The sequence below is a fragment of the Anser anser genome (genome assembly GCF_964211835.1).
Source record: "Anser anser genome assembly, chromosome: 1".
Taxonomy (NCBI): domain Eukaryota; kingdom Metazoa; phylum Chordata; class Aves; order Anseriformes; family Anatidae; genus Anser; species Anser anser.
The window spans coordinates 131512878-131636855 of NC_139720.1; the positions used below are offsets into that span (position 1 = coordinate 131512878).

At 43.1% G+C, this 123978-nt stretch overlaps 1 protein-coding gene and 2 long non-coding RNA genes across 5 annotated transcripts; 2 read left to right on the plus strand and 1 right to left on the minus strand.

The window, feature by feature from the left end:
* The first annotated feature begins 323 nt into the window (after positions 1–323).
* LOC310888245 lies at positions 324–41285 on the plus strand. 3 transcript variants are annotated; one of them, XR_014575863.1, is made up of 3 exons: positions 324–18559; positions 36697–37797; positions 38497–41285. It is a non-coding gene; the product is annotated as an uncharacterized lncRNA (long non-coding RNA). The 3 variants fall into 3 exon arrangements; XR_014575864.1 differs by having other exon boundaries at positions 325–18559; positions 36697–36881; XR_014575865.1 differs by having other exon boundaries at positions 325–18559; positions 36697–36751.
* A 16829-nt stretch (positions 41286–58114) lies between these two features.
* On the plus strand, positions 58115–112510 carry LOC310888253. The gene is made up of 2 exons (XR_014575867.1): positions 58115–58215; positions 109822–112510. It is a non-coding gene; the product is annotated as an uncharacterized lncRNA (long non-coding RNA).
* Positions 112052–113678, minus strand: TMSB4X (thymosin beta 4 X-linked). Its single transcript, XM_083814811.1, has 3 exons — positions 113521–113678; positions 112797–112910; positions 112052–112510 (listed from the first exon to the last, which is right to left on the minus strand). The coding sequence occupies exons 2-3, from the start codon at positions 112894–112896 to the stop codon at positions 112476–112478; spliced, it is 135 nt and encodes a 44-aa protein (XP_083670937.1). The 5' UTR covers positions 112897–112910; positions 113521–113678; the 3' UTR covers positions 112052–112475.
* Between the last annotated feature and the right edge of the window lie 10300 nt (positions 113679–123978).

Sequence of the window (123978 nt, forward strand, 5' to 3'; positions counted from 1 at the left end):
GTGATGGACCCTCCAGAGAGGATACACAGGGGTGTAGCATCTGCTTCGATTCATCTTCAAACCTAATCAGTGAACGAGGCATGGAAGGGATTAACCCAGCTGCCCTGCCTGGCAGGGAGCGCTTCTTCCAGGGTGGCAGGCGGCTGCTGCCTTCTGTTTCACGGACTGGCCTAGGGTTAAGCCCAGGCTTCCCAGGAACGTGCCTTGGCATTTGATTTCAGCACAAATTATTCCCTGAATTTGACCCAAATGCAAGAACAACTTTGAGAAAGACAAAATAGCTTTTCTCACAAAGTGTCCATCAGTTCCATAATGAGCCATTTCCGAGCTGTTTCTCAAGTGTATTTGACAGCCCTTTGCTATCACAGGTACCTTTCCATGGATATTCTAGATATTCCTGTGAATGACCATGTATACATTTCTATAGATAAATAAATGAGAAGGGACAGAGATAGCATCAGATCAGTGTTTGTAAATGATTTCTCACAGGTTCTGAGAGTTTTTTGTTTTGTTTTAATTTGTTTTGGTTTTAGGATCTGATTGTAGGGGTTGTCATCTTTTCTGCTGGGATGATTTTGAGCTGGGTTAAACAGTGAAATGGTCCCTGAAGTGGATCAAGCAAGCACCTCTTTCTGTTCTTGGTTGGCAGGAAACGGGCTGGAGCTGCTCTTTGTTGGTGTGGCTGTGGCAGGACTCCGGTTTGCTTGCCAGACTTGGTCATTAGTTGCATTTTGTTATGTTGCATTAGTGCTTATCTTGTTGGTAGCAGAGTCCAGCTCTTAAACAATTGCTAAAGTTGCTGAGGTTCTTTCCAGACACTTCTGTGAAGCTAGATAAGCCTCCACAAGGGCAGTTTTCCATATTGCTCTGCCTGTGAATCATGCTGAGCTTAATGCGCAGTCATGCTCGTTTTGACAAAGCAGGAGATAATTCACTGCTAGATAGGTCTTCAAAATGAATGTGAGTAGTCTTGTGATACTCTATATTATATATGATTATAGGCATGGCTGTACTTGTTCAGGAAAGGAATTTGTCCTGAAAGAGACAGATGCATAGGAAAATCTCTTTCTATTTTCCTGCCCTACATTTTGTTTAATAATAAGGGATGAATAGAGTTTAATAGATTCAATGGAAGCAGCTGTGTTGCAATTAGAAGGCTTAATTAGTATTTGCCCAGAAGTTTGAACATACGACTGTATGGGGTGTGGGGATGGCTCGAATGATCAAAAATGACTGGTTGTGTGGTTGATGCTTCAGAAATCTGTTTCCTCCTGTGCAGCTAATGTTCAGCTAGTACAGTACAGTGAAAATGTAATCCTTTGCAAATCACTTTCTGGATCTGAAAGTAATCAATTATCTGTGACTGATTACTGTCTTAGGGCCAGAAAAGTACCAGACACCTGCTATTTCCATTCAAGCCACTGAGAATCGTTGGTGCCCTTCTTACTGTCAGATCATTCATGCTCTCAGCATATTCAAATTTGGTATTGTAATGTATTCTTAGTTAAAAAGAGGACAAGCACTGACTTCCCAGAAACAACTGTCCCTAACGATGTCCTTGTTTTAGGTCTGAGATAAGAGCAATTCAACTACTCTCCTGTTTGACTGCCACTTCTACACAGTTTCCTAATTTAGCTTGAGACCACAGGCTGTATAGCTTTATTTAGAATTGTGCTTTAAAATTATATCTCCAAAAGCTTTCCTGATTTAATTACTATTTTTGAGATAATGAATGTATGCCAAGAAAGGACAAAAAGATTAAAATGGCTAGCTGTGGAGCAAAGAGGTTTTCAGTTCAGATCTGAAAAGAGATGGAGAAATTTGAGATGGCTGTTGTTGCAAAAAACATCAGAGGGGAGCAGTCAATAGGGACACGGCTCTGTTACTGGGCTGCTAACAATGCCACGTTCTCGCTCTCCATAGCAATGTGTTTGCTTCCTGCTTCAGATAATCTCATGTGACTTTTGTTACTAAGCAAGGAGAATGTCAACATGCTAACTGTCAGCTGGAAAAATTAAGTAACCATCTTTGTAATCTGGTTAGTAAGGAAATTCTTAAAGAGTAGGCTAATTGGACAATAAAGTGTAAGTATTAAATAAAAGCATCACTATTGATTTCTGGATAATATTAAATAATTGTCATAGCTATTAACAGTGCAATAACTGGAGAATTTCAAAATGGGGAAAATCTGGCCCACAGATGGATTTTCTTCTCTGTTCTGCCAAGCCTGGAAAAGCTGGCAGGATGGGCTGTGGACACAGACATAGAGTATTCCATTTAAGGCTATAAGAACACAGCATGTTTGAGCAGGAGTCAAACATGGGAAGGGAAGGCAGGTGAGCGTACAGATGTGGAAATGATTAGAGAGCCCCGATGTCCAAAGTGGAATGGGCCCTCTTTGCTGCAAAACTCACTGTATTCATCTTATGATAACAACAGAGTTTCATTGCCTAAATTTCATTTGAAACTAAAATGCTTGAGCTTTCTTTCTGTAGCTCTGACACTGGTATACAGGTCGGTGAACAACTGCAGAAAGTCTTTGTGGAAAGATTAAGTGTGAGAGAAACCTGCAGCGAAGGTAAGGTCCCTGCTCTAAATCCAGGCAATGCTAGTATAGCATCCCTTGCTTGCCCAGAACATCTCCTGAAGCTCCAACAGCTTCCCAAAGCCACAAGAATACAGCTTCACATAAGCTATTTGCTACACATACACACAAAGCTATGAAAAATATATATCTTTTTTTTCTATACCATAATCATTTTATAGGGTAGCAGTAAACACATTCACATGCATGGCCTTTCCTTTTGGATGCTTCTTTCATTTGTACTTTATTTTGAGCTGGTTCTTTCCTTTCTAGGAAAAGTGAGTGAAATATCTTTTTTTTGCCAAAACTTTAGTACGACTAAGGAAAGCCATTTCCATCTCTTGAACTATTCACCAAACTGCTCAGATGACATGCTCCTCAGAAAAGTTCAACTGGAAAATCTTAGCTGTGTGGATCTGCTTCTGTTTCTTGTGTCTTCCTGTCCTTATCAAGTTTTCCCATTGCCTTCAATGTCAGAGGGATGCGAACAGTTATTTCCTTCTTCCCTTTCACCAAATACTCTTGGTGCAGGATAATAATGACAAAAAGGCTCCACAGACACAATGCAGGTAGCTTAATTTCCTTGGAGATCTGCTCTGATATTCATCCCCAAGTGGTCAAGCAACAGCTTTGAACCCTCTCCATCTCTACAGCTGTCAAGTGCAGAATACATTTTGTTCCCTATTATCGTATGAAGGGTAGGTATGAGTATATGTCTGCCTTACCTCTGATATAAACTACTGTAACCGAAGTTTCCAACAAATTGTACCTAAGGTGATAATTAGAAGGGTAGGAAATATTCTGTAGTACTGCCATCATGAAGAGACTGCTCTGCATGTAAGTAACAAATTTAAAAACCTAGTCTCTTATAAGGTCAATGTATGATCCCTGGAATACGTGGTCTTTATGCAGACTAGCACAACCCAAGCAAACCTCCACAGGCTGTCCAGAAAGTGCAGATGGGAGGTGGTACCTGCTAGGCTTTCAGCTCAGTGACCCCTGCACCTCCAGCACTCTCTCAGTGGGGTATGTAAAAAGCTACAGCATCCAGCTAAGCTGAAAAGGGAACACTGAAAGATCCACATCTGAAGATACAGTCATTTACAAAACCCTCTTTTACTTAATCAGGCTAGTCACTGAAGAGCCTCAATGTGCTTGTTTGTAACATGAGTTAGATGGTGGATATCCATCCAGAAGGTCCCCTCCAGCAACAGTAGATACTTGCAGTAGAGCAACTGAAATTTATGTGCTGCTGTGACAGTGGTGGAAGATGTAGGAGCATGCCATACCTCTTCAAAAAGAGATGTAAATTGGGTGCTGCTGTTTGAACTGGGAAGCAGTTACCAGAAAGTTAGCATGGAGTGAGGATGAATGCTCCCAGTTTCATCACTGACATACTTGGCAACCTCACTTCTCTGCACACTAAAATGAATATAACATATGTCCTCAGTGGTATATTAGGTACTTCATTCTTTTAGTTCATGGTAGAAAATAACTGCATCTCTCCAGCACAGAACAGTGCTGTGCATGAGTTACCCAGGTTACTAAAGCTGTATAGGGTGAGAACAAATGTACACCTGCAGGAATATTGACTGGTTTTTTGAAAAGGGGTAGTGATCTCTCAGTTCTTCAGTTTTACTCTATTTAATCTAGAGTCTTCCAAGGTACATAAAATGTGGACTTTGGGGACTTCCGTATTCTTAAAATCATGACTTTTTAAAATTGAAGCACCAGAAATCACTAGACACTTGAAAGACTTCCACAGTCTCTTTACCACCAGTTTTCTGCTGCTTTATTATTTATCCCACACCGATGGTCAGTTCAGGAATTTCTGATGATAGCGGCATTTCAAACCTGGCATTTAACAATTTTTCCTGCAACAATTCATTTACTAATAAAAAGATATACCATGACTCTGCCATTAAAGCAATAGTATCAGATGGCCTAAAGGCTTAGTGGCAAGTCCCGCGAGGAAAGTTTAATGCTTTATTTTAGGCAAGCTCAAGCAGGGAGACCATGAAAGATTTGTGCACTCAGGTCAGGAGTAGATGTAGCTATTTAGTCTGACTTCTTTTCCCTTCAAGTTGCACTGTGTTCCTTCCAAGTTCTGAGAGCTTCCACATTGCAGTAGTGCTTTGGTGTGTCTGGGTGGGCTGAGGAGCCCACCCGAGCACTGTGGGGTGGCCGCACTGTCTACACCTTCTCCATTCCCCCGCGCAGAGGCAGTGGGGTGTGCATCCCCTCACATGGGGGTAGACAGCCTTACAAGATCCATGTCATGCTGTATAACCTTAAATTTTCTGGAGGCCACATTTCTTACAAACTGATTGGCAAGATTTTTATTCAACATGTTTTTTATTATTTCAGTGCTAGCATCTGTTTTTAACTGCACATCTAGTGTCTGTATCTAACTCGGCTAGAGACCGTACTGTGTATAATTTCAACATGGGCCAAGTACATACATATACTGCACAGATTAGGGATTTACTTATTGTCTTCCCATGTCTGAGTTCCTTGATAACAATTTTTTCATATTGCAAAGACAATGATGACATTGGAATACTCTCCCAACCATCTCTGGTGAATCAGCAAGTAGGAGGCAGGAAAATATAATAAAATAAATTTTGAATGATATTTCCTTTTCTTATCTTCTCCACCTAAATATGACTTGCTTGACAGATACCAAGTCCACTCTACCTAGTCTCCTTACTTGTTGATTAACAAAACAGTGGGTATGTAGGGTAAAACTGAGAGTATGACCTTGACTTCCACTGTGTCTGTTGCTCTGTAACACTTTCCATGACAGCATTTCTGAGTGCAAATGAGTTTATCAAGACACAGAATTTTTCTCTCTCCTTTCCCAGTGATCATGCAAATATATTCTGAAACTAGCTAACTAACTAAATAAATAAAAATTGAGTGATGAAAAGCTGAGCCATATCATAGAAAGCATTTTCCTCCATCAGGAAACATGTGGCAAGCTCTGCTAACAGCTGCTTTGTTGTAATCTTCATAGAGGTGAAGAAATATGGATGCTGAAACTTACACAAGGAATTTTAAATAAGCTGAAACAAAGCAGTATTTATGGAGATGGTACTTCATCTTGCTTTCTCTTTAATTCTTGAGAGAAGAAAACTGCCTAGGATGACGTTATTTACAAGCAACGTTTATTCTCAATGGCCAGTGATTACATCTTCTATTCCTGAAGAGCTCCTCAAAACATTCAAATTTCCATTAAAACACAAAATAAAATTTAGTTGTATTGAATTGGCATATTTCAGGATAAAAAACAGCCCAACACGTTGACTCCTTTGACTCTTAAAAACACCAGCAGATACAAATATCTTGCACTGAACTCAGTTAGAGATTAAATGAATGGAAATGAATGGAAAGATTTGTAGCAAAATCAAGGGAGAAGTTTTGTCAGAGAGAAATACTTCAAAACCAGAACAGTTAGAATAAAATTGCTGGTAGAATGGAAACAAGTAATCAAGCAAGATCAAAAGTGTCAAAACCTAACAAGCTGCATGCTGTGAAAAAGCTGTTAGGAAATATCTGATAATTTCCAATTCAGCTTATTGCAAGATGGCGTAAACGTCTTGCTTGATGAAGAGAAATCCTTGCAGGGGTGCCTGAAGTGTGTGTTCTTGTTATATGCTGTGGCCACTCCTTCATAACAGGCTGCATGGCTCTTGCAGCACTCCTGTCCCTTGAGACCTGGGGAGGATCTCTTGTAAAGGACCAGCTTGCAGAGGGGACAGGAGAGGGGCTGAATGGGCTGAAGCTGGGGCACAGCATGGTAAAAGAGCTGATGAGAGTGGATGAATCAGTGTCTTCTGCTCTCTACACTACCTTCCCTTGTGGTATTGGTGCAAATCTTTTGGGAGAGGAGTTGACATATTCCCATGTGAAGTGCACATGGTGGTGCATTACTGGTTTAACCTGCAGGGTCTCTTGATGTTTCAGTGAAAAAGAAAAGCTCCCTGAAAGAAGGAGTGCTGGATATGGGTCATACTGGGTTTGGCAATGCCTTACACAGTGTAGTAATCCTATCAGATGATGCCCAGAGTGGAAGTTTTCCAGCTTCATGATCTGGAGTTTATAGGAATGTGTGTTTCTCTCAATGGTCAAAGCTTTTCCACTTTCACATCATCCATCCTAGCCTTTGCTATCACTTTCTTCTTCCTGAGTGTTTCTTCATTTTGATTCCTCTGAGTGCATTAACTGGCAAAGAGAGGCCTCCTCCTGCAGCCACTGTTGCTCCTGAGTCCTTGCTTTTCCCTCTGGTATCACCTCCACACACTCCTTGCCTTGCAAGGGCTGTGTATGAAGTGCCATTTGTCTTCATTTTCTCCACTCTTGAGACAAGGATCCTGCTCTGTGGTTGGGGTATCATCAAAAAGACTGTGTAGGAGTAGGGTGTCATTACACCTGCAGTGGCCTAGGGATACTCACAGCATGTAAGGCATGTAAGGAATGGCAATATATCTCCCTGAGCCAGCCAATGTAAATGGCAGAAATGGAGAAGTCCTTAGGTGCACAGGGCCTTCCCCCAAGGGATTATTTACAGTGACAGTAATTAGTTATTTGCACAGAGGACATCTCTCCCTTGCTACCTGATGTGCTGTGTTACAGGACCCATTAGTCAGCCTTGCTGACTTTGCACTTTCACATCACCTTTTGTTCATGGCTCCCAGGAATATTCATGTGCTCTCTGGACATCAAAACAAAGCTGTCTGGGCAGGTAAGGATTGGACATTTCACCCAATTAATAAACGCAGCCTTCTGTGCAGGGGAACACAAAATAGTACTATGGAAGCACCAGAGACTTAGCACTATTTAGATCAAGCTGAATAGACACAGCAAATTTTGGGAGCATAAACAAAATGCAAGAAGCATCATTAGAGTAGGTCAGAGATATCTGAGGTCTGCTGTCTCTGAGGCCTGGTTCTTTGGCAGAGGTACATTTCATACGACCTTAGGTAACCAGGGAGAGAAGTGCATCTCAAGGGTGTGATTAATCTCACCTATAGTCAGTATAAGAGTAGGTCAGACGAATCCTTTCCTAGAAGCATGTGTTCCTCTCCATTTTCTGTAAAGAGGAGTTGAAGCTGTGATCTCAAGTTGCACCAGGGGAGGTTTAGATTGGACATAATAATTTCTTCATTGAGAGGGTGGTCAAACATTGGAAGGAGCTGCCCAGGGCAGCCATAGAGTCCTCATCCCTGGAGGTATTTAAGAGGTGTGTGGACATGGCACTAAGGGAGATCGTTTACTGATGGGACTCAGCAGGTCAGGTTGTTGGCTGGATTTTATGATCTTGGAGGTCTTTTCCAACCTAAATGATTCTATGAATCTGTGATTCTATACTGAGGCAGATACCAGTGCCTGCTCTGTAAACCTCTGCAGTTAGACAGAGCAATCCTGCCCTCTTTGCCCAGCTTGGTCCCTAGCCAAAGCACAGCTAAAATGCTGCCTGCACTTCAGAGTACTTTTGATGTTACTCTTGAATGTGTATCGTGGGTAAAGTGGTGTCACTGACTCTGGCAGGCAGAAAGGTGGGAAGAAGTGAGGATTTGTTTTATCCCTGTCCACAGGCAGAGTAAACATTTGAGAAGAAAAAAAAAAAAAATCAGCACTGGACCAGTAATGATTGTATAAGTTTGGGAAGGTAAAACTGAAAGCACTTGTTTGGCTGGGGGCAGACTGAAAGAATTTTGGAAGCATCTTCTTTGTAAATAGATGCAGTTGCATTGAAGGATGTCTGACTTGCCCATCAAGTCTCCTTCCTCACAGAGGCAACCTTGGGGGGACCACCCAGATCACTCAACATGAGCAGCTGGCACACGTCTGCCTGCAGAGTGCACAATTTAAGCCCACAGAACTTCCTAGAGTCCCTATCATCAATCCCTGATTCGGCAGTCACATTGGCAATTTTTGTGTCAGCATCCCTCCAGATTAAAAATCTATCCCACTTACATTGTGTTTTCTCCTCCTTTCCAAAATAATAATTATTAAAAAAAAAAAAAGCCTGGTTTTTCCATGCAGTGGTTGTCCCTGGCTACCCCGCTGTCAAAACCCAGCAGTGCCAGGGTGCTGTAATATAACTGCAAGGTAAGACAGACAAAAGGAACCAAAGGCAGAGCTTATGATAATGATTAACATGATGAACCTGGTGTGAGGGGGCCAGTGGTGCCCTCTTAGGAGCTCTGAACAAAAGAACTAATTTGTGTTTGGTTTCATTACATGACAGAAAACACTTCAGCTACTGAGAAGATCAAACCTTGGTGTAATTGAAGGCTGGGCTGCAGATGGATGACCTTGTCCTCATTTGGGGGCAAGCTATTTCCCTGGATGCTCATCCCTATTTACTGATACTCATCAACTATGCAGAGCAGGTAGATCTGGTGGCAGTGGGGCCTGTCCCCTGGCATAGGGGTCTTTGTGTTTGAGGCCCCCAGGACGGGACGTTGGTGGTGAGAAGCAGGGCTTGGCAAGCTCTACAGGGAGGATGGTGGCTCTGCCACGCTGGTGCCATGTAGGTGGCAGCAGCAACAGCGGGAGATCTTTCAGTGGTGGTTGAACACTTGGTTTTCCTGTATGCTGAACACTATAACTCTCCTTTCAGATGTGACTTTTGAAGAGAATGCCTCTTTCATTCTGTTTCTACAAATCTACTTCCAACTGTGAGGTAACACCACCCTCCCCTAGAGGATTAAAGAAGAAAACAGTATGCACCCTTGAAAGACAAAGTACACTAGTAAAAGCCACCTGTCCCTGCTGAACATGCTTGTTTTTCATCAAAAAACATGGGTAATTTTATAAGAAAAAAAAAAGTGAATGAACTGATGAAGCTGTGGCAATTCTGCAGCCAACATGCTTTTCAAGTCAACAACAGATAAAGCACTGTCTTTTCCACCACAATGTCACTTTGCTAGAAATTAAGAGAACTGTACTTCAGTTTGCCTTGTTTTGAGCAAATCTCCAGATTGGGTTTCAGCCTTATCTGTTGGTAAGTGCAGCTTCATTCATGGGCCAGTCCCATCCACCCCAGAGGTGCAGATGTGTTTTGCCACCTGGGAGCAATTGCTCTTCTTCAGTTTCAGTTTTTCACATGAGTGATTGTGTCTTTCAAAAAGCATTTCTCTAGGGGAAAAAAAAAAAAAAAAACAGAAAAAAAAAAGAAATAAAAAAAAGGAAAACAAATAAAGAAAAAACAAACAAACAAAAAAGCCCAAGGAAACACTTAGATCAACTGAGCACTGTGAGCTGTTTTTACCTGGCTTGTCATATAAATCCATTACTAATTTTCTGTAATTTCCCCACTTGGTTAAAAGAGTGCTATCCAAAAGCATACGTGTAAGGACAGATGCTGGAATAAGAGACACAATGTGTATTAACTCCATATACATCTCTATGCTGTTTGAGTCCATTCAAGTCAAGGTGTCAAAAAAAAACAAAATGTAGCTTCATAAAATGAATGCAAAGATATTTTACTCTGCTCTACACGTGAGGAAAGTAGGAAAAGGCACCCTCCCATTTATTTGAGGTGTTAGGAATGATTTGCTCAATGAAAAGACACATCCATTTTGTTTATATTTGGGGTAAATGGAAAATGAGAGAGCGAGCATTCAGTCAGAAACCAGAACAGGAAGAAAGGTAGGAAAGAAAAGAGCAGACACAGAGGATGAACAGACTGATAGTCTGCTGTCTCCAATGCTCACATTTTTAGAATGAGTATTTGCAAATAGTTTTAGGAAAAGGAGAAGACATTGTCCAGTTTTCCTCCAGTATTGTCCTCCATCATTAGGAGAGAAAAAGAAAGGTACAGCATAATCTGTTAGAAAATATAAAGTAGGAAGTTATTTTCACAAAAGAGAAATGGAATTAGACTAGACTGCATGATATTTGCCTGGAAATATTTTTATGCATTGAATCAAATAATGGTGGGCCAGTGTTCTTCCTTTCAGCAGGAGAGATGCATCTTTCTTCTGGGATCTGTGCCTATTACATGCTACAAGCAGTACTCCAGCAGCTTTATTGATGTAATACATGAGGCACAGGAAAGATTAAGGGCTTTGAGCAAAAGTACCAGCCTGGGGACAACTGGCATTATTGCTAATTGTACTTTACTAATTCTGCCTACTCAAAAGGAAAGGAGGTAATCTGGAACAAAGTATGTGGTTACTGCAGGATGAAGAAATTCTGCTTGGAACTGTAGCTTGCAGTGAGTGACTCATATTGTACAAACAGCTGAGGTGTGGGTAGCGCTAGCAGACAATTGTCTGTAATGACTACCGCATGCAACATAATGAATGAAGCACTGAATAAAGAGCTTGCTGCAAAATGCTACCATGTGAATAGCAAGTCTCTGATTTTAAGTTAGAGTCCTGTATTACAAATATTAGGTTCAATATATTCATTTTAAAGATGTTTAAGAATATCTATGAATAACGTAGAGAACTGAGACAACAGATATCGCATGTGATTTCTGGAATTTCAGTCTGCCTGTAGCATTTTGAGAGGCTCAAGACACTTATATAGGAACACTATATAATATGTATAGTATAATATAACATATAATATATGTCCTACTATAGGACACTATAAAGGAAAACAATCATTTCTGAAAGGGCTGTTCCGTTTCGGGTTAGATGCCATGCATAGAAAGGATGTGGCTATTATATTTTTTCTAGTTCAAGCTAGTATTTTCTAACACTCCACATATATCCTGTTGTTTGTAAATGTTCTTCCAAATGCAGTAGCACTGAACAGGTTGTGAATGAAAGTGTTATGTTCCCCTGGCACAAGTCAAAAATGCTATGATGGAGGACCAAGGGCCCCAGTTCCCAAAGTGTATCTGGCCTGTCCGCTCTCTGGGGTTGCCTGGCTTGTGCTGCAGTCAGTGAAAAGAAATGAATGGATACTTTATTCTGATCTCTATATAACCCTTAGCAATTCTGATTATATTTGACAGCTGAGCTGAACATCTACTAGATGTTATTTCGGATCCAAGAGCCAGGCTTTGCAAGACTGAATTTTCAAATAGTCCAAGCAATACTGATTTGTGAATTATTCCTAGTCTCCTGCTTAAAGAGGTATTTTAAATAGGGTAACAATTGTGTCTTGATAATCAAGTATATTTGTAAAGGCTCATGATGAGAACCTGTACTTACAAGGATGATAACAGATATAATGAATGTAGCACTGAAAAAGTGAAGACATCTCTGCAAGACATCTTTTATGTGAATGGGAATCTAGAGATTTGAAGTTAAGGCTTTACCTTTCATCTTGATCCTAAAGTGTCCTGAGTGCTGTACTGCAAGATACTTTTCACAGTGGGACCCTCCCTTTGTGCTGCCACCTTTGCTTAGTACCTAAAACAGGTCAGAAGCTGAAACTGCATTTACTGACTCCACAGTATGACCTATGGTCAAAACAGCAACCTGTGGATCCAAACAACAACAAAACCAGAATTATTAGCTTCCAGGAAAAGCATACTATGCAGCAACAGTTTTATTTAACTGATTTCACTCTATTTTCCAGGTTCTGAGTATTTTGTTTCCAAACCAATTCTGGTCATGCTGAGTTTTAGCCCAATCTCAGTTGTTACTCTTCTGCTATGCCCTGAACTCATTGTCAGTTCTCTGTGCCTGTGACAGGACCAAGCATCCTGTCCAAATAATGAATGTAGTTGATTGCCTTCCTCCCTCTTACTTAGCTGAGGCATAAAACTCTCAATCCTATGGAAACAAGCTAAGTCATAGATACAGTCACTTTTGCTATATACTCAAAGCAAAATCAGTTTAGGCTCCCTGATTTGTGTTTTTTTGTTCTGCAAGACTTGATAAAAAGATGCTGTAGTTTGGGTGAAGGTTTCACCAAGTCAGGTGGCCCTCCCAGGTATAGAAGAATATCTGTTATAGATAGATGCTTTTGTTGTTCCTGTGCCATTGCTGTTGATTTCTAACAGTCTTGTTTAAAGAAGCCCTTTCTTTTAGAGGGAAAGCTTATGCTTTCTCTGGCTTACTTGAGAGATTTTCTTCTCTTAAGAGGCCTTCTGTTAGGATCCAAGATAATTCACTGACCTCTTCATTTGTTTTTACCATATGCCCAACCTTGCTGGTTTAACAATGTCTTCATTATATAATGAAGTTTGCACTACACCCAAGGAGAAAAATCCATTTCTGATATAATTCTTACTAGGGAATCAAAAAATGGAAGATCTTAAAGGAATCTAGGACACGTTCTCAGTGCAGGGTTAACTTAAGATCAATAGCGACAAACATATAGTCTTTAGACCTTGGGAAGCAATATTCAAAGCAGAAGTTTATACCATTTATAGCAAGGAAGATGTTATCATGTGGTTGAGAATCAGGGAAATGAGAAATTAAAAAAAACAACTACTTGCTCATCTTGTCTTTGGTCTAGGCAACACATTTTCTGGTGCCTTCTCCAAATTTCTTTTAAAGGTGACTAGAGATTTGTTGTTTGTTGCAGTCTTTGTCCATTCCTAGAGAATGGTTTTCACTCATAACTGAGAGGAGATCCTGAGCTCCCTTTGTCTTTTTAAGGTCATTTCTCCCATTTCCCTAGACAAAGACTGCTTGGCTCCTGGCATTAGTTGTACTGAAGGGATGGACAGCTTATCCCTCAGCAATGATGGTGCTACTTGATATAGTCAACATCACTATCAAGAAATATAAATGCCAAGGAATACTTGAATTAAAAATGCAAGAGTAAAATACTGATGGCTGGAGCCTGGTCATTGATGGGAAAGCTCAGAAAGAATAAGGAGTGGGCTGTCTGCTGTGCTGTTGCTTTGCCATGACTGTTTTCAGAGCTTGATTAAAAGGGGACAGAATAGAGAGGAAAAACAAGCCTATAAAAGCATCACCTTTTGAAAATCTCTCAATAAAAATGGTTAAGAGTCTAAAGGTAAGAAAATGAGTGGCTAAAAGAACAAAAGGTTTCAATGATGGTGTGTCCTATTTAAAACATTTCAGGGAACTTCACAGAGGTTTACTTATGTAGCTATTAGACTTCCTCCAGAACACATTTCCTCTATGTATCTGAAGTCCGGTTTCTCCATCCCAGACCATCTGCCTCCCATGAGACTGAAAGCACTCAAACTTCACTAGGGTATACAACTAGATCTCCCTCGTGTTTCAGGTCAAACTGTTTGTCTGTTTTCCTTAATCTAGAAGACAGTTTGCTTGACACAGAATCTCATTTGACCAGTTATAGTACCGATAACATAAGAATAAAATGAAAGAGGTAGAAATCATTTCTGTGAGAAGCTCGTCCAATATTTCATTTAAAAATGCTGTGAGTTGGAGAATGTCAAATGGATTTAGCTCTCTGTGGCTCCTCAGTGACCCCCACAGATGCTTCCTGCCTTGATTTGAGAGTGTTTGTAGTCTTTTGTAGGTTACTTGCATCCCACACAGACATCCCATTACCAACATCCTGTGAGCCTCTCGCTGTGTTTCCTTGCGAACACTCAGCTTCCTACAGCGACTGCTCTGTGTCGGGCTGCTATGCTGTAACCAAGCACATGGGGAGCCTGGCTTGCTTGTACAGTGATGCAAACTGCTAAATGAATGCTCTCTATTTGACCGAGGCAATTATATCTCCTGTAAATACAGTAACTTTTCTGTTTGATTTCTAATGTTGACTTTGCATTTCAAGGCAGTGAAGGCAAGTGGCTCAGGAGTGTAAAACCACAGCTAGGCTTGCTGTCCGCTGGAACCAGTCCACAAATAGTTTATGCAGACTTATTCCAGCCTTTATTCTGCTGGTGCATGACTTATCTCTGACAACACTGCTAACAGTGATTCACCGCTCAGGTGTGTGATTGGCCACCAGGCACCACCTGTTTTAGGATCAGTTCACTCCCAAGCCAAATACAAGCTTTCTGACTGGCAATGACACATTAACACACCTGGCACACTTCTCGCTAATAACTCCCCTGTAATTGTACAATATGAATCTTAGCATAAACTTTATAGGAAGTTTTCAGCCAAATGTATTTGCAAGCCTGAATTCTCCTCTCTTCTCTCCTCCTGAAATGTTCTTTAACTCCTCTGCTGGGAACAATGTTTGGCCATTACACCTCCAGGTTCAGCCATTGAGGTGGAAATAGGCTTGGCACAAAGGGTTACCCAAAGCTTACACAAACCAGTTTTTCCAGGTTGGCGTGTGAGGATTGTGGCTTAAAAGAGTGGAAAGTTACTAGAAGCAGCACAAAGCCAGGCGTTAGTGGATAATCAAAAGGAAGGATCGCAGAAACAACTGGGAAGCTTTGGCCAGGAGGACGGGAGAGACAAGCTTGCCTTTAGAGGAAGTTGCAGCAGGGTTCCTGAATTCAGATAATTATTTAAAAATAAATAAATAAATAAAATTGTAAAGGTAAATCTGAGCCCGTTGTAAGTCACTTTGCCCTGAATAAGTGATGTCTGAATATAGGGAAGAAACTGAGGCAGAGAAACATATGCAGCATATATTATCTGTCATGAGCTATTTATTTTTCATGCCACTACATAAGCGTGGGTTTGGGCTTTCTATGTACAGCACACGTATGCAATGCTATATGTACAGTTTGTGTATGTGCATGCACTGTGTGCTTGCACACGTTGTATCTCGTGCATGTGGTCTGCCACTGAAGGGTTAAGCATGAAAAGGAAAACTTTGCTTTCTGTGGTAACTTCTGCAAAGGGGGTTACTCAAAGCCTGAGGGAGAGGAGGCCAGCACTCCTGTGGGCTGGGAGGCAGACCACCAGACAGCCTGCTAGATAAGGAATTTGCACCACAACAGTACAGATGAAAATTCATTAAGAGGTTACCCACTCTAATCTGGGAAACATACACTCTCTGTGACTTCTTACTTATACCAAATAGGCTTGTTTAGCTCCTTTTTTTTTTTCTTTACCTTTGTACCATTAGTGCACCCCAGGAGCAGAGGCAGAGGCAGGGAAGCAAAGCAGTGCCTGCTGGCTTCCAAAATTTAGAGGATGCAAGGAGGGGAGTGAACGTGCAACACAGTGGTACCCTGAGTGGCCAGAGAGGGAGTCTGACCAAATCTGTCATTCTTAAGTCAGCCTCTCCCCTACTTTCTGCTCCAGGGCAGTCCCAGTGCTGCCATTTAGCCCTGAAGTGGAGCTTTTACCTGGGAGGCACCTTATCTTGCATCCTTCCCAGCCCAGGAGGACTGCAGCACTGCCACTGTGCGCAGGGCTGCCGGTGGCTGCAGGGGACATTTGGCAGAGGTGATACCACCAGGCTGTCCTTCCCATGCCTCAGAAGCCATTTAGAGTAACTCACTCAAGGGCGGTGGGGGATGAGGTGTGTCCTGTTGTATAGCTGGTAGCCGGTGCCCCACCGATGGCATTTACTGGTTTCCTGCTGGCTGTGAATCATGCCCAGCTCAGGCTTAGATGTCTGCATTGCAGACAGCCATGTTCAGTGAGGTGAATCCCTTCCTTTGAGAGCTGTCTTGTGATCTTTGCATAAAGGAGGCTAGAGCAGTGCAAGGTGTTACTAGTTGTGGTGACATATTTCTAGAGAAAAAAAAAATCTGATAAGGAAGTTGTTGCAGGACTCGGTCACAAGACTGAGGAGATCTTGACTGTTTTGCAGATTCCTCCTACAGAGGACAGCCTTACCTCCCGCCTTCTTACCTGACTTCTCTTATCAGTTTGGATCACAAGTGCTCTGAGGCAAGGTTACTGAGTGCCTGTGCAGCAGCAAAGGCAGCAGAATTTCTAGTTGTGGTCTTGCCATTAGGGCTAATGTAATGTGAATTGCATAAGGCAGAAGTCCGGTATAGATACCTCTGCCAGCCTTCCTCATTTGGAGCAGCCTCTTGCTCTCAGCAAGGCCCTTCTGTCATTATGCGACCTTTGCTTTTATATTGCAGATCATGGATCAGATTCTGACATGGCTAACCTGGTGTCTAATTCATGGAGTGAGCCATTACTTGATGTGAGGAAAGGATTACAATCTAGTTCATCAATGAATCGGCATTGTTAACCTTAATACTTGAGAGATTTTTTTGCATTCCCACCTTCCTGGTTCCTTCCTATCATGTGCTTTAACCACAACATTTAGTTGAGGACACTGAAACAAATACATGATTGTTTTGAATCACCTTCTACTGAGGCTTTGCAAGCAAAGGGAGATGGGAGGTCCATATAAATTTGGGACTTTATTTCCTGCCAAATCCCATGTGTTTTGTAAAATCACACACCAGTGAGAAGACACGAGGCAGCAGCTGCCTGGAGGTGCTGGCATTTTCCGTGCTGCCCCTCTGCAGTTACATGCCTCGTGTCTGAGCAAGTGATGCCCCCTGGGAGGGGTGCCCTGAGCCCGAAATGGCCACTGCTAAGGGGAACCAAACCCACAGGCGATGCCTGTGGCAGGGCCACCATCCGTGCCACCAGCAGTGCACCGCAGTCCCCACCCTGGGGTGGCAGTGGCAGCAGCTTGGTGGGAGCGCAGCCACCCTTGGCCATCAAAACAGCATGACCCTGTCCCTGGGCACCAGGATGTGGAGCAATGGGGTCTGGAACTGGGGTGGTTGGCGGTGGGGGAAGGGGAACAAAAGGAAATTCATTGATGGCGAGCAGAGGAGGTTACGGTCTTGTTTATGTTTTTAACAACGGGCAGCTGTGAATTTTTATGCAGAGCTATTTTAGGTCTCGGGCCAGGCTGTTTCATGCTTCGCCAGTGTCTGAGTTTCCCTTCCAGCTATCTGAATCCAAGTGATATTATTTGCAATTACTTCGAGAAAGCAGAAGCTTAGCGGGAGTGTCCTCGGTGAATGGCTATAATTTCTGTGCCGTGGCTGCCCAAAAGCTATTACGGCTCTGCTATCTCTGGCTGCCTGCCAGCAGGAAGGATTCCTTCCAGAATTAATTGCATCTCCCGCCTTCCCCCTTACAGGCACATCAGGGAGCAGGCTCGCAACAGGCACATCGCCTTGCAAGTCAATAGCAATGCTTTCTCATGCATGTTGCAGCAGAGCGGGGTGAACAAGAAGGCAGACATGTCTCTGATTTTCCTGTCTTTTCCAGTAACTGAAAATTAGCAGGGAGAGGTGGGGAATAGAAAATAATTGCAATGTTAGGCTCGTTCTTTTTTCCAGTATCAGGGAAGTGAGGGCTGCTTTCACAGAGCATTATTCACAGTGATGTGCAGAAGCTGTTCCCTCTTTGCTTTGCTGCATGAAGGGAAGATATGCAAGAAAAGTGCAAGCTCAGGATCTTTTGCTTCATTTTATTTAAATGCTATTTACACAGAGATACCCTGACTGCATCTGCATTGTACGGTGTGCGTGCACAGGTTTGAGCTTGCCCCTGGACAGCATTATATGGCCATGTTTGGATGCAGCTTTCCAGCAAGGCTTGAGGCGTGCTGCCTGAGCTCAGCCTGTCTTAGCACAGCCTGTAGCATGGGGCAGGACCACGGTGCTGCTCCCTACCTGGTCCAGCCCCATCTACCAGTCACGTGTGCTTCTGTGACACCAGCAGTAACTGGTAGGAGGGACAGCCTAGGCAGGGTGCCAGCACACACGTCACAAGAGCAGATGGGGATTTTTAAGCATTTGTAGCCCATCCTGCCCATGCAGCTCCACGGATGCACGATGCAGAGCTTGTGGCTCCTCTGGCGATCAGCATGGCCCAGGGTCAAGGAGAACAACAAGCCTCAGTACCTGGCCCACTACCAAAGATCTGGCAGAGCGTGGGTTTGGCAGAGCTGTAAGGCCTGTTTATGACCAACAGCCTGTAAAGCCCAGCAGTGTCTCGGCTGCCCTGTCCCTTATCACGCTGGCGAGGCTGGGAGCTGTGCTGGGAGCTGCGCGAGCAGCCGCTCCTTTCCCCTTCCCCCTCCACAGGAAGAGAAGGAGGCACCCGCCTGAGAAAGCTCCCTCCCTCCCTGCCTTCATCCCTGCCTCGCTTGTAATGAGCTTACAGGGTGAGCTGCAATCTGGCCCTATATGTTTTGATTTGGTAACTTCGGTATTTTTAAGAGAGGCATGTTGAGACATTAGGTATCAGTAACATTTGCATTAGATGCATTCAGAAGACCTGAAGTGGTGGTTAGATAGCAAGAACCAGGAGAGGGGAAGACAATTAAACAAGGAAGCAAAGGAGAAAAAAAAAATGACAAAATCCCTTTTCTTTTTCTCTCTCTTTTAGCACGAGGATGCCACAGAGCCCAGAGCTGAGACCTTTTGTAAACTGCCACAAGAATGGTCATGTTAAAAAAACACTGATTTGTTAAAGTACTGGGGTCACTTTATGTGCCTTTTTTATCTGTCTTTTGATCCCTTCCTCTACAAGGAACAAAGAAAATTAGAAAATAATCTAGATGTTCATGTAACCTAAATGGAAAAAGCTTATACTGCATGGCTGTAGATAGCCAGCTGCTATTATTCTTTTGTTCATCTTTATTCTGGTTCTGCTGTGCCTTAATGATGAAGCATAATATTATTGATAATATTTGTATATGACAGCCTAGATGAATTAGTTTAGTGTTGTTTGAGAAAAGGCCACATTTTTCTTTCTTCACCTGTCAAGCAAAGCCTAATTCATTCAACACCCCTAATGAGTTTGGGTAGCTACTCATGGTACAGGGCCCATGCTGAAATCATACTCTGGAATCAGCATCTGAGCAGTGCCATGAATCATGGGCCAGATTCCCAGGGGGATTCAGAGGTTTTACATCCCCACATTGCTACTCTGCCGCACAAAACCACAGAGACAAGTCCTTCCTCTCAAGGTCCGTGTGTCTGTCCATGGAGTAATGAGCAACCACATTGTGACCACTGTACTTGAGTGCAAGAGGTGAAGACCTTGGCTGCTTCACCTCTGGGACACAATCCAATGGGCAGTACAGAAACCTGACACCTTAGATCCAGCAGCAGTGGGGATGCACACACATGCAATGTGACCACTCTTTCCTTACAGAAGCAGAGACAGGACTGTTTAGACTTCCCACTCCCAAGGGGTGCTTTGGGAACTCATGGTGGGCACGCTATTGCAATCTCTCCTAGGTTTGGCATAAATAATTAAGTGCTGCTGGGTCACGCAAGGAGAAAGTGAAGTTAGTTTGGGAAAGCATTTTCTTGGGAGGCAGAACAGCCAGTCTCAAATCCATGTTTGGATATTTAATTATTTATGCCAAGCTGAACATATTTGCCAGAAGAGATTAAGAGCAACCTGCCCAATTTAGCAGTCTACTTATCATTAAGTTTAGCAATAGTCAGAACATCAGGATGACTACTAGTACATATATTTCTTTAACCAGAATCTGGTCTTTTGTTTGCTATTCTTAAGTTGATAAAAATGCACAATGCTTGCTTTGTGCACAGCCTCAACATCAGTAACGCAATCAGTATTGTTTTAATATGACATTAGTATTTTCCTAGTAAGAAATCATCTGACTTTCCAGTCATAGGCACTGAATTAGTAAAAAGTATGCAGATACCAAGGAATGATTGAGTGCTGCTGCAGAGAAGTGAAATTTTTAATCAATGTTGTTACATGTGAGATGCAGTGAAAGAGGCAGCTTAGAATTGAGATAGGTCGGTCATCCACAGAAAAAGAAAATCACAAATTTGATGATTTTGTTAGAGATGCTTTAAATATGAACTGCATAAACAATGAATGTTTATTTAGAATTTGGAATTTGCTTCCTTTAGCTTCTGTCAATGAAATGACCTTGGTGTTAAAATATTAGTGGAAAATTTGACTTAGCTGGTGAGTACTGCAAGTGGAAATAACTGTTGTTGGCTGTTTGTATGAAAATGGAGAGCTGATGTGACAGCTGATTTGGTTGAACATGTATCGCTGTATTAACCCACAGCAGCCAAGTGTGATGAAGTCTGGTCACTGAAAAAGCATTGAGAACATGCAGGGCCTGGGGTCCTGTACATGCTTGGACAGCGTGAGCAGCATTTTTTGAGGATATTTCTGGAGCAGTACAGCTCACTCAAACCAATGATCTGCAATAGGCTTATATAAGATTCCCCGATATTTATCGATCTGCAGACTCCCACTGAGGTTAGTGGGCAGCCAAGAGGCATGGCTGGCCAGGGAACATCCTGAGGCAGAAGTGTACAGCTGTGTCCTTCACATCTGCCCTGCACCTCTTACCTAAGGTTGCGTAGCCCCATGGTGCCCCACCGCTGATCTCACAGCCCAGCTGTCTGAAACCAGCACATTGGCATCACCATCACAGCCATACAGACTGCAGGCTCTCAGGCCTTTTTTTGCCTCCAGGGCCAAAAGGACTGCTCGCATTTCTCAGGTGTGACTAGAGCTTCATAGGGACTGTAATGAATAATTGCAGAGTGACTGCTCTTTTATGTCATGAACTGCACTGAAATGTTGCTAAAATACAAAGGAGTAGCATTGGTGTTGTTAAGCAGAAGTTAGGCTGCCAAAGCCATGAAAGCCATTTATGTCAAGGTTTTCAAACTCCCAGATAATCTGGAAACTGCTTAAAGCAGACACTCACTCTGCTCATATAATTTATTTTGCCTATGAGGGGCTCTCTGATTTCACTCCTGTGCTATTAGCACTTCTCATCAACTATTTCCTTGTTAGAGCATCAGTTGGAGAGTTTTTATGTGGCTGTTATTGCTAAGAAAACTTTTTTGCCTATCTACCACATTTGATATCCCTTATCTCTGTTCTTCAGACAACATCTTGGCCGGAATATACCACAGGGCAGTATTATTGTTCCCAATTTCTGATTAAGTCACTAGTCACATCGGTGTGCAAAACTACAACAGCAGGGTGCTGTATTTTATGCTTGTATTAGACAAACAAGCTGTTCAGGGTTTTCTTTTTCTCAGAGGACAAAAAGGCAAAGCTGAGGACAAGGGTCACTGTCCCAGTTTGGACTGCATTCACAGCATAAAGGGCCAGAAATTTGTAAAGGGATCCTAGCACTCCCTGATTTTAACAGCAGAAAGAATAAACATGAAAACCTTCTGAGAACTCTTCTTGTAAACAGGGATCCAGGTGAGTAAAATTGGCCCTAGGTTACAAAAACCTTAAGGACTCCCTTCAGATTCTGGTCTGCATCTCCTAAAGATGGGGTGCAGGATCACATGCATAGTATTTAGGTCTCCTTACATCTATCATTACTCTTTAAAGCTACTCACACCTTCTTACATCTACTAACTGGGTCTGATGAAAGGTGGGCATAGAGGAGAAAGCAGAAGGAAGTCTTCCTTCTAGGAGCTTCTGAGCTTTGCTGCAATTTTCTCTCCTGCTCCAATTGTCTCTCCTGCTCCCTCCTCAACATACAGGTTATATAAAGTTCTCTCAGTTTCATGGCAGTCTGAAAAAAAGGATTTAGCTTTCTCAGAGTGAAAATGGGGCTGATGTGATGCTCACAAATGAGGGGACAATTGCAGTGTAAAATTGGCTTGCATGTGCGCAACAGACTGGATGGTGATGTGAAAGGAAGATTGTAAGGGCTGATTGTATTAAATGGCTGTGAAAGCTGTGTCTGAATGGGCATGTCTAGAATGAAAGGACATCTGGGAGGACCACTTTCCAGCAGGGTGGGGCTCTTGGTGCTTGGCTCTGCAGATGCTGTCTACAGAAATGCTAGGATTTAAGAGTACACACTTGGCCTAAAGTCTGAGAGAGGCCATATTTTCAAGTATATGCATGGATACATCAACGATTTCAAATATTTTTATCTTATTTTCTGAACAGAGGGGAAAATCTGTTTTTCTTTTCAGATGTAGAATGGTATTCTAGGAATTCTGTACAAGAGCTTTTCAGTATCATGTAGAATTTGCCTGCAACAGGGCCTCTTTTCTCTATCATACTATTATTTAATAAAATATTATCTGTATAATGAAGACAGTCCAGAATGGGAGAAATCCACGAAGTTTACAGGATCGTGTCAATGTGTTTCACATTTAGACATCATGGTGGGTTCCAACCCAAAGTGAGACTCTCAGGTGTGGTCAAACCAGCTATTATGTTTATCGTTGATTGCAAAAGGAGTTTTGGGTTGACATCTAGACAATAAAGAAGAAAATTTTGCTCTTCTGTAATAGCTACGTAGTGAAACTCTATCTGCCAGTCACACATAGCAAGCTGTACATTTATACAAGATGTGCTCCAAAACCCTGCAGAAACAATCTGCTGACAGCAGCACTGTGCATTGGCAACTTGCCACCGGCAGGTGCCTATGGTTAAGATTTGACCCAAATTTTACATGTTGCTATAGATATTTAAAAAAGGGAAACTGAAGTGCACGCTTGCATGCTGATTCATAAAATGTTCTGGTCTTTCCTTTTTTTTTTTTTTCCTTAATAATCTCTAATCAAGTTGAAATTGTTTTTCTAATGAGTTATTTGCTCCCCCAAACCCCAGTGCTTTATTCATGAACGCTGTTGAGGTGCCTAGGCAAAACAGTCATAAATCATTACTCACATAGCTGAAATTTTTGTCAACATCTTTCATTTCCAATTTGTATCAGGACAGGGCTTGCACTCACTTCAGCACACAGAGTGACAGGTTGAAACTCGAGCTGGGCTTAAAGTGATTTCCATGCACACTAGAGCTCCCCTCCTTTGGTGGGAAATACATGGAGAGATTCTTTCTGCATGTGACACTTTGCAAGTGTTCATAATATTTATTAAGAATAAAGTTGCCTTCATTAGATGAATTTGTATCAGAGGAGTTATTATTCATACTTGAGAGACATAAATAACAGAGTTGGAAGATCCCAGACTACTGCAGTCTCAAAGTCCCACGATACATAGGGATTTGAGTGGTGAGCATTAATATTATGCAAGTGATTTGTTAAAGAAAACTTGTAATTTAAGGAACACTTATTTCTAAGGATGGAGAAAAGGGTCTTTAAGTAGGGATCTTCTATCAAGTGCAAGTGGTGCAGACTGACTTTAAGGGTCTCTGATTTATACTTAATAAGAAAGCAGGAAGGCAAATGGAAGCCTTTCAAAAGCTAGAAAGGCAACTCTGTCTCTCACCCAAGCCTCAGGAAAAAGGGTCAGGCTCCAGGGGAAAGAAAAGGAATTTATGTAAATATACAGACTCCAGCCGGAGGCTTAGCTGAAATATTTGGTCCTTTAAAATCTGAAACAAAAACCTTCTGCAGCGCTGGCTGTCAAGGTTCTGGATTTTGGTAGAGTAATATTTTCCCTTTTATTTTTATTCATGTCAACATAATGGAAGCTGACTTGCTTTTTGAATAATATATACTTTATCTACATGGTGAGCGGAACTGAGATGAACATCATTTACTGCAGGTTTATTTAAAGGGTACTTCACACTAAACAGAGTGCCCTTTATAGCTGTAAGGGTGTTTCAACACAAGGAATGGAAAAACTAACGTAAAGTAAAATTTCACTGTAAGCAAAACACCTTTGAAAAACTCATGTCTCCTGTCTTGTAAACAGATAAAGGAGCCATCACACTGGCAAAGTATGTGTTAGCTTTGGGACATCACAAGGCCAAAGACCAGGGCCCAGGAATCTTGAGCCTTTTTATGACAAAATTTCTCTGTGTATACAGAGCACAACAGACTTTACTTTGGCATTTCCCTCAGCAAAGTCTTGATGCAAAAGGAACAAGATGTGGGGTATGCCTTGTCACACCACCCCTGCCACATAGATGCTGGAGGAGCTTCTAGCCCATTGGACACCTCTTTCAGCAAGGTGTGCAAGGGAGAGCCATCACCTGCCACTGGCAAACAATTTATCCCCATAACAAAAGACTATAAACTGTAGCTCATCTGGAGGACAACTGGGGAGAAACACTGGAGTGAATGGAATGAAACTGTAGAAATGTCCCTGGTAAACTCTTACTTGTCACATAAACTTTATTTTTCCTCTGTCACCTTGTTCTAAGATGGATTCAAATGATCTCAGCAACCACTGCTGCTACAAGTTTTAAATCTTGTACAGCGAAGCACCCAGCCCTCAGCTGGTCAGGGTAGTCAATACCTCCCTGGTTATACAAGTAGGTCCTGGCCTTGCAGTTTTGCTAAAATATCAGGAAGCCACAAAGCATTTAGAGGCACAGTTTGCTCTCTTCCTGTGTGTCCCAGTTAATGTAGCCCCTTCACAGTGTTCACAGTATTTTAGGATGAAGATGTAATTGCAATAGAAAGCCAGTGATCTAGCATTTACTTGCCTTTCCACACATGCCCTCAGCTTAGCAAAGCTCAGAAGCAAGGGACACCACAAGAAGTAGCAGTGTATTTTTCATGCCTCAACTATTGTAACTCCCTCTGCTACAGGCTGCTCATGTCCCAGCTCTCCAGACGAGTGCAGGTGCAGATTTCAGCTGTCCAATTTACTTTACCAGTGCAAGGAAGAATTAACCACATCTATACCACTACCAAGTGGTCACATCACCTTAACTTTCCTATTTAGGTCCAGTGCAAGAACAGTCTTTCAGTGATTTTTTGTTTACTGTTATTAAAGTTGTTTCATTGAATAAGAAAAAAAAAAAAAAGTAAAATGACTATATATATATATATTACTATAATAGTAAAACTTTCCAACAGCTTTTGCATTAGAAATAAGTCCTGGGTATGAGGAGGAATACTATGAAGTTTGGAGGTCTGAAGGGTGATATCCGTACACACTCTTCCCATTGTAATGGAAGAGCAGATTAAAACTCTTCTCTAGGCACTTGCATTTCTCCTGACTGATGGGAAACGCAACCTTCAAATGTGAACAGTTCTATGAAATGAATAAGAAAAGGTGGGCCCACTTTGATGTATTATCATTATACTAGAACAAAACCCATTCCAGAAAAAAAATGAATGCCAGCAGCCTTATGAGCGTGTAACTGGACCAAACATCTGTGTCTCAGGAATGCAGTGGGAAGTGGCCATATGTGCAAGGAATTCCAATTCCTTTGTTCAAAGCTGAAAACGAAACTATCACAGGAAGCCTTCCTGGTGATTGAAACCAGAGCCTCACCACAATATGTAAAAACCAAACAGGTATGAGGTATTAGATGTGGCTAGACACTGAATTAATGGAAGATCACTACATCTGAATTGGTTTTCTTGGAATTTCGAGGAGTTCTCTTTTTGAGAGTGTCTGTGCACAAGCTGGTGTGAAGCAATGGAGTTGAGAAACAAACTGAGGACAGAGTGGTTCAGTGCACCATAGGTAGGTGTAAGAGTGGAGACAGCACACGCCCTCATGGTTTCACAGGAGTCTGTGGGTATCAGGAATCCCTGTCACCTGCTGAGCTGTGATTTCAGTTGCAGGTATTTGTAGCCCAGAGCAATAATATAGTTTTTGTTATTGTTGTTGTTTGTTTGTTTGTTTGTTTACTGAGGAATGTGAGCCAGGAGCCCATTAATAATTAGCTGGAGCTCTAAAAGCACAAATGCACAGCAATGATCAAATATGGACTTGCTTTTGCTAGCAAAAAAAACCTTCTTGCCAATACTTGCAAATAAAGCAGAGCAGGAAGTATTTTCTCGTATCTGTGGAGTTCTCTGCCAAGAAGGATCTGACTCTCTCAAGAACTGTAAATAGTCCCAATACCTAACTTAACTAATTGTGCAATAGGCCAGGTGTTACTCCATGATTAGTTTGTGCACAGGATTTTTAACCAGCACAGTAAAAAGAAACAGAGCCCCAGCAAGATGCAGAGTTCCCTTCATTCCCACTTTTGTGCCTGTAAGGAATCTGGGCAGGATCCAGTCCTCAGCGCTAACCACAAAAACACATGTATCTTTAAGGGAAAGGATTTATTTTATCTAATTCAAGTTGTTTGATATGTAGGTGTCCAGCCCAAGATAGCTGCACAGGTATTTTTCTTGTAGTTAGTGGAGAGATACAGGCATTTCCATGAGCATTTTGTCTCACTCATCTCAATAACAACCAATCTGATGTGAAATTTCTGCAGCTCTCTTCCTATACTTGGTTGCACATCCAGACATTTCCCCTTGCACTCTCTCCTTGATGCTTGACAAAGTGCATGCTCAAGGATGCTGTTTCACCAAAAATGTTTTCTTCCTTCCTTCCTCCTTCCCTCCCTCCCTTCTTTCCTTCCTTCCTTTTTTTTTTTTTTTTTTTCCCCAGGTTAGCTTTTGGCTGCATAAATTCTTTTGGCTGCATAAATTCTCAGACAGGGTTCACAGTGTAGTTTTAGGATGGGAATCTAAACAACATAGCCTACATAGACTAAATGCAAAATTTTGAGAAGATGAGAGCTGTGGTTAACACCAAGTTCTCTGTCAAGGCTATGGCTGGGGTTCTGGGAAAAGAATAGGAAAGAGGAAGGGGAAACCATTTAAATTCACACAGTTGTTGCAGGAAGCTTCAGTCCTGAGAAGCAAGTGCATTTTGAGGTAGTCTATCCACCCCTTCTGCCTGGTGACCTCCGTCTCCCCTCTTAGACTCAGGGTTGTTTTCTGGAGCAATGTGACCCTGATAGCAGTGGAGGGAGTCAAGCACAATCTCTCTGACCCTGAATAGACTAGGAGGAGACAGGGAGTGGGGAAGGGCTGAAAGGCAGGCAATGTGAGAAGGGACAGTTGCAAAACTGTACAGGCAGGTCACACACATTGTGCTTGAAGTACTGAATGCACCTTTTGTCTGACTGGTGCCCCAGTGTCTCAACAATAACTCAAGAAAAGCAATGTTCTTGCTACAAAAAGCAAATAATTGCTATGAAGGAATTTCCTTAATATTGGAACTATTTGTTAGTTTTTATCTTTGTGTCTTAAATCTATTTATGTTTCACTCTGATTAGTGGGTTGCAGTCCTTAATTCAGGCACTTAACTGTTTAATCTATACCTAAAACCAGATGGATTTTAGAGATAATTTAATTTTGACCCTGTTACTAAAAACAAAAAACAAACAAACAAACAAACAAAAATGAACACAGAAAGAAAACCCTAATGTTCCACCCATTCCCTCAGCAAAAGCAGCATTCACTGAGACAATTCTTCCTCTTAAATTCCTGCCACCAGACTTTGACTACCATCAATCATTATTTAACATCTCCCTCCATTTCAGTGGGACCAAGCATGGGTAAAGGTGTGCCTCAGTGAGAATAAGTGATGGGGGGGAAGGGGTGTTGAAAGAAATTACTCTTTTGGTAACTCAGCTCAGACTCTTCTCTCATTAGTTTTATTACCACTTGAGCCCCTCAAAGGTGTTACTGTGCCCAATAAGCTTATTAAACAGGATGCTACTCTCACGCACATTGGTGGGATTCTAGTTCTGCTGAAGCTTCTGTCACTGCTTTATTCACTCGAATAGGTGATTTTTATTCACATGAACACATCTAGAACACATTACTCACATGAATAGCTCCAGTTTTTTCTTCTAGGCTGGCGCATCAGCACCAGATTCAGAGACCTGCATTTAGGGGATTACAGCACAGGTGCTGTGCGCCTACTCTTCAAGCTCCTGCCGTAGGCAATAGAGAGCTAGGGATTAATTACTTGTCTCTGCATCAATATCTAGCAGGGCCAAAGGCATCTCCATCTGATTACCCTTGACTGCCTAATGGCACTGAATGGTTAAATTTAGGCAACAGATGCAAGCCAGTAGAGCCTAGAGAGGGATAGAACTGGCTGATGACTGCCTGAAAATGCTAAGTATGCTTTTTCTAGGAATAAGGTACCTTTTGCCTCTTTCCCTTTCAGAAACTCTACTTGACTATTGTTATTTAAATAAGTTGTGTTTTCCATGTAACCCAATGTAAGTATGAACCATTTATTTTCCTTAGCATTCAGTCATTTGGATGGGCTCAGTCCGTTCAACAGCAGTTTGTGGAATGGTGTTCATTACCGTTGCTTGTTTTTCCTAGCGTGCTCTTTTCATCTGTGAGGTTTGATACTTTGGAGCCTTATTTGATCTGCAATGAATCCTTGAAGAACTCAAACCAACCTCTAAAAAAAAAAACATCTACCACCTAATGTTCCAATGAACACCTAAGTTTCTTGAAAGTAATGGGACTTTCAGTTCTAAATTCTTTCTTCAGAGAATACAAGTGCTGAATTTCCTATTTTGTCTCAAAAAAGAACAAAGAAATCCACAAAAAGAAATACTCTGAAACATTTTGATTCCAAAATATCCACATATGTCATTCTGGTCTGTTTAATTGACTTGAGCTCCATTCTAGGTCACCTCAGGGTTTCTCTGTTGGGATCCGCTGCCCTGTGATGTTGTGGTTTTGGAGTCTGATGTGCTTATTTTTTCCCTGGAAAACAGTTTGACCAGACTGCACTTTGCTGAATAATAAGACCTTCTAATTGATGTTGTTTGGAAAGTGTTGGCCTTCAGGAAGTCCAGCCCAAACCAAAATATAAATGCTTGTTCCCATGAATCCAAGTAACACAGTAAGAAACTTTAAAATTAGTCAGATTTGAAATTAAATCTATTAAGCACAGTCTTCTGAATTAAGCTGATTTTTTTTTTCCTAAAAAACACAATTGAAAAATAAATAAAATCTTCTCCTGACCATCTCTCACTAAAATTTACTGCTGTAAGTAACTGTTGTAAGTTGTAGCACAACAGGTGACTAGATCTAAGTCATACACAAAGCATGGAGCCACATTTATCATTGAGGATATAAAGGTTCATTTCCAACCCCTTATAAATGTCACTAAACCATTTATATGTTCTAACAAGCAATGTCAAGCTACATTTTAATCAAAGCATAAATATCCTTGATGGCACTACAGTAAGTAGCTCATATGATGTTTTTGAAACCCAAGGTACTTGTAGACTTGAGGTCTTCAAATCAGTTTGATAAACTTTAACATATTTTATGCTGTTTTTCCTTATTAAAAAAAAAAAACTTAAAGCTACACTTTCATTGAGTGATTAGATGAATCAGTTCAGAAGTGTGCAGTTTTTGAAGTATCGAGAATATTACATTAATACGACAGTATAAGGAAATATTGCTGCTTGCCCAGACAGAGTGGTACCTCTTATTTGTCACGCACAGTTTTTTATCCTGATCAACAAGCATCCAATTTAGCTCTCCCCGTGCACTGAGAAGACATATTCATGGTAAATATCACTTTGGAAATTGTCACTCATAGCTGTCTTTTTAAAAGATAGTATAATTACAGAATCATATTACAGATAATGTTGCTTATTGGATACTCTTTCCGTGACATTTGTCTGTGAATAGCTCTTCTTTAGGCTTTTTCTCTGTGGATACATCTCATAAATATCTCTTCATAAAATACTGTACATCAGATCTGATTTTCTACCTCCAGATTTTAGTGGTCTTCTGACTCTAACCACTTCATTATTCCATTCTGTTGGGAGGATGGTTAGAAATAAAGGTGGGTTTCAGGAAACCTTTGAAAATCTCATTGTCATAAAAAGAAACTTAAGCAAAAAAAAAAAAAAAAAAGTTACCATATTTCTTAAAATCTGATACTTCATTCTAGACTCTGAAATAATATTCTAGATTTTCTCTTGATCTAAGGAAGCTGCTCAGTTGAAAAAGTGTCACAAAAGTGCGTATGTTAGCCTACAATTTTCCCATATGAGAAAGGAATAAGCTTCTGTTCTGTAGATCATGCTTTGTGTTTCCGAATTCTCATTTGCACTGGATTATATTAAATCTGTAAAAAATAATCCTCCTAACCAGCATAGTGATTTGGGCATTCAAGCTGTATAGACGCAGCTATATATATATTAATTTGTTAGAGAGCAGAGAAAATAGATGATACTGCTCATACTGCATCAGTTTCTTTTCTCAGGTGCCAAGTGATAGGATGCAAGGCAATGGACTCATGTTGCACCAGGGGAAGTTTAGGTTGGATATCAAAAGAATTTCTTTGCTAAAAGGGTGGTTAAGCATTGGAACAGGCTGCCCAGGGAAGTGGTTAAGTTGCCATCCCTGGAGGTTTTTAAGAGAGCTGTGGATGTAGTGTTTAGGGACATGGTTTAGCAGTGGGAATCTTATAGACCACTGTCTAGGGCAGACTGGCTCCACAAAGGACAAATATCCTCAGGAAAAATGTTTTTAACTCTAGTAGAAAGACAACCTGCTCCTTTCCTCCCCTGCTCTCCCATCCTGATCCAGAGGGTATTTTGTCTGTTGAAATCAGGGCATTAACCTGACAAACTACTTTGCACACAAAGGAATGTAGTCTGGGGTCTGGAAGATGTCTTGTACCTGAGGAGCATGAAGACTGGAACGAGTGCAGTCGTGTCTGCCACTGCTTGCATAGGCAGAAGCATCTGTTCTTTGCTTCATATCTCTCCCACAGAAGTTTTCTGCTCCCAAAACATCCAAAGAAAAGCTGTTATTGCATGTTATGAGGACCTTAGATACCAAAACTCTGTCTGTGAGGCACTGGAACAGGCTGCCCAGGGAAGTAGAGTCACTGTCCCTGGAGGTCTGCAAAAAACATGTAGAGGTAGAGCTGAGGGATGTGGTTTAGTGGTAGACTTGGCAGTGTTTGTTAATGGTTGGACTTGATGATCTTAGAGGTCTTTTCCAACCTAAATGATTCTACGTACTGGGGAGCTACAAGGATGCTGGAGCACCTTCCCTTTAGCCTCAGGCACTGTGACTATTCCTGGTTGCTTGATGTGGCTACATATCTTCCCCGCTTGGCTTCTGCCAGCCTGCCCCTGTGAGATGGGTATCTACACCAAGATAAAGAGTATTATATTGGATATGAAGCAGGTATGGAGGAGCTACAAAGAAGAAGGTCACAGATATTGAGTCCTCTCTGGCTTCACTGTACTGCAGAGTTACTAGTTACCAGTGCTTTGAGCCTCAAAGCACTTCTGGCCAGAGTGTATCTTTTTGCTTAATTTGAAGGCCAAAGTGAGAATCCACCTTTCTCCTTTTACATTTGTTCCAGTGGCTAATCTCCTTCTCTGTAAAAGCTGTTTTTCCTACATCAGAATAACCCCTGCCTTGGGAAAAGAAAAAAAAATAAAATAAGAAAGTATTAGTTGGAAACAGTTAAATATGATCTAAGTAAAATTCAAAAGTGAATGAACTGTCCCTGCTCCAAGACCATGTTGTTGCCCAGAACTTATCAAGTATTACTGCTTCTGGCGTTGTCTGTCCCTGAAATAAAAGGACCTCAATTTAAAGAACCACTTAGTTTCTCATATAAACAATAATGAGATATTAAAACATATATGAGAACTGAAGGCTCCATCTGTCTCGTAAAAATAAGTCCCACACAGCCACATGTTACTGCAAAGACTTCCTGGTGGGAAAGCCCATGTTCAGCTGGGCAGGATCACTTGTCATTGCTAGAGAGGGGAAAGAGACAGTCTGTCCTGCTGCCTTTCCGAATCTGCCTGCATTGCTGAACAGAACAGCTTTATGGTGATAGGGGTCACAGCTATCAAAATTTGCAGAGGAATTGAGATTACATCATTGAACTGCTGGCCTTGGGGCAGAGAACAACAACATGCACAAGGCTACAATTACTTTGAGTCTTTGAAGCACAGGTAATGTCATTAAGAAGAATGGGTGCTGAGTGAGGAGCATGCGATCTCTCAGTAACTTGTCCTTCTGTGTGTTCTCTGTCCTTCCCCCCCCTCTTGGGAGCTATTCCCCACTGTATTTGTTCAGCACATAGTGGAACAAGGCTTGCCTGTGCTATACAAATAATTGCACATTGTAAAATATAGTCTTTATCTTCTGTTACACCATTGCCCACTGGAAAGAGCACGTCACTGTCTTGAAACTGTGATACGGCATTGGAGGGACTAAATAGTTAAATTCTCATGGAAGTTGGACATTTTGCTCAAACACTTCTCTTTTCCTTTGTTTATAACCTTGCCTTCCTGTTGTATGTTATCCTGTCCCCTCCATCCCCGACTGCTGGCTGCCAAGATGATGCTAGCATATGTGTGGAAGTGCAGCTGCTTGCCTACAGGAACAACCCTGCTCTCCGTAGCAAGGTTTGAGGATGCTGAGGTTCATGTGCTCCTCCTAGGAAGGAGGACAGTGTGTAGGTTCAACATCCTTGGCCTGTAATCCGAAAATCTGTACCTGTACCTCCTGCTGCTGGGTTCTTCCACAGTCACAGTGAGGAGCCAGCTACAACCCTCTGCTCATGCAGCAGGCGCGGTAGTGGGTGCATGCTTCCAGCCCAAGTGCCTGCATGCAACATGTTAGACCAGATACATCAGGACAGCGTTTATTGAACTTGGCCAGCTGCAAACAGTAGAGAGAGCAAATTGCTGTTAGCAGGCAGTCTTTCCATCCAGGCAGTTATAACGCCAAAATAAAAAGGGGGATGCAGAGACATGCCAGAAATGTGGGAATCATCCAAAATGTTGGTGGAGGCAGCAGTGAGAGCGGAGCCCAAGCTGGAAGCATATTTCAGAATGGCTTGGCAGGAGAGGATGGCAGGTGGTGCCGGACCTGCTGCCACCCAGGGCACGGAGGGAGAGCAGGGACCCTTTCCAGGGAGGAGGAGCTCGCGGAACTGTTCCAAAAATGAAATGAGAACTGAAAAAGAGCAGGCTCCCTGATTGGGAAGCCAAGTAATAAAGCACAGGGGTAGCTTAAGCAATAAATGGCTATTGCTCATTAGTTTCCTGTTCATTATTTGTTGGCTAAAAACAAATGGAGGTTATGGGAAGAAAAGTGGATTTTCTTGAAAGCTCTATGAAATAGGTGGATGCAGAAAGGGGGACGGAGTACAGGGGAAGGTTCAGATGCAGAGCAGCTGCTTTCCCGAAGAAGTCAGCTGCAGGCATGTATGCTGGGCTGTGGCAGTCTCCTAGCAGGCTGGCTCCATTGCCTAAGGGCAAATGACTTGTATGACACCAAAGAGGTGGAGTGAAGGATTGGACTCCTCAACTTGGGTGCAGAAAACTTTAGTGGCATGTTTCTTAGCTCAACATCAGGAAACTGGCTGAGGAAAAAAGCTGCCTAAGTCCTATGGCTTCTTGACCTGTTTCATCAACTCCCCTTGGAATACAATGAGTGTCACCTTTCATAGCAGATCTGTTTAAAAAGTTGCCTGGGGGAGCTCAGTGTCACAACAAAACCTCAAGCTCAGTAACCGGCACCAACATACTGTGCAATAGGTCTTTTTTTCTTTACTCCTGTGACTATATTCGGGGCACATTGTAAATTTCAAGATTGCCTTGAAATAGCAAGGCAATACAGCATTTCCAGCCAGATAAATCTGACTGGGGAAAAAAATCTGCCCATATTTGGCAGCAGAGTTAATTCATTCCCCAAACTTAGTATCAACCTGACTAATCAACTTGCACATTCTTGACTACAGGCTCTCACTTGCTTTTAAGGACAGCCTTATCTCTGCAAATTGGGAGATTCTTTGAGGTTCTGTATCTAAAAAGAAGAAAATGAACAAGAAAAGATTTACTCCCCTCTTTATTTACTTGCTAGATATGAGAAACAAATAATCATTTCTCTTTCTTTCTGGCAGCTTCTTCCTTTCTTCCAAATAATTGACATTATTACACAGACATATCTGTCTATGTAAATATAGACAGAGAGCTTGCAGGACAATGGCTCAACAATGCTGATAAAGAGAAACAGTGACAACAGAGCCAAGGCCTTGGTTTTATGGCTTTCCTGTCAATTCTCTTTAGCAATGTATATGCAGGTAGTTACTTGTCAGTTACATTGCCTGTTTTCATAGCTGAGACTTATTTTAATGTAATATAATTTCTGCAAAGTAAAAATGAAAGCATTTCTTTTCACATCTAGGATGAAGAATGTTTATTTAGGAAGATGAGGAATTAGGCAAAGGAATGAATCAGACAAAAAGTTGAAATTCCCAGCTGGGTCCCCCTGTCTCTTCTCAAATATGGGAATCAGCAGAGATGATGATATTTCCTTTAATGAAAGAAAAAGAGTTAATGTTCAGATCAAAAGTATGCCTGTGGTTAGTCAGCGTGATTTAAGGTTTCTGGAATGAGGCAAGTTTGTTGCCAAATATGGGGAATTTCTTCCTAAATTGCATCACAGTTTCTCAGAGAGGTTATTTTCAGTTAGAATGAAAAGGTTAGGTGTTGACTCCAGTTTCTTAAACTGTGAAGGCTGAGCTGTGTCAGCGTTAGCCAGTGAGATTTGATGTTTTGCTGTCTTTTAGGCGAAGCCTGGTAGTCCAGGCAGGAAGATGTGTATGTGCCAACTGGTGCGCAGCTCCACGTGCTGACGGAGGTGCAGAGCAGTGTGGGTGATACATGGGACACGTTCCCTCACCCTGCACAGTTACCCAGGTTAGACTTTTCCCTCTTTCTCTTGGGACCCAGCTTCTCAGTAATTATCCAGAGGAAGAAGTGCCATCTGTGGGAAGTAACAGACGCGTTCAGTGGTACTGATAGAGAAGCATCGCTTGAAAAGAGAACTCGGGGAACAAGAGCAAGGCTTGAGTGTGCCAGTGCAATGTGAAAGCATGCATCAAAGACGTGCCATCGTGTTCTTGCATGTATTTAAAAGTTGGATTGAGCAATATTGTCTCACTTAAGAGTTTGCTCCTCTACTTTCCTGTTGCTGGAGGTGGACTCATACACCGGGAATTGTTTCTTGCAGAAGCAGGAAGGCAATTGCAGGGGGGCAAGGGAGGAGGCACCTCCTGGGGGAGCTCTGCCAGGTGGAGAACTTGCTGCTGTTAAGGTGTGGAGAAAAAGAGGGTCTTTCCACCTAACAGAAAAAGCCATTTTAAACCAAACTCTGTTTTTGTAATGAAGATGATCAGAGCACTGTGGACAGGTGGAAGCCATGCCAAACAAATGGTAGGTCGCCATCCTTGGGAGTAGACATGAATGACATACAAACCTGGAGAGCCCAACAGGATTTTGATTGGAAAGCAAAAGCAGTAGTCATCTGGCAACCTTTTATGGGAGTGGTTTGACAACCTTCTGCACCCTGTTCTGTCATCCCTGTGCTTAGGTATCTTGTACAGACATGAATGGGAATTTTATGAACGTGGTTGACAGAAAATGAAGTCAGAGGAAATTCTTTCCATCGACTTTATTGGGCTTTAAATCAGGCACCATTACAGCCAGGATTTGCCAAAGTGATTAGTGACTTTGGATTGCCCTTAGCATTTGGGAAATCTCTTTGTGTCAGGGCTCATGTCAAGCACAGTTAAGTTTGAACTACAAGTAAACAAAACACAAATGCACAAAGTGTTTCTTGCAGAGTTAAAAAGCCCATTTACATGCACCAGAGATGAATCCACTCTTAGCAGAGGAAATTCTGCTGCAGTACAAACTATATCCTAATCATTAAAATGGCATTTGGAAAAACAAAACAAAACCAAAACAAAAACACTACACTTGACTACAGGGAGTAGAACAGTGCAGCCAAGAAATGAGGTACGTGGACCGAGTACGTTTGCTTTCCTCTGTATCTCTGCATTCCACTGGGTTTAACAGAGACATGTCAGAGTGCAGGCCACCCCAGAACAGGATCTATTTTTTGCCCCAGATTTTCTTATGGGTGCAGTATTTTTCTGCTTTCTCCACTTTGGCTGCATAGGCCTATGTCTCCAGATTTCTTGAGCCAGATTATGCAGCCTGGTGGAAGGGTTTGGTCCCTGCTCTGTAAGAGGACAAACACCTCTGTGTCAAGAGAAACCCAAGCTGACCACTCTCCTCTGCAGAGCACAGTGTAGAAATCAGGCCATGGAAGGGTACATCGATCTCTCTGCAGATCCCACCCTCTACCTACAGAGAAATGTCTGCTGCTGTAGTGATTTGAGTGCCCGTGAGACATTAGCTCCATCAAGACCTCTTGAAAGGAGCTCACATGGGAGCCTTGGAGCCTGAAGGGTTATGGTAGGAGATCACTGAGTAAATATCCCTGGCTGTTTAAAATGTGCCTGCCTTACTGGCGAAGAATACTTTCCCATAACAGTCTTGGCAGAAGGAAAGGTGTACCTGAGGCTCAGCTGCTGCCTTTCCTTACCTGGGCCCCTGAGGCTGTGGGTTTGCATTACACATCAGCTCATAGGAGGCCCTTCCAAATGATTTTCTTTCCAAAGACTTCTTGGCTTTTCTCTCTGCCTTGAATTGGTAATTGTCTGGCTAGAGGATGAGAGGATGCAGTGGCTGATCTAATGATATTTTTTCTTTTTTTCCTATGTTTTGCAGGGTTGTTTTTTGCCAGCTCCTCCAGCTGAACTGACTCACCCTATGGCAGTTGCAGGTGGGACAAGGGAGGAGTGGGATAGCTGCTTTCCACGGTACTGCTCTCTCTTATCAGGCTAGGTGCAACCTGAAACCAAAAACTTACTTCAAAGAGACTTTTATCAACCATCTAAACTACTACATCCTGGGTGAGATGCTTCATTTTACAAAAGTTTAACGCCCAGCGCACCTTGGGTCAGGCTTAATTTGCTGAGATCCCCTGAGGCCTGTCCAGCTGACAGCTGCACGCTTTGCCAGAGGGTTCTCAAAGTGATCACAGAGCAGGACATCGGTCAGGTGAAGTGCTCTCAGTCCTGCTGCCTGCTCCCTGTGCTTGCTGCCAGGCTGCAGCCTCAGCCCAGGAGCAGGATGTGATATGGGCCCATGCCATGTCCCATAAACAAGTATCCTGCATCTGACTCGATAGCAGCAGTACCTGCAAATTGGAGTGTGGTGCTGCCCCATCCCCCATGTATTTTAAATAATTGGTGGTTTGGCTACTTGTGTGTTGTATAAGGCAGACAGACTCGGTTCTGTTCCTTTGCTTTCCCTCTGTGGCCACGTGTCTTCTGCATTTCAGTCACTGCAGGGATCTTGCTTCATCAGTAGGAGCTAGGACTAGTCCCATCCTGACTAACCTGTGGTCTGGAAAATGTGGGTGGGTATCCCTTCAGGCTACGGAGCAACCTGGAAATGAGGAAAGGCTGCCATGAATGTCTCAGTGTGCTCACAAGGTGCAGAGCAGGGTGAGCTGCCAATGTGTGTCAGATGGCAGATATCCCTTACAGTCCTCTGCATGTCTTTAATGGAAGGACTTACCGTGTGTGCACAGACACTTGAGGCAGACATGGCCAAATTGTCATCAAGAGTAAAGAAATCTAAGATAAAAACAGAACCGTCTCAAAATACATCAGGATGAGCTGAAAGGGAAATGTTTTGGACAAGTAAGCAGAAATTAGCCCAGAGTGTGGGGAAAGCACATAAGGTTATTACAAAAGGAAGCTGTAGCTGCTGTGTAAGTGCTTTAAATGAATGAAGCAACTGAACTCTGTGAAGATCCTGCTGGTGAGTATTAAGCATATTCAAGGTAAATCTACCCAGCCTGGCTTTCTCAGGGGAGGAAATAGGAGGAACACATTGGCTTTAACTATAAAATGGGCTTAAAGATGAGGGAGTATCCTGTTGCCTGGTCTGATCAGGACTAGAATACTTCTGGACAGAAAGGGAACTGTGAGAATTTCATAAAGCAAAGTGTCTATGAAATTTAACAGCCACTAAGCTAGGGGGCAGCTGAGCAAGAGTTTCTGCACTTTGTTTTAAGATTTAAAAGAAAGAGCTGGTGAAGTGTATATACACTTTCAGGTGAAATTCAGTGGTGAAAGTCCAATTCAAACACTAGGTCTTACTTGAGGATTTCATGCCACGGAGGTTAAAGTAACCAACAGACCCGCTGCTTAACGCTTCTGCATAGTGGTGTCTTAGTGAATGTGTTTGCCCTCCACCCAAGCAGGGATGAGCATTTCCTAGTTCCATGAGCAATGCTGTCTTGAGCTGATAATGGGTCCAAATGAAGCTTACTCTCAGCTTCAGTTCAAGGGCTTCAGTATCAGGGCTAGAAAAACTAGATGTAAGTGTGGTTCCCCTGTGAGATGAGCTAAATAATGCTTCACACAGCAGCTCATGCTAACTTCCTTTTCACCAGCAGTCTGGGGGTTGTTCAAGCATCAGCCTTTGGAAACTGACTTTTTTTTTTTTTTTTGTCAGGTGCGGTACTGCCGTTCTGTCACATGGTGGAAAAAAGCAGAGAAGCTTGTGGTGAGACAAGTTTGAGTGATCCAGTCCCAGACTTGTTTGTTGCTTTCTGCCTGGGAGAGGTGCTGGGGGTGTTGCAGCCTTACCGAGGGACAGCAGCCGTCTCCTTCAGCGCCTCTGCACACAGCTTCTTAGAAGCAGCACCAGCTCCTGCCTTCCTTTTAAGAAGGATGCCTGGTCTGTCAGCTGAAGGGAGATGCTGAAACTGTGTACACCAGCACAAGTCCCTCGCATTTCTCTGTGCCCTACCTGAAGCTCTGCCAAGCACAAACCTCAAAGCCATGTCAGCAGCATCCCCAGTGGGACCTGGTACGAGAGGAGATGAGGTGATTTTTATCTCCAAGTCGGTTCGCATCACTGCAACACCCTTGTCTTCAGCTCAGGCTATGAGCTTACGTAGCTGCATCACTAGAGCAAGCTGAGGTTCAGCTCTCGGCACATGCTGTGCTTGTGCAGGGTCCGCAGAGCGTGCACACTGCTCCTCTGCTCTCCCCAGCCCACGCTGTCTCTGCGTTGCCAAAGCTGCTCCTCCTCGCCGGCACTGGGAGCGTGCTCCAGGGCTGCTCAGATACATCTACGCACACGGCAGCAGGGCGACCGCTGCAGTACCGTGCACACTGACTCACTGCTTCTCTCGCATTGCTCAAGCCCCTCTTGTTTCCAGGGGGAACGAGCTGGAAAGAAGCCACCAGAAGAGGATAGTGCAGGAGATGCAATCCGCCGTGGTGGATAGATTACTGTGCTGAAAGGTCATTCTCTTTTTTTCCCCAGATCTTTTTTTTTTTTTTTTTTCCTTAAAACAGATTGAGTTTACAAGCGTGAGCAATATTTTCCCCCTGGTTCTTGACACAGCCTCAGAAATCTCCACTGCTGCTGCAGCAGCGGCTAGCAGCCAGCCTTTGCTCTGAGCTGAAGTACAGCCATGTTCATTGTTTCACTGAGGTTACAAACCAGCCTGTGGTTCTCCCCACTAAGAGAAACTCATGTCTTGTGCTTTTTCTCTTCTAGGAGGTGGGACCATGCTTTGAACCAAACCCGCCCACAGTTTTGCGCTTTTCAGCTTCTGGTGGCACAGCCATTTGTGCCAAATGACTTTAATTACTTTGAAAACTTATAAGCTGCTTGAAATTGAGTTAATTGTAGATCTTTCACTCTAGCCCATTAGAAAACAACTGCTCTAAAGAACAGAGCCCATGCTGTGTGCAACCTTTATCTTGAACCATAAGAAACAGGAAACCTTTGTGGGTTTTCTTGCAACAACCTGATATTTATAGTTGCCTTCGGAGCAACAGCTAGTGAGATTATGCAGCTATGAACCCCATGCACTACGGCTCTCAAAGGGGGGAATTTTTTCAGAAGTGCTCCTGTCTGCTTCTGTATGCATTTGAAAGAGAGCCAACTCAATTTGCAAATGGCCTTTTGTTTACCTGCTTTTCTTCCCAGTGGTTTGTCTGTTTTCATCTCCACCAGGGTGCAAGGCAAACCGGGATCAACCCTGCAGTCTTGAAATTCAGATTCAGCTCCAGGGAGCAGCAGGAAACTTCTCAAGGTGTGCCAGGGACATGCTCTTCCCAGTCCGCACATTCATGACTTGCCAGTTCTCCCCTCACTGTTATCCAGTAGGATTCCAAAGAAACAAAATCCACCTTTCCTCCTACTCAATGCAGGCCAAAGAAAGGACTGAGAATTACGAATCCTGCCTCTTGCCTCTCCTTCTCCACTGCCAGCCAACATCCGTACCATAATTCCCGTAAACCTTCTAAAATCGGGAAGCTCTGGCTGGGACAGGTGGTTTCAGAGGAGGCTTTCTTAACATATTACATTCTGATTGTCTTGCTTGGCAGCTTGCTGAGGGCTAAAAATGACTCGATAGCTGGGAGGACAGTGGCCATGAGGTGATGGTTTGGGGTGTCTAAAATTTTTCTATCTTTGTGATTTCTATTTAAGAGGTGAGAACTGCAATTATTAGGGGAAGAAGAGCAACAAAATAGATCTGAACAGCATATAACATTTTCAAAGTGTTGTTGTATATGCTTTTAGCAAAGGCATATATTTATTGTTACCAAACTTTTACTTAAAAAGCAATAAAGGTTTTTGATGAAGAATGATTTGGACTTTGGGGATTTCTGACATATATAAGAAAATTATGAAAAGCTGCAGTTCCTCCTGGAAAACACCATTTTGGTGAAAAAAAAGAAACAACATATTTTGTTGAAAAGGGACTTTCAAATGTTTTCCACATTAGTATTTGAAACTCTTTCTCTGTTAAAGTTTTGTTTTGTTTTGTTTTCTGTATTGTGGCCAGCCCCATCACTGTGGACAGACTCACAAATAGGCTCACCTTCATTACTACACCAGAAGCAATTGTCCATGAATGCAATGTTGCTCAAGGCACTGGGGATTTGGTACTTTTTGACAGCTGGCTACAGCCACTCCACTTGAAAATGCAGACAGAACACTTGAAAATCTAGCCACTTATGTCAATGGCTTGTGGCTTTTCAAAAGTAGTTTTACATCTAAACTTCAGGTCCTTCCATTTCTAAACAGTGAACCTGTGAGCTAAACAGCCATTAAACTGAGCATGGACTCATTCATCTGCCACTTGGTTGTATTTACTGTGGACCACATCGTGTCCCTCTCACCCAAAGTTAGTGATTCATGAACCTTTACATGTTGCAAAGATATCTTTGCTTCCACCATGACAGACAGTGAAGCTGAAAAATGATGAACCCAAAATGGGAAAAATAAATAAATAAATAGGTCTCAATTGTTCATCTTTTTCCTTTGTCTTAGAAATCTTAGAAGTACCGAGGGACAGAAGGCCTCATACAGGGAGACCTCCAAGTCTGAAACCAAGACAGAACATACCAGGCCCAGCTTTCCAGGAGCAGCCGTCAGACTGTCTAAATGTTTAATTGTTGGAACAATGCAGAACCCTGTGCAGGCAGAAGGTCTAGCAGGTGCCCCAGATGTGGCTGGCAGGAGCTGAGGGTCACTAAGGGCCTCGCCAGTTCCAGATCTGCACAGGAAGTACACAACGCTCTTCTAATTTCTAAATGACTTGTGCAACCTCTATGCGTAACAGCCTGTGGCATGACCACGGAGAGAGACTTCCTGCTTGGTTGCAAGGATGATTTGGACACTGAAGCTCCTTCTGTAGTCTCCGCTTTTTTTCTTTTTTCTTGTTTTTTTTAACTTTCTTTAATTTTGACCACAGTAAAGTCAAGCCACAAAGCCCATACAGTAGAGGCAGACAAGCAGCTTTGTCAAACGTAATACAATTCTAAATGCTTTCAGAAAAGATAAACTGTAGTTCTAAAAGCATAATGAATAGCAAATGGAGGTGTAAAATGGACAGATAAAAGAAGGAAAAAAGTATGAAAAAGCTAAAAAGCCAATTAATTGTTGTCAGCATACACAAAGAGAAAGTAACCATTGGAACAGAAAGCTGTATGTTGTTCTTCAAAGCCAGGGTGAGGTGGAGATACCAGAGCACTGGCTGGTGTGCACAACGGCTGATATCTCCCCTGTGGAGCTACATGGAAACTTCAGCGCCTGGCTGTACTTGCCAGTAATAGTATTGCCTCCCAACTGCCTTCTGGGATGCACAGCCTTCCCTCCTTATCTGCCAGTGCCCAGGAGAAACCCAGGTGACAGGGAACACCAGCGTTTTTCAGCAAGACCCCCCTCCGGCTGCTCGGGGAGCCAGGACTAAGAGGCTCAGTGCTGAGCACAGGTGTGGATACAGGCCTGGGAGAGCACCCACCTACCACATCAGGGCATCACTGCCCCTTTCCCAGCCAGATTTGGTCTGGATCAGGTCAACCCAAGCTGCCCCTCTTTTTTAACGCTGTAGATGCTCTCAATACACTTGCCAGCTCTTGCTAGTAGACAACTGCCACCAGACTTTGAGCAGAGTACAATGAATAACCATCAGAGCAGCTGAGCTTTGTATGCATTGTTGCATACACAGAATAAATTAGTTCCTAATTCAGCTAAGCAGGATCTTAAAACTTTGAGCATGCTTAATGTCACTGGATGTGTCAGGCTCTTCCTCAGGCTGCAAGACCCTGCCACCATGCTACCAGGCTGTGGTTGGAGGGCAGAAAGCAAAATGGCTTTTCAGTCAGCAGTGTCTTGACGAGGAGGAGGCCACAGGACCCACAAATGCCGATGGTAATATTTTCCCATGCCTCCTCAGTCTTGTCTTCAGTGTTCTCTAAGATATGTTGAGACTGTTGAATTTTAGATGTAGATGTTTTGACTGTCAAGTCAGTTTACATTATGAATAATAACTCATTGACATTTCACCAGAAAAAAAAAAAAGATTTTAATTAAAATAGATTCCAAAAAAATGATTTACATATTTTGCAATACCACAAGAATGTGGTGGTTTATTATGTCAGGTTTGTCAGGATAGGATTATTCCTGTACATGTCAGATCCCAGGTTCCTGCACTCTGCTCATGGCAAACTTACTACAAGAAGAAATTTGTCCACTGTTTAAAACTGAGCTAATTATGTGGAAAAGTTCATTTTACAGTTCTTGAGTACGTACTTTTGTTTTAGCCCTAGCTAGTACTTCTTCCCCTTCAGGAACGATTTCAAAAGTAGTAAAAGCTTTAGCAGCCCTGAAAACAGAAATGAAAAATCATGTGGTGGCCAGTCTCAGTTCCCTGTGTGTTCTGAGGACTTGATTGAAAACCTACCCAAGCAAGGCATCAGCCCTGTGCAGGGGGAAGGTGCGGCTGGTCGAGGTGGAGCCAGGGCACCAAATCTTTGCTCCCAGCACTTCAGGTAATTAGTGCAGTATTGGGACTCTTTGGAAAACTGTGGCCTGTGAGATTAGTGGCTTATCCTGAGGCTATCTGTGAGACAGTTTTTTTTTTTTGGTGGTTTTGTTTTTGTCTTTTCCTTTTTAATGCTTTTAAAAGAGGGAAAGCCTCAGAGCCTAAATTTCTAATTCACAGGGGTGCTTTTGAAACGATCACTTTGCCTTGGTCACCCCAAAAGAAACAAAGAGCAGGAGCTGCCAAGCGGACAGAATTGTAACAGGTGTTTGACTTGTTCATAAAGTTGCAGTTATTTCAATTCTTAATACAAACATGGTTTAAATGAAGCCCTCCGCTCCTTTCTTTCTACAGTGGGAATAAGTAGTTCTGATTATAAGAAATAAGCAATGTATAAGTAGCAGTATAATTAACAGCAGAATAATTAAAACAGGGACTGGTGGTTCTATGTTGCCTTCTATTAAATTAATGAGGAAAATTCAGGTGAATTCACTGGAAATTAAGTCTTTATGAGATATACGATGCATGTTTTATCTGTTTTTGTTGTTGTTTTGTTTGCTCATTTTTTAAATAAAAACAACCACACATAATTCTCATATAGTCAAATACACACATATAACAAACATGGAACTTATCAGGTTTTTTTTGTTTTTGTTTTGTTTTGTTTCCTCCCAATTGCAAATGCTTTCATCAGAAAAAAACATTGTGTTAGCACAGAAACTGACATTCACTCTGACAATAATTTGAGCAATTTGTCAAGCCCAGAGGTTCCTTGTCCAATGAGAGGGATTGGGAAGTATCCACCTGAGACAGTCAGCAGCACACAGTCAAAATGCTGGAGACACAGCATGCCTCCAGAGCTTGCTCTCTCTGGCTGAAACCCAAGTGAGAGCCGTATACATAACCACACCCCGACTGAGGTAAGATTTCAAATCCTAAGACTGGAGAATCATTTCTTCTTTCTTGATATGCAAATTTTTACTCACAAGAGAACATCTCCAGAAGGAGAAATTGAGAAAGCTGCATGCATTAGTTTCAGACAGAGCACTTTGGGATGTGGCAGATTTCGGTTCAACCCCCCCTGTGTGAACCAAAGAGGGCACAGGGATTTGAACCTTGGTTTATCTGTACCCTACAGCAGTGTCTTGTTTACTCCAGTATGCAACATACTCCCCAAATCAGCTCACATTCAGCTTCAGGAATTCGTCTCCCTGTGGATCCTCTATGGATTGGTTTCCATGAGGTTCATTTCTCCAGCTGGATCCCAGGCTTCTGGTGGCTCTCAGGCTGTCGGTCTGTAAGTCTTCTTCCAGAACCAGTACCAGCGTCTTTCCTATTTTTACAGCCTGCCTAAAGCAGGGAGAAAAATAGACAATTTGTGGAATTCAGATCACACCAGGCTTTGACTTGTCCTTTTCTGACTGGGGAGTCATACCCAACTGCAAAACTACGTTTCTCTGAGACTTGGGTTGGAATAAGTGGCAGCTTCCTACTGTTTTGCCAACCACCTGAAGGATGGTTGAAGGAAGGATTTCTGCACCGCCATGTAGAGTAGTCTGTACTGAAATATTTCTGATACTGCATTGCCAATAGCACTTGTACAATGTCAGGACTTAGAAGCCAAGATTTCCAGAGATGTTTCTTAAAGCTCGATCAGTTATTGACACACAAAGTAAGGCCAGAACAGTGAGTTCTTCAATCTTCTGGGTGAATCAGATTATACTTAAAAGACATTTTTCAAGTTGCATGACTTTTTTTCTTTTTCTTTTTCTTTTTTTTTTTTTTTTTTTTTTTTGAGAGAGAGAATATCATTAAAGTTTTGCTTGGTACAAATAAAATATTTGAGTTGACCTAAAAAGAAATGCTAAATTTTATTTTCAGGACTTAAGCCCTTTTATTGTTAACTCTTGTTCCAAATGTTGTTTTGAGAAGCAACAAAAATGATAACATACTTTTTCTTAATATCTATCTTCTAGCTGAAGAAATCACATGTTCTGTTAAATTCTAGGAATAATTTCTGCCTTGCCATAAACCATAATTTTGATGAACAATACATCTTTCACCAAAATACCTGAATGGTACCTGGTTTACAGAAAAAAGACGAGTGCTTTTTGTCTGCAAAGCTGCTACTTCTTGATTTAATCAAAAAGGCCACCTGAAAAGTGAGAAGTCTGGACACTATTCAAGACAAAAGCCTTGCGAGCTGGCTATGGTGTTATGATAGGTACACAGTTCTCTTGTTACTAAATGCAGAATAATGGAGCATCAGATAAAAATGTTCCATGGGGGACAAAGAGAGATTGTTGAATAACAGATTTATGATTCAGAAAACATTCCATGGTATCAACCAAAAACATCAACAAAAAGAAAGGAAAATATAAAGATAAGGAACATCAACCAAATATAGCACTGAGAGCACACAGTTGAGTGCTGACTGGAAAAAACACACCAGTAGGATCACTTGGAAAGTTGACATGAGTTTGGCTTTGTGGTGCTGGGGTGCACAGGTGATTAGTGCCCAGTAGGAGCTTTGGTGGCATTCACACATGGCTGGTGACAGATGTTGGCACATGAGTGGCTCTGGGAGACAACAGATGGCCCCGGTGGTGTGGAATGTGGAGCCCCCAGCCAGGATGCTCAGAGCAGCAACCTCCATGCCAGGCAGAAGGGTCAATGCCATTCTGGGGTGCAGGACCTTAGAGAAAGGGGCAAAGCCTAGGTTTGCCAGGTGCACAGCTGGAGCTCCCTCTCATCCAGAAATTACAGGGACAGTAGAAAGGGCACAGCACAGTGTGGCAGCCAGGCATGGGCTTGCTCATCCTTAGTGGCCAACATGCTGTTGTGCTCAGTCTGCGGGCCAGGCTCGGAGCGTGGGATTCCCCTTGGTGCTAACCTGAGCTCCAAGCCTCCCTCTGCAAAGACCATCCTCCTTCATCAGATCCACAGGGGGCCTCAGGTGATCATGCTCCTAATTGTAGCACTTCAGTTAAAGTTTGATTGGGACGGCTCTGGAAAAAAACATTAAATTAATAAGGTCTATTGGTCTGATAACTCCCCACCTCTAGTAGGTCTCCTGTTTCTGTGCATAGACCATTTCACCTACAAGCTTCTTATAGTAGCATCCGTCTTTCATTACATGATTGTATGGTATCTGGGACTGCAGAGCAGTTAGGCAAAAAAATGAGAATGAGAAATGTAGTTAATTTATTTAACTTAAATATAACTTCATCGTGCTGAATGATACCAGGGAGGTATGACCTCAAAATAAATAGCCTACTATTCAATTTTTATTCATGCCCGGTGTACTGTGGTAGTTCCCCTTTGAAGCAAAAGCATATAATTGCCATATGAAAATCCCAATGACCTGAAAAGAGGAATATGCCTATTGCTGTGTTCCTGTGTTATACAGTCTCCCCCAAAGTCTTGCAGGAACCTTTCTTTTCAGCTGGGACAACATTTCACATTTTTCTGCGTGAATTGTTAAAAAAAGAAAGGTGTATTCTCACTCTCAGGCTGTGAAGCTGGCATACATTTTCTCTGAAAAAAACATCAGGTCTATCTGAATACAAGCTACTTTAAAATCGCCTTGCTAGTTTGTTAAGCTCCATAGGAAAATGAACAATGGATTTGTTACTAAAAGTGCTGTAAATTATATTTTATTTTGCTTAGCACCTAGAGAGCAATTAAAAAGATATTTAAATGGGAAATAAATTATGTGGAAAACAAATTAAATTTTCATGCAACAAGAAGGTTCAATAATATAATCGTACTTAAAGTTCATGGTAGAGAGCTTTGCTTTGTTTCTTTACGGGACTTCTGAGGTAAATTTTCCCCAAAGCTCTAATGAAGTGTATATGAATATATACACTTTTCCATTAAAAAAAACTATTTAATGTTCTGTCAGATATGGCTACACTTGTGCCTGTATGCTCTGCTTATATAAATGTCTTTCTGGTGCTGTTGCTAAAAAAACTGAACACAGCTGCAGTCAAGATCAACACTGAAGGTAGCTATGTAAATTAAGCCAGAGACTGTGCCTTCTCTTTTTGGTAGGAGTTATATTTCTCATTATCCTTGGTTTTTCAGTCCTCTGATCAGCTACAGAAAAACAGTGGTGGTTATTCACAGCAGGACCAGCAGGTCCCTCCCACACACAACAGGCTGAGGCAGGTAATACCACATTCTGCACAAAATGTAGATAGTATTATCACTAATAAGCAAGTTTGTCTCACTTAGCTGTTTAACTAACAGAAGAAAAGTATGGCTTGAAAAAAAAAATACACAGAGACTGAGATTACAATCTCTTTCACCTGGAGGTTAGCTTGGAACTGGGCTCTAAGCAAATCCTTCCACACCAGAAAATTAGGAGGTTTTGCAGTGAATCAGAAACTTGTGGTCCATCTACCCAAGACATGCCTTCAGGGGAGGTGGAGTGGATGGAGGATTTCCACTTGGGCCAGTCAAGTCCCCTCCTTTTCCTCATCTGTTGATCTGTTGCAGTGGCTCTGACACCCATGAAGAGCTGTGGCTGAAAGGCTCTCATCAGGAGAGTGTGAAGCTGTGCCACAGACAGTAGCTCTCACGTGAAATGTGTCTGAAGACAGAGAGCTGGGGAAAAATGTTGGTGAGTGGATGAAAGCAGGAGAGTTGAGATGGTGAACTGGAGGGGCTTAGATGGCCCCTAGTAGGAGACCAGATGGACTCCATGGGCTGCACCACAACATGGAGCCTCCTGGAAGAACTCTGGTTTGCTCCCGAGCAGACAGCAAGAGCAAAGGATGCTACTAGCTCCCCTGGTAACCCTGCAGAGGATGGAGAGGGTGCTCACCCTGCACACTGGACAGAGAGAGCAAAACACCACAAGCAAAGGGACATAAATCAGGAAAGGCTGAGGATCCCAAACTTGTAGTCCTCCCAGAAAAGTTGAATATGCTGTGGGAGACATTGGCCAAGTCCAGCACTTGGGAAAAGCTGCAGAAAGTGAATTTTCTGATAAAGGTTTGCGAGCACTTAATGGCACCCACAGAACATGTATATTGTGGGGGAAAGGACAGCGATGCCACCACTGCTCAGACCAATGGATTACATTGCAGCAGCAGATGCCTGGGTTATCAGTGCAAAAACAATTGAAATATTTCCTCCTTTTAAACTGAATGTTGGTCCATGATAATGTCACCCCTGTGACAGTGACACTGAAGGAAAAGCCACAGTCAGTAGGGTGTAAACAAGTGAAACTCAGGACACACAGTGTTGCTCTTTATCCTCACTGGGGCATTGTGTGAACTCAGCATTACTGAAGCAGCAACAGTAAGTAGGGGAGAAGGAAGCAGCAGCTGTTGTACTTGGAATACATCCGTCTCCTGATCTTTTTAGGAGTTTGCATTCATCTGGTAGATCTAGGGCCAAAAGAGAAGAGGAAGCATTTGAAGTGCCTGAGTGCAAGGGCTGTGGTAAAACAAGATGTACCCCTCACACAGGGGCTAAGAGAGGAGCTGGGCATCTCACTGCCTCCATGTCTGTGGCAGAAGAGCCAGGACTGGCCACTCGAGGAAGAAAAAACAGGTCCTCTCACTGCATAGACCCTGCAGGATAACGAAAGTTAAAAAGCAAATGTTTTGCACCAATGAAAATAGGAGCCTTTTCTGCAGAGATGGCTGGTGCTAAATATATCCTAGTGCTCGATGCATCAGCAGGGCTCTGGCAGGGGCCCTTAGATAAACATTGCAGATCGTTGTGGCCATTCAGCCCTTCTCTGGGAACCCTTTTGGGTTCTTTCATAAACAAAAGTTTTTCAAAGGAAAATATGAGTTTGGAGGGAGTTATGCTCTATAGTGGAGCATGGCCCCAGGTCCCCAGCATCTTTAGAATCAGCAGTGGCAGCTTGTGCACCACTGCTCTAGCAAAGCCTAGGCATTGATCAACAATGCCAGAGAGGGCAGCTTTGGCCTTGGTCCCTCACATATAAAATGTTTTATCTTTCCTTATGAACAGCCACTGTTAAATGAACCTGCCCATAAATCATTTCTTGCCTCCGGTGAATACAGGGGTGATTTTCAGTTTGAGAGTATGAATTTCTAATCAAAAAGAAGGCTAGTGGGGAAATGCTGTGCTTCCAGGACATTCTCTGCAGGTTTTGATGAAAACACTAGGGAGTAAAATGCAGTGTTGGACATGTGATTTAAAACAAAGAAACAAAAAAACTACCAAAGTCACAGAAAACCAGAGCAAAAAGAGATCCTGCAAAAAATAATTTAGATGGCTAGCACAAGGTGCCTGACACAGCGTGTTCCCAAGCTTTTTCCTATACTGGAGGGAATGCTTTTGGTAGTCTGCTAACAAATACCTAATTGGCTAATTCTCAGATATTACCGAATATATACAATTAAAGTATGTAGGGCTTAGGGATGGAAATATTTAAGAGGACTAGGGGTGTTTTTATTAGCTTCATATGAATGCTCATGTCAAAGTAGTTCATCTGGCAAAAATGTAACACAATCAAGTAAAAGAACTGTTGCTTATAGAACTGGAAAAATGCTTTTTATTTTATTTATTTATTCATTTATTTTTAGGAAATGGTATACATAAGTAGATTAAACTCATTTGGGATAAAGGGAAGTAATCCCCAATATAGAATTATTGACTCTTACTAGTCAGAATAAATGTGAAATAGTAATGCTTGACTTCACAGTTTGGTTGGCAGGGATTTAGCAAGTGACATACTACTACTGTGGATATATCAACACTCATCCTATCTTTCCTCTGTGACTGTGAAGTGAAGAAGATATCAAAATAATAATATGTCTCATAAAAATAGCATGGAGTCTGTCTCTGATCTACATTTATCACTGTTACTGAACAAAGCTTTGCTAGTAAAGCATGGATTATCACCTACTGATATTTGGTCCCTACATACACTCATGGCTCTTTTTCTAAATGACAGTTTTGTACAATGTCTCTGCTAGCAAAAATGGGGCAGTATTAGCTGTACAGCTAATACAGCACATATGCCATTATAAGTGGTGTCCTCACATGATGAGTTTTGAAGATACAGGGTGCCAAGGTATCTGCAGCTGCAGAGGTGAATTGGATTTGGTCTAAATGCTCTAAAAAGCCTGGATAAGCTCTGGGAGTCTGAAACAGGGGAATGTGGTTGACAGCTGGAAGTAAAGCCAAAGAGATGCAGTGATGCCCCTCCTCCAGGTAGGTGAGGACAAGAGTGGCTCTGGTGGGCTCCAAAGCAGAGTGCCTTCATTGTGTGGCTTTGCCAAGTGTTGGGTGGGGTCATATGCCAACATCTTATGGTTGGAGGGGAGACTTGCCCTGCACAGAGGTCCCTGGAAGCGCAAGGGAAGTGAAAGAAGAGATACTGTATGTGAGTAGAGGAGAGAAGGAGAGAGCTCAGAACATTGGAAGGCCCCCAAAATAGAGCTGAATTATTAATCTCATCTCTGTATCTACTCTTATTTTGTTTGTAGGCCTCTGGCGAGTTGAACATATGAAACAATATTTGTTTCCTTCATAGCCATTGGGCTTGAGTTGTTTGATTTTCCATTACACCAACATCATGCTGAATGCATTTTATTCAGATTGGACACAGAGGATTCAAATATCCAAGGAGTAATAATAGGCAGGCTTGTAAAATGCACTTTGAGACAATTTCTTCTTTTGTCTGCTTTCCAAAGGAAATAAGACTTGTGCAACCACATTGTCTGCATGTATCTCTCTGTCTGCCTGTCTCTCCTTCCGTTTAAGTAAGATCTGAACTCAGGCTACAACAAAGTTTGAGAGGGACAAACACAAAAACGAAGTACGTTTCATGTAAATCTGTGTCTAGGAGGAGAAGACTACATCAGTGGAGAAAGGCTTTAATCACAGTGTAACAGAGGGAAGGGCTTCAGTCTGAGCTTGCGGAGTCAGAAGTTACCACACCAGAGTGAATTTAGAGGAGAGGAAGCTGTGAAAACCCCAGTCAAAGCCAATGGTTTAATCAGATCTTGAACCTCACTAGACACAAATCAGCTAGAGGACAAAAGTCTGTAGGAAAGAAAATTTTCTTAGTTCCAATATTCATGAAATTACCTGAATAACACAAGGCTAGTATATATTGGGTCACCCAGGCATTGGCTCTGGCTTGTGTTATATTCAGTTCAAGATTTTATCCAAGCTGTGAGGTAGCAAAGAGTTTAGGCATTAGCCTAACCCATGACAAGTTGTGTTAGTTTAGGTTATGTAAGAATAAGAGTGAGATCTTGATTACAGTAGCTGTTAGTGCCTTTTTTTCTACTGTGTTTATAGCAAGAGGAACCAAGTCCCATGGACCTAGTCTGACCTCACAAAACTGAAAGTGAATTTGAACCAAAGTTCTAGTTTCCAGCACTGGAGGAACTCAGCAAGATTCTCTGCTGGATTTTATAGCGAAGAGACTAAAAATGATGTTTTCATACTGTTAAAATGAGAGACAAAAGAGATAAAAATTATGTTTCCACCTGAGGAGCTAGGGGAAAACTGAAGACTCAGTCCACCACTCTCATGCCTCCTTTAAGCAACAGTCAGTTTTATGTACATACGGCATGCAGGACGGAGAAGGACATGGGACAGGGCTGAAGATTAGCACATGCATGGTTGAAAAGAAAGAAGCTGTGAATGAAATGCAGTACTCTGAGTCATTCAGACCATTGGTGTCAAGGGATATCAGCAGGTATGTTTGCCCTGGATTCCTCTACACTTTAATCCAGTCAAAAGTTTGAATTCATTGCTAGAGAGGAAGCTAGACATTGCTACACTCAGCTCCCAGTTCTGCTTTTATCCCTGCCATCAAGCCAGGAGAGAACACTGTGGATAACCTCAGTGTAGTTCCACAGTTGAAATTGTACATGATGCTTTTCTTTAAGTAAGGCTTGCCCATCAGATGTTTAAAGGTATTTGTGCCTGGTCATGACTTAATGAGCTGGTAGTAAGTCAGATAACCATGTCGTAGTTTGCATCTCTTTTTCTAAGGCTTATTTTCACTTTTTTTAGGAGTTTTCATATGTTGTATTTTGTCCATTCGTTATACCATGCTTCAAATCACACACTGCTGTGCAGTCCTGGGCTGTAAGTTAAGCATTTCCTTCTTCTTTGTCCCACTCCCAAATATTTTGTTAGCAGTCACTACAAAGTTAAGCTTTTTGACAATACCCAGTCACACTATGTTAATGAGAAAAATTTAGTTTGGGCTTGAAAGTTATACCACCCACAGACATGATACCACCCACAGGCGTGTTGCTATAACCTTGTCTTCTTCCCTTTATTTTATCCTCCCTCTTTCTCTCAGTACGTATCAAGACTGCAAGCCCACTGTGAGAGGGGCTTCCTGGTAGTTTTTGTTCCCTGCAGTCCTACTCTTTTGCTTGTCCCCACTGGGAGAGCTACAGGAAAGCAATTTGCTCCTGCACATCTGACACACCTGGAAAGCAAGGTACACGGGGCATAAATGGGACCAAAATCATGGTTATCTGGGTCCCAGCCTAAAATTCGTCAGAACCTGCCAGATGTGTTCATCTCTACCTTCCAACTGGGAAGCACACCTGGGGTTTACTGTTTCAACATAGCCAAAAAGCTGTCAAAAACATATTTTAAGACACTGTGCAATGAATTTAATGTTGAATTGAAACACTTAACTGTTGCCCTGTTCTCACAATTCAAATAGCAAATGATATGAGAGGTAACGTGTCCTTGCTCACAGCTTTAAATTCTTCTCTGTGGAAAATATTCAGACAAAGCAGTGGAAATTCTGAAAAAAAGAAAATCCAAGAAGCATAGTGAAAGGCACGTGTAGAAAGCTTTACAGCACAAAATATGTGCAGCTGGTTAAATATTGACCAAGGAGAACTCTGGTAATTGTGACTACTTGAGAGTGTAAACAGGCAAGGCAAAGAGAGAACTTATTTAGCCTGGCAGTCAACAGTGATTTGGGATTGCAGTTCCACGAAAAAAAAAAAAGGGGGCTGCCAGAGCCCCAGCAGCATCTACACGCTCAGTCACGCAGAAATCACCTCTCTGGGTCAACTGCTCAGAGGGAAGATCTCCTGTGGTGCAGCTACAGCTGCTGTGCCAGCATCAGGGAGATGCAGGACCATGGCTATGAAGCCTCTGGATCATGTTTTTGCCTGTTGCCAATCATGTGAGATGGGGAAAGGGCAGGCCATTGTTCCCTTGTCTTTAGACGTTGCTTTACTTGCTCGCCTCGTTTCCATAATGCTCCCTGGCCTCCCAATAGCCCAAATTAGTTTGATGAATACAATTTTGTGTGGTTTAGTATTCATTATTCCCCACATCCCACCCCCTCAGTTTTGCACGAGGTAATCTTGGTCTCTGTGCAGAAAGGTCCTGCTGGAGCCTTAATTAAAAACAATGGGTGTGAAATAAAAAGAGTTTTCTTTGCACCTCTGTGTGCCAGCCACAGATTGCTGTCTGCTTTTCTGTTTCATCTGGAAATAAGCAAGAGGAAAGAAGATATCACCACCTGCAGATCTGAAGCAACAGTATGACTTGCTGTGTAAGGGAGAATAGGGGAGGAGGCTCCTTCACATCTAGAAAACCTGGACCTACGAAAAATAAGAATTCAGAGTAGAGAGACTGAGAGTGAATGGATTCTTCCTTCTCCACTCTCCTTATCATCAGGCATGTCTATATTTATCCGCTTTCTCATTGCAGCCGAAACAGTTGACACAAAAGTATAATCATACTTCTCTTTGGCAGATCCTTGATGTTTGTGCTGGGTGGCGACCTAAGTGTTTTTCAAAGGTTTCACTTTGTTTCTTGGTATTCCAAGGAAGAGTCAGGAGCCTCATAGACAAGCCACAAAATAATTTATAACTTCTTCTGGGAATTTTTTCTTCATGTTGTACTTGAGGTGTTGCATATCCATATGAGGTAACCTTGATCTTTGGATGTCACATCAAAGCTTTAGAATCATAAAAAATGTTACAGTTAGAGAATATCACCAAATATTTGGTGGCATTCACCATTTTATTGCCACTACAGGCCAATTCTTGCCAACAGACCTAGTGGTTTTGTGTAATGTAAGCACGCTAAAGATGGGAATTCCTCTTCACTTGGATCCTCTTCATAGTTTGTGCCTTTAGGAAATATTTTCCTGTCATTAAACTTCTGGATGTTTTTCTCTTTCCTACCATCTTATCCCCAAACTGCTATCAGGCTAATCATTCCTTTATCTCTTTTCAAACCTGACACCACTAACGTCATTCACCCTTACTGGTGTGGTGATCCAGAAGATACCTTGTCCACCTCAGTGATGCCTTGTGGTGGGTAAAACCTTTGTTTGGTTGTATATCAGACTTAAGACCTCACAGTCTCCCATACAAATATCTTCAGGTACTCCTTTCATAGTCAGCAAGAATGATATATTTAGTTCCTTCTAATAAGTCACTTGCTATAGCTCATTAATCACTGTTATTACCCTCTCAATGAGCTTGGTGAATGTAGCAATATGGTATTTGAGTACTTCTGGAAATAAGACACCTCATTAAATGAAGCGGTCTAAAACCATTTTTATTTTGCTATTCATTAATGACTCCACAAGCAGGTTTTACTTCAAAATAGTCTGCAGAATTCATCAGCACTGTGAATATTTGCATAAATAAATGTTTATATTCAGAATAACATTCTGAATAGGAGGTTGTATTTGCTCAACAGATTTGTTTGACCATTATGCACTTTTGTGGCTATTCTATCTATTCGAGGAATACATTAAAGATTCTCTAAGGTTATTTATTAGTCTTGCTGCTTAAACACAAGCTCTATGTAAGGACTAGTTTTCTAAGCAAGTAAGGTAAAATTTTTATATCCAAATAATTATTGCAATAATTCAAAGTGATGTATAAAACACTTGAAAATCATAATTCAAAAATGGAAAGAAGGTCACAAGATCTTTATATATAAATGTCATATTTCAAATTGCATTAATTTCCTTTTCACTTTTTCCATGTAAAACTGAGTTTAGTCCCAGTCACTTTTCATCTGGACAGACACAGATGAAATTCTGTCCCTTCCCTACTCCATCATGTTTTGTTTCAGTAGGTGACAGCAAATACGCAGTGTCAATTTTGTACTGCAGCTCCATGTTGAAATTTGTCCCCGCTGTTACTGTAAGTATTTTGACACTTCTGCCTCCACATACCCTTCTTTACATGTACAGCATGACCTTGACACTGTTTGTGTAAACCATCCTTGCGCAGACCATGGATATCACCCACAGTTTCACTTTTCCTTGTCTCCCATGTGTTACTTTCAATCCTGATGGATCAGAGGTGGGTTTATGAGGCAGTGTGAGTGGATGCTTGTAGGCCCTGTCCTTTTTGCCATGTTGAAATGTTAGCATGTTGCGTTTTAGTGCAGTGTCAAAATACTGGAGACAGGGAATAAGAGAGAACAAAGTAGGGGTAAAGAGGGCCTCCTCTAATGCACGGTTGTGGTGATCCACAACAGCCCCACGGCTTTTAGGCTTTCAACACTAAACCTCACACCACACTCAATGTGAGACCCCAGTGGTGCCCCGCTTGGCCTTTTGGGGAACATTTCAATGACCCGTGTCCAAACAGCTCTACACTGCTCCTGGCTGTATCAGAGAGCTTAGATGCTCAGCACAGTCTCATATTTGTAAACCTGACCTGTCATGTTGAATCTCTTCCCCTCACTCTGATTGTGTCTGCAACTGCTTTTGATGCATTGTATGATAACAGTGACTGGTTGATTGAAGCAGGATAACTTCAGTGAAGAAGGTATTCATTTGACCTCAGGATGGTAGTACATCTTTGTACTCTTTGTACTTTTGTCTTTCATTCACAAGTGTTCCTCTAGTCACCCTGCCATTGCTATCTAGGAAATGGTCTGTGGCATAAACCTCTGCTCCTCTGTGCACATTGATATTGGTACATCACCACTGCTACTCAGATAAAATGAGTGCAGAAAGAAACAGAAGAGAAATGAGATTATGGTTAGTGAAGCTCAGCAAATGACACAAAAGCTGCATGCTTACCTTAGGCTCGAAGATCTGAAATGACTGTTTCAGCAGTGGCAGCATCTTCTTTTGGAAGTTTGGTGCACAGTGTTCAAAGCTCTGCTGTCCTGCACATCTATAATAAATAGATGTACCTCTGTATCAAAGATTACATGGTACTTAAAGTGACTATTGATAGAAAATAAACACTGGTCTACAACTAAGAGATGCTTTCTGTTCAGTCCATGGTAGTGTGGGTGCAGCTAAAGTAAATGCAGTACCTTGACTTCAGCAGGAAGAGTTTCTTTGTAAAGACAAAATGTTACGAAAGCCAAACACATTTTGGGGAAAAAATCAATACATGCCATTTCCTCCTCCTGTATCACTGGAACCAGGCTTCTGCAATGGTAAAAGGGGAAAAATTGCAAGTGAGCACTTCTGTGTAGGAAAGTGCACGTGTAGGTAAAATGGATGTGTGGATGGTAGCTCCCCTGTGTACCCACTAAGCCTCCTCCCTGTCTACATGCTCACGCAGACAAGAGATGACACTGCTACACATCTTGCAGAAGCAGCCTGCACAGCCCCGGTAATATTGACTAATCCCAGTTTATGATGCACAGGAAGGAGAGCGGCCATATAGATATTCCCTGGCCAGACTGAGCAGGATGTGCCAACGGCAGATAGCAAAGCAAAGTTAAAATACCTTTAGCAGTAGACTCTACAGTGGAAACAATGTCCTTCCCTTTTCAAAGAGAGGTAACATTTTTGAAATTAGGGATGGAAGACTTACTTTACTTGTCCTAAATATTTTTATGATAGCAAGTATGCTGAGTGACCTCTTAAAAAGTCTTGTGCAGACCATTTAAATTCACTCTTAACTTGCACTCACATTTCATTAAGGAAGTTTCTATTTACCAGATGTTATTCCACAGTTACCATAGATATCTTACATGCTCCTTACAGGGAGGAAGTTTTCTCTTAGATACGACGGCGTAATTATTAGCAAATGTTCACTGGCAAAAGGTAATTAGCAGGTAATTATTAGGAAATAGAAGCAATCAGGCCCTGCAAAAATTCCTCCACTGGGATCACAGACTGGAGAGAAGAGACACAGAAAAATACCTCATCAGAAGCTTAAAAATTAAGAGTTAATTAATGTAGAAAAATGGTTCAGCACAGCAAACTGAGGCTGCGGACATTTTTGAGGAATGCTGCAGTCCCTGCTCCAACTTCCATCCCTTGTAAGGCTGGCTGCATTCAGGAAAAGCTATGAGCAGCAGGTTTGCACTGTGTGCCTGAAGAACAGCAGTCATCTGACAGCAAAGAAAGCCAGCAGAAGCACACATGAGTAATTGTGGCTGTTTCCATACAATTGTAACTGTAATGCAGTGAGGGTCACCAGAGCTGGCATGTACTACTCACTGACACTGGAGGGAGGGGGCAAGAATGCAATCACAAAATTGATGGTGCTTTTTAAAAGGCCATGGCAACATTAACTCTTCAAGTCCAGAAGGCTGGACATTTAATGTGAAGGTATTTTGCTGAGTATATATTCATTCATCCTCGGGGCAGCACAAACAAGGAACTCCTGTTTCCGAAACAGCCCCCTGTCACATGCAGAGCAGCTGATCGAATAAAGAGCCACATTTGTACATGCTCAGTGACACCAATGAATACACATTACTGATGGAGACTGGTGCTGCCGAAGAGGTATTGCTCCCAGACCACAGAAATAATCCTCGCACCGTGCTCTGTGGTGCATCCAGCCTCAAGGTTAATATTTTTGGTTCAGAAGAGTATGCTACGCAAGGATGTGAATTGAAAGGAAATATATTGCATGTGAAGTTGACTGACTGCTTCATGCTTTACTCGACATTAAAAGGTTGGTTGCTTTTTTCAGCTATGAAAGTGCAAGATCTCTTACTTTCCCACTATTCTACTTTCACCTGCATCAGACATCATTTCTGATGCCCAATTACGCCATCCCCCCTTGGGATACCAGCAAGTCTCAGGGCTGGTTTTCTCTTTATGAACCAAGGAAGGTAACTCTGCATTGGGACAGCTGGGACATAGCTGTCAGTTCCTTTTCATTATCAGCAGCACCCAGCTGGATGTCTGGAATTCACAGACACTGGGGGAGAATCATGTTTGCTTGAATTTTAAAAACAGGTTGCTTGCTGGGAATGAATACCCTGCAACAGTTGCTCAACTTTGCCGCTCTGAAAGCAAAACTAATCCCATAGGCTGCTAAAAGCAAAAGAGAAATCAATCTGCGCCTTGCTCATCAGTTCAGAATCTGATTAGTTCTGGAGAGTTTTGCTTTTGCTGCAAAATAATCTGCACATGAGATATTTTAAAAAGACAAATATCCATAACAAAATCAAAGCTAAGGAGAAAACACAAATTGTCATTGCTTGAAGACCAGTGCCCATTGCCGCTAATTCCTTGTGAAGTAAATAATTGTGCAGCATTAGCAGCTTTGGGATTTGCATGAACTTTGAATGAGAATCTATTGCTGGGCACAGTAAAAGATGTTCTGTTTGCCATATGTCAAACAAGCAACCTTCGCTTAATCCAGAACAGAAAATCTGTTAATTCACAGTCCAAAGACTAGGATTTGTACACTGGCAATGCTGCTTGGAACAAGACAATTTGCTGAATTTCTCCTTTGGGGGGGTGAGGGTGGGGAAAATGGGCTTGCAGCTGGTGTCTATGACAAGTATTTCCCTCCTTAATCCACATTAGCAAATGACTTGGAGGAGTCTTTTACTTACTGGCCTCTCAAGTATACTTCCCATTGCTAAACTAAGCTTGTCATCTGTGACAGATGAAGGCAGATCCCTTTTGGGACTTTAGACTCTTCTCAGCCCTGGGCTTCAGTTGCCTTCATTTTGACTTCAATTTTAAATAAGCCTGGTTTCCATATTGCCCACAAAGAAATTGTTTGTCAGGAGTCCTGATGGAGACCTCCTCAAACATCTTTCCTCCCTCTTTACTTTGCCTTGAGGCTTGCTATTAAAAAATCCCAGTCATTTTATTTTGCTTAGACCACCAGAAATAGCTGGGTGAGCTAGGTGGTCATTTGACACCCATTTAGAAGTCTGAGTTATTTTCCACCTAGCTAAATTTTGACCATCCCCTGCTTGATAAATCTAGGCTACACTTTATAGATAACACACTCTTCATAACGTCTGAGAAACCTCTCTGCCTGTTCTCTACTGAATCTGTAATGAGTTTTAATAATTTGCTGAACTAGCCATCAATCAAAAGTACAACCAAACCACGAGCTTAAATAGCTAGCTCTAAATTCTTGAAAAACAAACCAGCATCTTTTGTGAAAGGTCCCTTACATGTAAGCCAAACTAACCAAAAAAGCCACAAAACTACTTTTATGTGTAAAAGTAAATAAAGGTCTCATGATAAAATACCCAAAGAACATGAAAAGGGGGACAGAGTGAATGGTAATGGGCTGCTGTTCTTCTCACATCTCAGAGCTTGCATGCAACCTGTAGGCTCCTTCAGGCTAACGTGTTAAATATGATTTATACCAAAGATGTGCAACTGCCTTCAGTATAACTGTTTTAAATCACAGCAGAAAATTTCTCCTGCTGCTCTTATGTTCTTCACACTTGCCCTAGGTCTGCTGGGATAGAGCTATGACTGGTCCCCTTGATTCTGCCCAATACTAGTGAACCAGCATTCAGGTCACAAATAGGCAGCAATTACAGATTTTGCTGGTGGTTTCAAAGCACTAACCAGTGGAAACATGGTCTTAGTGAGCTTAGACACATGATCAGAAGTACACTGGCATTGCTACTGATCAGGATCTTTTGGGTAGGAGAGAAGAAAATCCCACAGTTTAAAGAGTGTTAGCCCCAAGCTGCAGTGCACACTCTACCACTATGATATTGTGTTTTTTTTGTTTGTTTGTTTTTCATTTTTTCTGAAGAGTTTTTATTACACAGTCAAAATATTTCCCTTCAGCTGCAATAAATAAGACTATTAAGAAATCTCACTCCACCTTCCCCCCTAAGGCCTTCCAGGATTTGTGAAGCAAAATAGTTCTGTTCCCACCCCAAACTGTCTAAATTCCAGGTATGTATTTAGAGGTGTGCCTGGCCTGCAGAAAAAGTTTTTTTTTCTATTTTTTTCTTTTTTTTTTCTTTTTTTTCCCTTTTTTTTCCTTTTTTTTTTCTTTCTTTTTTTTTTTCTAAACCAGGATCTTGGTTTATTAAAAACTTAGCCAGACTGATTGCTATGTGAGTGTCTTTTGGTTTTGTTCTCTTTCCAGTGAGGTTTGGCCTCATGGTATGTACACATGCATCTGTTCATGGCTACAATTTCAGAGCAGATTATTTTAGAATAATCTTGTGGTTTGAAAGTCCCAGCCATCAGCCCATCTCCACAGAACATGGCTATAGTGTATGGAAGTCCAGTGGCTAGAAAGTCAAGTGGCAACAATAGCAGGACTGTAAGCTTTCACCAAATTTATCAATAAGCACTGCAGAAAACCCATTTTACTGGCTCATACCTGAAAAACAAAGGTATTTTTTAAGAATAGAAAGGTTAGCTACTTTGTTTTAGGAGCTTGGCTAGCCTAGTAGGAAAAAAAAATACAGCTCTCATTTGACTCTTGAATGTGATTTTGTGATGACTGATATCAGAATTACACACTGGTGATCAAGTGTGATTTGGATAAAGACTGAGCATAAAATGACATTTCTGTTGATAAGGCAGAGTTCCCAGCAAGACATTTATCTCATTCCTTCATTTTTATGTTCATGCCATGCCAATCATCAGAACAGAAATTCTCTGCACAGTATTGGAGTAGCATAGACTTGCATACACCAGACGAGGCGTAAAGTTTTCTGGGACAAAGTTAATCCTTCAGAAAATTTCACAAACCTTTGAATTATAACATGGTTGAGGTTGAAAGGAGCATCTTGAGGTCCTCCAGCCCTCCTGCAGTTCTTCTGGTCCAAATCAACTGAATGTATTTCTATCACGTCAGTTCTTTGCATTGTGGACCAGCTGGATTTTTTATATGGTACTCAACAACACAGAAGAGCTCCCTGTATGACTGAACTACAGTCTTACTGTTCATTTTAGGTGTTCTGAATACAACTGTTCTTTTCTTTTTGTTTTAAATATGCATAGGTTACAAGGGAGGGGGAGAATCTGGCAAGACGGTCAAGATAGGTGTCTATTATTGCATAAAAGATGGCCAGAAACTCATCTCCCACCACCACGCCAAGTATCATGGTCCCCTTCAGAGCAGATTTCTCTTGTTCAGGTGGCCAAAACCAGGGTTAGGCAGTGAGCTAGCAATGGGGTGGAGAAGGTGATCAGAGTCTAGTCTTGTGTGGCCTCCCTCTCATCTCTTACCTGTCAAGGCACATTCATAAAAGTTGCTGAATTCCTTCATTCTTGTGGACTACATGTGGGATATCAACAGACAAAGGTTGCTTTGAACTGCTTTGATAGTTCCTACAGTCCTTAGGATGTTTGGCCACAGGTCCAAACCCCAGCATAAAACACAGTATTTTGAGATGATCCAATTCATAATCCCTGAATTGTTCCAATAGCTGCAGATGCTCTGACCATGCTCTTTCCGCCTCACTTGTCCTCGATCTTGGCTGCAGATGAGAGGACAGCAACTCCAAAATGCTCCCAGTGTGAAAACGAACATTTCTTGACAATATCAGGCATTTTAAAAATGGTACCAGTGGGGCAAGAACTTCAAGAATAACCCTTATTCTGTTCTCAAAATATGAATCAGTGGTAACTCCACAGTTCGGAGATAAACTGCAGTGATACAAAACCAGAAAGAAGTTCAGGCATACCACAGTGGGTTTGCAAAGTTTTAGCATGAAAATATGCAAGCCTATGTTTGGAATAGGTTCTAAATGAATAAAAAATCATCAGAAGTTGATCTGAGTTCTATCAGTTTAAAGGTATTTTTCAAAACCAAATATGAAAATGGCCTCTTGGGATTTGTTTGTATTTTTTTTCTTGAATTTCCTTAAATCCATTCCCATACTTCTCCTAGCAAGTGGTCTGAAAAGTGTACCTAGCTCCAAGTCTGAACTTCTAAACTGACTTTTCAGAAGACAAGCCAGGACCCAAATTCACGCACCACCAAACCTAGGGGAGATCTTGAAAGAAAATGAATCTGAGTTTTACTGCTAAAATTTATCACCTCATAAATTTCATTTCATAAGTAATCCCTTTTCTGAAACATAAAATCTGTGCAATTTACCTTCTTTTTACCTCCTCTGTATGAAATTACCTGCTTGTACAACAAATACCCTGAAAAAAATGAGATTCAAGGTGACTCTGAATTTAACTTAAGCCTCTAAGAATAGAGGTCTAGGAGGAACCTAAAAAAGAACTGTACATACCTCCTTCTATAGCACTGTTAAAACCAAGAGGAAGGATCACTAAATCCTCTATAGTACCTGGCATATAAAATCCTACCTCCCTCGAGATCCACAGAGATTTTCATGAAGTTTGCCCGTAGAGCTTGAGAAATGATTAAACCAAGCAGGCTGACTCAGTGTTCTCTAGTTACCTGAATGCTACTTCATTACTCTCCTCGGCAGTGGCTCAACAGAGAAGCAAAGCTTTGTTCATCGAGTAGCTCACACACACAGGCAGGATCCTTTTTGCATCCCAGCATTTTAATGCCCATTTCAAGACATTGCATTGAAATTCTGCATGTTTCTGCTATGATTTGTTTGTCCCAGTAAAGGCCTTGCCATTCAGCAGCAACACATCAGCTTGTGTTATGGATCTGTTTCTGCAGAGTTATGGCCCTGCAAGGGTGTGTGATCTCCTTAATGGTGCTGATGGTACTTCAGGTGTTCAACTCAACTGGAGTCCGAAGGATACAAATAGGAGATGCTCTCCATATGGGGAAATATTAACTGGAGAAACACTTCTATGTGGCTGCTGAGGAACATGTCCCATGGTGGATACCTCCTTTTGAAACAAGGTGATTTTACCACTATAGTTATTCTCATTAATATGAGCAGTTATTCTGCTTTGGTCAGAACCAGGGCAGAGTGGATTAAAAACAGTGGTATTACAAAAACGTGTGTCTACTTACTTTTATGGCTATCCTTCAAATTTAAACATGCAGTGCTGATGCAGTGAGGACAAGCCTGGGGTTTGCAGGACAGCCAGATGTGGGAAGGGCCACATTTCTGGTGCTCCTCAGTGTGCTGAAGCAAACCAGATGTTTGCCATGGGGATGGTTCATGGTGAGGCAGAAAGGCAGCCCCCTATGTGATGGCTCACACTCCCTTCTGATCTGGAGTAAAGTGCAATTGTTTTTGGGCTGGATAAACAGGAAATCACACAGGGCTTCATATCCTCCTGCCTTGCTCCTCAGCATGGCAAAGGTGAGCCCTGGTGGCAAGGAGGCGATTCAGACCTCAGTGGTCCACCAGCTCAAAATGACTTGCAGCCAACTAGGAATGAGCATGAAATCTGTCATCTGTATCACAAAAGCACATGATATTGGTGAAAAATGAATGGTGAATATTTATGTCAGGGCACAGAAAACGTCGTGCCTTCAGTTGGTTGCCATTTAAGAAGAAAAAATAAGTGAGATTTCACTTTATGTCCCTAACATAAGCATACAGCCTGCTCTCCTATATATCTTCCTATAGTAAGTAGTACCAAAGACAGACAACTCCTATGCTAAACTGTCTGCCTGAGTCTGCGGGTTATTTTGGTGCAACACAAAAGATATATTGGATGTGTTGCTGTTTTTTGTTTTGTTTTGTTTTGTTTTGTTTTGTTTTGTTGTTTTGTTTTTGTTTTTCCCCTGAAATTAACAGCTGTCTTTTGTTTTAATCATTGTGTATATCAAGAAAATAAAGTCATAAGACATCAAGCACGTCTAGCTCTTAAGGGCACTCGGCGTTGCCAAGGAGAAAGCCTAAAGTTTGCATAACAGCAAAAACTAGAGCAGCCCTAATTTTGCAAGCACGTAGTAATTTCAGTGTAGCTGAAAACTCCAGAAGGAAGACTCTTTTCATTTCCAGCACAAATCACTTGTTTGTGTGACTTTTTGGCACACAAGCGCAGGGTGAAATAGTAAGGTACTTTTCAGCTAGCAGGCATCCTTTTCCTTCTCTGAGGCAGCAATAATCATTGTTGAAATACATCGTTAAAAACAGGAAGCTTTATCATTATGATTTTCTAGCAACCTCGCCCTTTCTTGTGAACCCAGCCCTGGCTACGAATCATCTGCTTTGATTCAAATACAACTATTATAGGACTGAAGTGCAGGTATTTCCTATTTTGCTTTAAAGCGCATTCGGTGTGCGCTTAGAAACAGCCCCTCTCTGGGTGATTCACGCAGCCCTGAGCAGGAGCACTGCTTGTTAGGGCTTTACACAGGAGACCTGTGTGTTTAGATCATGCTTTTGTTTATGTTTTAGTTCTGCAGAACAGAGGGAACTGGGAGAGAGCTCTTGCACTGAGAAAATATTTTCTGAGAGGAAAGCAGCAGGAAAATGCTGAGGATGAATTTGCAGGAACCGTAGCACAGGAACGGTGATGTTTTTCAATGCATAAGCAACAAGTAAGCATTTCTCCTGGTGGCACTTGGCAAAAGGACCTCCACGTAGGACCATAGCAGGCTCACTACTGCAGCAATAATTTCAGATGCATTCAAATGGCTCCTTTTCAAATGGCTCCTTGACAACACATGCAGGGTTGGGCATGTATGCACTCAGTGGTACCAGCTGCTCACTCCCCAGGAGCTGCGATGCCAGCCAAGACCACTGCCCACCCAGCACTGCAGCCTGTGCTCGCTGGGGACAGCCACCGACCCCTGGCCAGACCCACTCCATGTTTCTTCAGCAGGAACATCCTCTGAGATGCCCCAGGCATGGGACCACCCTCTGGGAGAAAACCCCACCACTCCCCTCTCCACGGAAGAGACGGTGCCCAGCTGCCAAGCCCCTGGGCAAGGGGGCTGTCATCGCTTTTGTCTCAGGCTTTTGGTTTTTGCTGGCTGTGAAGTAGTGTCGGGGTGATGATGGTAGAGGAAGGGACACTGGCTCAGATGCAAAGCACTGCTAAGGCTGCTTTATCCCCAGGAAGGCTGCTGAACCCAGGGAATGGGCATTTAAATGGCTAACAAGAAAAGCCAGCAAGAAATACTTCAGAAGGGATGGTAAACCACGTCATTGCAGGCTTACAGTAATTTCCAGTTACAAACCCAGCCTTGAGAACAGCCTATCTGAGGCTACGTTGTGTAGAGTTTTTGATGCTTTCCTCAAGCAGATTGGAGACATGTAAATGGAAACTGATCCGGTACAGTTTCCTTGAAACCTTTGGATAACTTTGAAGTTCTTATCCTGGATCTTTCCTCTCCATGTATCTCACCCTCAATGCAGAGGCAGCCCAGAGGAGCATCATGCAGGGGTGCAAGGGTCCAACTGCATCAACTCCATGCAGTCTGCATGCATCATTTGAGCTACACTGATGCTAATGCACCTAAAGAGAAAGAACTTTGATTTCCCATCCCAGCACTGGTGGCATCCTCTTTATGGCACATTGTGTCTTTATGCCATGTCTACTTACACAGCACAAAAATTTTATCTTGATTACTTAATAATTGGTCTTTAACTTGGTTAAAAGCTGCTGTTAAAATCACAGCCCACTCTTGACACAGCTGATGGGACCTGGGCTGGGCAGGCACTCTCAGCCACTGCCTGTGGCTACCAGGCCCCTGCCCTTTGCTAACAACCCAGGGAGGTGCCCCCAGCATCTCCAGCAAAGATGCTGGGTGCCAACCAGCCTGGTGCCTTTCTGACCACCTCCACCAAGCCCTGTACCATTTGGGCTCACTCAGGTCCCCTGCATGCCTAGGGGGGGCATGCCCAGAAATGCCTGGGGAGCTGCTGAGGAAGTGACAAACCCTGGCTACAAATATAGGTTGTGTCCTGGCTGTGAACTTGGCAGTCTGCAACTGCAAAAGGCTTCTGTGGTCTAAAGCAGAGTTCTCAGGGCTTTTTATTCTCTGGGGTTTGTTTTTGTTTGGACACGCTGGAGATCACTGGTAACGGAAGAGGAAAGTGGAGAGGAGGATTTCTTGTTTGCAAACACAACACTCTGCATCCTGCAGTGGAGTGTTCTGCAAATTCCCTGCAAGCAGGGGCGCAGCAGCTCACCACAGAAAATGCATTGGGCCTTACACCCACCAAATCTGCATGAGGGTGCCCAGCTGGCTGACAGGAACATGTTCTTTCAAGCTTTGTCTCTGCTTGCTATCAAGTTTTGTTTCTTGCTTGCTTCCCAGGGGAAGAAGGGAGTAACCACACAGCACAGAGAAGAAAGCTTTGCAGAGGGGAGAGGAAGAAAAGGACTCTACAAGCTGGGAACAAGAATGCTGGGCTGGCAGTTTGAAATAGTTCCCTTGAGTTCCTTCCCAATCTCTTACCTCTCTCTATCCTCATTATTTGATTATCACAAGAGAAACCTAAAGAGTGCATTCACAGATTCCTGAATAAATGCTGACACATGGTATGGCCATACTTGGATAATGCCCTTACACTTGTACTAGTGCATCTGGGGCACTCTGCTACTGTAGGCTGAGACAACTGTGAAGAATTAGAAGAGCTGAGACAATATTTATTGCAACCCATTGATCAAGACAGACCAAGTCAAATGTTGCTTGATGCTGGTTTTTATATCTCTGCTTATTATATTTTTAATGGATGTAGTGCCCAGCAACCTCATCTGTGGTTTCTGTTATGCATGACTCCAACCAGTGAGCTTACTGAAGGCTTTTTCCAGTCCCATTAAGGAGAAACTGTGCAGAAGATGGATGTGGATGATCAGATAAGAAAGCAAATGAGGCAACATTGATCACTACAGCAAGCCAAAGGTATCACTTCCCTGTTGTGTTTAGTTTTTTTTGTAGGCAAAACAGCAAAGGAAATTTTTAAGGGGGCATTCAAAGAGCTGTAGAGTTATTACTGTTATTAGAGAGCAGTGAGAGCAGTGGGCTATGTAGTGACTGCACCCGGCTCTGAGAGGAGCTGTGGGGGATCGATGGGCCCAGGATAGACCAGAGAGCAGCAGAGATGTGCAGCACTTTCTTATACAGTTCCACCAAGATGCAAATGGTGGGACATAGCCAAAATGTAGTGCCAGGAAAAAGGCAGCCCATGGTAAAGCTGGATGAGTGAGAAGGAAGAAGGGGCTGCAGGGTCTGTTCCCCTAAAGCAGAAGAGCGGGCAGCTGGTGACAGCTTGGGAGGGAGAAGCAACAAGGGACAGCTTCTTTTCTTCCCAGCATGCAGTATTCAGTGATGATTGAGCGCTGAGCTGATTTATACTGACTGCAGCTACTGCTGTCTCACTTATCCTGGTTCTTCACTGTGCAAACCCCTTTGCACATCCTAGCCATCACCCTGCTCTTATTGATCATAATTTTGCATCAGGAACAGGGTGACTTTCCTTCCCACCCACCCACACTTGTCAGGCTTCTTGTGTACAATAGTGATTCTTAAATCCCTGGGCACTGAATTTCTTTCTCTGAAATCTTCCAAACCATGCCAGACAATATTATTCAATCTTTCTAGCCCACAAAGCTCTCTGGAAAGTCATATGTAAAGCTAGCTTTATTGTAGCTCGTGCAAAAATTCAAGCTTTGCATGTGGTATACGTCTTATGTCTCAGCAAAGTTTTCCATTTCCTCATGCCACAGGGATTTAGTGTGCAAATCCTGGTTTTGCACATCAGATGTTGTACATGTGTCAGTCAGAGACATGCAGAACTGCAGTTATGTCTGAGAAACAGTATCCAAGCAAACAGTGTTGGTGGCAAACCCCTGCATTGCTGTTCTCCCACATATATCCTTGGCTGTTTGAGTCACTGGGAATTGTGCTGCTCCTAATACCACATGTACCTTTGAGGCTGAGACTTGGGCTACACAATGCAGGAAACCCAAGAAGGGTGTGATTTTTTTATTTTTTTTAAATCAGTGGAAGAGGTATTTTATATGTAATTAAATCCTTATCACAGTTTTTGAGCCAGGTTAGGGAGTTGCATAAAAGGGAATAGGCATGAAAGAGGTAGAAAAGGTACTGTTCTCTTAGTTATATCAGCAGTTTTCTGAACAAGCCTAGAACTCTGTTCCAAGCTTCTTAACCAAACTGAGCAGTTACTGACTTTATGAGGATACCTGAAACTGAGTAATGCTTACAAAATCCACCTGTAACACAGTCCCTATGGACCCAAGAAGAGAGGCTACTTGTGATGAGATGGCCTTTTCTGAGATGGGTAGCGTTTAGCATCCTGACTGACCTGCTCCACAAGTGCCACTGCTGAAAGGAGTGCTATCCACACCTCCTCCCCCATGGCCAGCTCTGTGTGCCTTGTTTCCTCAAGGAGCAAAGAAGGTAGAAAATTCACCCTGCCAAAGGAAGGGTTGAGCTCAGCACCCTGCAGTAAAAGTGCCACCACTGGCACAAGGGAGGGGAGAAAAGCGGGAAGAGTGAATCCACCTTTCAGCACCAACTAGCTGTAACATGGATTTGCACCCTGCCGTCTTGCCCACGCCTGTCTCTTTGTTTGCTTCAGACTGTACAATCCATTTAAACCGATTAACTAATGGGATATAAATTCACAATGTGCCCATGCAACAATCAAGCCAATGTCAAAGAAAAGCATTTTAAACCCCTTCTGTCAACAGCTTTGGCAAAGTGAGCCTGAGTCCAGCCCAGCCTGGTGCCCTGGCCCCTTGTGCCATGCATCCCCACTGCTGTGGCAGCTTTATGCACTCCCACCCTACCTCGCCAGCTCTCCCCTTCCCTAGGCATAGTCCTCATGGGTTGCCGTTGCAGATCCCATGACCCCAACCTCAGCTTGACAAGTTCTCCTTGTTCTCTCTTCATCTTGTGGCCACCAAAATGAAAGAGGTCCCAAAGTGAACGGGAGAAAAAATGGAAACAAAGCCAAAATAGATTTTCCCTGGTCCGTCTCTGTCACCATCCTCAAATATATTCTATATCTCACATCCCCTCAGCACTTTGGCTAGGCTTTTGGGCTTGATTAAAAATAACTATGACATAGAAGAAATTATGATAGCTACTAGACTTTTTTTTTCTTGTAAGAAATCAAAATAGATGAAAGGAAGAGTTAATGTCAGGAATTTTCTCAGATGATTTTTCTTTTGATGTCCTGGTGCAGTCTGTGTTTATTAATGATGTTTAATGCATGCTCTCAGTTTAGTGATTTCTTTTAATTTGTACAAGCATGAGGAGGGGATATTAGTATTAGAATTGCATTTCACTTGTCTGAAATGTTACCCTAAAATGTTTCCAGAAGGCTGGATAGAAAGGAAAAAGAAGGTTTAGAGACGTCAGGGCATGGGTTGCTTATACCAACACTTAACCTATCAGCTTGCTATAGGCAAAGATGCACTTCTGAGTTCCTCAACTTTAGAAGGAAAAACATTTGTTGTTTTGAATGGTAAGTGAATACACAAGTGCACCTTCTTTCTTTCAGAAAAGCTTTTACTCTATCAACAGGAGAGATGGAACCTAAGCAGACTCATGTTTATGTACTGAGGAAATGGTCAAGTTTCAAAGTACTGGCACCTTATTAAAAACAAAACAAAACAAAACAACCAAAATTTGTTTGATATTGTTTGCCCTCCAAACACTTTTTAGCATTCAGATTTGCTTTAGGTGTTTTCCCCCATCAATTATGTAAAGAAAGCAGCCCAGTACTATTCATTTGTCTTTATCTTGCTTCATGCTATGCCTGGTGGCAGAGTGTTGTTCTTCAGTTTCCTATACTTTTTCATGAAAAAAGACAGCACTGAATTCTTTGCTGGACAATGCAGCTCTACATTTGTGTTTGTTTTTGCAGATTAAAATCCTGGCTTAGCACAGTGTTAGCTTTGGACCTAGCAGCTAATATTAGCATGGTGTAGGTTGGGCATTTCTTCAGGTAAAGCACAGCTGGCAAGCCTTAGGCCTTCATGCCCCAAATGACCTTTTCTGTAGCACAAAAACCAGAAAAAAAGCTCAGGGATTAAATTTGTCCACCAGGTTTGTTGTAGTGGTTGAACCCATAGTCCTGCTCAATGTTCAAGAAGGGTGAAGTTCCATGAGTGCTGGTGGTGGAGAGCAACAGCAGCACTTTCTGAAGCATACAGAAGGGAGACACACACTGAGTGAGAAGAAAACAGTTGGATGCAAGATATGAGGGAGAGCAAAGAAAAGGAGAAGCAGACAGAGCAAGACAGAGAAACAAGTAAGATGCACAGCATGCTGGAGCTGTGAAAGCAGAAATGGAAGTGAAAGAGGGTTTGGAAGGATACCTAACACCAGCCCAGCCGCAGCAGGTCAGCGCTGCTTCGCTGTGCTGCACTCAGGCCATGGTGTGATTCCCCAGCACAAGCCCAGCTGCTGCTTAGAGACACCACTGCACGAACCAGCCACCAAAGCTGCCCCAGCCTGCTCTCCTGGGTCAGGCAGAGCAGTAGTGAATGGGGCCCTCTGGAAAGGGAGATTACTGGAAAATAAGGTGGCAAATCCGTCCTGGTTAAAGGGGAATAGCCAGGAGTTAAAGCATGCAAAATCTCAAAGCTTCCCCATCACAACTGGTATTCATATCACATTTTACCCATTTTTATTTTGAAGTAGCTTCATGTATAGGTGCCCCATTTAGCTGAAGTTAAGAAGAGAAACAAGAGAAAAAAAAAGAAAAGCAAAAACAAAGGCTAGCACTTCCCCACTGTCACAAGCCTCACAGTAAGAAACAGCTTACTGAGAAATCCTCATGAAGTCATGATAATTCATCATTTTGATTCTGCCGCTTCAGCATTTCCAATGGCTGTCAGTTGCCGGAAACTAGCTCCTGAAACAAGACCTGAAGCCTGAGCTCACCTTACCAAAACCCTAAAGACTCATTCCCATATCTTCCCTATTCATTCACTAGACAAGAAAAGTTCTCCTTGGTTTGCCAAAGTCACAGAAATTTTCAGTCCTTGGGCTGTAATTTTGGGGGGATTTTTTTATTTTTTAGTTCATTTTCAGTGAATGGTTTGACTTGTTCTCTTTATTTTGTTCGCCTTTCTCTCTGTGTGGTTATGAAGTGTGGCAGAGCAGAGTGGACAAGAATGCCCTCCCCTGTCTCATGCACATTTTCACATTAGGCGGAGGTGACTTTGAACGGTGACCTCTCTTCTGGAGCCCAGGCCACATGCTCTAATGCTCAGTCACTCTCACAGCTGTGGGAGCTGTTAGTGAAATCAGTGCCGCATTTCTGAAGTGTGTGTCAAGTTGTGCTGTGTGAATCCAAGGGAACAGCTAGTCTTGGTTTCTCAAGAAATGGTTATCTCTGAGCAGATTTGGCTCATTTCTTTAATTCCTGCTTTGGCTTTGAGACGCCCAATCTCCATGCCACCAGACCACTGGGACAGCCACACTTAGAGCAGAGCTTCCCTCTGAAAAATGTTGATGATTCACACACTTCAACCATGACTCTCTGCAGCCCTCCGAGCAACCGCTTCATTTGCAGAACAAAATTCAAACCAGAAATAGGAAGTTCATAGCCAGGTTGCTGGTGTTGTAGAACTAAAGTTCTTAATTAATAAATTAAAGTTCTTCATTAATAAATTTATCATGCAGTCACCTTGCATGCTCTCATTTTGTCATCATCAGAGGTTTGTAATCGTGCTTATGTTTGGCTATTCAATATTCTTTCACTGCTGTGCAGGTCGGATAGCTTAATCTGTAAGTGAATGCACAGAGCAGAATGAAGCATCAAAGACAAACAGTAAACTTCTAATTCAATAGTTCATTTAATGCAAATAGTTTCCCAAAGCTTGAAAGAACCATGTTGTGGCTGAATCACAGCGTTGACTCTTACAGTCACAGACTTTAACTAGCCTGCTAGTTTCTTCACCGCCTATTCATTTGTGTTCATTGTAGGCTATATTTTTATAACTTATGTCAGACGAGCGTGTAAGCCTCCCACAAACATTCACTCCAGCCCCTCCTTTTGCGGTGACCTTCCCATGCGAATGCTCCGCGGCGAAGCTGGTCAGGGACGAGCCAGGAAATGAAACTCTGCGAATCTCAAGCCTGTCTTGGAAGGCAGCCAGGCCGGGCTCCTGCATGCGCTCAGAGCGCCGGCAGCGGGGCTGCTGCCTCGAATGTAGGTCACGGCTGGCTCGTGGAAATTCACTACTGACAGCACCGTGTGAGGAGCGCCACAGTGCAGCGCTTCAGGGAGTGGAGGTGAACGAGCAGTGCTTTCTGCACGGTAATTACAGCGGTGCCAGGGGGAAAGGCTCTCAATTCCTTTGGCTCGCTCGCCTCCATTTTCGAAACCTCTGTGTGAGTGAGGCGTGCGAACGTCTGAGATCACTAGGGAGATTCCTTGAGGGCACGTTTCACTTGGAAATGTAGTTTAAATACAAAATTTCTTGACATAAATGAGACATCTGTCTTTTGTCTTTTTAAATAACTTATTCTCAAGAAGTTGTTGCAGGCTGAGTGCTATTGTCAGAGTGAGGAGCTGCCCCCGAGGTGATCTCCCCATTGCCTGCAGATCCCTGCCCACAAGCCTGCCCACAGCAGTTAATGGGGATTTTTCCTTGCTAGTGGAATACAGATGCACAGAAACACATGCACACACACAGACACATGTTGTGGAGATCGGATTTCTGATGGCTTCTGAACTCGACTGAAACCAAAGGCAGAGCATGCTTACTGTTCACATGTAACCACACATTTGAATATGCTGGGTATTGTGCTCTGAAAGCAAGGAAGAGAAAACTAGTTTGGTTAAAATAAGAGCTGACAAACCTTTCTTTGGTTTTTATTTCACTGAGTCGTCATACTCATCAGAAGAACATCCTTTCTTGCGTCTCATTTAACCCCAGAACAATAATGCCCAGTTTTCTGCCACTTCTCCATCCCTTGGTTTTGAGCTCCATCACCTGCCATTAACACCCTGCTCTAATTGCCACTGTCATCGCACTGTGCTGTCATCCTGCACCTTCAACGTATCTTAACACATCTGAGATATGATGATGCAACAAGAATGTAGCTATTCAAAACGAGGCCACAAGAAAGCTCACGCTGAAAGTCTTGTGTTGGTCCTTCAGTCTCACGTATGAAGCAACCAAGATCTTTCACACTGGTGGTCTATTCTGAAAAAAACAGGACCTCTTCTGGTTAATAATCCTGTTCCCATCTTCCCATCCTCCACACCGTATATACTGTCCCTCTGCATTTATATTGTGTGGTTTTCTTAGGCTCTGCATGCATTTCCCTCTATTACACTACTGCTGATGGTAAAAATCATAGAGTGGTTTGGGCTGGAAGGGACCCTTAGAGATCGTCCAGTCCATTGTACCACTAAGCACTGCAGTTTTAAGGAACCTGCTCCTGACAGGTAATGTAGTTTGGATGTATTACACATGCTGGCACTAAGATTAGCTCTTCGCTGTGCTTTGGACTTGAATCATAAGTTGACCCATGTCTGCAACAGTTACTGGGAAAAGAGAGCCTCCATGCACCAACAGACAAGGGGCTGTAAAAGAAAAGGATGCTGCTCAGAGGACAAAAGTAGGGCATCAGGCCCCAGCCTCCTGTTGTTTCAGTCCTGGCTTGATGTCATGATTATTTCATCTTGCTGGGAAATACTGTGGTTAGGGAGATGATGCATCTCAGTTCAGTCACTCTGAGCTGAGAGGAGAAACGCATCCAAGTGAGTTTAGTATCCCAAATCCGATACATATTTCATACAACTTTTACACAGCTGTCAGGACAAAATGCATTATCAGCCAGTGACCAGTTCTGAAGAAGTAGCTCTAGGATTTAGGGACTTTAGCTCTAGGATTTAGGGACAACACCACTAGAACAAGCAAACAAACAAGCCACCGGCCCTTACTTTTAGAGAATTATTTCCTTAAAAACCTCTGTTTTAAATTCCTCCACCCCTAGAGATGTATCTCTGAGCATGCCTAGAATTGCCTTGCTCCTACCATGGCTGAACGTTTGCTATCTGAGCTTGATCAGGATTCAGGAACTGGAATAAAAATTCGCCATTCTCTGTGTTCACAGCCAGACAAATTTCCCAATTCCTCCTTGGTTTCATACAGCTAGTCACAGTGTTTCTGGAAATGGCCAAATTTTCATTGCAGGAACAAGACTCAGCCACAGCTCTTTCTGGAAGCTAATAAATACCGAATCACAGCTCTGCTTCTGGATGGCAGTGTCACCTGTGCTCCAAAAAACCACCTCGCTCTAGCCAGGCTCTGGGCTGCAGTGCTTGGCTCTGCAGTGACATGGCAAATACCTTAACCTCCCCGCTCCCTGGGTAGCTGAGCTGTGGGACAGGTATGCTACATACTCATGGGATGCTGAGCAACTTTGTTGAGGGTTTGTGTAATGACACATGCAATGAATTGTCAGTGGGATATGTGTAGAAAACCTCCAGCTCCCAGGTACAAGCCTCCACATATTTAGTACAGAAGTAACTCCATTAGCTGATAATATCAGGAAGTGATTATGCTTTATTCAGGCACCTGTAGGAGAAGGGCATGATAATATGTGGTTATTGTGCTAAATTAATTAAATGCCCTAAGACCCTTAGTGGAAAGATTTGGTAGAACTTGAGTTCTGATAGGGTAAATCATTTATGAGCTATCCATCTGAATTATTTACCCTCCTTTAATTTCTATGCCCTAGAGGCAGATTTCTATAATGTAGCCCTAGTCATCCAAAATTTGGTTATCTAGTCAAAGCTGGATGTCTAAGGTCACTCGATAATGGGAATACGAGCAACGCCAGTGGAAGACTCACCCCTCCTACCTTAGGCACCTCCCTCAGAGGGACTGGAGAAGAAGCTGAGATGTTTAGCTCAGACTAGACAGCTACCTTCAAATGCTAAATATGCCCCCTCAGGGTACGTGGCTAGCTCCTGGTGTGGGTGCACTGGTGAACTTGTTGCTGTCCTGTGCTCCCCACCAGTGCTGGGCCAGGGCTTGTCACAGGCAGGACTCCTGCCTGCTGCTGCTCCCGCTGCCAGGCTTGCTCCAGAGCCACTGGCACCTGGCCGAGGCAGCACATAGTGGCAAGAGACCTGGGAAAGAGGACAAAGTTGAGGTGAAGGAAAAAAATGAGTTGGAGAATGAAGAAAAAAAATTCAAGATGGAACTCATCTTGAGATCCAAGAAAGGAAAGGTTGTCTGAGGGTAGCAAAAAACCCTTGTACATCATGTACAGGGCATCATGTAATGTTGGAAGGTTGGTGGCTGGCACTCCAAGCAGAAGGATGGATGGGTGCACGACCAGAGCCATACCCAGAGCGGGGCAGGCACTCACCTCTCCTCTGCCCAGTGCTGCCTGGTTTTCCTGCTCCAAGATGCCCTTTTAATGAATCCCATTGACAGCCAGGGCTGTAGATCATGTCCCACCACACAGCTCTCACACGGCCGTCTCTGTACACACTTATTCATTACCGTGGCTAAGCATGCCAAAAACACTGCTGTCAGAGGGGAGCTGCTGGAGGAAGGAGGCATCGCTGCTGCCCCATCCGCAGCCCTGCACATACCTCTCACCAGCCCTGCGAGAACAGCTTCGGCAAGGCACTTACGGGAAGGGCAGGGAGAGAACCGGCACCCAGATGGCCTGAACATGCAGATTTATATTTGGAGGCTGTTACAAATAAAAATTATTTTAAGGCAATCACATTAATCAGGGTCTTTTTATGCATTTGCTGCAATGAGACACAAATGAAGAGTCACGAGTGCATGCTGAATGTAAAGGTTAATCAAAGGCAGCTTCCTTTGGCAGCTACATCCTTCTGCTGGTCTTTGCCAAGAAATATTCACTTTACTCTTGTGCTGTCTTTTTTTTCCTTTTTTTCCATTTTTTTCTTTTTTTTTCCTTTTTTTTTTTTTTTTTTTTAAATCAGAATTATATCACGCCCATTTAAAAATACCTGGAGAAGAAAATGGTGAACCTGTAACACTTCAAAGCTACTTTGAAAAATGGCTTTTCAGCTCCAGTAATTTTGTCTGAGACTTTTCTATACCTATTGTAAAAGGTGCTGACTGATTCTTTGTTGCAGGCATTGAATGTAATCCCTTTAAGAAAACCACCTGAGCTAGCAGAAAACCGCAGAGCAGTCCCAGCACATCCAGAAGCTGTACAGGCCTGTTCATATGTCTGTTCTGGGGACGTTATCTCATACACACTGCCCAGATGGGAAGCATTTGGAAAAAATTTATGGACCAAGTCAGCATTAAATGGTGGGTTGAATGCAGACTGCAGTGCAGGATTGTAGCACCTAAACCAGCTTTAGACAACTCCATGCCAACTTAAGAGGCCATTTACCTGGCAACACTCGTTTTGGGGAAAAAAAAAAAAAAAAGATATTGTCTACACTCTAGTTCACTCAAGCAGATCACCTCACACCCAAGGTTTTGCAAAAGAACTGTAAAATTGTTGCACTACTGTTCAGCTGGGCTACATCCCTCTGTCTACTCCCACTGGAGGTGGAGTGGATTTGTCTGTGGGGGGCAAGGTTTGCAGGGCTTCCCAGACACTTCTGCTGCTGCCAGCCAGTCCTGGGACTCATCCAGGTGGTGATGCTTGATCCTTTGGTACAGAAGCAGTTCTGACCTTGGCTTTACTCTCTGCCATAAGCAGCACACTTCCCGTAAGTCATTAATTTGTAACTTTCTTCAGGCTGTGCCAGGAGCTGAATTGCTGTAAAGTAACTTGTACTGAATTTCAAAAAGAGGCTGAGATATACCAGGAAACCACCTTTCTGCATTGACAGGATTTTACTCTCCAAGACCAAGTAGGTACAGTAAGACTGTTTTCACATCCCACCAATGCTGAATTTCTGTGCTTCCTTTCTAGCTCCACATTTTATTATTATTATTATTTTTTAATCATTGGAGAAAAAAATTGAAATATATATATATATTCCTTTTATTATCCCATTTCCAAATTTAGCTCTCTGATTTTTCATCTTGTTGAAATTTCTGTGCTCTGGGATGTGGGAGGGTGGGGTACCTCTTTCCACTACTGGGAAGGTATAAGGTGTAAATGAGGTTAATGAGAGTTCAACCCTACGACATAGTAGTACTCTCCCAGTCAGGCCCTGGTTCTCAGCTTCAAAATTCTTTCATTAAAGCTTCCCCTTCAAATAGATGCAGTTAACATATCCAAAATTTTGCTAACAAAAGGGAAAATTCTGAGTCTCTTCTAGCCTGTTAAGGTAAAAACCTGCTTTTGGCTCTACTTGAGACACATCAAATGATCATGCCTGTAGATGTCTGCTTTTAAATCTTCACCTGAAATGAAATTGAGTTTCCATCTTAGTTTCTCATCAAGACCACTTCATTACTGTCCATTGCTCTCATGCAGCAGGGCTCTGTCTTTCTGATTAGCTGTGGTCCATCCAGAGTCTCCAAGATGGGATAAAATATTACTTCAGCCAAAGGATGGAAAGATTTCCTGCTGCACCAAAACCCATAGTCCCCCAACCCCCTGGTAGGGGCTAGCAGTTTTCTGGAAGTCTTGATAACAGTTTGTCCATCCAGGTCAGGAAAAGGTAGATGGGTTGAATAGCCCTGGGAAGTCTGTGTAACGCATATTGTTAATAACCTACTCAGTAAATGCTTGTCATCTTCAAGGCAGCTTGATAATGACTTTTCACAGAACTTAGGCTAGAGAAGGTCAGGATTCCTTCTGATGAAGTGAGATTGGCAGCCTGTGGAGAAATGCAGTTTCCCTGCAAATTGAACAATTTCTGAAGAAAAGCAGTTTTAGTGTAACTTTGATCAGGAAAGATTTCTTAGATACAGAAAGGGGCATCTTATCTGAGGATGTTTCTGTTTCAGTGATAGAATGCAATACAAATTTCTTAATACAGAGAAAAATGTGGAAAGGGAAGAAGGGGGAATGAAGGGAAAGGCAAAAATCTGATAAACATTGGAGACCACTGCTGATTACATAGGAAATTACTATGCTGTGAAAATGAAAGCTTGCTCTATTCTGCGTAGGAATTTTGAATCATAAGACAAACAGCATTGTTCTGTTCAAATACAGCTTTTCATTGGAGCAGATATGTTGGTAAACATCACAAGCTGTGCTCTAAACCCTTTTATTCTCCCAAATTCCTCTCAATTTCTTTGGACATCTCCTATTATCTCCTTAATGGACACTAGCTAACAAATCTGCTATGTAAACTCTTTGTCTCAGTAGTGTTGTAGGATAAAGTACAGCCAAACAAGATGCCTCTCTGCTAATATCATGATTCAGAACTACTTCTGTAACTTATGTGTTACCTGTCCCCACAGGTATTTTATTGTGCTCCAAGGCTGCATTTCCAGGTTTTAACTTATTGCCACTTACCATGGTATTTGTTGTGTGGGTGTATTGCTAGTGAACAAACCTTAATTAGATTTACTTTGAAAATGCTGTAAACTTAAACTGCAGTAACCGCTGTGGAAGTTATTATGCCTTATCAATATACAAATACTATGTTCCCACCCCCATTCCTTTTACAGAGCTGCAGGGCTGTGGACGGGCTCTGGCAGCACTTTAGGCTGTAGCACTTCCTCTTGCTAGCTAGTACAAAGGCATAAGTGGAGAATTAGACATCCATATAGGTTTCAGAAGCTGAATCGAAAGGTTCAAAAGGCATTTAAGCAATATTCTGAGCCTGGGCTTGTGTGCATGCATGCACGTGCATAACCACCATGTATAGCAGCACAGAGGTTCTTTATCAAAAAATTCACTCTTTCTCTTTTCCGGCCCTCCCCCACCTCCACTGGCCATGGCCTGAAGGTATAGCAAGGGTCAGAGTAACAGATTAAAGAAGTAGGAGAGAGGGCTACAGCACATTGGAGTCCACTTGCCTTGCTGTGGCAGAGCAGACCCTGAGGAGCTGGCATGAGATGGCACCAGTCCTGGGGATGGTTCAGAGCCATCTCACCGTCTGCAGCCTCCCATCCTGTCCTTGCTTTTCTCTTCGAACAGTGAGTGCACCTGAGAGCCTTGCTGTGCAGAAAACTTTTCACAAAGGCCTTTGAAAAATAATGTGGTCATTTCTATCCAGGAACTGCATGAGATTGGCTCTGCGAATATGGAGATCATAATTTTTCTTCAGCTAGTGGGGAATTTTGCCCCCCATATTTTTTTCCATTCAGTTCCTATTACAATTTCTGTCAGCACTGGATAAAAGAGACCTTTAACTCTGTCAGATAGAGTGGAGGAACTAGGAATCCTTGTTCCTCATTACAGCAGTAGACTTAGCAGTAGCCAAGCTGTTATGAAACACTGTAGAGGGTTCACAACAGGAAGTACAACCATCAGCAGCAAGGCGAATAAAGGCTTTCCTTCCTATTTTAAGATTTCAGAACTTCCTTATCCTCCAGCTCAAAATCCTCTTAGAGGTCTTGCATTTCTTTAAGGGAATTTTTCTCTTTTTCTTTTTACTGCCTCGGCCGCATTACAGATGCACCACCTGCTCACTCTTACGGCATGCTCAATTTGCATGAAAAACAGGCAGAAGGAAAACAAAAGATGCAGCTTAATCAATCCTCAGAGGAGACCCTGAAACCTCTGGTCAAAGGTCTGCAGGCTGCATTAGGTACCCACTCCCCTGGCTCCATCTGAGCTCCTGCCACAGCTCTGTGTCTCGTTACTCCAGCCTCATTTCTCTTCCTCTAATTAGACATGGTGCTGTCACTCAGGATGGCAAATAATCTCACAGCCTATTCAATATGTACCTGTTGACTCCTGCACAACAATTTAATCAGAATTTGATAGGGTTTGGAGGCAATCCATCTGTTTAGGGGCCGAACAAATAAAAGCTGTCTGAGAAACTGCTCTCAAAACCCAGAAGAGGGATTATTTCCTACTAGGTGCAAAGCCTGGATCAGATCCTATTCATTTTATTTATATGAGCAGTCACACTGTGAATGGAATGACACAACTGAGCTAGGTAAGCAGGAGCCAAACTATTATTTTCAGTTCCCTGAATACCCACAGTCCTCATTCACTGAGAGTCCCAAGGACCTTTTGACCACAGCCAAACAACACAAGCAGCAAGTTTAAGCATGGGATTATCTGAGCAGTTAAAGTTAGGCACATGCTCAAACACTTGCTGAGTTAAAGTTCAGAGTAGTTCTTGGGGTTTGGTCTTTCTCCTCTCATTTGTGGACACCGAGACATCTTTGTGAAGATGTGGTTGCTTCTGGCTTTCACACAGCTTCATATGGTACAGTCCATATTTTATTTTTTTTTGTCAGCTGGGGAGATTACCGTGTGTGGGAACTTCTCACACTGCACAAACAGAACAAAAAGCAATAACCCCCATCAGCTGGACTTCTTCCCTCTCCTTTAAGGGTGTCTGTCTACATGGGTGGGGATATTAAAGGGCCGTTGCATAAATCCCAGGAGGATGGGTGAGAAAATGGGTTCCCAAGTGCTGGTGGCACTAAGAGTAATGGCTGCAGCTGCCAGCTGGGGCTGTGGGCAGGAGAGGGACACTGGTAGTTCAGGCAGCAGCTGTGCATGGCACCAGAGCAGTATGCCCATCTTCACTAGTACATCATATGCTCAGCACCCCATTTTAACAGCCAGACATAGCATTGCTTGATCACCTCGCCCATAGGCAGGCACAGTACTGTGCTCATTTGGAGAAAAAAGGCTGAAGCAGATGCCCTTTTCATTTTATCCTCAGCACTCTGAGGAAATGAATAACTGAGTCCACTCCTTGGACAGCTGGGAGGTTGCAGGCCACCTCCCTGTCCCCCTCATCTACTCAGCTTTTGTTTCAGGATCCTGAAGCTGCTCCAGCTGGAAGAGCCCTCAGGGCCTCCCCTTGCAAAGCAACCTCTCTAGCTCCTGGATTATCTGGCTGTCAGGGCCCAGGGCCTGTTGATTATCACTGTATCGGGCTCCTCTGCATGCAGGATGGAAAACGAAGCAAGGGGGAGGGGAGCGGGATATAGGGTAAGCTATACCACAGCCTCTCAAGGTTGCCCTGCAGCTATTATTAGGACTGAGCTGTTGATCCAGGGGCCCTCTCTTTGTCTCCTTACACCAGGTAAAGGCTGCAGACAAGCTCTCTAGAGACTGAAAGGCGACTGACAGCCTCACTGCTCCCCTTGCCAGGGCAATGGGAAAAAGGCAGCCTCCTTCCACATCCATCCTTCACAGGCAAATAGGCAGCAGTGCATGCCTACTAGGAGGTGCTCACTATGGGAAGGTAGCAATAGAAATTTTATATTGTGTTTTCTACAATTCCCAGTAAAATGATGCCTAAGGACTCAATGGACAAAGTCAAACCCATAACACTGTCAACGTTCCCCCCCTAATTTATCCCATTGTCTCAGATTTCGTAGCCTTTAGATTACACATTGCAGAACTCAGCATGCACACGTTAATCTAAGAACAGATGCTCACCTTGCAAACAGCTGCTCTGATTGAAAATGGCACTGCCCTTGTTCTCCTTCCCTGCCCCCTGAAGAGAAGCTCATTCCCTGCATTCCATGGCATACATAGAAGGAGGGTTGAGGTGAGCTCCTCATCCTCTTCAGAAAAAAAAAACCACACTGGCTTAGTTCATCCCACCCAGGAAGATGCTCATTTATTTACAGGACATGTAATGCAGTGAAAATTAGGCTTTTCCAAACTGTAGTACAGTGGGCATTGAGAATTTTCAGACACTGTTACAAAAATTTGCTCTTTGAAATTTATCAGTGAGGAGTTCTGTGTACTACTACTAATGGTTCAGAACATCTTATTAAAATATCACTGGGAAGTAAAACAGTGCTGTGCGCAGACACCCGTTTCTTTAAATCCACTCTCAAATTTGATAGCGGTTTTGCACAGGACCACTGCTTCTGTCTACAGTTCATGAAAGTTAGTGAGATTTATCTCCCCCACCAAATCTGAAGAAACAATACCTGACGTGAAGAGTCCAGAGACTAAATTTAAGTACAGCACCGAAACACATCAGGTCATTGCGATTCTTACAGTTTTTCTTGTTAATGTGCAGCTTCTTTGAATGCACTACATAAAACAAGGATAGCAAGTCTCACAGAAAATTGTAGAGTTGCACAATGCAGCTGGATTAAAAAAAATGTCTTTCCTGTGATAAGCACTTGCCTGCAAAATTTCAGCTGAACAGTAATCTTTGAGGATAACTAATTTTTAGCAGGTATAAACATCTGAAATAAGAGAACTTTAAACAATAACAGGCAGAATGTGCACATCTGGAAGATGTATACACTTATCCGCAGAAATTCAGACACTGCTTGCAGCAAATAACTCCAAAACACTTTTCCATTCACAGTTGTCTTTTTTTCTTCTTCTTCTTTTGGCACTCATGAATATCCTTTAATATTCTTATGAGTTTTTCTGCTTTTGATTCTGATGAAAAATATAATCTTTTCAATCTAAGTTAAAATAGAATAAATTAGGCCCAAGCCCCCTTGATTTTAGCATGTAAATGATGCTCATGGAGTCAGTGCCGTGTTTATCGTAAATGATTGTTTCATATACAGTGCAATATTTTGCAGGTTCAAAAAAGACTGCATTTTTATTGCAAACTACGATTTTCTCAGTATTCTTTTTAAACAGGCATGTATTGTACTGTACTGTTGAGTATGTTCTTTAAAAATATTTATGAAGCATATTTTCTTTCTTTTTTTTTTTTTTTTTTGGTAATGTCTCCATACAAGGGCACATTTTAAAGGAAAGTCTGCAATTGCTCATCACCAGCAATTACTCCTAATAATATCTTTCTGCCACCTAACTATTCACCTAGACATATGTAGATAGGACACACCTCACCAAGGAATGAGCTATATTTTGAGGTCTTTTTTCCTTTATGTAATCTCCTGCCTAAAAGCACACTGAACTGATCTTGAACTCCCAGAAAAAGAGGGAGGCAAAGAGGGAGCAAACAGCATGGTGACTGATCTGGTTAGCAGGGCAATACAGAACAACAGTTCAGGTCTCAGCTTCTAATGTATGTGGATTAACACTTAATTTCTAAAGTCAATAGCTCCTCAAGCTGGTGATGACTCGCACCATACATCTGTGTTTACAAAGAGAAAAAAATAAAAACAAAGAAAAAAAAAAGTAGCTCTTTCCCAGTCTGTTAATAGAGATTATCAAACCTCTCTCTGTCCAAACTGTAGATGCCCTAAAAAGGGCTCAGTGCTCCTCTTTCTGTTGTGCTTCATTGCACATATGTTGGCAATCACCATGTGTGAGCTCATCTTATCTAACAAACTATGCGGGATGGGGCCAGTTCAGTTCTTGTGTGAAATCCTTGAGAAAACTCAAAGAGCGCTAGAAACCATAAGCCATTGTTTGTTATGGGACTGCCCTCTATTTGAATGATTTACTTGCAGACAAGCAGGCAGGCTGGATCACTGAGACTACTACATCCAGCCTAGCACACTCAGATGCAGCTCATTCAGGGGCAAAATCCAGGCTCCCCAGCTGCTGCTTCCACAGGAGGCAAAATCCAAGCATCAAGGCACCCCAGATACTGTATCCCTTCTGGAGGACCTGGCAACCAGGGCTCAGTGTTGTCTGAAACTGTGTCCACCCCAGCCCACATGTAATTCAGTCCAATCCACAGGTCACTGCCTTCCTCATAAGCCACAAAAAGTCCTTTCAGCATTCTAATTCAAATATAAGGGAGTTCTACAAAAGTCCACTCTCCAGATTGATAGAGAAATCAAATGTAAGCCGTCCTGACCATCCTAGGTGCCTCTGTGTTAGCAGCAAGTTTATGAAGTGCCAATAGAGATTTCGCCCCTCCGTTTGTATAAAAAAAAAAAAAAGCATTTTCCCTCCCCCAGAAGTCCCTTCTAATCCAGTCAGGGAAATCTGCTTATGGCCCTAAATCAGGTAATTAATTTAACCTTGAGCAAATCAGCAAGGCATGCCAAAGAAGCAGTCAGCAGTGCCTGTCTAACTTGCCATCTCTAACTGTGGCCAACCTCTCAAGCCAAAGGCAAAGGTAGAAATCCCCACACATATCTTCCCAAAACTGGTTACTCAGTTAAGGAGGAAGGTGGCAGGTGATGTTTCACAAGTTAACTTCTAAATCCAGAACCACCTGTATCACTAACATTATCCTCTATTTTCATACATGCTTCTTCCTCTTTAGTATTCACTCTCAGTCTAATGTATTTAGAAGTAATCCTATTTTTCCCAACTTTCTTTTTGCTAGGCTAAATAAGCCAGGATCCAGTAATCTCATTAGTTACTCTCAATTCCCTGATATATTACCTTGGTAGCTTTTCTCTTCTCCTGTTTCAGTGCTTTGTTTGTTTGTTTTTTTGGTTTTGTTTGTTTAATATAAAGTAACTCTAATATTCTCTAGGTATTCATACATATTCCCTGTATTGTACTAAAACTTCCTCTTTTCTGCTGAAATGCTTTGATTGATGCAATGTAGAAGCACAGCCATATAGGGCTGGTAAAGGACTACCTGGGACTACAACAAACCATCCAGTTCTGCTCCTCCCTGCACCTTCAGATTGAATCCCGGTTGTATCACACTGGTGATCTTGATCTTCAGCTTCTGGTTCGCACTTCATTTTCCCTGCTGCCTCTGAGATGGCAACCCGGCTTCTTATGAGTCCACGTACATGGCTTTGAACTTTATGCTGCTATAATTCACCCTGTTCTTGTTGCTCCAATTCACAGGGTCCTCCAGTATTCTGAGGATGATGATCCCATCCTTTTCAGCATTAGCAACTCTGTGCCACTTTGTATTACTAACAAATGCCTTAAGCTTATATCAAGTTCTTGTGCCAAGGTCAATAACGAGAAAATTGGATACTGTTGGTTTCCAAGCCTGTCCCTGAAGCATGCTGCTAACCTCACTCATCCTGATCCCCCCTGACCTTCTCACCTGGTCTCTGCTCTAAGTCATAGAATCATAGAATCATAGAATATCCTGAGTTGGAAGGGACCCTTAAGGATCATCAAGTCCAACTCTTGATACCACACAGGTCTACCCAAAAGTTCAGACCATGTGACTAAGTGCACAGTCCAATCTCTTCTTAAATTCAGACAGGCTCGGTGCAGTGACCACTTCCCTGGGGAGCCTGTTCCAGTGTGCAACCACCCTCTCTGTGAAGAACCCCCTCCTGATGTCGAGCCTAAATTTCCCCTGCCTCAGCTTAACCCCGTTCCCGCGGGTCCTGTCACTGGTGTTAATGGAGAAAAGGTCTCCTGCCTCTCGACACCCCCTTACGAGGAAGTTGTAGACTGTGATGAGGTCTCCCCTCAGCCTCCTCTTCTCCAGGCTGAACAGGCCCAGTGACCTCAGCCATTCCTCGTATGTCTTCCCCTCCAGGCCTTTCACCATCTTTGTAGCCCTCCTCTGGACACTCTCCAACAGTTTCATGTCCTTTTTATACTGTGGTGCCCAGAACTGCACACAGTACTCGAGGTGAGGCCGCACCAGCGCAGAGTAGAGCGGGACAATCACCTCCCTTGACCTACTAGCGATGCCGTGCTTGATGCACCCCAGGACACGGTTGGCCCTCCTGGCCGCCAGGGCACACTGCTGGCTCATATTCAGCTTGCTGTCAACCACGACCCCCAGATCCCTCTCTTCTAGGCTGCTCTCTAGCGTCACATCGCCCAGTCTGTACGTGCAGCCAGGGTTTCCCCGTCCCAGGTGCAGGACCCGGCACTTGCTCTTATTGAACTTCATGCGGTTGGTGATCGCCCAGCTCTCTAACCTATCCAGATCCCTCTGCAAGGCCTTTCCACCCTCATTCGAGTCAACAACTCCTCCAAGTTTGGTGTCATCAGCAAACTTGCTCAAAATACCTTCTATTCCTACATCCAGATCGTTTATAAAAATATTGAAAAGTACCGGCCCTAAAATGGAGCCTTGAGGGACCCCACTGGTGACCGCCCGCCAGCCTGACGCAGCCCCATTTACTATAACCCTTTGGGTCCTGCCCGTTAGCCAATTGCTCACCCATCGTATGATGTTTTTATTTAGCTGTATGGTGGACATTTTGTCCAGTAGGATCCTATGGGAAACCGTGTCAAAAGCCTTGCTGAAGTCCAAAAAAATCACATCAGCTGGTTTCCCTTGGTCCATCATACGGGTGATCTTATCATAAAAGGAAATCAGGTTAGTTAGGCAGGACCTGCCCTTCACAAACCCATGCTGGCTGGGACCAATGACTGCTTTGTCCCCCAGGTGAGCCTCAATAAGTTCGAGAACCATCTTCTCCATGATTTTACCAGGCACTGACGTGAGACTGACAGGCCTGTAATTGCTAGGGTCTTCTTTCTGACCCTTCTTGTAAATCGGCACAACATTTGCCAGCTTCCAGTCTACCGGGACCTCTCCAAATTCCCAGGATCGTTGAAAAATAATTGAGAGAGGTTCCGCGATGACGTCCGCCAGCTCTTTCAGCACCCGGGGATGAATCCCATCCGGACCCATGGACTTGTAGGGATCCAGGTGGAGTAGCAAATCCCGCACACGTTCAGGGTCGGTTGGGAGTTTGTCATCCCCACCGTCCCAGCCCTCTAGCTCAGGGCACCCTGGGTCCCGAAGCCCATCATCGGCATTGAAGACAGAGGCGAAGAAGGCGTTAAGCGTCTCTGCTTTGCCTATGTCATTGTCTGTGAGGAGACCTTCCCTATCAAGGAGCGGCCCTATGTATTCTTTAGTTCTCCTTTTTCCATTCACATATCTGAAAAAGCCCTTTTTATTTTCTCTCACAGACACAGCCAGCTTCAACTCTAGGTGTGCTTTGGCCACACGAATTTTCTGCCTACAAACACGAACGGCATCCCTGTATTCTTTCCATGACACCTGGCCCTCCTTCCAGTAGCGAAACACTCTCTGTTTCCGCCTAATCTCCATTAGAATGTTCCTGGTCAGCCACGCCGGCCTCCTGCCCCGCCTGCCTGACTTGCGATATTTAGGAATTGCTTGATCTTGTGCTTCTAGGAGGCATCGTTTAAAGAATGACCAGCACTGGTGGACATCGAGGCCTTCAAGAGCAGTTTCCCAGGGGACCTTGCTGACTAGTTCCCTGAGCAGCCTGAAGTCCGCTTTCCCCATATCTAGGGATGAGGTTTTGGTGGCACTTTTCTTTCTGTCACCGTAAATTTTGAACTCAACCACTTCATGGTCGCTTTGACCAAGGCGGCCACCAATCACCACATCTCCCACCAGACCCTCTCTGTTTTCTAGCAACAGGTCGAGGAGGGCACCTTTCCTAGTTGGCTCCATTAGCACCTGCACCAAGAAGTTATCATCTAGGTGCTTCATGAACCTCCTGGACTTGCTCGTGTCAGCCGTGTGGCACTCCCAGTTAACGTCTGGCAAGTTGAAGTCCCCCATAAGGACAAGGGGAGTTAATCTCGAGGCCTCTCTTAGTTCTGTAAAGAATAATTTATCGGCGCTATCGTCCTGGCCAGGCGGTCTGTAATAGACTCCCACAATGACATCCCCTTTATTCGTTCGTCCCTTGATCCTTACCCAGAGGCTCTCAACTTTGCCATCTCCGACCTGAAGTTCCACACAGTCCAGCCCCTGCTTCACATACATCGCCACCCCGCCACCTCGCCTACCCTGCCTGTCCCTCCTGAAGAGCCTGTAACCATCTATCGCAACACCCCAGTCACAGGACTCATCCCACCAGGTTTCGCTTATGCCGATGATATCGTAGTTGCAGGACTGGGCCAGGACTTCTAGCTCATCCATTTTATTCCTCATACTGCGTGCGTTCGTGTAGAAGCACTTCAGGTGCGTCTCCTTACACTCAGCACCTTGTGGATCTGCCCGAAGGACCTCACTGGCACCCAGCCCCTCTGATTCTAGCGTACCTTCCCTTAGGTCTTCACCGGCGTGCCTGGTTTTAGCCCCTTCCCCCTTCGACTCTAGTTTAAAGCCCTATCTATCAGCCCTGCCAACTCCTGACCAAAGATCCTTACCCCTCTCCGAGAGAGGCCCATCCCATCCGGTGCCATCAGGCCCTGTGTAGCATAGACCTTCCCGTGATCAAAGAACCCAAAGTTCTGCCGGTCACACCAGTCTCGAAGCCACGAGTTTATGTGAACAGCTCCTGTGTGAAACCCACTCAACCTCATTACATAAATGTTTGTAATTAAAATTTCAGCAATTTTTAAGGCCTGTGAACTGCTTATTCACAGGAAGCATAGAAAATAAGCATTTAGTAAAATATTCCAGGGTTTAAAAAAAATAGTTTTTCCCTTTTAATAGGAGTTACTAATAAAGGCAGTAATAACTAGTGAAAGGCTGATATGGAAAGTTGTTTCTTTTTATTAATGTAAAAGTCAAAAGAGTGAAATGAGAATTTACAAGGTACAAATATAACTTTTTCTTGTTTTCTGATGAATTTCAAAAAAAGCTGCAATGAAGCTATCTCTACTAAATATAAATAATATTAAGAATAATTTTTTCTCAAGTGCATTAATGAGAATAATAAATAATAAGTAAATATCACAAAAAAAGGTGACATCACAGTAATGACAATACAAAGCTATAGAAAAAGTATTGAATGGAGTAAACTTTTTTAAAAGTTCAGATTTGCTAAAACAATTGCTCTGCAATTTTGTAGCAACTGAACATGACTTAAAAGGAAAGTCATGTACTTTAATAATTCCCCGTGAATTGTCATGTCGCAAATATTTATTGAATTTCTTCATCCTCTTGTATTTCTCACTCGTCTTAAAAAACATGGAAATAATTTGTTTTTGTGAACTGCTAAGTGTAAGAACTATGAAACAGCTAATCTTCACATGATATTATAGTAATAAATTACTTTTAAAAAAACTCAGGACAGGACTCTAGTGTACAAATCAATACATTATTCAGTTATATGGAATTACTTCCAGAAGCTGTTATTAATGGGAAAATCCTCAAAGAGCATTAGTCAGTGAGCTTTTCTGATATTGCATTATAAATATTCAAAAAACAAATTTTCTGAGATGTATTTCTAGGTAAAAAAGACAGTACGATATCTGGCTCCTGCCAGCCACGATAGGAAAAGAGATACATTTTGTACGCTGCACTATTGTATCTGTGAAAATTGCTGCCAAATTGCCACTGAAAACATCAAGTCATCCTTTTATTCGTTTTCTATTTAATTGCTAAACCACTTGTGAAGGTCTACAATCAACTGCCTCTTCTTCAATTATCTAAAAATAAATACCATTCAGTGAAATTCTCAGATCAATTCATATTAAAACACAAAAACACAGTTTTATGGTTAGAAAGCAACAGATTCACAGATGCATATGAAGTTCAGCAGCTCTGCATAGGGGACAGAAATATGGAGCACACTTCTGTGGGTATTCCTTCAGTCGTCCCTAAAGCTGTCGCTCCCTATCTTTCAGAAACATTGCTTCATGCTCCTTCCTGAGAGGCCAGGAGGCTCCGCGTGGAGCCCAGCTGAAATGCATGGCCCAAATCAGCAGGCCTCAGCCTTCCTCCTGTCAAGGGACCACAGTCTTCTGCCAGTCTCTTTCTTTAAGCTCTTCATTACTTACTTGAACATTATGTTACTTCAGACAGTGGTTTGTTGATGCAAACAAAGGCTACTGCTTCTAATATTTTCTGTCCTGCCCCGCTTTACAGACGTATCCTCTCTTATTGATAAGCGATCACACCTTTTGTGACTTGGTGCAGTGAGGACTTTATGCCCACATACGCGTATAGCCAAGAAAACCTTCTGGACCAGAGCTGAAGCTCTACCTTCTCCCCTTCAGAGGCAGCTATAATTCATTTAATGAGTCAAGGTTTTAATGTTGATTCCAGCCTGGGTGTGTCTTCCTTGCAGAAGAAAACACTCATCTGCAACCACTTCAGGGCAGGCTGGTCTCCAGAGTCACCTCAGAGGCACTGTCACCATACCAGGGTCACAAAGCCATTAGCCAGCTTCAGCACCTCCTTGCACAACCTGTGCTGGGTTGCAGGAAGGCTCCATGGTCGCTGTCAGAAGGTAGAAGTGGCTTTTGGCGGCCTCTTGGCATGCTTGCACACACCCTGAGAGCGGGGCTGATCCCCACTGCTTTGACTGTGAACCGCTGAGGTGGAAAAACACGGTGCAGGGTACAGGCTTTCACCAGAAATCAAGCAAGCACAATGAAAACGAGCGAATGCGAACATTTTCACACCACACAGTAAAAATATACACCATTCATTTATCCCACAAAGTGTGGAAGGTTCAGTTCACAGATTAACACACTGAATTTTAGCAACACCAGTGGCCACGTGGAAGCATCTCCTGGGTACGCGCTCCCTCACCTCTTGGGCCTGCAGTGACCGGCTTTCCACTAATGACCACAGGACGTTAGGCATTTCTTGTGCAGGCAGACAATGATTCATGAGCCAGATCCCATCCCAAATGTCCAATTTGGCTAATTCCAGTTTTACTTCTCCACTAAATCGTTGCTTGCTGTGACCAGCTTGCTTCATTTCTGTGTCACCAAACCGGCAAGCACCCAGCTGTGGGGCTGAGAAGCAGGTAGGTGCCCCTCGGATGTGAGAGCTGTGGGGCTGAGCGTGGGCAGGGCAGCAGGGAGCACCCAGCAGGGCAGTGAGGGCAGAGGAAGGAGGAGGGGAAAAGCCCCGGCCATGAAGCAGGGCTGCTTCCTGCTACAATTACGGGCTGACAACAACCCTCCTCCTCCCCGCACCACCACCTGACCCCCACACTGAAGACCTGAGCACAAATGCAAGTGAAAAAGTGCTCTGAAATGCTGTTTTGGATAAACAGTGTAGCCCTAGGGTAAATGACCAGAACAGCAGCTGAGCCTGGGGTGGGAAGCGGGGACAGAGGCAGCTCCATGCAAGCTGAAGTGTCACAGTCCTGTCACCAGGAGCTGGAGGAGGGAGGCCCTGGAAGACAGCGAGGGGCTGCCACCAGCTGCAGGCACTGGGGCGGTCTGGCAGGGGCCCTTATGTTGTTCTGGGCTCCTTTTTATGGAAATCCTGAGCTCGAGCACATTTTTATCTTCATATTCAGGGTAACCTAAGAACAGTCCACTGTTCAGGATGAATCTTTGGAACGAGCTGTTTTTAATCACTTCCTCCTTTGTTTGATGCAATTAGGATGTCTCTGCAGACTGCTGGCTCTTTTTAAAGCTAAGCTAGCAGCCGTAAAGAAGAGCAGACCTTTCTCACTTCCTCTAGCTGTTGAAAAGAGCTACTTGGAAGTGTGTGCTGTGGGGAACAGAGTCACTTCCTTACCATGTTTGGCCAGAGAAAGAGATTGTACTGAACCCGGAAGAGCCGATCATTGTGCAGTTTATGAAAATATTTTAAACATCTCTTATGCCTTCCTGCTCCTTTTTTTTTTTTTCTTTTTTAATAGTATTTTTTGGAAAGTGAATATGCATACACTTGCATATTACGTTGAAAACAACAGGCTGAGCCTCAGACTTGTCTCACCAATTTTATTTGACAAATTAGAATTCTGCAGTTGAGTCAAAACTAGTTAAAGCACAGCACGAGCTTCTGCAAATGCACCCAGTGCACGTATTGAGTAAAGTGGTGAAAGGACCAAAGCACCTAATGTGTGCTGCCTAAGTGAGGTTATGTTGTAGTGGATACAAAACCAATTAGGAGACAAAAGAAATTCAGCATTGAGCATGAAAGCAGTAAACACTCTGTGAAGAGCTGTTTTTTAAAAAATGTAGTTTTAGCACTCTCTACATGAAAATGAAATTAAAATGCAGTTGTTTTCCATGTTCATGCATAGCTCTGCTGGGAAGCATATTGCAAGCTGAACATCAGTTTTAAATGCTATATCTAAGCATTTTTTTTTCTGTCTCATAAAGGTCAGTGTCCCAACGATTTCAAATTAGACTCACACCTCAGGAGCAGGGTGCCTATTACTACCCATTTTGTGCCAGCAGTGCCCATGGATGTGCACAAACACCCCAGGGCCTGAGGGCCAGCACAGGCTGCTGGGTGTCCATGTAGCATAGGATGCTGGTGCGAGCACTTCAGCTGTGTCCATTTGGGCTTCCTGGTGCAACAGGGCTCAGCAAGGGCTGGGTGAGGGTGACCAGAGGGAGAGACCTGGCACCAGGTGCAGCCATGCAAGTCCATGAGGTGTGAGTGGTTTGATCCATCCCCCCATGCCGAGCTGTTCCTGCAATCCCTACGCAGTGCAGCAGGAAGTCTGCAGTAAGAGGAAATCCATCCTTTTCCCAAGGACAACCACATGTGTTTTGGGGCAGTGTTTTTTTATTAGTAGTATTATTATTTTCTCCCGCAGGGCTGAGGCTTGTGAAGTCATGTCTGCTGCATTTCTCATTTCAAAATTCTGGACTAAATAAGTCCTCATCTATAAGGCAAGGCTACACTCTTGTCCACCGACAGTGGAGCTCCCTGCCTGCCACCCCTGAGCAGAAGCTCTGCTCTGCTGCTGAGAGCAGCGCCAGGCAGCAGGGTGTCTGGAGAGCCTGTTCCCCTCAGCCTGCCACAGTGCACGAGCCTAGAAATATCCTCCTCTCTGGGGAAGCAGCTCATCCAGCTCCTACTGGGGGAACATTTCAAAGGCAATTGTCAGGGAGAAAGCACGATTCATTATTAAAAGTGTTAATAGTAATAACGGCAGCAACAGAGGTGGATTGCATTCAGGATGCTCTGCGTTAAAAAGCTTTTAGTGTTGTCTGCCTTAGTTTTCTCATGAATGGCTTCTGGGAAGTTAAAGCCTATTGATTTCCCTGGGATTCGCCCTGCTCTACACCGGGGTTAGGAGGATAGCCCTGTAAGCACAGCCACTTCACAGGGCAGGGTTGGTGATGCGGGGAAAATGTTGAATTCTCCAAGAATACTTTCCAAGTACCGGTCTACAGAGGAGTGTCACTCACGTAGCCAAGATAAGAGTTTCCAGTCCATTCTGGAGCTGGCTCTTGTCTCCATCATTTAGATGGCTGCTCTTCTGCTCAGAAACCTCAAACATTTTCACAGGATGAAAATAAAGATTCCCAATCTGATCTCCTCACAAACCTTAGCGGCACCATCATGCCTGAGGTAAGTGCACTGCCAGTAACAGGGACAGGATAGCCTGGCTGCTGCCTGTATTTGCTCTCTCCACTTCATCTGAGGTGACATGCCCCCTTCCCTCTTCCACCCTGAGGCTCAGTCTGGCCTTTACTCCGTCTAGCGCAGCCCTGGCCTCTTAAATTCACCCAGTTTCCCCTCCTTTTCCTGTTTTTGCACACATTTTCTCCTCACTTCCTGTTACGCTTCAGCACTCCCCATGCCAAACCCTTGATAAACTTCAGTGGTGGTTACTACCATGAGAGCAAGACAGCTGAGGTTAACCATCAACCCTTGTTATCACCCCATAAGCACTGAAGAGGGGAGCGACCTTTTAAAGGACAAAAGGTTAGCACCCAAGGCTCTGCAGGGCCAGTGGCAGCACCTCCCAGTCCAACAACCACCCCTTTCAAGTGGGCACAGCGGGGTGGACCAAAACCTGATTCTGACCATGGACACCTGTGGATGTTTTCTTGTGGATTCACAAGGGAAGGAGATCCCGGGGGGGGAGGTGCAGCCATGTGCTATTTATGCTGCCTTTTGCCTTCAGTTTATCAGGCATTACTCAGTTTATTGCCTAGCAGATTCGAAGTGTGTCAGCCTGTCTGGCTGGTGGTGACTCAACAGGAGTGCCCTGCCCCTGAACAGTGCTGTTGCAGCTCCCACCACCCACCACAGCCTTCCCTGTGAGCAGGCTCAGGGGCTAGATCACCTGGGAGGGCACTGCCAGGGACAGCCAGTATGCACAGCCACTATGCACCTTCCTTCTAGCCTCTTGAGTCATCCTGAAAGCAACCCTGGTGGCCTCTACCTTGTGCTCATGTGGCTGTTTACCCTCTAAGAAGTCTCCACCCTCTGCACTAACTGGCCAAACCCACCTTCCTAAGCCCTTGCAACAAACAGGGTGAAACAGAGGTGCCTCCAGCAGAGGTGCCCCACACCCTGACTCGTGTCACTAAATACAGCCCCAGGGTGTGTTTTTTCCTCCTCTGTTTGTCTTCCATCCAGCAGAAGAGCTCTTGAACCAGTTGGCAAGGAGCAGCAGCAGTTAAGGTGTTACTCACTCAGGTACCTGATGCAATTGGCAGAAACCAGTAGAGGGTTCCTTAAATTATCCATGATTCATCCCTTTGCGAAGTCATACCCCTTTTGAGTTTATCTTTTTTTATTATTATTATTTTTATACTGACTGATACTGTATCAGTTCTTGTATTTTATTAGACTTCTAGGTACAAGGTTTTCAACTGCAGAAGAAAAATATATATGCCAGTTTGACAGCACAAAATTTGGTTTCCAGTATGGATTTCAATATTCCCTGTATCACATGTCATTCTCCAGGTGTCTGAGTGCTTACTGAGTCAATGAAGATTTCCTGTGTTTATAATGAACAGATTACATGTGTTCTTTTCCAAGCACGTCCAAAGTTCCTCTTCATGGACCCCGACTCCATCATTTCATTGCCTTCCTGTATGTGAACCCTTCAGCATTAGCCTGGCTGAGCTAGTATTTTTGGTTTATATTTAATACTGTGGAAGTCTGGAAAAAAAGGCTGGAAGGAGCTCTGAGAGATCGTGGGGTAGACAGAGTCAACTCCAGCTCTTAGATTAAGAACAAATGTTAAGAGAGTTTGCATCCGGGGCAAGGATCTCTGCCAAAGGAATATAGGTCAAGGACACTGCCTGGTATGGGTGCTGGCTTGAGTATGTGAGGTCTTTGAGGGATATTCACCATTTCAAATGTCAGTCAGATAGGTGTCCCTGCCGCTGGAGGGGATCCAATGGTGGCTGTGTGATAACAGATAACGAGATATTAATGCATTAGGTGAGAATGTTGAAACACAAATAATACATTTGTTTGCCTTAATATACCCTTTACATTCTGGAAGTCAAGGAACTGCCCTGTTGACTTTGAGGCTGGTGTACCCATCGTCTTTTCAGGAGGCTAGCACTGAAGTTATTGAGTGACTGGGTATTACCTGTCTGTTGTAAACGACACCAGAGGAGTCACCACAGTGTCAACGTTCACCTCACGCCTTGGAGAAAAGGAATGACTGCAGGCCATAGCCAAGCAACACATTACAAGAAACACTGCAGCACTGATCTGATGTGGTCGCTGTAGTCCAGTAATACATCTGGTGACGGAGGAAGGAAATACTTCCATGATGAATAAATTATATAAATTTTATATGGCCTCTGTTGCCCAGTGCTCATGCTTGTACCCCCAAGCAGCTGCTGGTTTCCTGCCTTCATGCCCCGTGCTAAACTGTTGTGGAATCATAGAATAATTTAGTTTACAAAAGAGCTCTGGAGGTTGTCTGCTCTAATACCCCACTCAAGGGAGTGCAAATTCTGCAGTTACATCAGGATGCTCAGGGCCTTTGGAGTTTTGAATATCTCCAGAGATGGAGGTTCCTCAGCCTCGCTGTTTCCAGTGTTTGACCTCCCTGATTGTCACACGTTTGATTCTAATATCAAGTTGCTCCATCTTCTTTGTAACATCCCATTAAGCGGTGCTCCGCTCCTCCAGGCTGAGCAAACCCAGCTGCTCTCTCAGCCTTTCCTCTTACATCATGTGCTCTGCCTCTAGTCATTTTAGTTGATCTCTGCTGGACTTGCTCCAGTATGTCAATGACTTTATTGTACTTAGGAGCCCCCCAAAACATTTTTCCAGCTGTAGTTTCCAACTCTCCATTGTTTTCAATCTTGCAAAAAGATCAAGAATAGTTAATCTATTTATTTAAAGGAAATAAAAGAAAAAGTCATGTAAGGGCATGATCCCTGGGCTGTCTCTGCATTTAGCGTTAGACAGATGGCTCAAATTCCACCTGTGTCTCTAGAGGCAGATGCAGCCCAGATCTAAATGGGTTGCTGCTCAGCTGTGGCCACGTCAAATGCTGAGCATATGTCACAACTGCTGGTGTGAAGGGAAACAGGGGAAAATAGAGGTTTATAATCCTGTCCAAATGTCCTGGAAATCAGCACCAGAGCTTCTTCATAGTGTTTCCTATTTGCTCTAGATCTTAAATGATAGAAAAAAAAATCTGCACTTGTCTGTCAGGTAAATACGTTCCAGCAAAGAATGAGAGTCACCACAATGCTTAGGATCACCTAATGGCTAGTTCTAGAATTAAATTACGTTCATGAGGAAGTGCAGAAGCAGAGATGTGGCACTGGCCATTTGTGGGATGTTGAAGTTCATGAGGAGGTAGGATGGCAGCAGTAGCCCACACAGAGGTGAGTGCAGTAGGATGAGAGGAAGGGCAGTGGTTTTACACCTGCCTAGAACAATGGAAAACTTTAGACTAGGCCCTGCCATTTAGATGGAAATATGATGTCTCACCGTTGGCTGTATGGAGACCCTCAGCACTGCACCATTTAAGAATTAGATGCCTGAGCTCAGCTAAATGAAGTGCTGAGATCTCACCCTTAGCCCTTCCAAATGGGTATCTTAGGATGAGTCCCCAGGGCCCATTTCTAATACCACTACACAGCCAATACATATTGACACAATCAACACACAACAGCAATGCACAATCATCATCACAGAGTACCCACTTAGTCCTTGAATAATACACCAAGAAATGTAAATGTTTGCAGAGTTCAATTGCTGGCAGTAATTTCTATGAAATATACCCAAGGTTCTGGAGAAAATATACTGAAAAACAAAACAAAAACAAAAACAAAAAAATGTATTTGGAGTGTCACACTGACTCTCTCTTTGACAGAGAAGTTTTTTGATGCTTAACTGAATTCAGGGTCCTCTAATGTATCTCAGGTGGGGCACTCAAACACAATCATGCTGTCTTGTTAGACACTCTCAGAAAATTGGACGTTGAACTGTAAAAAACATCTAAAAATAGAAAGTAATGCATCTGAACACAGTGCTACATACTGCTGCAACAAGTAGTTGCCAGCGGTTGTACCACAGATGCGGTTGTTATATCAGTGATGTCTTGGTGGTGATCCAAAAATAATTGTACCATTGCTATGCATGACTCAAGAAAGAATAACTACTTGTGTAGCTGGAAAGAACCAAAGGGCGCCACATCCATCTGCTTGCCTTATGGCGGGCTCAGCTTGCTATTTATCGTGAGCGGTGTTTTGAATTCTACCTTCTGTAGCCTGCACCTCTCATTTTGCCCCTTGGCAGGGAGCTGACAGCTCTGAGTCAGCCGCACCCTGTGGTCCCCACTCGAGCAGCCATATATTACGTGTCAGCAAGTCTTGCTGAGCACCTGGGAGTGGGAGTTGAGGAGAATCAGCTTCTTGCAGGGTGCAAATTACATGCTTAGTGGGGCAGAGGGGGTGCAAAACACAACCAGTTGTGCGGGGCTGGAGTCAGCTGAGCTCCTTCCTGAAGGCTGCCACCTCTCCTTGCCCTGGTGCGGAGTCACGCGTTGTGATAAGGAAGGGAAATGGTAAAGCCGCAAAGGAACAGGCGAAAGGACAGGGAACAGATAGCTGCCAGAACTGGAAGTAGTGTCTTGGTGGGAGGTTCAGAGTAAATCTGTCGTACTTAGCCTCTCTTCCAGCTATTTCAGAGAAGGAATTTAGATCTGACTTTAGATATGCCAAAGTGGCAGCAACAGCCTTCTCTGTCCATATAAGTATACCTATATAAATATATTTGTCATTCATCACAGACTGGGGTCCCCAGATGTTTTAGCACTGCAGTAGCCAAAATGACAGAATTTGCTGGCTGTTTAGCACCTTCAGAGAACAAAATAAGGAGGAAAGTGGAAACTCCCATTCAGCTGATGTGGAAAGCTGCAATATCTCTGCAGGCACGTTGGCTTCAATGAGTTTTCATCCCGGGTTATTGCTGGAGAGCCCCAGTCCTTCTCCCCCTGCTTTCCTTCTGCACGTCACCATTGAGCTAGCACAAGCCTTCACGCAACTGTGAGGAGAGCTTGGGTAGGGAAATGCCCTAGCCAGGAAAGAACATTTTTCTTTGTTTTTCACCCTGATCAGGGTCATTATCTGTCATACCAACTGCTCCGCCAGGTCAGTGAAGGAAATGATGCTAGTGGAGGTGTAATTCAGCAGGGTTTGGTGGTGAGAGGGAGACGTGGGAGTACTTAAACCATGTAACAGCTGGTTGCTAAATGTGTAAACACAGTCTAAAACCCGTGACACCTGTCTGCCAGGCTGCTCCCTGGGACCAGAGCTGCATTGGTATGAAGAAGGCAGAGACTTTTTAATCCTTTTCAATCTGCACAGCTCTAAAGGTTTCTAGTGGAGCTACAGAACCCCATGTAGCAGATTTTGGTGCTTGATTTTCTAAGGTACCCCTTTCACCTTTTTTCCATGTGGAAAATGACAACTCTAAGATGCCAAGCACAAAAATAAGTCCCTGTTCAAGAGAGCTTTCTTTGTTTGAAGGCCTTGGACTGCATTTCCTCTTTTGTTTCATTAAATTTATGTACAAATAGTTCTCAGAATGCTAACTCTTAAGCATTATGAAAGTCTGATGGCTAATGATTCATAAAAATGAGCTTCTCTTTTTGCTTTATCAAGCAAAGGGCAAAATGTCCAACACAACTACCCAATCAAACAGAAGCAATCCCTAACTACCTTGGATATACCTATCCATAGGATCAGCTAATGAGAACAAAACCAACAGGAAGTTTTCAGATAAACGTCAAAAAATGGGACTACAGAACCTAATTTTTATCAGAAGTGACACAATAATGTCATAGAATATGGGGGAGTTTTGGTAACTGTGAACAAAGGGACAAAGAGGAAGGGATCTAAGAATTCCTAGTAACACAGAAATGAGATAAGCTGTCTATATGAATAAAGAAAAAATTGACCTAGGTACAGACTGAATGAAGCCTGCATTGAATTACCTACTGGAGGAGGTGAGGTAATGCTTATTCCCCAAGCCACCACAATACCTACAGATCCCACTGCACTGGATAGACTCCATAGGACCCACTTTTTCAAATTTGACCTGAACCCAGTTTGTAAAAACCCTGTAAGGATGGCTTTACAGAATAGCCGGAACTACTTTAAGCCAGGGTTTCAAAGAATATATGTGTCTGAATGAACTGGATACCTTTGCAAATCTGTCCCTGGCTGTGCAAGTCAACTGATTTCTGAGAGCCTACGTGAACATAATGTAAATAATGGTCCAGACATCCAGGGCAGTTTGCAGCCTAAACTAGAGAAATGGCAGTATAATTTACAATTTTCCATTTATTTATTTATTTATTTTGTTATTTTGTTGTTCATTTATTTTGATATTTATTTTATATATATTTTTACATATATAAATAAGTGCCAGTTGTTGACATTGTTAGCACTCTGAGCACAATTTTCATTTACAAGATATTCACTGTGGTCCCTCTCAGCTGGTTTGCATGGACACTCTGAGATCCTTCATTTTCTCAAGAGTGCAAGGGACTGTCCTTACAGAGTAGCACAAAGGAGCAGAGCATATAACACTGTAAATCAGGAAACATATGGGAATAAACTCAAGAACTGAAAGGCAAAGAGGGAGGAAATCCATATTAATAAAAGTAGTAGGACTAGGAAAATGGTAAATAGGGTATATAGGTGTACATATTGCACTATACATGCTTCACACAACTATAAAAAGTCTATACTTAGAATTTCTTAATTTTGTGCTCTGTGGAGCTTAAATATATGTGCTGCTAAATGCAGCATTCAGCCAACATACAGACCTATATGAAAAAACTCTACTAAAATAATTGCACAGAATTTTGGAAAAATAGCTAATAATGGCTTGCACACCATCAGTTAGATTTTTTCCATGGGAGATCAGCCATGCACATGTTTTAATGCTCTTTTAAGTTACTGGGAGAAAATTAAGACAGCACGAAGTTAATGAAAGTAACAACCCTTGATATTTGGTTCATTTCATAAGTGATTTATGAGTTATATCTTTCATAATGTTTTCACTGAGATTGCTTTGCCTAAAGTGGACTAAGTTTTTATGTTTTCAGCACAAAGTCAAAAGTTGCAATCAACCAAATAACATCGATATATTTCAGTATTAATAACAGAAAAAAATAAAGTATTCCCCTGTTCCAAATTTTATCTTCTAGATGTTTGAAATTCTAATATTGGTACCTGCTGAAATTATATTGAGAATATAAATCATGGGTGCACACTGCATAACAAAGGTGTACATTTGTATCACGAGTTCCACAGTTGCTGTAAAATGACTGGATGTTTGCCATTAAGGTAAACTAACCAGAAGACCTATTAAAGGATAAGTGATGAAAGCCAGGTGAAATTAGAGGCACTTAAGATACTATGAAGCAGTTACTCATTTCCAGTCAAAGGCTGTTGTTTGTTTCCAGTCCTGTTGTTTTGCTGCTGGGATGTGACTTTCTACTGTGAAACAAAATCACTGGTCACAACTGAGAAAAGTATAGAAAAGATGAGAATAATAAAACTGCTGCCTCTTCGAAACTTCTTTTAGTCCTCATATATTCATGCCTGTTTTCTGGAGGTGGTAAAGTATGTATATTCTTGTCAATTAAACTACTGACTGAGTTAAAAGTGTGGGTTTTTTCAAAAATCATCATTGCCTTAAGGGATAATGACTGAATGTCTGAAAAGCAAAGAACGAACACCGTGAGATCTAGAGGGAATAAAAGGGGCTGCCTTATGTGTCTGAGTTCACAGCTTTTGTCTATCTCCAGACAAACCCTGAGGTAGGAATGAAACATTTTGCTGAGCACTGATAATGAAGCCTCAGGTTCATTGGTGAGCATGTTGCTAGTTGCTGAGGAGTGAGAAAAGGAAGGACTGTTCATGGGGGACCAGCCTCCTCACCTGTGAGATGTGGGGATGTCAATGGAGAGCAGGGAGCCATTATTCCCACAGAAGGAACATCCCTTCCCTTCTGTTTGTTAAAAAAGATGTCCATGTCTTCTCTTTTCCTCACCAAGGCTAGCAAAGCCAGGCAGTAAAAGCCCAGGGTGGATACCAATCTCCACAGTTTTACTGAGCTCCACCCATGGAGCCATTCACCCCTTGTTAGTCCAGATGAGTATTTAAAACATATCTCGCAAAACGAAGAACGCAATAACAGTTTCTTGTTATAAGGGTCTCCGCTCCATCTATTTTAGGCTGGTTCAGTGATCTAACTTCTGTACAATTCAAAAGACCAAAATTAGCAAACAAATTCCCTTTATAGTCAAAAGAGATGTCTACGGTAGCTAGCTGAACACCCCCCTGCTTGTTAAGATAATACTAAAGCATAGTTTAACATTGGGAACTTTTGTCAGGTTGGTTAAATACGCAGTAATTCTTAAAATATTCACAAGAATGGTATATGCAAATTAACCGTTTTCATCTCCTGTGTGTATCATTTGCCTTAAGCTGCACAGTATAAACACTGATAGATCAGATACTGCAAAATTATGCTGGAAATATTTCTTCATTTATCAAACACTGTAATGTTTGTATGTTCATAAAGGATCGAATATGTTTGTCTGCCTCACTGGAAATACTGTTTTGCACATGAGGAAGAAACATCTGCCTGTGATATGTCGTTCTATGTAAGCAATAAACTGTGCACATATTGTGCTGAATTTGTAATCATTACCACCAAAGAGGCAGAATTGTGGCTGAAGGTACAACAACAGTGGCTGAAGGCAGTGGACAGTCCATTGCCAGAGCAAAAATCTACATTCTGCATCTGTGGAAGAAGTGATCTATAAGGGCTCTCTAATATGAAAACCTTTCCCAGGTAGAGGCTCAGACTTCATTAAATCTGTTGAAATAAGTCAGTGTATATGGCTGAAATTCAGCGTGGTGTTATAAATAATTCACATTTGCAAAGAACAAAGCACAGGCCTTGATCAGATAATAAATTGATTTATTCGTATAGAGAAGAACTGGGTGCTTAATCCTGCCAAATCCTTGTTCATCAATGTGGTGATCGCTCATGTGATTAGTCCCTCTAGTTACTGCCCGCTTTACTCAGCCTGCAGCATGTCTGTTCCTGAAACAGCCCACCACAGAGGAATGGTAAAGGGTGTAAACTGCTTGGGTGAATTTCTCATAACCGTGAGCTTTTATTAGTGTTTTGTCTCTAGTGGCCCATTTTCTTTTAACACTGATAACATTTTAGAATGATCCCATGCCTGAAGACATGTGATTAAGACAGCCATAATACAGCTGTAATGTAAGCTGTATTACTTCTGTATAAAAATCAATAAAAGGGAATTTTAAAACAGGTGTTAAGTACTCAATGCTAGTCCAGTTTTCTATCTGTCTTTAAAAGCTAGGTGCGTCTTTGGATACAAGCCTGTTTGAAGGGTGATGGGCGAGATGCTTCATCCCAGAAGAATCCATGCTGTAGGTAGTGCCCCCCTCGCTGTCCCTGTCCCAGCAGGAAATAACAAAGAACACCATCGACTCTAGGTCCCTGGCCAGAGCTGGGCACGAATGGGTGGCCCTTTCCCTCTGCCCTCCTTTGTGGGGCTGTGCAGAAGAAAGACACCAAAGACAAGACCCTATCTGGAGCTTGCTGCTTGCTGCTTCCTTTTCCTAGTTAAAGCTGTTGTGGCCCTTTCCGTCTCCTTCAGCTCTGTTTTGTTGCCTGGACTGAGGTGGGCTCCCATGAAGTCCTGCAGAAATACCAGTTGTCTTAGCCACCGAACCAGGCAGTGGTCAAGGTCAATGAAATAGAATGGGCCTATATGGAAATTCAATCTTTTTTAGTGGGTGTTATAAAAAAGGGGTCAAATCCTGACCATCAGAAAAGCTGTCTCCTCTCCCTGCTGACTCTAATGAGAAGGAACAACTCTTCCCTGGCCTCCACATTGAGCTTTCATACATGTTTGCTTTAGCATACGTGCCAGTCCTGCTGCATACAGTCTGTTAGCTTATGGCACTACTGACAAGGAAGACATACAGCACCTCTACGTCTCTGCTACACAAGATAAGCATACAGTACTGATAGAAAATATAATTGATTTCACTGGCACGGCCTGACTGGCTGTTCACAGGCAAGATACTAAAATAATTTAAAGAAATCAATAATCTGCTATTAGATGGCAACTATTAATATGTGATATTGCTCTTTCAAAACCCCTGGTGAACAATTTGTAATGGCTTCCTTTCTTCCTCTATAACTTCAGCCTCCTTCTTTCTTTCTCCTTCCATATATATCCTTCATATATTCTTGTCTGAGCACTCCTGGAGGATGACACGTAGGAAAAAAGATATACTGAGACATAATTACACTGGTATATCTAACAGAAAAGGCCTAGATGTTTCAAATGTCAGTAGATCTGAAGATGTGTGGGCAGGATTTACAACACTAGTATGTTGCCACTGGTAACTGACTGCATTTTTAACCTCCCCGCTGCTGGCTAGCAGCATGAAAGAAGGTAAGTCTATGGACTTATCACGAGAAATAAACAAGCTCATTTAAAATAAAATAAAATAAAATAAAATGTTGCTGTGAAGCGGGGATAAACAAGGAGAAGGACTGCATAAAGGTAAGATAAGAGCTCTTTCTTCCTGATGGTCAGCCCTCACAGCTCCTGATCCTTCCAGTTTGCTGGCATGCTGCTGCTTCCTCTGCTAGGTCAGCTCTTAGGAACCAGTTTTGTCCATTCAAGAAAGAGGGGAAAGGAAAGAGTGAAGCTTTTGCACAGAGTATTTTACAGGCACAGACATCCCAGGCAGAAGATACATGATGGAGTCCCCTGTCAAAAACTTGGCAGCAGACTCTTGTTGAGAGCAAGAGATTTGAAGACACCAAGCAGTCTGGCAGATGATTAGACTGGATAAAAGTGTCAGAAATATAATCTGAAGCAGGGAGTAGATGCTGGCAGGGGTGATACACGCACAGCTTGCGTATGAGTGAGGGCTACAGAGAAGACCAAGCATCCTGGGCATGTAACAGTGGCATGTAACCAGGGCACCCCTCCAGAGGGAGGGGAAGAAATTTAGAGAAGGAGCCAGGATTCGGGTTTGAAGGGGAAAGAAAATGTGAAAAGACATGGTGAGGGGATACTCCCATTCCTTCTGAGAAGTGCTTGTGGTGACAGAGTCTTATCTGAGAGATCCTGTAGAAGCTAATATCATAAACCAGGAGGGAGCTACAGGGGACAAAAACTACATTACTACTCTAAATAAGGCACTCAGATAAAAGATGGCCTGACTTGCACATGCCCTAAACACCTAGAAAAATCACTGAAAAGAAGGCAAGCACAGGCACTCAGCTCCTTGACAGGTCATAGGGCCTTTTAGCTTCTGCAAGGGGGGAATATTTCCTGGGACACTGTGAGCATCCAATTGCTCAGTTTGTGTTATTCCTAAATATGCAATTAGGATTCATTCAGGCTACCAAGGTGAATTCTGCAGGAAATCATTCCTGATCTCAGAACAATATCTGCTGTTTTTTGTTGACCTGAGAGACAAAACTGTGGACAGATAGCCACATTGTGGCCTTTACCAAAAAAATAAATAAATAAATAAATAAATTTGTCCCGATCAGCTCACAAAGTCCAGCTGAAAAGGTCAGAGAAGAGTCCATTCTCATGCTAAAATACATGTGATTAAACAACTCTGTTCCTTTTAGAGACCTTTCACAGAATGCCAGATTGTTCTGGTTTTAACCTTTAAAATGCACCAAGGACTTTGAGAGCTACTTTGGCATTTCTCAGTGTAACCCACACCTCCCACATATAGCAGAGATGACTTTAACAAACAGAGTACCAGGGAAGCATCTGTACATGGGTATGTACGGTCCATGAACCTGAGTAAAAGGCTGCGTCTCTCAGAGAAAGGTGATGATACTGAGAGAAGATCATGAGAAGTAATGTCATCCATGATAGCTTTACTCATTCTCAGAGCTTCCCCTTTCCCCCTTCATTTAATTCTGGCAAGCCAACTACCAAGAGCAAAGCAGGCAGCAGACCCCCATGTATCTCACAGAGTGGTAAGTAAAGATGCTTAAAAATAAAAAATAAAAAAAATGAAAGAAATGTTAAGCTCTTCCTGGGAGTGCTGTTCTCTGCATCATACAAGCATGCATCAGCTGCATGTAGTCATGAGCTCTGCAAATGAGACTGTTTGGGATCCATCTATAGTTCCCTAACATGTCAGAGCAGTGGGGTATATTACAGTCTGCTATGAGACTTCTTATTCCTAATTAACACTGAAACAATATAATGGGACTAAAATCATTGATGCCTTCATCAGCTAACTTCATTTTGTTTTGCTTTGTTTGTTAATGCTATAGAGTAGGTATGCTTGTGTTATGTTCATCATGCATTTCTCATGGAATTCATTTAATAGGCCTTCAGTGATCATTTTTCATATGACCTTCTAGACTTTGATCTAATCTAAGCATCATATTTTGTAGACCTAGGCATTAGGCTCCCTATCAAGAAAGACTTCATACACAGTGTAGTAACCGTAATCTAGTAATTACATTCTGTAAGTCATTAATTTTTATACGAGCTGGTTTTCTACCTTCCGAGGGCTCAAAGCAGCCCTAAATCCAGCACTGAGCCTGGATTGGTAAAGTTATGGCTGGTCTTTATTCCTACGTAGTACTGGTAAGGCTTAACCATTTTACATTTTACAAGTTGGCTCAAAATTTATAGCCAGGAGCTTCGCTGTCTAATATCTCCCTCTAAAAATAAAACAAAACAGAACAGAACAAAACAAAACAAAATATGTTGCTACTGCACATAATATGTAATATATTTGTCTAGGAGGTTCCTTGAAATCTATTTTTCAAAAGACGATCCAAGACTGAGCACCCACAGTCACCCACTGACCTCTAGGCTAGTCAGCCAAAGCACGGGATGGCTTGACATCTGGGCATCCTCAAAGAGCACACAGAGGCAAAGGACACACAGAGGGACAGAGCTCTGGAGCTTGCATGACAGGCATACAGGAGTCCATGGCACCCAAAACCAACAGTTCACAGCCAGCACCAGCCTTGAGATGGGCTGGAGTTGGCTGGTTTTGAACAACAGCTTGCAGACCATCTTGCCATGAAATGAGGTGACGGGAAAGCTGAACAGCAATATTAAAGCAATAGAAGGCTCAGCTGCCCTGGGCAGTGTCCTGGGAATGCCCCTCAGGAGCCTGCACTGTGATATTGCTACCAGTGCAATACTGCTATCAGGATCAGACACCTGGAGAAAAGGGAAGGCTGGAGGTGGCAGGTTCAAGGCAGAACGTAGCCCTGGGAGCAAGGTGTAGCCTTTGCTGCAAAGTGCTGCAGCCTCAGCACTGCTTCATGTATGACCCAGCTGTACTCACTATGGGCAGCTCCCATTCAGGATTTTGATTTCACTAGATCTGTGCTCATGAGTCAGCTCCGTTAGCACAGGTACAGGTTCTTCACTATTCATGTCTTCATATCCCTGGTTTTATGACAGGCACCAAGGTGCTACCAAAATACCCTGAAAAAAATAATAGTGAAAAAGTCCAAACAGGTATTCTTGTCTCCAGCTTTGCTGGACACCATGGCCTAAACTAATATCTTCTATTTACTATCTGAGTTTCACATGGCCACATCCTTTCTACGTGATGAATCACACACGGGACATCCTGGTAAAGACTTAGAAAAGGTTTCTTTCTACTTTTCCACCTGGTTTACGCCTTTGCTTTGATATTTCTAGCTCTATAGTCTGAGGGAGAACCATTAAAGCCTCTAAAGCTGACCTAAAATTATTTTTCATCCATAGTGTTATCCAGTACTGTAGTGTTATCCAACCCAATTAGGACTCTTCGGATTGGTAAGCAAGTACTATGAGCCGTTTGCCAAAAGGTTGCTATTTCCATCCTTAAGGGTGAATATTCTGCCCTGTCAGACCTCATTGCATATATAATACTGACTGCTATTCCCACTGCGCAGGGGGTCAGTCTCATTTCTGAAAGGCAATGCCAAGTTTGGGGAATGGAGAGAGAATATCCCTCTGTTGGCTCAATTTTCTTACAGAAGCCAGATGATATAGTGCAGGTGAGGTGAACCAAGATGCATGAAAAAGTAATCCAGCAAGCGATTCTTCAGTCTATTATATGGCTCCAAAATTGTCTACATCATCTTGCATCAAGATCTAGCTGTGCAGAGGTCCTTAAAAGCAATTACAAAGCTGCAAGGGATGGTTTGAAGAAATATTTCTCCATTTCAAAATATCTTATAGTATAACCCTAAGTAAAATATGCCATATTATCTATGATTATATGTCATATGGAAATGAAGCACCATTATAGGAAGTCAAACATAAACTAATACTTATGAAAATTTATAAAAGACCTTAGGTAAGATTTGAACCATCTGGGAGCCTAGATTTCATCCTTTCGGTCTAGAGATAAGTAGATTTCAGCTAGCGCATCTCTCATTGTAGAGAACTGAATGTTGTTGCTGTAGCTTCAAACCACAAGAAGATATTAGGGATAACTAAATTATCTATGACAAATATTATGGAACATGTAAATGCATTTCTCTTCTTATTTTTTTTCCCCAGCACATCTCTGGCCAATTTGTAAGTGTACTCAATATTCACACGTATTATGCAAACAAAGGGCACTGCAAATGTCTGTTCATGAAATATGCTATGTCTACAAAGTCACAAGAGATTGTTTTCAGGCCCAAATTTCAAGCCTTGGACCCCATTCCAAAGATAAAATGATTACAATGACAATACCAGGAAAAGTTCCTTTGTCACCAAGAAGCCTTTGGTCAATGAAGTGATGATTATTTTTTTTTTTTCAAAATAATATTTTGATTGAAAATGTTGTGAACATTTGAGGACTATTCAAATGTTGGAAACATGTTTTAAGTTAGAACAAATATATCAATTCATTTGCAAAATACTGGTGAATGAAAAGTTGATGTTAGGTAAAGAATAAATCCAGAGCCATCAGAAAATCTGAGGCCATAGGACAACAAACAAACAAACAAACAAACAAAAATTATTTTTCTACAGCTTTAGCCTACCATTCTTTGCACAAAATGGCCTGAAACTAATGCTATAGATTTTACTCTGCCCTGCCATCAGCATCCTCTTATTGTGAGGGAGCAGTGGTTGGAGGCTCTCCCAGTTGCCAATTCTCCTTACATTGCATGAATCTCATCATGCCTGACAGTTTTCATAAAGCCAGGCTCCAGGCGACTGAAGAATCTCCTGAGAACCTCAGCTTTTGATTACAGGGAAAAAAGGAATATTTTAGTCCTCGTGATTGCAGAAACAAGATAAAAAATGTATCTTCAATGTTCTCCCAGTATGCTGAAAGCTCATTAACCCAAAGGGAAAATAAGCATCTTTCAGAACCCACTATGTTTGAAATATATATATATATATATATTTTTTTTTTCTAAGCAGGAAGAAAATCAGAGAGGAGACTGACATAATTTTTAAAACCTAGTAAAACTGATACTGAAATTCAGGTCATTAACCTCAGCTGAAAACAGAGAGAAAAATGAGCCCTTTCTTGTCATAAGTCACAGAATTTTGAAAGAGGTGCCACGGTAAAGAGCAGAGCTTTTTAAGAAATCATATCACAGGGACAATAGCAAATTAATCTGTCAGACAGTGTACAAATAATAGAGAGATGTTGTCTGGAATTGCCTTTCTATAAATTAACAAAATAGCCCCTTTTTTTTATTTACAATTCAGTTGCGTTGCCTGTTGAATTGAAAATGCACAAAGCTAGCACATCAGATGATCTCACGGCAGACGGCTCTTCCAAGCCTGTCATAGGTTGCTTTGCATAGTCATACTACTGCAGATGAACGAATAAGCAGCTGCTCCATTTTTTATTTCTTCACACCCCTTTTAGTATCAGCCCCGTGGAATCGTTGAACTGCATGCCGTATTATGTGCTCAGAGTATTTTATATGCTGCTTGGATTAGAGCATACCTCCTTGTTAATGAAAGTATTTCCTTCAGCAGCTGTATGTGGCAGCCATGTATGATTACAATACACAGTAGGAACTGCTCATTTCTAAACTGTTTCTGGGGAAGTAAAGGGTTACTAGGGGAAGTGGTGTTTTATCACACATTCAGCATTGCACAAAAATAGACCAAAATGCTTGCCTTAAGGTCTCAACATTTTTTAAATTAATTTTAATACCACAACAACCTATTTTGGATACTGTTAGCATATGCTGCCTGTACAATATATACACAGTTGATGGTATCTTGGGAGGTGCAGGAAAGAGAGAGAAAATTGCTCCTTAGCCATGAAGGGAGGAAGAGCCACGCGGTGCAGCCTGGATGGAGCTGCCTGGCTGCTGGGGGCGGGGAGCACATCAGCCAGCAGGGTACAGCCTGCCTCTCGCAGGGCTGGGATAACAGCTTGGGAGATCAAAAACCGTACGTGCCTTTCTGGTTCTGATGACCCTTTTTCATGACCATTTTTTTTTTTTTCTTCTAGACAATTTGTTGCTGGTGAAAGTTTCTAGACTGACAGCCAGAGATTGGACACATCTATCAGCCACAGTGAAAAACCAGCGTAGACACAGTCCCAAGTATTACTATCAATCCATCCAAGCCCTTGTTCTTCATTTAATGAATTGCACTGGTGTAAAGTGGTTGTCATATGTGACCACTTCAATATTGCCTGTGCAAGACATGGAGAGTATCTGCCATCATTTCCTCTGAATCTACTAAAAGCGCTGAACAAGGAGCAAAGCAGGGCATGATAAGCTCCAGCAATTCCTGAACTTGACGTGGAATGTTTACCTTCCTGGTAATTTTGTATTTCAGTCCTTGACTCCATAAATAGAGCGGCTAATAGCAGCAGTAGCTTATTGCCCTGCCCCCTGAAAACAGATATGAGCCTCATCACCTCCTACCACACACGCAGCAGAAAGTGGTACCCCTCAGCCAGCTCTGTCCTCTGATCCAGTTGGACTCGCACAAGCCTTGTATCTTCTTCCTGGTTTACTGAGCTGTGCTGTCTGACAGCAACACACTTTCATTGACTTACAAAGAGCTATGTATGTCTAATGCTCTGCTTCCTCCAGAGATGCATTGCTTTGGTTTCCTTCACATAAGTGAATCCACCGTAAGCAAGCGCTCACCTCTACTCACTTGCGCACGTAATTCAGACCGTAATGCTTCTGAATTTAGTCATGTTACATCCTGTGTTTCCTGATTAAGATCAGTGGCTGCAAGCTGATCTTTTAATTGTCTTTTCAGAAACTCAGCTTAGTTTGCTGTGCTTTTCCCTCTGTATATGGGGATAAAATGAAATTTTAATACAACCATAAGAAAAGGTTCATTTCAGTCTTCAGCTCATTGGCTTAAGCTACTGCAAGGCCCTTCTGCAATCAGGACATTCAAAATCTTCCCATGGACTGCTTCAAAACATCTCAAGCAGGAATCCTAGCTTATCATCCATCAAACACTCAGTTCTGCAAGTTTTCCATTGCTGGGGGGCCAGGGGCTGTGCCGCAAGCACACAGCACCCCAGGGCTGCCTCCTCCTCCAGCTACATGGACATCCACCAAGCCTCCAAGCGGGGCAGCTCCACCACCCTCATTGATGTCCTCACTCAAGGACAAAGTTTGCTGCTAGTCAGATCCCCGAATCTACGTGACCTCCTCAAAGCAGCCCCAGCAAAACTCGGACTTGCCCAGAGGGACTGGTTTTGCTTTATAGGCACAGGCTGAAATGACTAGAGGCTCAGCCCCTGAAGATACAACCAGGGCTCTGAAGAACCACACTCACCACCCTGCTATAGGCCTATCTGATAGCTTTTCCCATAACATTAAGTATTTTTCACTACAAAGTCACAAGAAAAAAAACTAAATCATGACTACTAAAGTCAACTCCTACTGACCTTTCTGGTTGATTTTACCCAGTTATTTGAGCATGAAAAATGACCAAAAAGTGTCCCAGGCCTGAATGAACTGCCATAGTAGCGCACAGTGTTGCTATTTGCATGTAGGATTTATCATAATCCTAATTTTGCAAATTACTGAGAAGCTTTTGCCCCCAAATGGTTAGTTTTGAATTAGAAGGGAAACTGTAGCTTTATATTCCCTGATACCAATTCTTAAGATCAAATAGCCTTAAAGAGATCATAAATGTGCTCCAAACATGACCAACGCTTTAGTAAAATGATTTTAATATGCATGGAGCACCATCCACTAAAATTACTTTAGAATATTAAAAAGCTGATGTTCAATCATGGAATGAAAATTCAAGTTACTTCTTCCTTTAAATACTGTATCAGCAGAACCAGCCTTAATTATTAATTAAACAAACTATGGATTTATACAACCAGCGTTGAATCTGTTCAGCAAAACAGAAAGCTTCTTACTAAGAGAGCTATGCTATGGGTGGGGCAAAGCAAGAAAAATAGCCAAATTTTTGCCTTTATCAATCTCTACATTAATTATTAAAGAAGAAATATTTAAAGTGATATACTCACATGACAACAAATTTTAAGACACGCAATTTTTTAACAAATTTTCTAAACGCTAGCTTCAAGGCACGCAAATTTATCTACTGGTGAGAGCGTATATCAAAAAAATTGAGAATGGTGATTGAGGTTTGAATCCTCTCCAAAGGCTTTCTAGCATCCCGTGTCTCAGTACCGGCTTTTAAGCTTCATATCCTTTGGTACGGTTCTCCAAACAGAGGACATAAATACCATCCAGGTTTTAAAACATTTTATTTGCATATTAAAAAAATTGTGCATTCCAATAATTAAAATCATTTGAACAAAAAAAAAAATGGCACTCGATTAACTGCATTTTACAGCTCGCAGGACCTTGGTACAGCTTTGCATTTATTCGTGTGTTACTCTAGTTTACTGTAGTCCCACCCAAGTTCTTCTTTCATCAACATGCAAGCTCTTTCATGCCACCAGGACCAAAGCCAGACAGGCAGAGGGAAAGGCAGCGCCTTCATTCAGTGTCAGTAGTTCTCTCTATTCTTTTGATGTGAAAGGGGCAGTACAGTCATTTTAAACTTTATCCAACCTCTTTGCATCTTACAAAGTTAAACAGCTAAAAGAAGTAAAATAAGAAGGCAATGCTTGTGGAATGTACAGTGCATAATTTGGAAGGGCAGATTTCATTACGATTCACCCGCTTGCTTCTCCTGTTCAATTGCTAAAAAGGGGGAAAAGAAAAAACAGAAAAGGAGCAATAAAGATCGTGAACCTGAAAAACGCACCCGCCGGACAGTTTCTATGGCTCGTGAAGGGGGATTTATCAAAATGGAAACCCAGATGGATCCTCACGAAGCGCTACCCGGTACCGAGGGGGGGTTCGGGCTGGGCAGAGCCGCGCATCCCCCCCCCGCCCCGCCCGGCCCCGCCGCCCCTCTTTGTCTCCTCCCCGCCTCGCCCCCCCCCACTTCCCAACCCCCCCCGCTCCCCGCCCCCCCTCCACTCACTTTCTTTTGAAGGCAGGGGGTTTTTCTCTTGCGTCTCTGTCTTCTTCAATTTGGACTTGTCAAATTTCTCGATCTCGGCCATGTCTGGTTTGTCGGACATGTTGGCAGGTGACTCTGCGCGCACAAGGGAAGAGCCCGTTACCCCCGGACGGGGCTCCCGGACCCCCCCGGACCCTCCCAGGGCCCCCCCGACCCTAGCGGGGCCGCGCCCCGAAGGCGGCCAGCGGCATCCACCGGGGGGGCGCCGCCGCTGGAACCGAAAGCTCAACGCACGCCGAAATTCAGGCGCTTAATCCCCGGCGTGCAATAAATAAAAATAAATAGTAGTAAGAAAAAAAAAATCAGTCCAGCATCCAAGCTGCTTGCAGCTCGCCGCCAGCCCCGGCCGGTGGCAGCTCCCAGGATCTGCAGGCTGTGGAGCACAATAGAAGGGCAGCGCCCGGCGCCCGCCGGGTTTTTAACTCGATAAGGAAATAAAAAATGAAAAATAATAATAATTTAAAACTAAAGCCGCCGGGCTGCAACTAAGGCGGCTGGCGGGTCGCACGCCACCGCCCTGCAGCGGCTCGCCTGCGAGACAATAGCCGCCTCCAGACAATAGCCCCCCCCCCGGACAATAGCCCCCGCGCCCTGCCCTGCCCTGCCCGCGGTCCCCCCCCGGGGGGGGGCACCGTCCAGGGCCCCTGGGTGGCCTCGCCGGGGCCGGGGGGGCGGCGGGACCCACCGGTGTCGCCGCGCGGTGATGCTCAGCCCCGCCGCTCGCTGCCGCCGCCGCTCCGCACGCCAGTATAAAGGGCGCTCGCTGGCGGGGCGGTTTTATCCCCGCGCCTATGCAAATGGCGGTGATGTCATCCGCTAACCATTTTGCCGCTTTCCGCCTTTTTCTCTCTCTCTCTCTCTCTCTCTTTTTTTTTTTTTTCCTTCTCCCCCCCCCCCCCCGCCTTTGCTTCCTTCCCCTCCCTCCCCCAGCGCCCAGCCCTCCCTCCCCCAGCACACACACACACACATACACACACACACACACACACACACACACACACACACATACACACACGCACACACATACACACACGCACACACATACACACACTCTGACACACACACACACACACACGCACACGCACACACACATACAGACAGACAGACAGACAGACAGACAGACGTCCCCCACGACCGCCTCGGCCCCCGGGGGGGCGCCCCGGAGGGGGGGGGCAGCCGCTGCCCACAGCTCCCCGGCCCCCGCCCTGCCCCGACGCTGGAACCGGGACCGGGACCGGGACCGGGGCTGGGGCAGAGACCGGGAACGGGGCAGGGACCGGGAATGGGGCAGGGCCGGGGCCGGGGCCGGGTGGGAGCTTTGGGGAGCTTTTCCCTCAGCCCCCGGCGTGCCCCTCTCCCGCGGGTTGGGCAATATCTGCCGGCTGCTCGTGTTACTCGGATTTCCTCATTTCGGAGGCAAACGCGAACCTCTCGGTCCTTTACGAGCTCCGGGAGCCTCCCCTCCCTCCCCCAACCTCCGGCTGCAGGGAGAGAAAAACCCCATCGCTGTCCTTGCAAGCCTGCTGCAAAGGAGAGCAAGCGAGCGCGGCCGTGCCGTGCCGAGCCGTGCCGGGCCAGCAGACAATAGCCGGGCCAGGTGCCGCCCCACCCGGCATCTCCTGCCGAGCCCCGTGGGTCGCAGCCGGGGGGCATGGTCCCGGCCAGCCCGGCCGTCCCCCCTCGCCGCAGCACCAAATGTCCCCAGCGTGCCGCAGGGGGACCCGAGGCGGCGAGCTGCGAGCCGCCAGCCGCCCTAAAAGCGGCGTAAGGCGGCTGGCTGGGGGCGCACGGGTGGCTGTGGTTTGCGCGTTTGCAGTGCTGGGTAATAAACTGAATTATCCGGGCGGGGGGTGCGTGGCAGGGTGGCAACAAGTTGGGGACATCCCCGCGTCTTTGTCTGGCAGCGGCTCGGCGGGGGGAGGTGCGAGGTGGGGAAGGCTCGTGGGAGCCCGTGGGAGTGAATTGCGGCTGCTTTGGGGACATCTGCGTGGCACCCGTGTGGCCCTTCGCTCCCTGCGCCCTGCCCTCCAGCACTGTGTCTGATGCGAGCGTGGCTGGTGGCGAAGCAGAAGCCATGGCTCACGGACCGTATTAATGTATGCCAGGAGAGCTGTAAATGCATTGCAGTCAACTCCTCGGGGATGCTGCTGCTTCCTCTGCTTCACGGCTGTCCTCTCCCCCTTGGCCAGCCATTTTTCCTAACGTTTCCAGATGTACGGTCAGGGGGGTAAAATCCTGTCCCCATGGCAATTCCAGTAATACTTTACTGTAGCGAACGAAGATTTCCAGTCCACCCAGAGTCCTCTTACAGCCGAGCTCCTTCACTTTTGGTGGTGCAGTGTATAAAGTCTGTTTTATTCCCCCAGTCCATGAGCACCTCCAAAACTGGATGAACAGAGTCTATTGCTGAGAGAGAAGGTAACTCCTATGAGCTAGGAATGGTTCAAGACTGATGGCCAAAGGAACCGCTGAGGAAAGAAATAGCAAGGAACATATATAGCTTGAGAATATTTACAGGTTTTCATAATAACAGCATTAAAAACATGGCAGAGTGATCTTCTGTGTTGGAAATGGGCTAAATTTGCTAGCTAGCTTTTGAGCAAGTTCCTCAAAATGATTTTATGGCCTTTTGCTTTGACACTTTGAGCACTGAACCATGTGACTGGGAATTGTGAAATCAGTCTAATTATCGGCATCACCAATGATGTTACAGCTTCAGACTTTTCGCTTTTGCTGAAGATTTTTTGGCCTCTTAAGTGATGGCAAATCAATATAAACATTCTTTGGAGTTTTTCTCCTCTGTGGCTACTGCAATCACTCATGCACGCATCTGAGCACATCGGTATTGCCCTGACCCAAGTGCGGTAAATGCTCTCCTGACATTGCAGAATGGTGGGTGTCTATGGGACTGGGGTCTGATTTTCCAGAAGCAGCCTGTCCAGTGGTAGCACTACTCACTTTGGGACAGAGCCATAGATCTCTTAAATGAGTGTAATCCACACACTTAAATGGAGCGTTACTGATTTGTGTGAACCAGGCCTCTTTGCTGAGTTTAGATTCAATTACAGTCCTGCGAGACAGAGACAAATAAAAGGTTTACGCTTCTGCTGCTTCTCTGCCTTCCTGTATTTCCCTTTCTGTGGATTATCACTGAGATAGGCACAGCATCTTGGAAATGCTGTGTGTACCTTACTGCATGTATGAGGGCTGTATCGTTCCGCTGGAGCAAAATGAAGACATTGCATTTTGCTGGCAGGACATAGGCTAATTTCTGCAAAAGTAAATACTCACTATAGCATTTTGTGTTAATGCTGTAATTACAGAAATTGCTTATCTGTGTGTATGTCCCTTTGTGCCTGTTTCTTTTTGTTGCTGTATGGAGAATGTGAGGGAGGTCCACAGTCATTCAAGCCTGCCCCATCCCAAATGGCACCTGGGGATAACAAACTCCTTAGCACATTTCCTAGGCCACACTATGTAAAGGATACCTAGCTTAGGACTTCTTATTTTGGGTATTGATGAGCTTCTACATTTGTTACTTTTTTTTGTGTGTCACCAGTTTCTTATTGTGACTATTTAAAAAAATTACAGTCAACAAATATTTGGTGATGTACCGGTACCCTTCTAGGCATGCGCACTCTTAGCCATCTGCATGTTAAAGGAGGGCACTTTTCAGCAGATTGCTGATCTCATTTGCAAGAAGGAATTTGGACTCTTGCTAACAGTTTTCAGCTGAAAACGTTGAGGGGCTGTACTATGTCAAGGCAGCAAGTTCTTTCTTGTGTTATAGGAAAGTCACAGAGTGGGAAACAGCACGTGGTAAACCATAGTTCTTATGTCTCATTTGTATGGCCGTGTTTGAAGCCTTGTAAAAAGATCAACACTCCTTTTCCAGGTAAGTATAAACTATTCTCATTTGTCAGACTGTGAGACTGAGATAATAAAAGACTTGCTTGAGGGCATGCAACAGAGGGGCTTAATCAGGTATTAATTGATGTCAGTAAAAGTGTTTGTATCTAAAATTGACTTCGGCTTTTGCTTGAGTTCTGACTGAAGAATGTTTTGAAACATGATCAAGAGCACAAATCTAACCTTGTGCTAGTTCTTCCATACAGGCTTTGCATTTGTTTAAAAAAAAAAAAGTAATTGAGGGGACACAAAATGGCTGTGTGATTAAGCACCCAAAATTAATTCCCGTATCAGCTTATTATTCATAATGGGATCCCCGGCACATCAGATAACTCTTAGCATAAAAATAAACTGTATGCAAATTTCTCTATCATATGGAAAATAAATTAGAGGAAGAGAAGCCAAGTGATTGTTTTCCAGGCCTCAGTTTCACATGTGAAATCTTATTTTCACAGGCTTGACTCTCTGAGAGAGAATGCTTTCTCTCACTCCATATACCGTTAGAGGAAACTCGAGCTGGCAGAAATCCCGAGAGTGCAAGTGAGGAGGAGACAATCACTTTTTGTAGTTTCTGGCTGCACTACCTCGCTGCCAGCAGCAGAAGTGGTTTTATGGTAACATTGGGGTTTGGGTGTTCAGTTGGTCCAATGTCAGAGCACAACATTTGTTTTGTGTCACTTTCCACCAAATGCTATTGACAAAAAATAAAAAAATCAATTCATGGAGCAGAACGTGTAAAGGGAGAGCCTTCCCATCCCCCCAGAGCTTTCAGAAGAGGAATTGCAAAATGTCTGTTCTAACAGGACAGATACTGGCACTTCTCGGCTTTACAAATTGTGGCATTTCCTTTTTCTACTGTGCTTGACAAAGGGAATTTTGCAACAGGTCAGGACTTTAAGCAAGTGGTGCTTGTGAGAGAGGAGAAGCCAGCCTGGGAAGCTCAGATTGCTGCACAGGAAGCTAAATACCCCAGAGCAGCAGATGCTCCTCTCCCACACCAATCTGCCTGGATCTGGTTCCCCTGCCTTCCCTACACTCATGAACAATAAAGGAAGAGCACTGAGTCTTGCTTTTAACACATGCAGAAGCTGTAGCAAAGCTACAGTTCGGGGGCTAGGCTATTTGAAACTGAGCGAAGGCTGCCTGCCAGTAACAAAGCCAACAAGATGAGGAAGCCTTCAGCTGTGGTTTCCAGCTTTGGGGGGATGCTAAAAAGTTACTCTCATTGTATTCGGAAATTTTTAATAAATTGAGAGGAAGTTATTATGTTTCCAGCCCTCAGAAAGATTTCTTTAAATCTTCAGGGAACCGCCAAGCTTTTGGTTATTTGTCTTACACATTTCACTGGGGCTACTTTGCACAGGTCTCTGGACTAAAAGTGTCCAAACCACCTCCTTTGTCTGGAGTTCTTTTCTACCAGATGCGTGTGTAAAAGCTAAGGTTGAAAGCTATCTCTAGAAAAAATGGCTGTTTACTAATTATCTGAGAGAATTGGAAACAATAGCATATCTCCTGCCTGAAGAAGGCATCTCTGTGCCAAATTTTCACAAGTGCTAGTCATCATTCCCTGAATTTTGCAGCAACTTTTCTTTCCTCTAATTTAGATGAGTGAAAATAATAATTTTGCAAGTGCATAAATAACAGCATCAGCATAACACACCACAAAAGCAAAATGCATCATTTCTCCCAGTGCAACTCAGCCCTATCCAGCAACCCCTTGATCCTCCAGTGCTAAGCTTCTCCTAAGTTAAACTGCTAATTACGAATCATGCGCATGGCTGTCAACAGAGAGTACAAATAGAAATCTCAGGCAAAAGGGGAGACTGGATTATGTTACCATTGAATATGAGTTTCTTTCAATGCGAAGATAAAGCTAGATATACATGCAAAATACTGTGCTCTCTTTATTCAACACACAAGCGAGCACATGTATACAAAAGACAAGAAGGCTATTCTTATCAGTATCCCATTGAAAAGGGGATGACCAAAACAAACAGGCTGAATGAAGCAATGGCTAGCAGCAGCCAACTGTGGGCTAACCCCAGTGGGGACTGCTGTTTCTCTAGCTTGTAGGAGAGAGCACAGAGATAGGGGAACACCACCCAGGAAACCTCCCCAGGATGCCTGTACTGCATCTGCCCATACTGCGAGCTTCAGAGTTACAGCATGTGCCTGACGTCATGAACTGGGCGAATTGTGTTGTGCCAAGACTGGGGTTCCCACCCTCCAAAGCTGACGTTCCCGTCTCGACGTGATAGTAGCAGAAGTCAGTGTACATCAGCATCCAGCAGGATCAACTTATTTATCTTGGAAAACAGCACTGCCCTGGAGAACACACCTGTGCTACACGGGCCTTGTATAGCTATCTCGGAGCTAACTCTAAACAAACAGCAGCCTGGAAGTCACACTGGGTTTATTGCGTTGTGTTGATTTTTTTGGGCGGGTTTACTTGCCTGTGCTGAATGCTGCTAGCCCTATCCGAGACATTCATTTTGAAACCATCTTAAGTGTATTCAGCTATCAGCTCCTTTGTGTTTTCATCTCCCCAAGCCCATTCAAGTGCAACGATCTTTGTTCTCTTGTCTCTCCTAAGACTGTAGCAGGCAAGATTTTCCACAGTTTGTGTGGGTTTACCTATCTGATCTATCTATTTGTTTTTCTCCACTAATCCCTTCTTCAATTAATTTATTTCCAGCAAACAAACAGACATCAACAAGAAAAAAGCCATAAGCTTGCTGCAGGACCAGATGTAGAAATGTCTATGAGATCCACTCAAAACCTGACTCACGTCCTTATCTGAGCTTTTGCCGGGCTAGGGAGTAAAGGATGGAGCTGTTGGGGTAAAGCACATCCTGTCGTTTAAACCTTACTGACAGGATGCTTTCTTCACTGCACCAGTTTGTGAAAAGCAAGGGAGAAGTGTTCTGACTGCCATAGCCAGACATTTCAACTGCCTCTGGCATGCTCCACAAGTGGTAGGGACTCGGGATGTGTGTGGGGTTTCCTTCTTGAGAACAAAAGACACAGCTCTCGCAGCATGAAGGTTTCATCACCCCACCAACGTGCCTGAAACAAAAGCTCATCCTGGCATCCACACGGCTCCCAAGGCTTCCTGTTCTTTGCCTTCATGCTTCCTTTCAAGGCAGCGGGAGTTTTGAAGCCTGAGCACTGTCAGGTGGGAATGGGAGGGATGGCCATAAGAAGTGAGCTCACGATGGGTGGGTGGGCTGAACAGCACCCTGTGCATGGCTGGCATTTAGGGCTTTCCCAGGCTTGTCTGTGTCTCAGTTTTTCAAACAATCTCACCGTCACTGTTGGGAGAACTAAGGCAGGAAGGCAGGGGGCTTGGGAAAGCACCACTTTTGAAATTTCTTGGGAGTTTTCAGGTTATTCCACACAGAACAGTACGGACCAGAGCTAGAAGTTAAAGGTTGATAACACTTGTGATTTCTCCGTTCAAAGTGTCGGGCTTAGAGAAATGCACACAAGGACAGAGTCACTGGCAGGAAAGAAGTGGTGGCAGATGGAGCAGAGTCCATTTTCCTTACAGGAAGAGGAGCCCTCAGAGCTGCTCACAGTGTCTGGTGGCAGCAGGGTCCATTGCTTTTGCTCGCTCAAGTGTCACCTCTGCTGCTCGTTATCACTGGGCACAAGTTTGTTTATAATTAACTGAAACAAAAGCATTTCCTGGCATGGTTTAGGGCTGGTAGGAAGTTACTGCACACATGCACAGGAAAAACAACAACAGTAACACTAATACGTATTGACGTAGTGGGGTGACTGCTAAAACATGTCACTGCAGGCAGGCAGGCGGAGAGCTCGTTTCTGTAGGGAGGTGTATAGCTACTTTCCACCTGAATGCAAACTATCGCACAGGAGCAGAAAAAGCAAAAATATGCAGGTTCCAATTTTTTTGTTCCATGTGTTTTGCTACTGATATTAATAAGCATGGGATTGAGCCCAACTTCCATTTATTTCATTTATTCAATGTTCCTTAAAGAGAATGCATGTGAAACCAGGGATCATATCAAAGCTCCCAAAGGGAATAGGTCTTAACTTATTTGTGTTGCCTCTTCATCTTCTGCTGATTTGTCTCCTACACCTGTAAAGTAAGTTTTATTTCACAGCTACAGTCTTGATAAAATCAGAACTGTGGGATGAGGAAGAGGAGCAACCAGGTAGATTGAATTAGATGTGAAAGTTCATTGTCCCTCCCCCATAAATCATGCATGTATGTAGAGCCCACGTTGTTCAAGCAGAGTTTTGTCCACTAGTAACGAACTGCTGCCACCAGTGGGCTGCGGTTTGTATTGACACACAATTTTAATATTACACATCTAGGATACTGGTAATATTAGCCAAAATATTCCAGGACTCCAGGTCTAAAATGAAACCATGAATGCACAGGCCAGATATAGAGAGTTGTGTCCAAGACAAAAAGTGCCATGGCTGCCTCTGCAATACACAGCAAATGTAGAAGTTACTCTGTTGGTTTAGACACACTCACAAATTCTCTTAGGGGTCATTTTCTCCTGATAAACTTCATAGCACATCTGGGAATGTTAGTTCTCCCACACTGGAATGCTTGGCAAAAATATGTTTTGTAGGAATTAAATTTTTCCTGGTAATTACCATGGTTTTGCACAGATTTGACATTGTTATCCATGGAAACACAAACTTCTGAACATCGGCTTCAGAAGAAAAGATGCATACATATCCTGAAATACATGAGTTACCTGTCCTCACTGTTGACTAAGTTTATCAAAGATCCAGAAATGAGATCACTTGAGAATGCCATAATACTAACACAAACTAGGAGGCCTGACTCCTCAAAAATGTGTTTTGTTTTGTTTTGTTTTGTTTTTTCTTTTTTCCCCCCATTTTCTCTGAAAATAGGGCCAGAGATTGTGGTGATGATGATCCTTACATATCTGTATATGTACGTACAGTATATTGAATCATAGAATCACATAGGTTGGAAAAGACCTTCAAGATTACCAAGTCCAGCCATCAACCTGACCTACAGAGACCCATCACTAAGTCATGTCCCTTATTACCATGTCCACACGTCTCTTAAATACCTCCAGGGACGGGGACCTCACTGCTTCCCTGAGCAAACTGTTCCATATATATAAATCATATACATAATATATATAATGTATATAATATATAACATATCATAATAATACATAATACTGAATATAAAAATATCATACATAGATATTATATATGTATGAGAAACTATATGATGTAATATAATATCTACATATTTACTTGTAATATAATGCTGTATTATATTACAGTATGCTATGTTGGCTCCATGGTTTTAGCTATATTTCTTAGGCTGAGGAAGATTCAGATTAACAGCTTTTACCCTGCTGGAAAAAAAATCCTACCAAGGCAGTAATGGCTAATGGAGTTATATCCAGTTTATACACCACTAAAATGAAAACAAAGAAGCAGGACAATAGAAAGTCATTCCTATTTGAATAGATTACTGGCTCAGACAAAATTATTTAAGAGGACAAATTCAGGCTCCTCATCCAAATTGGATTTCCTGAAAAAATATATCATCTTGTAGCATCCCATCTCTCCTGAGTACTGACAGCTGAAGTATGTGCTGCTGTTTGCATGACGGAGGCACAACCCAGTACTTGCTCAACTCTACCATCCACCCTGCCACAAATCCTCACCCATGAAAACATAGACTGAATTGAAATATTGACCACACAGTTGGTTCGTGAACAAATTTAATATTCAAATGTAGATTTCTAGTATCACCATCTTTGCTAGAAGTAGAACAATCTCAAAATTTCTTCAAATTCTTCAGGGTAATGTTCTTCAAGACTAGGACTGTATAAATGTGGGATGGTTTTCTTGTTGAGAGAGAGAAAATGTTTTACATTGGTCCTAAGAGACTCTCTCCTGCTGGTGTTTGGGCAGAGCCCTAGCAAGAACTTAATTTATCGCTTGTTGATCCCTGGCAAGACCTTAATTTATCACTTAGTGGGGAGAAAAACAGCTGCCACAATTCCAATGGCAGTGGGTCATTTTATTCTGTGTTTGCAGCTTGAACACTCTGCTGTGAGCAAGGCACTGAACATTAAGGGAGTACAGATAATCATTAGATAACATGCTCCTTTTCTTAAATTCCGTAACGCGAAGAGACTGAAATTGTCTATACTCTCCTGGAATAATGTGAGGTTAGCAGAAAATAAGAAAGTAACTTTATTAGCAACAGGAGGATATTCTGCTGGCTATCTGAATAAATGCCTAGAATAACAAGAAATAAAATATTTTGTTGATGATCAGTCAAATGTCTTTCTTCAGCCCATACTACAGGACATACGCTTCAGCACCCTCTAGCCTCCTACAGCATGTAGGCTTCCAGCTTCATGGTTATGTGCTCCAAAAATAACTTTTGCTAGATTTGTTGGCCTTGCTGGCAGCTGCTGTTTAGACAATACTTGGAAAATAATATACTTTATTTTGAAGGTGAAACAAAGATTCTTGAAGATTAATTTTTAACATTAAAAGCAAAACAAAACAAAACAGAAAACTAACACACAACATAACCAAAGATGAAACCCTACCATTTACAGATTTTTAATTCCTAATGGGAGAGAGAAAAGCAAGGACTGTGGAAAGAACTAGTGAAGAGGAAACACTGAGGCTTTTCAGTTTCCTGGTTTTAGTGAGAATCAGGGACCCAGCGACGGGCAACCTGCAGTCAGGTGAGAGGGGCACTCATTTGGTAGTGGTTACAGTAAAAACATTTGTCAAACTATCCTGGCAACAGGAAAGTCACTGCTATGAACATAAGCATACATTAGATGCAGGACAGGCATCTTCACCACTCCACAGTTGGGAAGCTGCTCCAAAATACATGTATAATCCAGCACAGTGAAATTTATATGCATTAATTACTGGGTTTTCACTTTTTTTTTTTTTTTTTTTTGAGAACACATTGAAATTTCTTATGAGCAGACAAAGCTCTTTAGTTCATTTAAGATTACTGTTCTAAATTGCTTTCTCTTACAGTTTTTCACAAACCTTTTCAGAGTTGTCCTCAGCTCCCAGTGGTCCACACCTTGCAGGTTGACAGTCACTGAGCCAGGGGTACAGAAGTTGTAGCACAGATGAAAAGCAAGAAATTACAATAACGTGATCATTTGAAACTCTGTAAGCCAGTAAGTCTCCCCAAAAACTTTGAAGAAGCAGGTCTGCTAGAAAT

Coding starts and splice junctions, on each gene's coding strand:
- TMSB4X (XM_083814811.1), bottom strand. CDS start 112,896: ATGTCCGACAAACCAGACATGGCCGAGATCGAGAAATTTGACAAGTCC. Junction 112,511..112,796: donor CCCCCTGCCTTCAAAAGAAA/GTGAGTGGAGGG, acceptor CCCCCTTTTTAG/CAATTGAACAGGAGAAGCAA.